General features: G+C 43.2%; 1 non-coding gene and 1 pseudogene across 1 annotated transcript; one reads left to right on the forward strand and one right to left on the reverse strand.

The window, feature by feature from the left end:
• The first annotated feature begins 46,545 nt into the window (after positions 1 to 46,545).
• Positions 46,546 to 104,982, forward strand: LOC124606048 (annotated as a pseudogene).
• On the reverse strand, positions 54,565 to 54,639 carry Trnat-ugu. The gene has a single exon. It is a non-coding gene; the product is annotated as a tRNA-Thr (tRNA).
• Positions 104,983 to 144,179: the final 39,197 nt, after the last annotated feature.

Below are 144,179 nucleotides of genomic sequence, written 5' to 3' on the forward strand. Positions count from 1 at the left end.
GCTAAGGACTGACTAATCTGTCATCTTCGGATGTCTGCGAAATATATGTGGTGTCACCGCAAGGCACCACACTGGCTAGGTTGTAGGCGTCAAATCGGCCGCGGTCCGTCAGTACACATCGGACCCGCGAGTCGCCACTGTCGACACCTAGCAGACCGAGCGCCGCCACTCGGCTGGTCTTACGAGACAAGCTAACTCACTGGCCAGTTCTACAGCCGACTTGAATAATTCAATGGTTCACTTGTTATAGCTTCAGAGATCTCATTTGCAGAGACGCTGGTTATCATAGCCTTCAGCTAAGTCAGTAGCTACGACCTACGACCTAGCCAGCCGCCACATACAGTTTATGCGTTGACAATTGATCTATAGGTGTGAAGCAATCAGAATTGTAAAGAAGTGTTCGCAGTTCAGTCTATAACTGCACTTGTAAATATTATTGTACAAAGTCAAGATCGACGTTCACCGCTGATGCTGGATTAAAGCTAAGTATTTGTATTCCTGCCTACTAACTTTCTAATTACCTAAGATGTTCCAGATACATCCCGTCAAGTACAGTTCGTTAATCCTCACGTCAGCCTCCGTGATCAACGCGTGCAACGGCCACACCTCGTAATCAGTCAAATTGCGTGACTCAGCCGGGTCACCCCTTTTCCATGAGGCCCATAGTTCCGCCTCATACACAACAATATACTAAAATGCAAATCATTAGAATATGGCAATTAATGTATGTAAAGTACAAGAAGCGTGTTTCAGAAACCTTACACAACAGTGGATTATAGCATGGAGAAGCTGACGTCAATTTAGCTTCGGACAATTAAGAAGGCCTAAAACGACTAAGTAAAAAAATATTAAAGTGTTTGTCGAACATACCACGGGTGTACTGCTAGTCCTCAGTGTCCAACGGGCTAATAATGCGTCAGATTCCGTGCCATTGTGGCACAACCTACATCAGACAGACGGTGAGCACCACAGAAGATCGATACCGAGGACACAAGCTGCACACTCGGCTAAGGTACCCCAACAAGTCGGCAGTCGCAGACCACTGTCTGTCAGAAAATCGTGCGATGCTATACGACCACACCAGGATTTTAGCGCAGACTTACAAATACTGGGACAATGTCGCTAGAGAAGCCATCGAAATTCGCATCAGGTATAATCTTACCAGTCGGCACTGCGGCTATAATCTCAGCAAGGTTTCGGAACAACCATTACGTCTAATTAAGAAGACGCTCTGCAGACATAACGACCTGGCGACCAGGACGTACAAGCAACTATACAGATGCTGCTACAGACGCGTACGCAAGCGTCTCCAGAACTGCCGACGCGCGTCCTCGGCTGCAAACCGGTGAGGGAACGGTCTGCGGTGGGAGGGGATAAAAGTCGGCCTCGCGCCCTCTGGAAAATAGTACGCTGTCACATCTGATGATGGCGACGTGTCTGTTCGTCGAAATATTGTGCCTGTTGGACACCATAGACTGGAAGTATACCCGTGGATCGAACGACAAATACGCCGGAAGAAACTGAAGAATTACATTAAAAGGTTTGTTTAAAATTGTGTGCTGCGCAGTAGCTAAGTTTCGGAAAGGTTACATACTTTCGTTAATGAACCATAATAACATGACGTATTGCAAAATGTACATGGTGCATGATATACACTCTTAACTTGGAGTGAACAGCACTCACACTGCGGCGCCAGAGGAACTAGTATAGGCATGCGTATTAAATACAACAAGTGACTGGCGCTGTTGTTAGATCGGTTACTGCTACAACAATGGCAGGTTATCAAGATTTAAGTGAGTTTGAACGCTGTTTTATAGTGGTGCACGTGCGATGGGACACAGCATCTCCGAGGTAGCGATGAAGTGGGGATTTTCTCGCACAACCATTTCACGATTGTACCGTGAATATCAGGAGTCCGGTAAAACATCAAATCTCCTACATTGCTGCGGCCGGAAAAAGATCCTGCAAGAACGGGACCAACGCAAATTGCTGCGGATTTCAACGCTGAGCCTTCAACAAGTTTCAGCGTGCGACCCATACACGAAACGTCTTCGACATGCCTAAAGCCCACTCCTGTACCCTTGATGACTGCACGATACAAAGCTTTACGCCTCACCGGAGGCTGTCAACACCGTCCTAGTTGGACGAGTCTCGCTTCAAATCGTATCGACAGGATGGACCCTGCATGTCAGCAAGGGACTGTTCAAGCTGGTCGAGGCTCTGCAGTGGTGTTGGCCGTGTGCAGCTGGTGTGGGACCCCTGACGCGTCTAGATAGACTCTGAAAGGTCACAGGTACGTACGCATCCTGTCTGATCGCCTGCATCCATTCACGTCCCTTGTGCATTTCGACGGACTTGGGCAATTACAGCAGGACAATGCGACGCCCCACGCGTCCAGAATTGCTACAGAGTGGCTCCAGGAACACTCTTCTGAATTTAAATACTTTCGCTGACCACCAAAATCCCAAGACATGAACATTATTGAGGATATCTGGAATTCCTTGCAACTTGTTGTTCAGAAGAGCTCTCCACCCCGTCGTACTCTTACGGATTTATGAACAGCCCTGCAGGATTCATGGTGTCAGTCCCCTCCAGCACTACCTTAGACATTAGTCGATTCCATGCCACGTCGTGCTGCGGCACTTCTGCGTGCTCGCACCAGTTTCTTTGGCTCCTCAGTGTACGTAAATACAGAGCCTAGTAAGTCCGCTGGGAGCAAGCAATATTATAAACGCATATAAAATGTATGACTCAGGCATGTAAAAAAAAATTTATACATTAGGTAAATGGATCAACCGCCAGTCATCTGACAAAAAAAGTTTTAGTTGAAAGGGGCCAACAAAAGGCTGGTATAAAATTTTATTTAGTGGCAGTGAATAGTGGCGCTATGGGTGAACTAATTGCACCTTAGAGTGTACTGAAGACAAGGCTGGCAGCTGGATGCGAGTTTGCAGAAATAGGAGTAAAGTAGGCTGCACGCAGGCTTCATTGCCGGCGAGTGGAGAGCGCCGGTGCGGGAGTGTGTGTGGGCCAAAGCGCGTATCTGCGAGTCGTCTTCAACCCGGAAAGAGTGTCTGTGGCTCATGTAAGTGTTCATTAAAACGAAATTTACAAATAGATCGTCTGACGAAAACTATCCGGACACCTATTAATGGACATTAATGTGCGGTGTATCCACCTTCGCCTTCATGGAGGTCTGAGCTCTGCTGGGGACACTTTCATTCAGATGAGGTATCTGAATGTCTGTGGAAGAATGGCAGTTCATCTTTTCATCATTCCTCCTCTCATTGATGTAGAGCGCTGTGCGACAAAAGTCGACGTTCTAAGTCATACCAAACGCGTTCCATTGCATTGAGGTTGGAACTATGTGCACGCCAGTCTATTTCAGGAATGTTACTTTCCACAAATCACTACCTCGCGGATGCTTCTTTATGACAAGGTACATTGTCACGCTAATAGAAGCAATCATCGTGTCAGAACTGTTCCTTTGCAGTTTACAGTAAACAATGCTATAAAACTTGTTCATATACTTCCGCATTTTGCGTTTTCTTAGGCGCAGTAAGGTGTGTACATTCTAACCAAGAAAAACACCCTCATTCCGTAACATCACCTCCTCCGTACTTAAGTATTGACACTACACATGATGGCAAGTAACACTGTCGAGGCAGTCGCCAAACTCAAACATTACCATCGGATTGCCACAGGGAATAGCGTGATTCAACACTCCAATTCCACACGTTGACTGTCCAGCGACTACCTCGAGCGTCGCTTAGCAGCGACTGCAGAAACGTGTGGTTTATGAGGCGCTGCTCGGACACTGCACCCCACTATTATTAACTCTCTACTTATAATTATTGTGCTAGCTGGATGGCTCGTAGCTCTTGAGAACTCACGAGTCATTCCTTATGTTGATTTCATGTGATTTCTTACAGATTTTTTCGCAAATTCTCGACCGTCCCTATCCATCAACACATGGGGTCTGCATGGTCTTGGTTGAACTGTCGTTCTTCCTTTGCGTTTCCACTTTACAACCACATCAGCAACAGTCACCTTAGGCAGCATTAGAAAGGGTGAAATGTCACTGTTTGGTTTGTCACTCAGATGATTTCCAATGACTAGTCGATGTTCGAAGTCACTGAGCTCTTCTAACTGTCCTATTCTGCCGTTACTGCTTCTCTGACAACACGATACTCTCTGTCTCCTTTTATATTGGCTGTTACGCCTCCCGTCACACCTAGTGGTCGATTCAGCTTATATAGTTGTGTCTGCATACTTCTGATCAGAGAATGCACCTGTAAGCTGGTAAGACGTCATAACATTTCTTTATTATTAACTTCTTATCAAGCCAACATGTGAAAGTTAAACAGTTGATAGATTGTGAAAGTGGCTAGTTAGTTTTTGTTGTATGGTAATGTAGAGTTACATTTAGTGGTATTTATAAGCCAAATACAGCATTTCTTTGCTATTAACTTCTTAAAAAGCCAGGGTGTGAAATTTAAACAAGTGATAGATTGTGAAAGTGGCTAATTAGTTTTTGTTGTATGGTATTTGTGCGGCAGGTACAATATTTCTTTACCATTAACTTCTTAACAAGCCAGCGTGTGAAATTTAAACAATTGACATATTGTGAAAATGGTTAATTACGTTTTGCTTTATGGCAATGTAGAGCTATGTTTACTGGTATTTTGTGTTTGGCAATGTGAAATTGAATCCGTGATTAGAGAAACAATTAAGCTGCAACATCGTCGCGGAATTAAAACGAAACTTATTACACCTACGGGCCACTGCGTTTTTTCGCGACGATATCGCAGCTTGTGAAACTAGTGCCATGTCTGGCTTACGACAGAGTCAAAAGGCTCTGTAAACTGAAGCAGCAAATCAGTACTGAGATCTGATGATGGTCATTAAAGACCGAAAGCGGTAATCTGTTAAACAAAAAAGATTGTGACCATAGACGTAAATTAAAGGAAACTTATTACACATACGGGTCACTGTGTTTTTTCGCGACGATGTCGCAGCTTGTGAAACTAGTGCCATGTCTGGCTTACGACAGAGTCGAAAGGTTCTGTAAACTGAAGCAGCAAATCAGTACTGAGATCTGATGATGGTCCTTAAAGACCGAAACTTGTAATCTGTTAGACAAAAAAGATTGTGACCATAGACGTAAATTAAAGGAAACTTTATTTGAAGACTTTGACCACGTCATGTATAGTTTCATTTAAAATATGAAACTTAACTAATTCCATGTGTTGTACGCTGGTGCAGTGACAAAACTCACGTAAGGGGCGCATTTTGTTCTCTTTTTGCACACGGAATTCACGACTGGAACAGTTGTGAACGTAAGTACCATGATCGTAAGAAACCTTTATTACGGACGCCATCATATGTTGCTTCCCCCACACAGATGTGTCGAATATAAGGTACCATTGAAATTTTTCACCGTGATGCCAGTAGCAGAGGTAGTCGGAAAATGCCCAAGGAAGCGAAATAAAGTGATAATTTTAAAAATCAGAACAGCCTACTCAAGAAAATACTTCCTTCATGAGCTTGAGAGCTTGAGAACAGAGTTGGAGCTCCGAAATGCGCTGTACTAAAACAGGAACATAGAATGTAGCGGTTGTAAACGGTGGGTTAATGACAAAGATATTCCTAATCCTTAAGTTACAGTCGCGAGAAGTCAAGGGCGAAGTGTCTGTTAATAATGTTAAATGTGGTTTAATAAAATAAGACTGCTTACAATGTATTTTTCAATGGCTCGAAAATAAATAAAATTTTCTGTCAGTGAGCTATTATTCCAAGTGCTTTAAAAATACTGCAAAATTACGCTCCAAGAGTGGCACTAATTTTAAATTGTGTAACATAGTTGGCATCCCTGTTGTAGAAGTCTCTGGGCAGAAGCGGTGTTTGCTACCTGTGGCGGAACTCTGATGTCTGATGGTATCGGTCCATACAATTATTAAGAATAACTACATCGCTCAATGTCGCTAGTTTATCGTTCCTCATCGTATATTGAAACCGCCATTTGCAGGGCAACGCTGTGTTTGCATTTCCTAAATGTTTTCAAATACCTGATAAAATGCCACATACACAATGACTTAAAAGTTCAGATAACATTCAATAGAACTCTGTACCCATGTTAGAAACAAGTGCCGGCCGATGTGGCCGAGCGGTTCTAGGCGCTGCAGTCTGGAACCGCGCGACCGCTACGGTCGCAGGTTCGAATCCTGCCTCGGGCATGGATGTGTGTGATGTCCTTAGGTTAGTTAGGTTTAAGTAGTTCTAAGTTCTAGGGGACTGATGACCTCAGGTGTTAAGTCCCATAGAGCTCAGAGCCAATTTTTTGAGGAAAGAATGCTAGATAAAATTGCGCCATACAAAAATAAAGTAAAAGCTGAGCAATGAGTGCAAAAGACAGACGCAGGAAATTTGCCGGGAAATGTTAAACAAGAAGCGAAAGTGAAAATCTTAGTGAATGATAAAATCATCTCACTATGTGCTTCTCGGCAAGTTTCATGCAATTATCTTGCATCGATAATTTGCCGCATTTTTGCTCTTACGTGTAAGAAATAAACCCTACATTCTTGAGCAGATATCCCTTATTTTGATGTAGACCTAAAACAGAAAACTAGGAAACTGGATCCATGTGAGATACATTTGATTACTCAGTAGGAGTGGGGAAGTAAGAATACCTTTGTCTTCGGTTTCCTTTCGCTGTCTCTCATACCCTTCAGATCAGTAGACCGATATTGACCTGGGTCCCTGCAAATAGCAGCTGCACTTCGGCAGTAGTTGCTTCACTTCTCCGCTACGGAGTGGTAAGGACTCGATTCGGGCCTTGTAGTCGTTCGCCGTGAGCCAAGTTTGAGTGTTGTTGACCGCGGAGTGCGTGATGCGACGCTCGTCAACAGCTGAGGCAGCCACGTGTCCTATCGGGCACGCGCGTTGTAATTTTCGATTCTAAGTTACTGACAGTTTACTATCTCTGAAAAACAGGCATTGCGGTGCGGGCCTCCTTAAACCACGGGCGTCTACCACGCGTTACATGAGTACACCGTCCCTGCTTTCCCGCTTTAGTAAGCCCTGCAGGTTGTTGCACTGGGTGTAGCATCTCTATGTCTTCGATCAACGATGATCTTTCCTCTGGCTCTGGAAGACGTGGCCGTGAGAAGAGAGCGGCAATCTGTCGACCACTCCAAACGAGGTTATCTCTGTGCGAGCCGGAGCACAGATATGGCAGCCGCGTAAGATAAAACTTTCCACCTCTTGACATTCTCTTTCCTTTCTCTCTGAGGTGAATGACCTGATAAGTATTTGCAATAATTCAAGGTTCACAGCCAGTCATCGTCTGTGTGAGAGGTTTATCGCTACATCTGAGAAATCTTATGCGTTCTTCCTCCACCCAGTCTGTCAAAACAAGTTACAACCTCCAGTAAAGAAAGATAGAGAAATTATAGCCTATTAACAACCACAAGTCCTTGTACGTACCGTCTAAAGTTCTGAAGTCGTTTCCAATTTGTTTACCGTTACAACAAGATGTGCACCAGCCTTCTCTTGCGCTCTGGCGCTCTTCTCGGACGTAAGCCCGTCCGAATCGTGGTAGTGGAAAATTTTCACTGCCACTTTTGACTGGCAAGGGGAGGAAAGGTAGTTGTGTAAAGTCCCTGATCACCAACGTCCTTGATTACATTCCAGACCTCTCTGCAGTGTCCCATGAAGTGAGGGCATGTGACACTGTTGATGGTCATAACGTGTAGGTTTTCACAGACACTGTTGGTGATCATAACGTGTAGGCTTTCACGGCCGGTGTCTTCATTAATTAAAACTGCCTCTTAGCTCGGAAGTGGTGATCCCTCTGTCGGATGGACGTTAAGCTCGGCGGTTCCCTTTTTGTGTTATTCGAGATGAGTAGGCTATGTGCCGACAATTGGTTTCACCATCCTCCTTCCTTCATCCGCAACAACACAAACACAACGCTACACTGTTCGAGCACCCATCATAGTCGTCCACACGACACGTGCACACCCTTCACACTTTAACAGGTCGGAGGAAAACCATGCAAACCAAATCCAGTAGGACCTTATGCTGAACGGCGATGCAGGATTTCTGAATCTACTCCCCTACGTTCACTCCCTCAGCGTGGGAATACTAGCTTGAGAATACTATGATGTTATAAGAGGATTTACGTTTGAATGTTACGTACAGTACTGTGTTTAGGTCTTGTAACGCCGATTTAAAAACATCTGTTTGCCATTCGAAACATAGTATTATGTTCTAATGACGATACTGAAAGCTAAAATGAAACAATATTGTATCGTTCATTGAAATATTTCCACCACCGAAGTAAATTTCGAGACTTACATCGCCATTTTAACATACCATAGGTAATACGATGCAGCGCGATTCTAATAAAACGATGCTCCGTTAACGCTGTCTGATTATTTACGGACGATGCTGTAGTGAAGAACAAAGTATCATTAAAGCGGAACAAGAACGACATATATAAAATTTGTACATGAGGTACGTAATCGGTGTGCCTGCAACAAACAGAATTTGTTATAGGGTGGCTATGTGAACAATTACACAGTAATGGGAGAATACTGCGATTATATCGTATATTTCCGAGTGATATCTCATACAACTCTGCAGCAGACCCTGCTTAAATCTACACCTACAACTAAGCAAGCTAGTTCGCGATGTGTGCGAAGCGTAATGCTCTGCTCGTCTTTCGATTTTTTGTTTTTTTGTCTGCGCCATTAATCCTTCCTACTACCGGTCGCATATTGTTCTCAAGCTCAAATATTAGAGATGCTCATCAGGACCCAGTGTAGGATCTCAGAGATATGACAGCAGAATTGTGGTGATTAAGAGACTGTTTTGTAGTGTTCATGGAAATTATATGGAGGTCGTCGTTGAAAGTGGATACCTTTTATAGGACACGCTTTTGACAGAATTACTACTTGAGGCTGGGAAACTAAGGACATGTTACGAGAGGTTGTTTACAATAAAATGAATCTTTTTTTCTATTGATACATTTGCAAAGCGGAGAGGAAATGGAGTAAATCGTATCACAGCGACGTGAACTGTGCAGAGACTTGCTGAGAATACGTTCTTATGAAAACAGAAAACTGTACGGCCCAATGCCCTGGGTGTATCATGGATGACAATAATTTTTTTATTGGAATTGACCTTTGGATCTTACCTATATGTTGTTCTGGTCTTCAGTCCGATAATTGGTTTAACGCAGATCTCCACGCTACTCTATCCTGTGTCAGACTTCATTTCAGAATAACTACTACAGCTTGCCTCCATTTGAATTTGCTTACCGTATTCAATCATCAAGTGCATCCCTCCATGACCAAATGGACAATTCCTTTGTGCCTCAGATTATCTTTTATCAAATGTTGCCTTCTTCTAGTCAAGTTGTGTCATAAATTTCTTTTCTCCACAGTTCGGTTCGGCACCTCCTTATTACTTATCATGTCTACCTAATGTTCGCCATTCTTCTGTGGCACCACGTCTGAATACCTTCTACACTCTTCTTCCCTATACTGTTTATCATACACGTTTCACTTCCATACAGGCTACACTTCGGACGAACACCTTCAGGAAAGACTTCCTGCCACCCACATACATATTCGATGCAAAAATATTTCTTTGCGTGAGAAAAGCTTTTCTTAGTACTGAAAGTACATTTTTTATAATTTCTAGTTCTGCTGTTGCCAGTTATTTTTGTTCAAGAATACCAAAACCTATCTACCACTTTTAGTTTCTCGCTACCTCACAAAACTTCATCAGTGCCGTTCGATCTAATTCGATTTCTCTTCATTCTTGGCGTCTCTGGCAACATTACAATGTCATCGAGAAAGCTCTAAATTTATTGTTCTTCCACCTGAATTTCAACCCCCTTTCCAAATTTTTCCTTGGCTTCATTCATAGCTGGTTCAATGTTTAGACTGGATAATGTCGGGTATAGATTACAACCCAGAAATGCCGTAGTTAGGGAGAAGCTGGGTGTGATCAGGCGCCAGGTTCCAAAGAATAGCATGTGAACCAGAAAAGACAGTTTATTGATAAGGTACTGCAAATATTTATCTTGTTCTTAGCAAATGTACAGTACAATTTTAGAATTAGAAGTTAATTTAAGACACCAAACTATTAAACTCACCTCACTCCGGTAGTTCTATTTCAACAATGATTAACAAGCATACTATTAATTAAAACAGAGGGAAAAATATTTCCATCAGCAGATGTTATACACCAATAAACTAACACGAACTGACATTCCAGACATTTAGTAATCAGCTTGGAGCAGGCAATGAGAAAACTATTAAAGAACGCTATTAAACAAAGGGGCAACGACAAAGGATGTATGTATAGAAATAAATTTAAGAAACAGCGCACAGCTGGCTCCAACTAAGAGTAATATATTTAATCCTGCCTATCGAGGCCAGCCCAAATAATACAAATCCAATAAACAGGAATATTTGTAACATAAACAGACAGAAACCGTCAGCAAAATACATAGACTGTCTTTTTAAAATTCATATATAACTGTATAAATGTAATTTGAGCCAGAACTGCCACATTGTTTCAATGGAGATAGGACAACTGAAATTGCCTTTTAGTTCGCATTACAGGCACAGTTCATAATATTCATGAATCATCCACAAGGCATAAAGGAAAGAGACAGCCATAAGCGTGAAGCAAAACAAATTTACGAACGTAACTACCGCTAAACGCCTCCTGAAAACACTGCAGTTAACTGAAGCATAAAACATGCAGTATCAGAGCACCATTGCACAGCAAATAATTCCATCTAGCTCCGCGTGCATTCCACACTTTAAAATGCCCACAAAGGAAGTCAGGATTACTGAAGAACGGGATACATACAGCCCGTCGGCTTTGACCAATGACGTCAGAATTTGCCAGAGATGATTTATTACACAGGTTTAACAGCAAAGACGAGTGTGTATAAGCAAAGGAATGCAGGAGAGAAAACAGATGGTAGACATATATAACGTATAATAGTATTTCGAACGTAATGTTAAGGATATCGCTTGTTTGAGTCCTATTACTTCTGTAAAAAATAAAGAAAGAAAAAGGAATAGAAGTAATGTAAAGAAAGGAAAGGAATAGAAGTAATGTTATCATGGAACACCTCAGTTGACTACATATGTGTTGTACCTCGAACTTCAGTCGATCTATATAGTTTAACTGCAGTGCGACATACAAATTTAACGCGCGTGAATTTCTTGGCTTTCGTTAGCATTACTATCCTATTATTCGGATGATCTATATGGGTCAACAATATTTTACAAGTGTTGCTTCTTTCGCCTCCGCTACTACTAACATTATGTTCTTACGTAGATAGTATTACGAGTGAAGGCTTTCAAGACCTACATATATAATATTTGTATCCCATACATCAGTTGAGCTATATAGGTAAAGTGAAGTATGGGACACAATTTTTTTGCCTTCGATACTAATAGTATCGACTGAAAATTGTCATAGCCTTGCTAGCAACGACAAAAAAACCGACAACAGTAAAATTTTTATCCCATTCTTCAGTTGAGATATAAAGGTAAACGATACCAATGTTATATATGTCGCTTTTTCCGTCTAGCTAGCACCAGTATCCCGTAGTCCAGTTGACCGGTATACGTCAACTGAAGTACGGGATACAAATTTTACGGTCTATTCTGCTTCAGTAGTGCTAGTATAGACTAGAACAAATCGTAGTGATTCTAGTAAATGAAAGAGAAAAATAGGAACAACTGCAAAATTTGTATTCCGTACTGCGGCTGACGAACCCATACTTAACGCAGAATGACACAATACGACAAAAAATACATCAAAACAGACAAATTCAGTACAACATAAAAGTAAAAAACTAAACTTGCTCTACGCAAACTCCTCCGCAAAGAACAAAATCTAGCCTTGAAAGACAAGAAAAATCACATGCCCACATACACAAGAAACTCAACATCACAAAAATGCACACATACACACAAATATATAAACCCAGAAGTTCACATCAACGAAATGAAGTAAAATAAAAAAAATCCACAGAGAAAATTAACTAAAATAAGAACATGAAGAATGATGGATTACCCGCAAGAAATCCAACTCAATATTTTAACCATCCCGACCAAACCCACCCTGTACGTTAATCATAAGTTAACCCCCATCCCGCATCCCAATCTTAAATTAACTAACAAATTTTGGAGCATACATTTGCCCAACACATTTAAGGAAACATTTAAACGGGCAATATGTATTGGGTACAATACACCTTCATGAATATTCATTTAAATGGTTCTGTAGTGTCGAAATGCGTCGTTTCTCCTTCCCTAGAACAGATTTTATGGCTGACCAATAACCTTCGATACTACTGGTACAAGCCCCAGTTGATGAACAACTGAATTCAATCTTATGATTGACGACAAGAAGCTTAAAACCCCTATTCCCCAAATCCCTATAAGAACAAAAACCATCGGAAATAGCTACAGAGACCTTCAATTAATTTCACCAATAGTTTCTCCGTTCGATTAGGAACTACTTTAAAAACTACATCATCACATTCTGGACCTGAAATTACAGCCCCCCAAACCCATAATCCCACCGCAGGTTCCCCCCTGTTGTACTTGTGTTTGCCAAAATGAGACTCATCTATTTCGACTATAACACCCCCCCCCCCCCTCAAAGGCCTTAACTTCATATGTTCCCCACAAACTTCCCTACAAAGCGAATACCAGTCTAATACGGTACGCTCACTCACACAACATCCATGCACACACAAGCACACATGATACCTCGAACATCAACAGCATGAAATTTTATTGTATCCCTCAAGGCCAGCTTCGGTTTCTCAAACCATGTTCCTCTTCTAATTGCTGCACTTCCATATGAACAAATCGTGAGTACGACGAGCAGACACATTTATCATATGTTCGCCGCACTCACTACATCGAACGTAATCAGCAAGAAGACCAGACATTTGCAAAAAATCAAATAGTTACCATCATGTCTATGCCCAAAGCCTGCTTTAAGTTCTCCATATCCATGGGAGTAGATAAATCCCTACCTACAAACGAAAATCAAAAACTAAACATTCTTCTAAATAAAAAACTATTCTTCTCAAACTCACTAAGAATGAAATTAACTACCGAATGAATGGGAAAAAAGCAATTATTTATAGCAGTGCAAGAGATAAAAATCTTACGCAATATTTAGTGCTGTCCTTTAAAAACACATTCACTTATTTCAGTTTACAATGATAGCGCTTATCCATAGCAAACAACCGATTTATTATCTATGGCTCGAAAGTAAAGAAATTAATATGTATTACACTACTGGCCATTAAAATTGCTACACCAAGAAGAAATACAGATGATAAACGGGTATTCGTTGGACAGATATATTATACTACAACTGACATGTGATTACATTTTCACGCAATTTGGGAGAAATCAGCACCCAGAACAACCACCTCAGGCCGTAATAACGGCCTACATACGCCTGGGCATTGAGTCACAGCTTGGATGGCGTGTACAGGTACAGCAGCCCAAGCAGCTTCAACACGATACCACAGTTCATCAAGAGTAGTGACTGGCGTATTGTGACAAGCCAGTTGTTCGGCCACCATTGACCAGACGTTTTCAGTTGGTGAGAGATCTGGAGAATGTGATGGCCAGGACAGCAGTCGAACAGTTTCTGTATCCAGAAAGGCCCGTGCAGGACCTGCAACATGCGATCGTGCATTATTCTGCTGAAATGTAGGGTTCCGCAGGGATCGAAGAAGGGTAGAGCCACGGGTCGTAACACATCTGAAATGTAAGGTTCACTGTTCAAAGTGCCGTCAATGCGAACAAGAGGTAACCGAGACGTGTAACCAATGGCACCCCATCAAGCCGGGTGATACGCCAGTATGGCGATGACGAATACACAGTTCCAATGTGCGTTCACCGCGATGTCGCCAAACACGGATGCGACCATCATGATGCTGTAAACATAACCTGGATTCATCCGAAAAAATGACGTTTTGCCCTATGTGCACCCAGGTTCGTCGTTGAGTACACCATCGCAGGCGCTCCTGTCTGTGATCCAGCGTCAAGGGTAACCGCAGCCATGGTCTCCGAGCTGATAGTCCATGCTGCTGCAAACGTCGTCGAACTGTTCGTGCAGGTGGTTATTGTCTTGCAAACTCAGGGATCGAGACGCAGCTGCACGATCTGTTACAGCCATGCGGACAAGATGCCTGTCATCTCGACTGCTTAGTGATACGAGGCCGTTGGGATCTAGCACGGCGGCTCTTATTACCCTCCTGAACCCACCGATTCCATATTCTACTAACAGGCATTGGATCTCGACCAACGCGAGAAGCAATGTCGCGATACGATAAACCGCAATTGCGATAGGCTACAATCAGACCTTTATTAAAATCGGAAACATGATGGTACGCATTTCTCCTCCTTACACGAGGCATCACAACAACGTTACACGAGGCAACGCCAGTCAACTGCTGTTTGTGTAAGAGAAATCGGTTGGAAACTTTCCTCATGTCGGCACGTTGTAGGTGTCGCCACCGGCGCCAACCTTTTGTGAATGCTCTGAAAAGCTAATCATTTGCATATCACAGCATCTTCTTCCTGTCGGTCAAATTTCGCGTCTGTAGCACGTCATTTTCGTGGTGTAGCAATTTTAATGGTCAGTAGTGTAATTATGTTGCAGGAATTCACTCCACTTTACCATCCAGAAAAAAGACTCAAAATACTCCTGACTTGCTGTACACTAATAGAGAAATCGATTCGAGGGAATTTTCCATAAAAAATGACGTCATTGGTCAAAGCTGACGGGTTGTATCCCGTTCTTCAGTTGACCCAGGAAGTCCATATGACTCTGCCATTCCATTTTACCTGCAATTTTTGCATATATAAAACAGCAGACGGATACAGACACCGTCTTCCACCAGTGGTTGCATCAATGACTACAAGTGTAATAAGAAATGCCAAGAAAGGAAGGAAAATATATTTGCTTAACAAGAGTGATAGGGCACAAATCGCAGAATATCTGAGTGACCACCATCAAACGTTCATTTCTGAGGAAGAGGATGTGGAACAAAAATGGAAAAAATTCAGAAACATCGTCCAGTACGCCTTAGATAAGTTCGTACCGACTAAGGTCCAAAGCGAGGGGAAAGATCCACCGTGGTATAACAATCATGTACGAAAGGTACTACGGAAACAAAGAAAGCTTCATCATAGGTTTAAGAGTAGTCGAATCATAGCTGATAAGGAAAAGCTGAACGAAGCGAAAAAGAGCGTAAAGAGAGCAATGAGAGAAGCATTCAACGAATTCGAACATAAAACAGTGGCAAACAATCTAAACAAGAACCCTAAAAAGTTTTGGTCATACGTAAAATCGGTAAGCGGATCTAAATCCCCTATTCAGTCACTCGTTGACCACGATGGCACCGAAACAGAGGACGACCGAAGAAAGGCAGAAATACTGAATTCAGTGTTCCGAAACTGTTTCACTGCGGAAAATCGTAACACGGTCCCTGACTTCAGCCGTCGCACGGACGCCAAAATGGAAAATATTGAAATAAACGATATCGGAATTGAAAAACAACTGCTATCACTTAGTAGCGGAAAAGCATCCGGACCAGACGAGATACCCTTAAGATTCTACAGTGATTATGCTAAAGAACTTGCCCCCTTTCTATCAGCAATTTATCGTAGATCGCTGGAAGAACGTAAAGTACCTAGCGACTGGAAGAAAGCGCAGGTCGTTCCCATTTTCAAGAAGGGTCATAAATCAGATGCGAATAATTATAGGCCTATTTCGCTTACGTCAATCTGTTGTAGAATAATGGAACATGTTTTGTGTTCTCGTATTATGACGTTCTTAGATAATACAAATCTCCTTCATCATAACCAACATGGATTCCGCAAACAGAGATCATGTGAAACTCAGCTCGCCCTATTTGCCCAAGAAATTCACAGTGCCGTAGACACTGGCGAGCAGATTGATGCCGTATTCCTGGACTTCAGGAAGGCATTTGATACGGTTCCGCACTTACGTTTAGTGAAAAAAATACGAGCTTACGGAATATCGGACCAGGTTTGTGATTGGATTCAGGATTTCCTAGAAGAAAGAACACAACGGTTCAAAATCTGCAGATGTAGAGGATTTCGGGAGTACCGCAGGGAAGCGTGATAGGACCTTTATTGTTTACAATATACATAAATGACTTAGTTGACAACATCGGTAGCTCCGTGAGGCTATTTGCAGATGACACGGTTGTCTACAAGAAAGTAGCAACATCAGAAGACTCGTACGTACTCCAGGAGGACCTGCAGAGGATTAATGCATGGTGCGACAGCTGGCAGCTTTCCCTAAACGTAGATAAATGTAATATAATGCGCATACATAGGGGCAGAAATCCATTCCAGTACGATTATGCCATAGGTGGTAAATCATTGGAAGCGGTAACGACCGTAAAATACTTAGGAGTTACTATCCGGAGCGATCTGAAGTGGAATGATCACATAAAACAAATAGTGGGAAAAGCAGGCGCCAGGTTGAGATTCATAGGAAGAATTCTAAGAAAATGTGACTCATCGACGAAAGAAGTAGCTTACAAAACGCTTGTTCGTCCGATTCTTGAGTATTGCTCATCAGTATGGGACCCTTACCAGGTTGGATTAATAGAAGAGATAGACATGATCCAGCGAAAAGCAGCGCGATTCGTCATGGGGACATTTAGTCAGCGCGAGAGCGTTACGGAGATGCTGAACAAGCTCCAGTGGCGGACACTTCAAGAAAGGCGTTACGCAATACGGAGAGGTTTATTATCGAAATTACGAGAGAGCACATTCCGGGAAGAGATGGGCAACATATTACTACCGCCCACATATATCTCGCGTAATGATCACAACGAAAAGATCCGAGAAATTAGAGCAAATACGGAGACTTACAAGCAGTCGTTCTTCCCACGCACAATTCGTGAATGGAACAGGGAAGGGGGGATCAGATAGTGGTACAATAAGTACCCTCCGCCACACACCGTAAGGTGGCTCGCGGAGTATAGATGTAGATGTAGATGTAGACTCGAATGAAGTGTGTCTCAGGCATGTAAGCTAACAGTCGGCAATGCAGACTTTCGCCAGTCATTTCCAGCATTTGCTTGCAGAGTCCACGTTCTACGTAACTGGCAACTGCTGCCGTTGGATGGCCATCCTCCTGTTGTCGGTGAGTAACAACTGAGGTCAAAGCTGATCAGGGGCGGCGTTAAGCAGACGTGGAAGACGGCGCGTGTGCCTCCTGGCGGGACGCTAACCAGGCCGTTGCACAGCTACAGGCAAAGGGGCTGAACCGCGCATTCGATTACATACTGAAGGCCCACACGGCTCAAATCGTGTCTCACTCCTTCGTCAGCCATCGTTTCAATTTCTTTTTCTTCGACTCTGATAACTGCAATTTGAATTCTGCACAATTTGTTAATAACCTTTCATTCTCTGTATTTTATTCCTAGTACCTTCAGATTTTCATATAGTGTATTCTAGTGAACGTTGTCAAAAGCTTTCTTTAATATGTAAATGCTATAAACGTAGATTTACCTTTCTTCAGACAATTTTCTAAGGGTCGTAGGCCAGTATTTTTTCATGTGGTCTCACAGCTCTTCGGAAACCAAACTGATTCTCAGCAAGTTCACCTTGTACCAGTCTTCTCGTTCCTCTGTAAATAATTTGTGTTATTGTTTTGCAGTCATGACTTATTAAACAAATTGCCCCGTAATGTTCTCATTTGTCAGCACTTATCTTCTTTGTAACTGGATTTATTACCTTCTGCTTCAAGTCTGAGGGTATTTCGTCTGTCTCATATATGTTGCATACCAGCTGGAATAGTTTCGTCATGACTGATTCTCGGAAGGACCGCCGTAATGCTAAGGGAATGTCTATATCGGTTTCCTTGAAGCGACTTACGTCTTTCAGTGCTTTATCAAATTCTTCGAGCAATATCACATCTCCCATCTCTTCATCTGCTTCCTCTCTCTTGTCCGTAACATTATCAAGTTCGTTTCCTTTACATTGATTCCGTATAAATCTCTTCCACTTTTCACCTTTCCCATTTTTGCTTAGAACTGGTATGCTATCTGACCTCTTGACATTCATACGGCTACTTCTTTTCTGCATAACGTCCAATTTTCCTATAATCCCCGTCTATCTCTCTCGCAGTCATTTCTGCCTACACAGCTTTACATTTGTCTTCCAGCTAACCTCTCGTGTCAGATTGTCCTTGTTTTCTTAGATCTTCAGTCAAATAAATTCAATGTTTTGAGGGTTATTCAAGGGTTTCTATTGAATAATTTTGACTAAATGTCTTCTGCCCGCTACGGTCGCAGGTTCGAATCGTGCCTCTGGCATGGATGTGTGTGTTGTTACTTTAAGTAGTTCTAAGTTCTAGGGGACTGATGACCTCAGGTGTTAATTCCCATAGTGGTCAGGCCCATTTTTTTATCCTCTGCTACTTTCACTAATGCTTGCGTCGGTAGCACCCATTCGTCTTTTGTTGATTTATTTCTCCTGTTCCAATCAATCGTTGCCTATGCTTTCTTTGAAGCTCTCAGTAGAATCTGGTTCTTTCAGTTTATGCAGGTCCCATCAACGTAATTTCTTACCTTCCTACAAATTCTTCACTTAACCAATAATCTGTAATCAGAGTCCATTTCTGCTCCTCGAATCGTTCTACAGTTAGCAATCTAGTTTCCAAACCTGTGTCTTATCACTATGTAGTTTCTCTCAAATCTTCTATTCTCTCCACATCTTTTCACGTGTATAACCTTCTTTCATCATTATAAGCCAAGTTTAGCGACATGTATGTATTGAACTGAGGACATAGAAACGACGGAGAGCTTCGTCCCCGCCATAGCCCTCAATGGTACACAACCCCACAACAGGTTACAGCAGTCCTCTCACCCCACCGCCGCCCCACACCGAACCCAGGGCTATTGTGCGGTTCGGGCCCCAGTGGCGGGCTTAGCGACGATTAAATTGTGCTCTGTGCAGAATTCTAACCAGCGGTTTCTTCCTTCATTCCTTTACCACGTTCCATATTCTCCTACTATTTTTTTCCTTTTCTTGCTTTTAAACTCTCGATTTCCAGTCTGTCATCACAACTACCTCTTCGCCTCCATTACCGATATGAATAGTTTCTTTTAGCTAACCATACATTCTTTCAATTTGTTCATCACATTCGGAGTTAGTAGCCGTACACACTTTTACTGCTATGATCTGTGTTGAATTTATGTGTCTCTTACTTCTGATGACGTGTTCATGTACTGAAAATAGTAACTCACCATAATTCCTACTTTCTTATTCATTATTACACCTACTTCACCACTACTCCTATTCGAAATTTTATCGATAGTCTTGTACTCACCTGACCAGAAGCATTCTTCTTCCTGCCACCGCACTTGAGTAGTTTCTTCTGTATTTAGCTTCAACCTGTTCATTTTACTCTTCCAGCCTATCTACCCGATTAAGAGGCCTAACATGGGAGCGTCAGATCCATAAACGCCAGATGAGTTTCTCCTGACGCCAGTACCTTCCTGACTAGTCCACGTCCGGAGAGAGGATTCAGGAATATTTTACCCAAGTGGATTGCATCATATGGCAGACACCCTTCCGACGTGGTTGCACCTATGGTGCAGCTATTCTTGAGGCAGAAAAGCCGTTACACCATGGCAAAGTTCATGGCTCGTGGCACGGAATTGTCTGTACAGTCATCTATATTTTGAACATAGTCGGTAACTAATAGAAAAACAATGTGATGAGTAACATTTAACGAATATACAAATGATTATTAGTACTTAGAAGGGTGACATGTAGTACAATATAAGACAAATGGTTTCTGGTGTCAAGCTGATGGATGAGAGTACTGGCCTTCACTGTATCTAAATACAGGTACCATTGCACTATATCTAAATACGAATAAGAACCACAGCAACGGTTATCGCAAGAGCTTTCAACCCGTAATCTATGTACTGCCCATCGCTCCACGACATTTAAAACACATCAGTTGTTTATCACTGCGTTAATTTTTTTCTATCTGAAATAAATACCCTCTGAACCCGGCAAACAGCAGCAAAGACACTCATCTCTCATTACTCTTTTCTCTGTCCTTTTTCCTTATTTCCTCTCTTCCTTCATTTCCTTCTGGTAATGCTGAATCTTAACTGAAATTCTCTTTACATCCTTTATGTACAGGACATTAGAAGCAACGAAGAAGGTATAAGAAGCAGGCTGCTCAAGCGAAGGAAGCCTTCTTCAACAACGGTGAAATGGGTCTGTTGGCTTAACATATTGGCATAATATCATGGAAAATTTTCTGAAATTCGACTCAAGAAGCACAGAATTGTATGGACGTTTGACGTGGACTGTGAGGAAGCCAGCGAACATGAAACTGGAATTCCATCTCCCTCCCAGGAGATGGAATATATTAGCAGGACATATAGTGACACATCCAAGAGCAGTTACTTTGTTCCTAGAAGGAGCAGTAAATGGGTAAAGCTGAGCACTTGTTTACTTCTGGTTTTTGAAGGACATCATATTCACGAACATAAGCTGCATTTGGTCAGAAATTTTGTTTACTGCCAGATCATCAGGTACAACGTATCCAGAATACTTGGGGAAGATCATATTACATCGCCAGTAATAAAATGTAACTTTTGGTTGTAATCACTGCTGAAAAAAAAACACAGACTACTAACATGTAATACACATTGGTATATTGTCATTTATAATTGCCTCATTGAAATGTGCTTTATGGTAATACATGAAATAAAAATAGTCCTAACTCACAAATCCGTTACACTACTGTACACGACTTTGAGATGTAAGAATTACAACAAATTGTATTTATGACCAATAAAATGCACATAAAAGTTTTTTAGTATCTTATTGAGTCATAATGTTGAAATAAGTATACTGGAGAAACCAATGTTTCGGCCCCGACTACATCGGCCTTCTTCTGGGGCTACTGATGTGCTTTACCTATGTGAAATCGCTTATATCACGTCATTGCTGTTCGCTAGCATTATGTCAGGTTACAATTTTTGAAAGGTCACTGTTAATATTGGTCACTTGAGGCGGAAGGAGAAGGAACAGTTTGCCACCGTGGAAGGAGTGCGGATCTGCTGTTGTCTATTGCTTCTTGCATTGTTTGGTATGATTGGAGGTCATCGACGAATGGGTTGTGGGCCACTGTTTTCCTCTTGCTGGAGGCAGGCCGCGCGGCGGCAGTTACTTGCCCGTGTAAGGAGTGTGTCAGAACTCTCCATTACATTGAAAACATATAGCCAGCTCAACGCTATTCTTCGCATTGTGTACGCACAGAGATATCGTTAGTAACAATCCGAGGGCGAAACATGGGAGCGCGATCCTAAGCATTGTTGGGAGACGAGGTCTGTCTGCGAGAGTGGAAGTAGTAGTGACGGCCGAGAGCTCGGAGGCAGAAGACGTGTCACGCTGCCCTCACGTCGGTGATGGCAGATCTTACCACACTCAAGGCCTGATTTCATTTATATGGCCAGAGGAGATTTAGCTGGCTTAACTACGCTTGAAGATGGAGTTCAAGGTAAAATTACCAAGCATAGCGTAAAGCGCAATTGCAGGGTTAAGCCGTCGGCACACGGACCGTGCATCCGAACGTTGAGCGTTGAGCGTGCCGTGTTTCTGACGTCATAGCGTGGAATAGCACGTTCGGGAGTCTTTGCGAACGTGCAGAGCAATATCTGGCATGTCAGATATTCTGAGCGTGCGTCTGAGCGTTGACCAATGAGATGCCACAATGAGACCTACGTCACACGCACGCCGTCTCCCTTCAGTACAGAGTTGTGAGGCGCCATATTGGTATTCATTTCAAGTCTATATGTATATATGCCGTTTCTGAGCACCAGTAGATCACTGGAAAAACCGTTGTTAGTTGAGTTATTCGTTCCAATAAAATAATGAGAAACATATTCGTGGCAAAAGAATTATTGTAACTTGCGTATTGTGAGAGTAGGCTATTTGAAGGCAGCGACACACTGAAGATCCACGCAAAACGCATTGTTCTTGGTACAATTTGTTATAATTAAATTTCATTTAGTAACATAATTATCTACGATTAACGTTTTTAGCAAGGCGTAACACAATTTGATTAAGTGTAAGGATTCTCTTGTTGGTTTAGCCTGCCGGCACGGTAGCTCAGCGTGTTCGGTCAGAGGATTAGCTCAGCGTGTTCGGTCAGACGGTTGCGTGCTCTCTGTAATAAAAAAACTGAGTCAAAGAATCAACGATGAACTTGAACGGATGTCTTGTGACGTCCGCCCAGACCAAACGCAACGAACAATATCGAACAAAATGAATTAAAAAAAAAAAGAGGGTTTAGCTATTCTCGGTAATAAAAAAACTGAGTCAACGGATCAACGAACAACCAGAACAAGCGTCATAGGGCGTCCGTTACGAACAAAGTCAACGAACAGTATAGAACAAAATGAGATTAACAAAAAAAAAAAAAAAAAAAAAAAAAAAAAAAAAAAAAAAAAAGCGTAATGAATAGCGTCACTGTCCGATAACGAGTCTTTGGAGGGGCAGTGGTTCGCGTTTGACACTTCCCAATTCTTTTTTCCTAAAATTCGCGTTTTTATTAGGTTCTGATACTTTATTATTAGTTTAATATAAGTATCTAGTATAATATTTGATGTTATGTATATATAAGTTAACCTTTTTTTGAAGGGTGACTTTGTTCGATTGGCTTAATCTACAGGACAGCTTGCGCTACTTGTATAAAGATATTTTGCTCCTTTTTCTTTTACATTTCGTAATTCACTTGTTGCAAAGATATGTCCTCCGGCTGGACCACTGTGCCATTCAATCTGCTGATGAAATGTGTCGAATTCTTTGCACTGACGTTTTCAAAACACGTGACGTCACGCCGCGGCGTGGGAGCGCGCCGACACGGAATTTAGCGTCAGTCAGTAGCGAGCCAGTGGGTGTGTTGGACCTTCCATCGACCTACGGACCCCCTTGAAGGTGTCTCCCGCAGTCGGAGACGAAACGTTGGGAATCGACACAGAATTCATCAACCGACCATGGCATAACAGCCCGGATAATTATAATGGACATGATATTTCCGGCCGTGAAAGTCTACATTTTAGTATATAACGACTACTGGGTGACATGGAGGGTTTTTAAATTCTGTCAAGCTGCGAATATTGGCCAAACTGGCAGGACGTTTAAGGTGAGATTTCAACCGTTGGATAGAAATGGTCAAGTCAAACACAATTCGACTATTGCAGAACACCTAAAAGTCAGTGGCTGTCCGTACACTACTTTTCAGAATTTCAAAATCATCGTTACGCTCAAAAAGTGGAAAAGCTAAACATGCTAAACATGTTTTAGTAAGTTGTCGAACCTTGGTGATATCAGTCATTTTGTGCCGCCACTCATTTTTAGAATTTTTTGCAGCTAAAAGATTTATAGCATTTTTTTAAATTTTCAATTTTTAACATCGTTCGTTTTTTATTTGTAGTTCTTGCACTTCATGTGTGAGCTACTGTTTTATACAATATGGTAGACGCTACATTCGATCCTTTACACTGATGCAGTTTTGTATTTTTCTACTTAAGTTCTTTATGAGTCATTGTCCCAATGGAATACATTATGACTCAGTTGTTAGCATCCAAATAGTGTATTATTGATTCTGTCTTACGTTCTGAGGTCACTGCCTGTAATATAACGCTGTTTATCGCTTTGTGGCCTAATTTTGACTGAAGGGGACGAAAGTGTGCAAAATGATTTTTAGCTATAATACGACCTGGCTCTCCAAGAAATTAGTTGTCTTTGTTCGCTTGTGCAGGTTTCATTTACTTCCGGCACAGCAGTTTATGCTTTTATCCTTTTTGATTTTGTAAAATCATCTACCTTTCATAATTATTGCGTTCTGCCCACACTATAGGGTGCCTAGGAAATTGGTTTTTCGTATCGCTATACAACAATTCACGCGAATCGTATTAATGGAGTTTATTACAGTAAATCAAATTGACAGTTCTTAACTTTGAGTATTCACAAAGGTGTGTCGCAAGGTGCCGCAAGGAAAAGGCGACACGCAAATTATCAATGTCCTTCGGTATATACAATTTCATTGCAAGCAAAACAATACGGTTCATAAGTCACCGCTATAGAGCTTGTATGACGGCTCGTCTTCTACTGCGGCCGCGACTAGGCGGCGCGGCGTTTTTTTTCCCCCCCTTTATTTTAATTTCATGCCTCAGCTGAGGCCGCCCGGCAGCGGCCTACATACGCCGCTCTTCGTCCAAAAGACATAATATAAACACACGGTAGGCATAGAGGACAAAAACATGGTAAACACAAGATGAATACTGCACAAGACATCAAAAATCGTTCGACGGAAGACACTGTAATGAAGGGTGGCACCAGTTGAAAATAGATGTAGACGTCCAGGTGGAGACACGAACGTAGGAGAAAACATTAATGAAGACACGGTACACAAACAGAGAGGCACTGACGCACGGAAAATACTGGCGACGATCATCAGTGAAGCACTCGCACTGACAAAGGGGAGGGGGCGGGCTGCCTCCAGGTCAAAGGGAGAGGTAGGAGGGCGGGAATGGGCGGGGTGGAGCCAGTGGGAGAAAGAAGGGTGAGCAGGGGGCGGGAGGAGAGAGGGGCAGGGGTTGGAAGCCTGGGGAGAGGGGTGAAAGCAGGATACGTGGGAGAGAGGAGGGGGGGGAAGGAAAGTGAGGAGGGAGAGAGGGAGCCCTGGGGGAAAAAAGAGGGGGACCAGGAGGGAAGAGTCAGAGCTGGTAGGAGGAGTAGATGGACGGGACAAGGACATCATCAGGGTAGGGGAGTTGGTGGAAGCCACCTTGGGAAAGGGTATGGAGGGTGTGAAGATGGATAGCAGGTGGGATACAAGAATATAGGCACGGCAGCGGGCGGGGATTAGCGAGGATGGGAGAGACAAGCAGGTGTGGGGGATCGAGCTTGCAGGAGGTGTAAAGGATCCATATCCATTTGAGGAAAAGGAGAAGGTGCGGGAAAGGACTCAAGTCATATTGGACCCACATGGTCGATGGGAGACGGATGTGATAGGCGAGGTGGAGCATGTGGTGTTCAAGGATTTGGAGGAGCTTATAGTAGGTGGGAGGGGTGGAGATCCAGGCAGGATGGGCATAGCAGAGGATGGGGCAGATCAGGGATTTATAAGGGTGGAGGATGGTGGAGGGGACCAGACCCCATGTGCGGCCAGAAAGGAGTTTAAGGAGTCGAGAACGTGCCTTGGCTTGGATTGTCCAAGGATGGGGGTTCCAGGAAAGGCGATGGTCAAGGGTGACACCAAGGTACTTGTGGGTTGGGGTGATGTGAATGGGACGGCAATAGATGGTGACATAAAAATGAAGGAGGCGGAAGGAAGGGGTGGTTTTGCCTACAATGATTGCATGGGTTTTGGAAGGATTGACCTTGAGCAGCCACTGGGTACACCAAGTGGTGAACTGGTCAACATGGGATTGGAGAAGGTGCTGGGAGCGTTGCAGGGTGGGGGCTATGGCAAAGAAGGCAGTGTCATCAGCATACTGGAAAAGGTGAAGGCGGCAGCATATCCGCTGTATACAGAGACGGAACCTTGGGGCATACCAGCAGAGGGGTAGAAGGTGTAGGAATCCGTGTTATGGATGGTGACATAGGAAGGACGGTGGGAAAGAAAGGAGGCGATCAGACGGACGTAGTTAATAGGAAGGGCGAAGGTCTGGAGCTAGAAGGGGGGACCGGAATGCCATACACGGTCGTAGGCACGTTCAAGGTCGAGGGAGAGGAAGATGGCGGATCTAGGGGAGTTGTTCAGAGAGGAGGCGAGTGAGGTGGAGGAGAAGGCCATCGGCAGAGAAGGATGGCCGAAAACTGGTGGATGCATAGGGTGAGGATGGATTCCACAAACTTGCTGAAGACCGAGGTAGGGCTGATGGGACTGTAGGAGAAGACAGCGGATGGCGGTTTGTCGGGTTTGAGAAACATCAGGATCCAGGAGGTTTTCCACAGGTCAGGGTCGAAGCTGGTGGACAGGACCACATTATAAAGTCGGGTCAGGGTGGAGAGGAAGGAGGCGGGAGCTTCAAGGAAATGTTGATGGGTAACACTGTCATGTCCAGGAGTGGTGCTGTGTTTCGTGCAGCAGAGTGTAGAGATGAGATCTTGAGTAGTGATTGGGGCATTGAGTTCGGTGTGTGTAATGTTGTCCAAGTACTGGACGCCAGGAGCGATTGGAGGGGCAGAGGTGTCAGTTCGATCGCGGACATCAGGGAAGAGGGAGTAATCGTCAGGGATGGTAAAGATATCAGCGAGGTAAGAAGCAAAGTGGTCGGCCTTAATCAGGTTATCAGGAAAGGGGTGGTCATCACGAAGGAGAGGGTAGGGGGGGGGGGGAGATCCGGTAAGGCGGCGAAAGGCTGACCAGTACTTAGACGAGTTGATAGGGACGGTAGCATTAAGACGGGTGCATGTCTGTCGCCAGTCCCGGCGTTTCTTGGCCGTGTGCAGTTTCGGACGTGGCGGCGCGGCGGTTATATTCTCTTCGTGTCGAGGCCTCTCGTGTCTCGGTGTCGTCCTAAAGAGGGGTTCGTCAGCGTGCTATTGGCTGATGTCGTCTCTCAGCCCTCTCTGCTCTTCCGTTCTTGATCGTCGTGGTGGCGCTTCTCGTTACACCGGAACATCAATTATGACCCACTTTTATAGACATTTACCTGAAATTTTAGATAATATCTTTTATATGGCTTTGCTGTTTGTCATGTGTCTGTTTGTGATTATATCTGGAAACCTAATAGCTATGGCAACACATTGCCTACATGCACCATCTGCTGTGGGCTGCGTATACTAGCGACACACTCCTTGTACGTTTCTCTGCCCTGTACAGTGTGAACAGGCGGTAGCATGAGCAACTGTGCCTCCTACAGATTTACTGTGACGCGCATAATATGTAGGCTTCATCCCGTTTCAGTGGATATGGACGGCGCCACATATCAGACAGTGTATGCTGCCTGTTTATATGCAAATATACGTACTTCCTATGAGACTAAGAGGATTATTTGCTTTTGAATGCTTCTTGGCTATTCTCGACGTGATGTGTTTTACAGGACACCGCTCGAGAGTCTCTCAAAAAATTTAACAAGGGCAACTACGTACTGTAACTTTCATGTGTTTTAGGCGCGGTTTTCCATGTGCGTAGCAACTTCTATATCGTTAAATTTTTTATAATTTTTTTAAATTTTGTTTCACTGTGTTTTGGGCTTTTAGTGCATTATACTGCTCACTAGCTTCTGAACATTTTGTCGGCCATATACCGTTAAATGTTACTCTTACCTTATTGGATACCACGCAATGTTTTCTCATATTCTGACCACGGTGGTTTCCTGTTGGGGCATTTGTATGCATGTCATCTTATGCGCTTAACACCATATTTTGCCAGTAAGTTCTTTTATTTTTTTCTTCAGAATCCAGATGTTTAAGGCGCAAATCGTCATTGGAGCGTAAATAAAATAAAAAAGCCAGTTTTACAGCCAAGACTGTCTGTTCTTTCATATTATTACCAGTAGTTGCTGTATCACACCGCCATTGATTGAAAAAATTTCTGTCATAATAAAGTTCCCGCTCCTTTCGCCTGAAGTGACCAATATTAACAGGGATCTTAATCAAACTGTGACATAACATTACGCTTAGTGAACACCAGTTACAAATATAAGCGACTCCACGACATCAGTAGACCCAGAAGAAGGCCACTGTAACCGTGGCGGGAGCGTTGGTTTCACCAGTATAGTTTTTTCCCTCATTTTTATTTTGTTGCACTACACAGTGTGATACTCACAAAACACTTTACGTCAGGTTACTGTCTTCTCGGAAGCCTACATAATTATATGTAAGTACGTGGTCATACGTCATCAGAGCAATGACAGTCATGTAATTAATTGAATTTGACGGGCCGGCTGGAGTGGCCGAGCGGTTCTAGGCGCTACAGTCTGGAACTGTGCGACCGCTACGGTCGCAGGTTCGAATCCTGCCTCGGGCATGGATGTGTGTGATGTCCTTAGGTTAGTTAGGTTTAAGTAGTTCTAAGTTCTAGGGACTGATGACCACAGCAGTTAAGTCCCATAGTGCTCAGCGCCATTTGAACCAGCCATTTGAATTTGACGGACTATGGGATGACGTCTACTCATGTTGTGCAAGGGTGGCAGTATTCTTGTTTTTCGCACAAGGTAAGCACCACTCTTGTTCTAAGAGTCGCTGGGCTGAGATGGTAAAGCTCCCTCTGGCGGATATAGTGTGATATATCTCGGCCCCAAGCGAGGTGGATCAGAATCGTTGTGACCCAAGTTGTGGCTTGTTTACTGCGGAGTAGTCGAAACGACGGGCGACATCCTCGGCCACTTGTCTTATCGGCCAGAGTACGAAGTCGCCGTTTTGCCGTTTTGGAATGTGTGGTTCGCTAGTGTTGAATCTGCATTGGTGGCTGTGATTTCCGACATTTTGGAAACGGTACATTGTGTTGTGTCTCACAAGTTAATCCAATTATCAGGTGCCTAGAAAGAGTGTGCTTTGATCGGGTACTGCAACATGAACTTTTGCTGATTCTCCCCTCACAGTGATTAAACTGATATAATTCGCTAGAAACTGTTGTAACTTGTTGGATGCTTTAATTGGCCATTAATAGTCAGGTTACATGACGCAGTGAATGGTATTATTAAGTGTTTATGTTATCAAGTACTTCAGGTCAATTTAAACTTTTAGCACTGCTATTGTGTTTTACATGAAATTATAAGTAAAAGAAAAGAAACTATAATTAGCCAGGGTCGTTATAGTGATAATGTTGGTTTGTGGGGCGAAGTTCCCAATCTTTCCATTTCCGGTCCCGTCACTTGCCGAATGTACATACGCACGCACACCCACCCACCCACCCACACACACACACACACACACACACACACACACACACACATACCTATTACATGCTTATTCTGTTTTACCTTTTATTGAAACTGTGTAAGGCTCCATAAGGCCTAGTCAGGATTTACTTTCAAGGGAAGGCCCAATTTAAAAAGAAATCTATATCAAAAAGAATTTCTTAAGAAAATCTCAAACATTAAAATTAATATTTCTTAAAAACCACTTTGCAAGAAATTCAAGAAAAAATCACAAACATCAGGAAATATCAAAACCAACGGCATCACCTCCAAATCAATTAACAGTTAATAATAAACGAGGACTCTTCTCAGAAGGGGAATCCATTTCAAGAATCTCATACAACACATAAATAATACCGGCCGTACATCGGCTTGCCAGCAGACGTTCGTTAAACATATGGCCAGTCACGCCCGCAAAAAAAAAGCGCGACACAATAGTAAAATAAAACTTTCTAAAACAGACAAAACCAGTCAGAAACACTCTGAGGAAGTACTAAAACAACAGAAGCGCATTACCAGAAACACTTTACGAAACATGAGGAAAGGTTATGCCGCACACAAATCAAGTTGCTGCACAATTTACTTTACTCATGGAAAACACCTTGCGCTTTAAAAGCTTGACTATTAACTAAAGACAACAGTCATTCGGTGCACCAACAAGAAAGGCTATGCAACTGGATTAGCCAACGACAATTATTTAACTTTTTTAAAAAGATGACCACCAATTTAAAAATTAATTAGCACATCCAAAACGTTGGTGCGAAGTTAAAGTTTTAATGCGAGGAGTTGCAACTTCGGATTGAAAAACTATAGTAACGGTGCAACCTACTGCTAGGCACATCATCACAACACCCGCAACGTGAGGAGGGTAGGAGAAGATCTAAATGCATACTCGAGAAGTAAACCGTTAGTTAGTTAGGAAAACTATTGCAGTTAGTCAGTACCTCGATGCAAAGTGCACAATTTTAACTGTAGCCTACGACAGAACGACGTCTGCGGCCTTTTGCACGACGGATCACCATCACATGTCACCAGTAACCAGATAACACAATGCCAAGGAATTCGGAGCACAAGATGCTCACCGTTCTCGAAACTGATGTCCGTAAATAAACTGACGGAAAAAATCACAACACCAAAATATAATTAATGTAGAGTAACGAAATTTCGGGAATCCATTCCTATAGGTAACATTCTTGAGTGATTAACATTGCAAGATCACAGGTTAAAGTAACCACGATATAAACCATTGCAGATGTGAAATGCTGGTACATTAATGTGTTGATGACGCTGGAGTTGTCGTCCAATGATGTTCTATATGTACTCGATTGGAGATAAATCTGGTGATTGAGAAGCCAAGGCAACGTGTCGACGCTCTGTAGAGAATATAGGGTTAGAACAGAGGAGTGTGGGCGAGAGTTATCCTGTTGGAAAACACCCACTGGAGTTCCGTTCATAAATGGCAGCTCAACAGGGCTCATCACCAGACTGACGTACAAATTTGCAGTCAGGGTGTTTGGGATAGCCACGAGTGTGCTCCTACTGTCATACGTAGTAACACCCTAGACCGTAACTCCAGGTGTAGATACAGTGTGTCCAGCACGCAGAAAGGTTGGTTGTAGGCCCTCTACTGGTCTTATTCTAACCATCACACGGCCCCTAGTACCGAGGCAGAACCAGCTTTCATGAGAAAACACAACAGAGCTCCGCCCTTCCCTGCAATTAGCTCTCGCTTTCCTCCTCTGAAGTTGCAAATGGCATTGGTATTGGGTTAGGAGATTCTAAGCAACATTTTCCTGTCCTTGAACAGGAACAGTTCGTTGTGTCGCTGTGGTGCGAACTGCTTCTCAGATTGCTGCTTCAGATGCAATACGATGCACCAGAGACGTACACCGAACACGATGGTGCTCCCTCTCGGTGGTGCCACGTGGCCGTCTGGAGCCCGATCACCTGCGACCGTATTTGACTCCAGTGACGACCGCTGCCAGCGATCATGTACTGTGGTTACATTCCGTCTCCGTATACGGAACAGCAAGCTGCACACGGCCATTGTACTGCCCTCTGAGTCCCGTGGTCATTCGTCCACTGGTGTCATCGTCTCTGGCAGCACTACTTACCGCGCGCATCCACTGGGCCTTTACATTCGTCGCCAGCGTCCGGGACGCCCTACCGTCCTGGACTCAGGAACACAGTGGCGCCGTTGCTGAAATGTTGTTTCCCACCAGTAACGCTTTCGTAGAAAACCGAAGGGTGCCCAGGCTGTTCGAGAGGTATTCAGCTCCCTTTCTCATGGAAAGCTGTTCATTGTTTTTCTCCTTTTTCAGTCATGTGCGAGGAAGTGCGACATACATACATAAATTGCTCTCTGTCTCAGGGTGGAGAAACAGTCCATTGGATGACGTAATAAATCCGAGGAGTTTGGAGCTCGGTTTTCTAAGAGCAGGATATCTCTGGTGACAAACACACCCGAACTATTTGAAACAGTTAACGCAGAACAGGGAATCAGCGATCACAAAGCGGTTACAGCATCGGTGATTTCAGCCGTAAATAGAAATATTTAAAAAAATGTAGGAAGATTTTTCTGTTTAGCAAAAGTGACAGAAATTAGATTTAAGAGTACCTGACGGCTCAACGCAAAAGTTTTATCTCAAGTACAGATAGTGCTGAGGATCAGTGGACAAAGTTCAAAGCCTTCGTACAATATGCATTAGATGAGTATGTTCCAAGCAAGATCGTAAGAGATGGAAAAGAGCCACCGTAGTACAACAACCGAATTAGAAAACTGCTACGGAAGCAAAGGGAGCTTCACAGCAAACATAAACATAGCCAAAGCCTTGCAGACAAACAAAAATTACACGAAGCGAAATGTAGTGTGAGGAGGGCTATGCGACATGCGTTCAACGAATTCGAAAGTAAAGTTCTGTGTACTGATTTGGCAGAACATCCTAAGAAATTTTGGTCGTATGTCAAAGCGGTAGGTGGATCAAAACAAAATGTCCAGACACTCTGTTACCAAAATGGTACTGAAACAGAGGATGACATACTAAAGGGCGAAATACTAAATGTCTTTTTCCAAAGCTGTTTCACGGAGGTTGAGTGCACTGTAGTTCCTTCTCAAGATTGTCTCACAGATGACGAAATGGTAGATATCGAAATAGATGACAGAGGGATGGAAAAACAATTAAAATCGCTCAGAAGAGAAAAGGCCGCTCGAACTGATGGGATACCAGTTTGATTTTACACAGAGTACGCGAAGGAACTTGCCTCCCTTCTTGCAGCGGTGTACCGTAGGTCTCTAAAAGAGCGTAGCGTTCCAAAAGATTGCAAAAGAGCACAGGTCATTCCCGTTTTCAGGAAGGGACGTCGAACAAATGTGCAGAACTATAGACCTATCTATATCTCTAACGTCGATCAGTTGTAGAATTTGTATTATGTTCAAGTATAGTGACTTTTCTGGAGACCAGAAATCTACTCTGTATGAATCAGCATGGGTTTCGAAAAAGACGATCGTGTGAAACCCAGCTCGCGCTATTCGTCCACGAGACTCAGAGGGCCATAGACACGGGTTCCCAGCTAGATGCCGTGTTTCTTGACTTCCGCAAGGCATTTGATACAGCTCCCCACAATCGTTTAATGAACAAAGTGACAGCATATGGACTATCAGACGAGTTGTGTGATTGGATTGAAGAGTTCCTAGATAACAGGACGCAGCATGTCATTCTCAATGGATAGAAGTCTTCCGAAGTAAGAGTGATTTCAGGTGTGCCGCAGGGAAGTGGCGTAGGGCCGTTGCTATTCACAATATATATAAATTACCTTGTGGATAACATCAGAAGTTGACTGAGGCTTTTTGCGGATGATGCTGTAGTATATCGAGAGGTTGGAACAATGAAAAATTGTACTTAAATGCAGGAGGATCTGCAACGAATTGACACATGGTGCAGGGAATAGCAATTGAATCTCTATTTAGACAAGTGCAATGTTCTGCGAATACAAAGAAAGAAAGATCCTTTATTATTTAGCTACAATATAGCAGATCAGCAACTGGAAGCAGTTAATTTCATAAATTATCTGGGAGTGCGCAAAAGGAGTGATTTAAAATGGAATTATCATATAAAGTTGATCGTCGGTAAAGCAGATGCCAGACTGAGATTCATTGGAAGAATCCTAATGAAATGCAATTCGAAAACAAAGGAAGTAGGATACAGTACGCTTGTTCGCCCACTGCTTGAATAGTGCTCAGCAGTGTTGGATCCGTACCAGATAGGGTTGATAGAAGAGATAGAGAAGATCCAACGGAGAGCACCACGCTTCGTTACAGGATCGTTTAGTAATCGAGAAAGCGTTACGGAGATGATAGATAAACTCCAGTGGAAGACTCTGCAAGAGAGACGCTCAGTAGCTCGGTACGGGCTTTTGTTGAAGTTTCGAGAACATACCTTCACCGAGGAGTCAAGAAGTATATTACACCCTCCTACGTATGTCTCGCGAAGAGACCATGAGGATAAAATCAGAGAGATTAGAGCCCACACAGAAGCACACCGACAATCTTTCTTTCCACGAACAGTACGGGACTGGAATAGAAGGGAGAACCGATAGAGGTACTCAAGTTAGCCTCCGCCACACATCGTCAGGTGGCTTATGGAGTATGGATGTAGATGTAGATGTAGATGCCAAAAGCAGCGACTGGGTGTACAGCAGTTCGTAGGTGGGGTCCTGAACCGCCGTTAAAAAAAAAAAAAAAAAAAAAAAGAAAACAGTCTCTTTGGTCACATTTTGGAGGGACTTCTCATTGGCTGAATATTTTTCGTACAGATGTTGAGCAGGGCAGAGAGAAAAAAAATAGAATTTTTTGTACAGTTAGGATGAAGACACGGAAGTAGACGCTCGGGGCTTGGAGACGTGGTGAGAAAGCAGACAGTCTGACTTCGGAGGTTTTGTGGAGGTTAGACTTGCATTTCTCAGTCAGACGAGCACACGGCGGCTGATGACTAGCAGCTGGCAGGAGAATCCATCGTATGTAGGTCTCGACACTTCGGCTCATCTATGTGAGATTATCTTGCAGTACAGACTAACCGGGAAATAAAGCTCTCAGGCGCTTTTTCGTCCGTTCCTTCTAATCTTGATTGTGTTTCATTATTGAAAACCTGAGTGGAGGTTCGAGGGCTCACCCATGACTAAGCAGATTTTGTCATTTGCATGCGGATTTCATACGTCTTTCTGGCACGGTTAGGCCAATCACTGCACACTCACCCAAGGTTACGTATTTTAGAGAATGACCTATTGAGACGGTGATTATTCCCATCCCACTTGTTCCTTGTGGACCAGGGCTCCCCAACGTGTGGTCCGCGGCCCCCTTAGGGGTCCGCCGGCTCCTTCTACGGGGTCCGCGGCCACCTCTCACCGAATCGTGTAAAATAACGAGTAAAATTATGGAATGAAAATGTAAAAATCAAATTCATCACTATTTTTTTTTCGTGTGAATAACATGTGTACTTTTACTTCAGATCGTATTCCCAAGCAGCCTTTGCGGTTCCTAGGTGAGAATGCATACACAGTTTAGTCCCGGAGAATGCGGCTTCTCTGATCGACTATTTCGCAAAAATACAGGGGTCGTTTGTGCGCCGGCTCCTCGTGCTAGATGCGCTGAAACCTTTTACGCATGCGCAGAGCGAGCTTTGTCGCCCAATCACAGAGGTTGCTGGCATTTATGCGGCCCCAGACATCATTAAATGTTAAACTTGCTTTGTCAGTGTACTACCTTTTTCATAAGTCGATTTTTGACCAGTTTATTACTTCTAACATGGATCGGTGGCTGAAGTCAGGACCATTGAAGAAGGGTGCAGTTTCTCCATCGCCTTCACAACAAGGGAAGTTTCCAGTTGAAATGAATGAGGAGGGAGGACGACCAAAGGAAGAACAATCACAAGAAGTTCCACAGCCAGATTTATTATGTGAAAACGCTGCAAGTACTCCATTGGTTGCAATATCTTGTGGAAGTGGAATAACCAAGAAGCGTAAGTACAACGAAAGCTATTTAGAAATGGGCTTTATGGAGACAAAGGAGGGTAAGGCTCAGTGTGTAATTTGTGCGCGCGTCCTTCTGAACAGTTCAATGGTTCCAGTTAAATTGCGCCGTCATTTTGAAGGGTCTCACCCGGATTTCCAGGGTAAAGACATCGATTTTTTCAAAAGGAAGAGTGCTGAACTAGCTGCTTCTCAGCATTGCATGAACACTCATGCAAAAACAATTAATGAAAATTCATTGAAAGCTTCTTTCTTGGTTAGTTATCGAGTGGCAAAACAGGCAAAGCTCATACCATTGCAGAAAATCTCATAAGGCCATGTGTTAATGACATTGTTTCTTGCATGCTAGACGAAAAGGCAATAAAGCTTGTTTCTTCGGTGCCATTGTCAAATAATTCTGTCAGGAGACGCTTTGTTGACATGTCAAATGACGTGAAAGACACTCTTGTTTCTCGCATCCAACACAATTCATTTTCTCTGCACATAGATGAATCCACTGATGTTGCAGGATTAGCGATTTTATTGGCTTTTGTCCATTATGAATATTCTGGATGTTTGGAGGAGGACCTCTTATTGTGCAGACCACTACCTGCCAACACAACAGGTGTTGAAATATTCCGTGTATTGGATGAATTTTCATGGTCTAATTGCATAGATGTGTGCACAGATGGAGCAAAAGCTATGACGGGTCCTACAGTCGGAGCAGTAACGAAAAGAAAAGAAAATGCCAAGAATTGCAGCAGTAGTCATTGTGCTCTCCACAGGTACGCTTTAGCTACAAAACAAATGCCTGTTTCGTTCAGGAAGGTTTTAGACGAATCCATTCAAATCATTAACTACATAAAATCAAGGCCGTTGAAGTCAAGACATTTCACAATTCTGTGTGAAGATATGGGAAGCCTTCATCGTTCTCTGCTTCTCCACACAGAAGTGAGGTGGCTCTCACGTGGGAATGCACTCTCTCGGTTGTGCGAATTAAGATTGGAAGTCTTAGCTTTCCTTTTGGAGCATAACACCAAATTAGCAGACCTTATTAATGACGAAAATTGGCAGTGTATATTTGCCTATTTGTCAGATATTTTCTCCAAAATGAACGAAATGAATATTTCACTCCAAGGGCAAAGTGAAACAAAGGTCACTGCTATCGACAAAATTCGAGCATTCAAGAGGAAAATCAATTTTTGGGCAGGGAGTGCCGAGGAGGGGGAGGTCAAGTGTTTTCCTCTTCTCAAGGAGTTTTTGAAAAACAAAACATTGGCGCTTGGGAAGAATTTGTTTCATCAAATCCTGGAACATCTCCTAAGCTTGATGTCATTGTTGGAGCATTGTTTCCCAACAGCTGAAGATGAGAAGCTGCAGAAATATGGGCGGTAAACCCATTCACTGTATCCAAAAAGCCGAACATTCTATCATCAAATGAATATGAGTTGTTTATAGAAATTGCCACAGACCCTACTTTGAAATCAAGTTTTGACACTGACGGTTACTCACACTTTTGGATCCTTTTGGATAACAAGAAATACTACCCCCTCGGTGAAAAGGCAAAACATGTACTTCTTCCGTTTGCCACAACATACATGTATGAATCTGGATTCTTGATCTATGCTGTCCACAAAACTAAGTACCGAAGCTGTCTAGATGCGGAACCAGACATTCGTCACCGGCTGTCAAGAACTGAATCCAACTTATCAAAATTGTGTCAGCAGAAGCACCCTCAACCATCACATTAGGATTCCATTATTATCCCTACAGACTCATCTACAGTAAAGAAGAAAGCATTTTTCTTCGTAGATGCTCAGTGAACGTACCTGAACTGTATCTCTGCAGGAATTTTGTTTCTGTCTTCTATCATTTACAAAATAATTATTAATTGAATTCTGTTGGAATTGATATTTTTGTTACAAAAATTAAAATGATCTCTAAAGCTAATTTCTTTTCTTTATAATATATTCTGTCCTCTCAGTTAAAAATATGGCCTGCCTATACTTCAATTACAATTACTTGCTATTACTCTGACACTATATTGTGGCAACTGGCTGTGAGCGTAAACAAATGAGGACTTTTCAAGTGCCACCTTGTAAAAGGTAAACCTCCTTTGCCAGAATTTGTTTCCTTTGAGAAAAAAAGTCTTAACGTTCTGTGAAATGCTTTGTCTTCTTATATAGAAATAAGAGAGTCTGTTTGTTTATTTTCCTAATTTGTGTCCAAGTAGTAGATGAAGTTGTCAGCTGTGGCTAAATTGTTGCCACGCCGCCTGCTAGGTGCCAGCTATTGACTGATAGCTGCCATTCAGTAGATACACAAAGACGTAAAAATAACTAGACTTTCCGAGCTGTTTACATGGGCACGAAAATCGATTGTGGAACTGGAAAACGGCTTTATAAAAGGCAAATTTCCAAAATCAATTTTGAAGTGTATACCTGACCAACCAAAAGTGGAACTGGGATATCAGCTTACGAAATACGGTTTTGGAAACGCATGTAAACTGGGTGAATGTATTCCTACACATTGCACAACAGATGTCACAGTAGTCCTTTAAAGGCAATTCCTTGGCCTCTTTTCTTTCGTGATGTGCTTGCATCCCAAATCATGGGTCTGCCTCTTTTTTTCGCAGCTGCGTGGAATTGCCGCGCAGTCTCAGACGCCATGTCGTTGTGGATTGCCCGGCCGCTCCCGCCAGAGGTTCGAGTCCTCCCTCGGGCATGTGTGTGTGTGTGTGTGTGTGTGTGTGTGTGTGTGTGTGTTTTGTCCTTAGCGGAAGTTAAACTTAGGTTAATAGTGTGTAAGAGTAGGGACTGATGACCTCAGAAGTCTCATAGACTTTACATACATTTGAACATTTTTCTTCGGATTTCACAAAAAAACCACACACACGACTGTTACGAAATATGTATGCTCCTTACACAACAGTAGCCAAACAGTGGAAGTGAACAGACCACAAGCGGCAGCTTGTCAACAGCGAACAGTCTGGAAGTGCCGTTGATTGCTCTTGGAGGAAGGTTCAAATGGGTCAAATGGCTCTGAGCACTATGGGACAACATCTGAGGTCATCAGTCCCCTAGAACTTAGAACTACTTAAACCTAACTAACCTAAGGACATCACACACTTCCATGCCCGAGGCAGGATTCGAACCTGCGACCGTAGCAGTCGTGCGGTTCCGGACTGAAGCGCCTAAAACCACTCGGCCGCACCGGCCGGCTTGGAGGAAGGCAGCTCCAACGTGTGAAATGTCAATTACCACGTAATTTTAATCAGGCTATAGTGTGTTGAACAAAGGGAGTAAATCCACTAGCAAGTGTCTGGATACAGTGAGAATCCAAATTGGATGATTAATTTCAAGTTGTTTTCGTTCATCTCTAAACCAAAGACTATTGATACTTTGGAGGGGGGGCAGAGGAGGGGGCGCAGAGGAGGGGGGGGGGTCATTGGGAACATGGCACTTGCATTAAGAAGCTTTCAGTTCCCATGGGGTTCGCTCTGAAATTTAAAGTTACTGTGCTCTTGACTGACTAGGGGTCCGCCATGGATTTTCGACTGAAGAAGGGGTCCACCAGCTGAAAAGGTTGGGAAGTCCTGTTGTGGACATTGCCAAACCTACCTACCTCCGGTTTAGGTGCGTCTCAGTGTTCATAATTGGTAGTTTCTTAAAGCTGCAGCTTATTGCCCACTTTAATAATGTGTAATTATTACTTTCCTGGCAATACAGAATGATTCAGTTGCGCTATGAGCCGTGTAGCTCGCCGGCGATACACCGATTCGCACGTTCGTGCCATCTTCCGCTGCGCGTTAGGTCTGAGCGGCAGCGCCGCCAACTGGCTGTGTTCGCGCAGCTGGGAGGTGTGGCTCCGAGCCGCGGGTAGTTGCGAATGAGCAGCGGCTAACAGCGGACGTCTCCTGCCTGCTGCGACGTCTTGGATGGCTTCAGCACAAGCTGCCGGCACGTACAATGAGAGCAAGAGTGCTGTTCTTGCGGCGACGCATAGCCACACCAATGGACATGCAATGAGGCCTGCCTGCGTCCTTCCTTTGGAAGTCGGCAGTGCGTTCCGCCAGACTATTCGTACCTCGGCGGTTGGTAATCGCTGTTTATTTTCTTTTTCTTTCTGAAGTGACATTGGTGAGAGCGTAATGTTGCATGTGAAACGTATTTCTGATACAGTGTCTCAAATTTAAGCCCTTTGTGTTTGGAATCTCTAATGTGACCACGTGCCGCAGCTGTCTGTCTTGTTTATAATTGAAACTAAACTCAATGTGCTAAACTAAGGTGGTGGTCTGCCTGTCGTCATTGTGTTAATTTGTTGAATTAATGGCCGCTCCTGATTGGCCTAGTTGCTGGGTGGCTATCATATGAATGAATTGAAGTTTGTAGCAGCTATAAAAAGGTCAGGGTATGCAACAAGAGCAATGATATGTTTTCTAATTAAAGATTGTTTGAGCCGGCCGAAGTGGCCGTGCGGTTAAAGGCGCTGCCGTCTGGAACCGCAAGACCGCTACGGTCGCAGGTTCGAATCCTGCCTCGGGCATGGATGTTTGTGATGTCCTTAGGTTAGTTAGGTTTAACTAGTTCTAAGTTCTAGGGGACTAATGACCTCAGCAGTTGAGTCCCATAGTGCTCAGAGCCATTTTGAAAGATTGTTTGATAAGCTAAAGAGTAGTTACTGTTCATGCAGATTTCAGTCTGTCATGCATGATGAAATCTTACCAGTGATCTGGTTACTTTACCATATAAGGTTGTTTTCTACATGGCAGGAGTGAATTTGAGTGTATTAATCTAATGTTTACCATAAATATTCCAACTCGGACTTTGGGTTGGATACATGCGTTGGCTTGCATGTAGTCTTGAGTTCGCTCCTGTGTTTGCCATACCCGTGTGACCGGCTTATTTATTTGCGCTGCGAAGCCAGTGGGCTGCGTCTGTGTACTCGTATCATTGCTGCTTGCTAGTAGCTCGCATGACTGGTTGCCGCGAGGCTGGGCTCGCAAACGTATGCGTCCGCTCCAGCCCTGGATTTTATTAGGTACCCACAGAGCCTGATAAATCTATTGTCTTATTATGTATGTCTGTAATTGAAACCGATCCATTCTGTGGCCGCTTGCTTATTGACAATTTTAGTCAGTTATAGATGTGGTTACTTGGCTTTCTGCCACCAGTAGTCTGTTGTGTGGCGCCGTCGCGATATATCGGCTACCTTACTGGTAGGGCCGTGGCCTAAATTTGCGCATCTTGTGAAATTTTGCAGTAAATTTTTGTTAAATTTAATAGCAGTAACTGAAGCGCGAAAGGGAGAATTAATGTCTTAATCTCATTGTTTGTGTTAATCCCCCCCTCACACACACTGAATGTTTGAATAATTTTGTTGTTCATTGCCCTGGCCTGGGCAATCGTAAGAACTGAAATCTTATGTTTCAGGTAAGCTAGTTTTTAGGTTGATTTAGACACGATAGTAGTTTGCTTTTAAGGTTGACTGTTTGTAGTGTTAACGGGTGTTAATCGTTGTATTATTTCTGTTAATCGTTGTATTAATTCTGATTTTCCACTTCAGGTAAATTCTGGAGAAGTTGCATTTAATTGCCCTGCAGGTATTACTTGGTCATATGCGTGGGGAAATCACCAACTACTTTGCCCCACAGTTTAGGCGTATTTCAATATTTTATTTTTCTGTCAGATATTTGTTTTTAAATTTAAATTTAAATACTGAACTTATCATTAAATTAATTATTAATTAATTAATATTTAAATTTAAATATTGTATTGTTCTGTCGGATATTTGTTTTTAAATTTCCAGAAGCTGGCTTACGGGCGAATGTAATTCGCCACCGATTCTTGGGCCTAATCCACTCCAAAATATTTTTTATAGCCTCCTTCTCTGTAACGTCTAAATCGAGTGCTAAAATGGCAATCAGAATCTCCTTGAAATACCCCTGAAGAGTTTCTGTGGGATCCTGGACTGGTAGATAATATTTACTAGCTAAATCAGCTTTAATTTGAGGGGTCATCCTAACCTCAATAATGCTCCTCTATAAGTCTGACAGACTGCCTTTGAGTCCTAATACCTCAGCAATAATAGTGCTCCACAATCCTTTTGTCAACAGGTAAAGTAAGCGGAGAATCGCTAGATTGCAACACCAAGTACATTGACCCAGAACCAAAGCACTTCAACAATGCGTGGCAGCTCATCCAAGGTTGGCACATTCAACCCCTGCACCAAGGCAAATATAGGGGTGGGGAGCTTAGCAAAAGATTCTGAAAGAAGGTGGCTTACGACGGCCCTCCGTTCTGACAGAACTGAGTAGTTTCCCTGCTCTGGTGTTGAGCTGCCTCCACCTACTGTACCACTCTGGCACCCTACAGCGTTAAATTCTATTTGCAACTCGATGACTTGGTGAAGCAAAAGCCCGATGGTCATATTTTGCTCAGCCGTAACTCTTATCTGCTCTAAATCACACGGCTTACAAATGCAATAATTCAAGTCGACTTGCACTCTATTTGTGTACAGGACGGCTGACTGTCTTTCGCAAATTCGAGGTTACCTCGCACACTAGAGGCAGCACACAAATGCAGTATGCGGAACGTACCTCCCCGATGTGTTCTGCTGCGGGGCACACTGGCCAGTCCGAGGCACCCCGCAAGCAAGCGCTCAGCTCTGTGATGGTCCAATCAGTTGACGCCCCTCTAACATTCAACTCGTACACAAGTTGCTCCTATTGGAGGTGGTTACAAGCCTAGACATCCCCTATGGTGACTGATTCTTTCCTCTTGCAACAAAATTTCGACACAGAAAATATCTTCACACATATTAACAGATCTTAAAATAGATAAAAAGAACTATGAATGTTGCTGCTACAACTAACAATGGGACCCAGAACACAATCACGCTCTGTCACCAAACTGCTGCGTCTTTCGGAATTACAACAGCGCAAGGTGCAGAGCAAGTGTCTGTGGAGTGGAAGGGGGAACCACAAAATATACAGGGGCAGCAGCAGTCATGGTTATACGCTCTTTATTTAGTTCAGAACTTGACCAACAATCACTCAATTTAACTGTTTGTATGATTACAATAAATAACAAATTTCATATACTAGTGAGTGAGAATTTCAACAGCAGTTATCACCCATTACGGGAAGTAAAAAACAGGTGCTCAGTCAGCCCCCTTTATTCCAAAATTACTGTAACATTGTATCTCATAGACAGAATTAAATTCAAATTATAGAGAAAATTTACAGGCAAACTGTAGTCACGCTGAGACTGTGCTTAGCCACATGGCTCAAATAATGAATGTCCTCCCTGTATAAATAATTAAAGTGCAAAGTCAATTAGTTCTTGCTGACAGTAGACACGAAGAGCTAGGAAGTTTGGCTCCGAAAACTCTTTGTGTGCAGTTCAAAGCTATAGGCTGGCAGAAGGGCAGGGTTGAAGATAAGAGGTGTTTCCGCTGTGGGAGTTTAGAGCATTTTGTTCGTGAGTGTACCCTACAGCTAGAGTCATGGCCTAACAGCTGACGTGTAGGGAGAGGAGGCACCGTAAGGCACACACCGCCAATGAAGCGGTTCTGTCGCATAACACCGGTTATCGGTCGATTTGTGCCATTTGTTCGTGCTTCTTTGAACCATGAACCAGTCTGCGCCTTACTTGACTACGACAGTGGTGTTTCGTTGTTGGACTACCAGTGGTGTCTTAATAACCGTTTATTTGTAGGCTTTCTTCCTAGAAGTCAAGTTATACTGATGTCATGTAGTTAATGGGCAGGTGTTACCCTTGATGAGTTATTGTAAAGGAAGTCTCTCTATACAAGATTTTTCGTGGCCAGTTCAAGTATTGGTAATTAGAGATCTTACAGTCAGTTTGTTATTAGGTTGTGATTGGATCCAGCAGGTGGGCTTGGTTTTAGATTGCGCTGGTTTCCTTTAGGTTTTGTACTGACAAGATAATCAGATTATGTTGGTGTCAGATTTGTGACTGGGGTTAGTAATGTAGCTGTGGAGAGTTCTGAGTTTGGCGTGAGCCAGTTACGTAGTGGAGAGGCTGAGGGCCTGTTGAAAGTTCTTAATCAGTTTCCCGATGTTTTGACCCGTAGATTGTGTGTCACCAATGGGATCCGTTATGAGATACGGCTGTCCTATGATAGGCAACCTCGATATCAGCTGTCGCCATCCAAGATGGAGGTGTAACGACGGATAGTGGAAATAATGTTGGAAGAGGGAGTCATTAGGACGTCTACATCTCCTTATGCCTCTTCCATATTTCTAGTCCGTAAAGAGGAGTCTGGGTACAGCTCGGTCGTTGATAACAGGTAGTTGAATCGGAAGGTTATTTTGAAATCTGTTCCGTTACCCGACTTACACCATTATTTTACCTGGTTTGCCACGACAAAGGTTTTTACGGTCTTGGATCTTAACCAGACGTATTATCTGATCCCGCTGAGTGAAGAATCCTAGATGGAATGACTGGAATATATTTGGGTTTAATAGGGGTCATCTGGTTTGTCCATGGGTGCAGCCGTCCTTTCCCGGTTATTGGATAGTGTTTTGGGGATCTGAAATTTAAGTCGGTTTACAATTAGCAGGGCGATGTAGTCTACAGTGACACCTTGTAACATCATCTTCGACATCTTGAGCAGGTCTTACTTTGTTTTCGTGCTGCTGGCCTCGTTGTTAAGCCGTGTTAAATAAGTCTGGTGCGTAAGAAAATCTCCTTCCTAGGGCATTTAGTATCAACTGATGGGATGAGAATCGATCATGGAAGAAATAGGTATTTGTATGTTTCTCCCACCTAAGACTTGGCATGACCAATTTTTTTTAGAAGTTAGTGGCCCATTTTGCTCAATTGGCGGCTCCCTTGAATCAACTACGTAAGAAAACGTGGAATTCAAGTGGGGAGAATCCCAGCGGCCAGCCCTTGATGCTATTAAACTCGTTTGGCTAGCCCCCCAAATCTTTCAGTGCCTGATTACCAGTAAATGGTTCAAATGGCTCTGAGCACTATGGGATTTAACATCTGAGGTCATCTGTCCCTTAGAACTACTTAAACCTAACTAACCTAAGGACATCACACACACCCATGCCCAAGGCAGAATTCGAACCTGCCACCGTAGCAGCAGCGCGGTTCCGGACTGAAGCGCCTAGAACCGCTCGGCCGCATCGGCCGGCACAGGAAGAAGGAGGCGAAACACACCGGATAGCTTGTGCATCTCGAAAGCTCTCACCAGCTGAGCTAAAATATTCCGTTTCAAGTGGGAGGCCTTGGCAGTGTTGTTTGCCTCATAAATTTCGCTTTTATCTTGAACATCGGCATTTAGACCTCGAGACGAGTAATCGAGCCTTACTTTTGGTTCTGGCCCAGCCCAGGAAGGGCACACGCATTGCCCGCCGCGTGGTCTGAATGCCGGTCTTTCGTTTCACAGTTAGACACATAACGGAACCGATAGGGACCGATGACCATAGCAGTCTGGTCCCTTTAATCCCCCAAACCAACGAACGGAACCGATAATTCAGTGATTGACACCTCAATTCGCATGCTCGACGATGGTAATGTGAATGATCAGGAAAGTCTGTGTGCTGAGAACTCCGGTTGGGGAATGAGTGTAATCTCGGAGGTGCCCGACCTATTCACTAATTTGAGGGAAAAGCAGAGCTTGGATCCTTGCGTGAAAGTAATTTAGCAGCAGCTTCTGGAAGGTAAGTAGGTGCCAGATTAGTCTAAGGAAGGGCACTGCGTGCTACCAAACTAGGAGCGATAAACGTTTAAAGATTTGTTTACCTGGTGAACTGATTCGTTATATTTTTTACTATTTCCGTAATTCCGTAGTAGGGGGTCAGTTAGGAGCTGCCAAAACACTTTCGCAGATTAGGGAGCACCTCACCTGGCCCACCTCGTATAAGGACGTTCGAAGGTTAGTGAGCAAATGTCACAGTTGCAATGTAGCCAAAACTAATCCCAATTCTCAGAAGGGGATGTTGCATTCCACGTGGGAAAGTAACCCAATGAACAAGCTGTTCATCGACTGCTTAGTTCCGTTACCTAGGACGTGGGATGGTAAGTATTATATCCTGGTTGTTGCGGACGCTTTCTCACGTTTGTGTGGCTTGTCCCGAGTAGTGGCGTCACTGCTGGTCTAACAGCTCAGGATATATCTCAAATATTTGAGATGATGACCCAGCACTTGTTACCGACCAATTTAGGAGGTTTTGCTTCGAGACTGCAATTCGTCATTCCACCACAATACCTTAAGATTTACAAGCCTCCCTTGCAGAGAGAGTTAATCGGAACCTTAAATCTGCACTTATTTTGTTTCATCAGCATTATCTGCGGAAACAGGACGCTTCACTTTCATGGTTAAACTTAGCTCTCAGCTTCTCATCACGAGGCAATTAAGGCCTCCCTCCAAGTTCCCTGATGTTAAGCTATCCCATGAATTCCCCATTGGTCAATTTGTGGTGAGTTAATGATATTCTGCATGGGAACGTAGCCACAGAGGCCATTAAGGAAAACTGGAAACGGGCACATAGGAATATAGTGTTGTGGATTGGCAAGACAGCCAACCCACTATGAGAGGAAGCCGAAAGGCACGCGTTTTAGCTCACGAAGGCTGGCGTGAGGTCTGGAACAGGTCAAGGAAATGAGACTAACAAAAAACGTACGTAGCTGCTGGAATACTTAACTTTAATCCATAATTGGTGAACATCGCTCTTGACGGTACATGTTTTACAACATCAATAGTAACTGGTAATGGCGCCTTGTTAGGTCGTAGCAAATGACGTAGCTGAAGGCTATGCTAACTATCGTCTCGGCAAATGAGTGAACCATCGCTAGCAAAGTCGGCTGTACAACTGGGGCGAGTGCTAGGAAGTCTCTCTAGACCTGCCGTGTGGCGGCGCTCGGTCTGCAATCACTGATAGTGGCGACACGCGGGTCCGACGTATACTAACGGACCGCGGCCGATTTGAAGGCTACCACCTAGCAAGTGTGGTGTTCTGAAGGTCCCTAATCCAGTCAGTCTCTTGGTCCGGAATATATAGACCGAAAGAAACATCTAGAGTCCTTGTATGTCGGATCAAGTGGGGGAGCAGTTTCCTTCTTGCTGTGAGAGAAAGGGGAGGCGGTCTTTCGCTTTCCTGTGGGGGAGGTTACATAGATTCGCACGTTTGTGCTATCTTTCGCCGGCTGGTGTGGCCGAGCACTTCTAGGAGCTTCAGTCTGGAACCGTGTGACCGCTACGGTCGCAGGTTCGAATCCTGCCTCGGGCACGGATGTGTGTGATGTCCTTGGGTTACTTAGGTTTAAGTAGTTCTAAGTTCTAGGAGACTGATGACCTCGGATCTTAAGTCCCATAGTGCTCAGAGCCATTTGAACCACTTGAACCACTTTGCTATCTTTCAATGCGCGTTAGGTCTGAGCGACAGATGCGCTTGCTGGCCGTTTTCGTGCAGCTGGAATGCGTGGCTCCCACCCGTGCCGATTTAGGAACGGACACCGGCTAAAAGCAGAAGTCTCCTGCCTTCTACGATGTCTTGGCTGGCTTCAACACAAGTTGCCAGCGCGTACAATGAAGGCCAGAGTGGTATTCTTGCGGGGACTTACAGCCGTGGCCAAGCTGTGGACCTGCAGTAAGGCCTGCCCGCGTCTTTCCTGGGAAGTCGGTAGTGCATTCCGTTGGACGATATTTTCGTACCTCGACAGTTGCTAATCATTTTTTTTTCTCTCAGTTGACCATGGTTAGAGCTTAATGTTGCATATTCAACGTGTTTCTAATACAATATCTCACATGTAAGCTCTTTGCGTTTGAAATCTCTAATGTGATAACGTGCCGCAGCTGCTTGTTTAATTTTTAGTTTAAACTGAACTCGATGTGCTAAACTAAGGTGATGAGCTACCTGTCATCATTACGTTAATTTGTTGAATTAATGACCGTTCCTGATTGGCGTCGTTCTGGTTGGATATGCTATAAATGAATTAGTTTCAGGAAATTATAAAAGGGCCAGGGATGCAGGCTGCAGTAGTTATTCGGAGATGAAGCAGCTCGCACAGGGTAGAGCAGCGTGGAGAGATGCATCAGACCTATCTTCGGACCGAAGGCAACAATAGTAACAGTAACGAGATGTAGTCATGAAGTCTACAGTCCTGAAACAGACTGAAACTCTAGCCCCACAGTAGCGCAGCAGCCTGCTGGAGAAACCAGAACGGAATAGCGCAGCGCATTCTTAAACTGGAGCACAATTCGCGCCCATTCAGTAAGCTTTCGGAACTGATGCAGCAATGGAAATGTTGCAGCTGACTTTTTAGCCACCATGGATGAGTACTGGGTGTATCACTATGACTCAGAGACAGAAGTATAAGGTAGTGGAAAAATGTAGATTCACCACTGCCGACAAAGGCGGTGATCCAGCCATGATCGGGAAAGACGATGCTGAATTTTAGGAATACCATGGTGTGGCATACCATTTAAATCTCCTGTTGAGATTATTGGAAGCTGTCAAGACTAAGGAGAGCGGGAAATTGTCCAAGAGGCATTTTTTACTCTAAAACAGTCTAGCTCATCCTGCGCATGGCACAGTCCCACATGCTGTTTCTGTCAGCTGCCAAGTTTCCATCACACTCGTATTCTAGTAACATGACACCCAGATTGCGTCTTCCTTCCACGGGTGGAGAAACTATAGCGTTTCAGGGATTTTCAGAGTGAGAACGAAGAGAGATTCGCGGGAAACGTTTCCTGGACAACGAAAACGCACTCTTCCACCACAAAGGTCTCCGCCATGTCATCCTTCGTCGGCAAAAACGAGTCGCAGTAGTGAAAGACTATCACCCTCTCTAAGCTCCGTAATAGCAGCTCGATCTTTTCGAATTGATAATTACAACTTTACGACTACCCCTACTAACTACTTCTATTTGTACGCTGTAGTTAAACTTTGGTCTCCCTCTAAACACGGAAGGGAACACTGTAGAACATTTATAATATTTTACTCAGAGAGCGGATAAAATTATGCGTAAGATTGCCCGTGCTAGCATTACTAACTATAAATTACCGTTGCACATGGCGCGGTCATATCACGAAATTACCTTCAGTGCCATTGTGGGCTACGCTGCCAGCGTCTGCACGCAGCGTCTTCGACTACGCGACGCGACGAATTCAGCGGAGTGTAGTTCTGAGGTTAACCGTTGCCTTTCGCACTATACCTATCGAGGGTTACGTCCGATTGATATTGCGGTACGTTTGCGGGCAGCACTGTATTGGCTGGGGCGTGAACGATAAGATCGTGTACCCAATCACAGGAGCTTGTACTACTGATGAGACATTTTCGAGCCCATAAGTTAGATGAATGGTTGTCTGACTGGGACCCTAGAAGCACTTTAAGGCGGGTATACAGCTGCAGAGCATTAGGAACAGGCTCAAACTACGCGACATTGACCCTATTAGAGATATGGTGCACCTATTTAAGAGGTCACGGTCCATATCAAAAACATGGAAAGGGATGCAGTAACACAACAGTCTGTGAATGTGGAGGTAGAGAGAGACTGCAACAATACGACTGCGATCTGCAAACAAGTCCAAGCGACCAGAACTTGCGGACTGTAGTTAATATCAATCCACATCGAATATTTATAAGGAAACTGCAATCTGTGAGATTAAGTCGATACTCTGTACCTCCAACTACCGTGAAAACATCAGAAGAAGCGGTTTCACCATTAGAGATGACGGGTATAGATGATTATAATTCATTATGATAAACCTTAAAACACGCGAACGCACACGCAATATATATATATATATATATATATATATATATATATATATATATATATATATATAGGGTGAGTCACCTAACGTTACCGCTGGATATATTTCGTAAACCACATCAAATACTGACGAACCGATTCCACAGACTGAACGTGAGGAGAGGGGCTAGTGTAATTGTTTAATACAAACCATACAAAAATGCACGGAACTATGTTTTTAACACAAACCTACGTTTTTTTAAATGGAACCACGTTAGTTTTGTTATCACATCTGAACATATAAACAAATACGTAATCAGTGCCGTTTGTTTCATTGTAAAATGTTAATTACATCCGGAGATATTGTAACCTAAAGTTGACGCTTGAAACCTCCGACATTCAGTTGCGTGTTGTAACAAACACGTGCCACGTTCGGCGAGCAGCATCTGCAGGGACGTGTTTACGAGTGTGGCTGTAGTGCACTGTTGTGGTTTGGTCTAGCTGTCGCAGTGTCCGCATGTAGCGCTTGCTGCTATTGTTATTCTGCATTCGTCTCCGCACGCAGACCAACTGTAGTACACCGTGTTACCAGACGTCTGTGATAGTGCAGTGTTGTAGGAACTGTGACCATGATGTATTCGAACTCTGAAAAGGCGGAGATGATACTCATCTATGGCGAGTGTCGACGAAAGGCAGCTGAAGCGTGCAGGGTGTATGCAGAACGGTACCCGGACAGAGAGCGTCCAACGCGCCGCACATTGCAAAACATCTACCGCCAACTGTATGCAACAGGTGTGGTCGTAGCACGCAAACGGGTCCGTAACAGGCCCGTCACAGGAGAAGCGGGTGCAGTTGGTGTATTAACTGCTGTTGCCATGAACCCACACATGAGTACACGGGTCATTGCGAGAGCCGGTGGACTGAGTCAAAGTAGTGTCATGCGCATACTGCATCGTCACCGCTTTCACCCGTTTCATGTGTCGCTACATCAGCAATTACATGGTGATGACTTTAATCATGGAGTGCAATTCTGTCAATGGACATTAACAGAGAATGCGTTGCAGTTCTACCTGTTTACCGATGAAGCGGGTTTCACAAACCACGGGGCAGTGAATCTACGGAACATGCATTTCTGGTCCGTGGACAATACTCGCTGGCTCAGACAGGTAGAGCGACAGCGACTGTGGACTGTAAATGTATGGTGCGGAATCATTGGCGACCACCTCATTGGTCCTCACTTCATTGCAGGGGCCCAAACAGCTGCAACATACATAGCGTTTCTACAGAATTATCTGCCAACGTTGCTCGAAAATGTCCCACTGGAAACGCGTCAACGTATGTGGTATCAGCATGATGGTGCACCTGCACATTCCGTAATTAACACTAGGCTGACCCTTGACAAGATGTTCGACGGGCGTTTCATAGGACGTGGAGGACGCATAAATTGGCCAGCCCGTTCTCCTGATCCTACACCTCTGGACTTCATTCTGTGGGGTACGTTAAAGGAGAATGTGTACCGTGATGTGCCTACAACCCCAGAGGATATGAAACAACGTATTGTGGCAGCCTGCGGCTACATTACACCAGATGTACTGCGGCATGTACGACATTCATTACGCCAGAGATTGCAATTGTGTGCAGCAAATGATGGCCACCACATTGAACATCTATTGGCCTGACATGTCGGGACACACTCTATTCCACTCCGTAATTGAAAACGGAAACCACGTGTGTGCGTGTACCTCACCCCTCATGGTAATGTACATGTGCGTCAGTGAAAAAGACCAATAAAAAGGTGTTAGCATGTGGACGTAATGTGCTGTTCCAGTCTCTTCTGTACCTAAGGTCCATCACCGTTCCCTTTGGATCCCTACGTAATTCAGTGCTCTCCGATACACACGATCGAAGAGCGGAGGAGTGGTACTCAAGCGTCAACTTTAGGTTACAATATCTCCGGATGTAATAAACATTTTACAATGCAACAAATGGCACTAATTACGTATTTGTTTATATGTTCAGATGTGATAACAAAATTAACGGGGTTCCATTTAAAAAAACCTAGGTTTGTGTTAAAAAACATACTTCCGTGCATTTTTTTATGGTTTGTATTAACCAGTTACACTAGCCCCTCTCCTCATGTTCGGTCTGTGGAATCGATTCGTCAGTACTTGATGTGGTTTACGAAATATGTCCAGCGGTAATGTTAGGTGACTCACCCTGTATATTGTACTACTACACACACACATAAACACACATACACACACACACACACACACACACACACACACACACACACACACACATATATATATATATATATATATATATATATATATATATATGTGTGTGTGTGTGTGTGTGTGTGTGTGTGTGTGTGTGCGCGCGTGTGTGTACAAGACGGTGGAGATATCTTGCAAGGCGCCGGCCGCGGTGGCCGTGCGGTTCTAGGCGCTCCAGTCCGGAGCTGCGCTGCTGCTGCTGTCGCAGGTTCGAATCCTGCCTCGGGCATGGGTGTGTGTGATGTCCTTAGGTTGGTTAGGTTTAAGTAGTTCTAAGTTCTAGGGGACTGATGACCACAGCAGTTGAGTCCCATAGTGCTCAGAGCCATTTGAACCATATCTTGCAAGGCATCCCAGATGCTCTGCATAATGCTCATGTCTGGGGAGTTTGGTGGCCAACGGAAGTGTACGAACGCAGGGGTGTGTTCGTGGAGCCACTCTGTAGCAATTCTGCACGTGTGGGGTGTCGCATTGTCCTGGTCGAATTACCCAAGTCCGTCGGAATGCACAATGGACATGAATGGATGCAGTTGATCAGACACGATGCTTACGTACGTGTCACCTATCAGTCGTATCTCGACGTATCACGGGTCCCATATCACTCCAACTGCACTCGCCCCAGTCCATTACAGAGCCTCCACCAGCTTCAACAAACCCCTGCTGACATGCAGGGCGCATGGATTTATGAGGTTGTCTCCATACTAGTACACGTATATCCGATCAATACTATTTGAAACGAGACTCGTCCGACCAGGCAACATGTTTCCAGTTATCAACTGTCCAATGAAGGTGTTGACGGGTCCAGGCGAGGCGTGTAAAGCTTTGTGTTGTGCACTCATCAACGGTATACGAGTGGGCATTCGGCTCCGAAAACTTATATCGATGATGTTTCTTTGAATGGTTCGCATGCTGACATTCTTTGATGGCCTTGCATTGAAATCTGCAGCAATTTGCGGAAGGGTTGCACTTCTGCCACGTTGAACGATTCACTTCAGTCGTCGTTGGTCCCGTTCCAGCAGGATATTCTTCCAGCCGCAGCGATGTCGGGATTTGATGTTTTACCGGATTCCTGATATTCATGGTACACTCGTGAAATGGTCGTACGGGAAACTCCCTACTTCATCTCCACCTCGGAGATGCTGTGTCCCCTCGCTCGTGCACCGCCTATAACACCACGTTCAAACTCACTGCCATTGAAGCAGCAGTAGCCGATCTAACAACTGCACCAGACACTTGTTGCCTCATATAGGCGTTACCGACCACAGCGCCGTGTTCTGCCCGTTTACGTATCTCTGTATTTGAATACGCATGCCTATTCGAGTTTCTTTCGCGCTTCAGTGTATGTAGAGGGTGTTTCCGTAAGAGCGCGCAAAAATTTAACAGGACATAGAGGATGCTGCGCTGAACAATTTGAGGTAGGCAACATGGCCTCGGAGAAGTCAGCTTAAGGAGATAACAGGAATTAAATCACATTTCTGTGTACTTCTTTATTTTCATGAGTTTCAGGTAACTGGAAATAACATCAATGACACAACGAACGTATCATTTGTGCTGTAACTTACAAAATGTGCTGAAGCTGACGGCCATCGACCTCAATGCAAGCATGACAGCGGCGAACAAGTGTCTGATGCATCCCAACAAATATCCCTGATGTGTTTCGAATCACATCACAGACACTTACAATTCTGCAACTAATTACATCCCGTATCCAGTGGGGTCTGTGTGTAGCACTGAGTAATGAATGGGTCTGTCGTTGATTCAAAGCACGTTCTGCCATGGGAGAATGTAAATACAACAGAGCCACCTCATGGACAAGTAAAGTAAACAAGATCTGCATCAAGAAGTCTTAGCGAGCAGTCTCGTCGTCCTTGTTTGCTTGCAAGAAGTAAGGTACATGTACATAAACAGCAGAAAACGTGTAAACCTGTAAGCATGTTAAATGTAAATAAACAGGAAAACAGTAATGCTAGACAAAGTGGTAGAAAAGATTACTTCCATATCTCCTTAAGCTGGCTTCTACGATTCAAAGTTCCTTACATCAAATTTTTCGGTGAAACACTCTCTATGTCCTGTTACACTTTTCCTCGCTCTTACGGAAAATCCTTCATCCTGCACACACACACACACACACACACACACACACACACACACACACATATATATATATATATATATATATATATATATATATATATATATATATATATATATATATATATATATTTAGAGTAGTGTAACAAGAATATATTTAGAACTAAGTATAGCTGTAGTTAGCTTACCTCGAGTTCTTACGCGGCTGCCAGTAACATATCGAATAGTATAAGCTGGAAGCTAATCACTTGAAACCTGAGTTATTCCTTTTATTTTATGTTGTTTTTCATTGATTCTTATTTTCGATATTCTGCTTTATTTCTACCTTAATGTTACTACTGGTTGCTGTTAACGTAATGTCTTACCATGTGCACAATATAGACCCCGTATGTCACCATGATTATTGAATATGTATGATCTGTTTGGAGATAACAGGTCTACAATTCGTGGCAATAAATTGAATTGAACTTAACTAAACTGAATACCTCCAACAAACTGTCTAAAGTGTGGTCATGAAAATCGGAATGGTAGTCAGGCAAGCTGCTGTTATGACGCTGAAAAACTCCTACGTCACATTCTGATAATCATACAGAATAAATTATGATGTGGAAAATATAGTGTGCATTGCCAGGAATAACTGTTAAGTATTGGGGTCGGGTCAGGGAGCCACCCGTGGCCTCCGGCAGAGCAGAGGCACGGGGGACAGGTCTCGGAGACAGTGTTTGGAGACGCCTTTGGGGCGACATTGGCGTTATCGGTCAGTGGCACAGCCAGGGCCGCTGCGTGTTTTCGCCACAGCCGCTCAGCTGCTGCTGATAACACCCAGCTGGTACAGGGGGGCCAAGAAAAGGCGAAAGGCGCTGCTGCTGGCGGGACAAGTAACGACCCAGTTAAGCCATCATTTCACCATGTTACGTAGAGATTCCATAGGCACACGTCACAGCATGTTAGTTACGTTCTTGGCACATTGGTCGCTTTTGAGCGCTGTAGATGGTGCAGAAGTGGTACCAAGATCATCGTGTGACCATCATCCGCTGACGTAATTCATTGCAGTAAAGACATGTGCGTGTGTCAGTTGTATAGAACCAGGGCAGTAAGGTGGGTCAAACACGGAGACGTGACACACCGCAGAAACAAGCTATCGTGTCTGGTCTTGTCCATGCCCACACAGCGAATGAACTTAGTCAGTTTGTTGGTGTATTAACGCGGACTATCAAGCGTGTCTGCGAGGAAAGCATCCATGTGGTACGGTGTAACACCAGTGTCGATAGAAAGGTCCGGAGACGAATTTCACTAATTTTCAATGACAGTGGACTTCAAACGGGATAGAAATTTCTTCTATAAGCGAATAAAGTCTCATCTAAATCAAATGATAATTAAATGGACACCCTAGCTGCGAACAGGCGTTGATGTACTTCATTGGGAATGTGTTGAAAATGTGTGCCCCGACCGGGACTCGAACCCGGGATCTCCTGCTTACATGGCAGACGCTCTATCCATCTGAGCCACCGCGGGCACAGAGGATAGTACGTCTGCAGGGACTTATCAATCGCACGCTCCCCGTGAGATCCACATTCCCAACATGTCTACACCACTACATTCGTAGTGCGCCTAATAGATGTTTGCCCATCATACTTATTACTGTTCTTTCGGGAACAGATACTACCATCATATATCATCTAAATCAGTTTGCCGTAGTACACTGTGAAGACAACTGCAGGCATTGTACATTTCGTCCTCGGTACCTCCTAAAGGCTCACTGCTAACACTAGCACATAATGCTGCAAGTCCTCTTTGGACTGGACAGTAGCTGGCTGGAGACATTTACTGCGGTTCGACGAACTGCGGTTTTGCCTCTTTTCAAACGACGCAAGGCGTCGACTGCATCGGCGGCCCAATGACAAGATAAACAGGCAGTGTAGTGCAGGCCAGAGGTAGTTGTGTGAGGTTTTGGGGGTGTTTTTCCTACCATGTCTTGGACCCATTCATTGAAGTTACCGTGAACTTGAAACGGAACGTTTATTTCAACATTCTCGGAGACCATGCGTCACCGTTTCTGTTAAATCTCCATGACTGATTTGCCGTTGACACATCCGTTTTCTGCCGGCCGGAGTGGCCGAGCGGTTCTAGGCGCTTGAGTCTGGAATCGCTCGACCGCTAAGGCCACAGGTTCGAATCCTGCCTCGGGCATAGATGTGTGTGATGTTCTTAGGTTAGATAGGTTTAAGCAGCTTTAAGTTCTAGGGGACTGATGACCTCACACGTTAAGTCCCATAGTGCTCAGAGCCATTTGAACCATTTTTTTGAACTCCCGTTTTCTAAGCTGACAACACCAGTGTTCGCACGGAGTTTCTCACAGTTACAATGACACGAGTGCGGAGATGGAATGTTCTGACATATCTGCGGAGCCTGAAACACTTCAAGAAGTTTTTATTTTCAGGTTCTTTGGTTTCGCCAACTCACAACCAAACTCACATTCCAGCCGAACCCAGAAATCGTCTCAGGATGGGCAAACCAACCTGAAGCTAGTAAAGGCAAAATAGACTGCAATTACTCCGTCTTTCAACATATATTAAAACTAATTGCCAGTAAGATGTTTCATTTTTAAAAGACATTCACTGCAGAAATGGTTTATTTCGCAACTGCAGTTTCGAGCACTGGGTTTTTCAGGTGATATAGCAAAAGATTTTGCTCTAGCACCTGTGAGACTTTAAAGTCCCCCGATATTTCGTCAAAAACAATTATTTTCACTGTAGAAATACAGTAATACTAAACGACTGCGAAGCTGTGTACATCTTGAAATTATGTTAGTTACGTGCGCAGTTATCCATGTTAACACCCTTCCTCTAAATCCCTACAAATCGTTGTTCTAACTCACTGTTTACATGTGAACTAAGGCTGCTCCAGTTCACGTGTAAACAGTGTGTTGGAACATTGATTTGTAACGATTTATAGGAAGGATGTTATCATTGGTAACTGTGTAAGTAATACACATCATTTCAAGATGTACAGAGTGTCGCATTCGTCTGATGTTACTGTTTTTCATAGAGGAAATGCTTGTTTTTGACGATGACATGTTTAACATGTCGGAAGATTTTAAAGCTGTCATGTGCTACAGCAAAATCTTTCGCACTGCCACTTGAAAATGGCCCAAAGGCCGAAATTGCAATTGTGACATAAAAAATTTCTAGTCAACGGTGGATATGATGTCCTTTAAAATTCTACATGACTGTGAACCCCGACGATGAGAAGTCAATCAGGTGATAAATCGTTAGCGTGCCTGTATGCTACCCGCAAAAAGCCGCCTTCCCAGCAAGAGCCCCACGCCCGACAGAAACGCCTCTCCGCAGAAGTGTCACTCCGTTAAAGTTTCCAACCGAGTTCACAATTTCTGGTTGTGCGAACACTCAAGCATCCTATGGTACCTCGACTGCCGTGCTAGATCACCCGATTGAAGTGCCATAAAAAATGTCTGTAATTACTGGCAACAAAAATTATAACGTAGTTATCAACATTCCTGCACTCCGGTAAATCTACGAGATATAATCACAGTAGTTTCAGCATGATGCGGCATTCTTGAATAATGATTTGAGCTCTTCGTTGACGAAATGATGTCTTTATCAAGGCAACAGCCTGTGTTATTCGAGATTCGCGTAATATCTCCAGGGGCGATTTTTTCTTTTCTTTTTCTTTTCTTTTTTTTTTTTTTTTTTGTCCAATGTGCTCAACGTGTTCTCGGTTCTGTGAAAGAACAGCTGCGAGGCCAGCGCTGAGAAATGTTATAGGACATCCAAAAAACGTACGTCATTGTCTTCATAAAGACGGAACGGACTTCTACCGCAAGGTCATATTCAGACGGCCACATGCAAAGCTGCTTATGAAATGTACAAACTATCGCACATCAGAGGCACCGAATGTAAGTGGATGTTTGTCCATCAGACATCAAATAATGTGAAAAAGGGGATACTCGTGATAAGCCATAAATCAAATTATCCCGGTCTTCTAGCAGAGTCGAATTTAAAGAGTCGAAGATTTTCGCCAGAAGCACCTAACTATAGAGGCTGCTGATATGGTGTGTCATACTCAGCCGGCCGAAGTGGCCGCGCGGTTCTGGCGCTGCAGTCTGTAACCGCGAGACCGCTACGGTCGCAAGTTCGAATCCTGCCTCGGGCATGGATGTGTGTGATGTCCTTAGGTTAGTTAGGTTTAACTAGTTCTAAGTTCTAGGGGACTAATGACCTCAGCAGTTGAGTCCCATAGTGCTCAGAGCCATTTGAACCATCTTATACTCAATAGTTTGGTTTGCCTACCTACATTGTCCTCACCTACAGGCAAGAAGACACAGAATTTTGGATATCATATCAGAGGTTAAGGGATGGAGGACCGCTGGCATCGCTGCTGCTCGAGTTGGACGCAAATTTTTCCCCCAGTTGCCAGGGGGAATCTCGCTCTCGAGCGCCCGTCTCAGTTTACCGTTAAGGTGGCAGTCGATGTTCTGCATAAAGTTTGTTACATATTCTGATCTCAACGGCCTGCTTGATGACATAATCACATTTTATTTTATACCTGTCTGAGAGTCTGTACTTAGCAGCTGATGTTCGTACTTCGTGAGAGCAATTCAGTTACAGTATTATAAATTCATACTTTTACGGAACGCGTTTGCGTCTACATCTACATACACACTCAGCAAACTCTTGTGAAGTACAAGGCAGGTCACGGTTCCCATAGTACCACGCTCTGTAATTGGTCTAGTTTTGCCCTCGCAGCCCCCGTGGGAGCGATACGTAAGGGATTGTAGTGGATTCAGAGATTACTTACTCGGTACTTAGTCTTGAAACTTTGGAATGTATGTGTCTACTAGTTCAGGGTTTCCAGCGGGACAAAAACCATATAACCATCGATGCTGTCCTATCAATATCCCCCCTTAGCCCTATTCGGTATTAGTTGGATACACTTCAGCAGTATTTTAGGGTGCTTCGCATGAGTGTTTACTTAGTAATTTCCTTCGTAGAGGTATTGCATTTACTCAGTGTGGTGCCAACGAGCCGAAACCTAACACCTTCTTTACGTACGATCCATCCTACGTGATCATCGCAATTCATATCTCCACAAATTGTTACACTCTGCTATTTGTATCGATGGAATTACTCCAGTTGTCACTAATGGATATTACAGTAGCAGAATAATACATTCTTGCGTTTTATGAACATTTAAAGCAAATATTTAACAACTTTCAAATCCAACCAAGATCTGAGTGAACATTTGTACAGCTTCTTTCAAACAATACTTAATCAAAGATAGATGAACCATCAGCAAAATTTCTGACGTTACTATCAATATCGTCTGCCGGTTATTAATATACAGTATGAACAAAAGGAGTCCCTTTACACTTCCCTGGGTCACCCCTGAAATTGCTTCTACTACTCCCGTCAGTGACTCTCCCAAAATAACCTGATGAGGCCTGCCTACTACAAAATTGAGTCTAATCACAAATTTCGTTTGATTTCCGTGTCGCCCTATTTTCGTCAATAAGCGTGGCTGTGATACTGACTCAAATGCTTTTCAGAAGTCAAGAAATGCTGCAGCTACCTGACGATTCAGGGTCTCAGGATGTCACGTGAGAAAAGTGCGAGATGTGTTTCGCATGGCCGAAGTTTTCGGATTTCTCGCTAGTTGGCATGATGCGATACTTCATTATGTATGAGATCAGAATATGATCTAATAAGGAGACCATGTGTTTTGATAAGTCTTAGATATGTGGTAGACGGGCAGTTCCTGAATTCCTGGCTTCGGATTTCCATGCAACGGCGCTTAATTTAGGAGAAAATGTATGTTGAAGTTTTACGCGTACCTTCAATACACGTATCTTTAATTTTACTAAGAGCAACCGACAGTAGCGCAGCGGCTAAGTCACGGCTACCTCGTTGGCAATACGGGATCAAATCCTGCCCGAGTACTTCTTTTATTTTCTTTCTTTTTTTTCAATTTCATCATACAGAATACCACTAATAAGAGTAGTAACACCATATGTGTCATCATAGATAGACGAAAGTATGTCATCTCTAATTTTGATCCCGATAACGTGAGCGATGCCGATCAAACTGGATACCAATACCAATCGACGTATAATAGATCCCTAGCGTAGCAAGGAGTGAAAACGTATTTGAACAACATTAGTGTTTCCTGCAGAGCAGAATATGCTATAACTGCGTCAGCAAAGATATTTTCTAATGTCTGAAAATATCACCGTGGAAGTTCACGAATAGTTCTTAAAATGTGACATTCGTCCGTAGATGGGGCAAGAAACTTCATTGATTTGTGGACAGGGTAGATTGATGAGATACTTTACTATCAGACCTTCGCAGATGAAAGAAAACCGTGGAGCTGCACCATAATACACTACTGGCCATTAAAATTGCTACACCAAGAAGAAATGCAGATGATAAACGGGTAATCATTGGACAAATATATTATACTACAATTGACATGTGATTATTTTCACGCAATTTGGGTGCATAGTTCCTGAGAAATCAGTACCCAGAACAACCACCTCTAGCCGTAATAACGGCCTTGATACGCCTGGGCATTGAGTCAGAGCTTGGATGGCGTGTACAGGTACAGCTGCCCATGAAGCTTCAACACGATACCACAGTTCATTAAGAGTAGTAACTGATGTATTGTGACGAACCAGTTGCTCGGCCACCATTGATCAGACGTTTTCAATTGGTGAGAGATCTGGAGAATGTGCTGGTCAGGGCAGCAGTCGAACATTTTCTGTATCCAGAAAGGCCCGTATAGGACCTGCAACATGCGGTCATGCATTATCCTGCTGAAATGTGGGGTTTCGCAGGGATAGAATGAAGGGTAGAGCCATGGGTCGTAACACATTTGAAATGTAACGTCCACTGTTCAAAGTGCCGCCAATGCGAACAAGAGGTGATCGAGACGTGTAATCAATGGCACCCCACACCATCACGCCGGGTGATACGCCAGTATGGCAATGACGAATAAACGCTTCCAATGTGCGTTCACCGCGATGTCGCCAAACACGGATGCGACCATCATGATGCTGTAAACAGAACACGGATTCACCCGAAAAAATGACGTTTTGCCATTCGTGCACCCAGGTTCGCCGTTGAGTACACCATCGCAGGCTCTCTTGTCTGTGATGCAGCGTCAAGGGTAACCGCAGCCATGGTCTCCGAGCTGATATTCAATGCTGCTGCAAACGTCGTCTTGCAATCGTCCCCATCTGTTGACTCATGGATAGAGACGTGGCTGCACGATCCGTTACAGCCATGCGGATAAGATGCATGTCATATCGACTGTTAGTGATACGAGGCCGTTGGGATCCAGCACGGCGTTCCCTATTACTCTCCTGAACCCACCGATTCCATATTCTGCTAACAGGCATTGGATTTCGACCAACGCGAGCAGCAATGTCGCGATACAGTAAACCGCAATCGCGATAGGCTACAATCCGACCTTTATCAAAGTCGAAATCGTGATGGTAAGCATTCCTCCTCCTTACACGAGGCATCACAACAACGTTTCACCAGACAATGCTGGTCAACTGCTGTTTGTGTATGAGAAATCGGTTGGAAACTTTCCTCATGTCAGCACGTTGTAGGTGTCGCCACCGGCGCCAACCTTGTGTGAATGCTCTGAAAAGCTAATCATTTGCATATCACAGCATCTTCGCCCTGTCGGTTAAATTTCGCGTCTGTAGCACGTTAGCACGTTATCTTCGTGGTGTAGCAATTTTAATGGCCAGTAGTGTAATTATGTTGCAGGAATTCACTCCACTTTACCATCCCGAGAAAAGACTCAAAATACTCCTGACTTGCTGTACACTAATAGAGAAATCGAATCGAGGGAATTTTCCATAGAAAATTATTTGATTCTGCATCAGTTTAGTGCTTTCACAGGAATGATGGAACGCTCATTGTTCGGATCGAATTTCATTGAATAGAGATTCTTTTAAATTCAAACGAACCGTGTTTTCCGGTATCGCTTTTGAAAATTCCGTGGCCCGGCAAGACACTACTTTTCATTAAATGTGCATGGTGCTTATAAGAGAACTACCGTCCGAAATTCTATTCTAAGAGAGCAGTCGCAGTAGGAGATAGTGAGTAGGATGATTCCGTAATCTGTAAGAAACGGGATATACATTTGAAGGTAATTTGCTGCAATAACTGATTTGTTAATGAACTAGCTGTACCCGGTCACGCTTTGCTGCAGCTCGGTCTGCTTAAATGGAAAAGAGAAGAGAAAACACACGGTTCTAATACATATGGGAATTGGATATACATCCTAATGTCCCCCTCTCCCTTATCTCTCCATCACCTTTTACTCCCTTTCTTCGTTCATCTCCTCCTCTACCTCCTCTCTCTCTCTCTCTCTCTCTCTCTCTCTCTCTCTCTCTCTCTCCCATCACCTCCTCCCCCCCTCCCCCCTCCCAAGGGGCTCCCACTCTTTGACGGGTTCGTGCTTTTCTACCACGGGGCCCGAGCCTTTGCAGCGTCTTTTCCCTTCCGTGCTGCATGTATATCCTCTTGCTGTTCTTTTTCCACTCCCTTAGGGTACATGTCTGGGGTGTCATTTTGAATGTTCCGCATTGTCTGTGGCTGACAACAACAATATCACCACTGTTTTCCGTTACCTTTTCCCTTCTTTGTTTCCCTTCTTCTCTCGTTTCTCCACTTCGGCGTTTGAGGTTCCTCTTTTCCATCCTTCTTCCTTCCTGAAGGCCGGCCCATGAATAACAGGTGGCTTAATGCGTAATTCCCAGCGCCAGGTCGACAGGGTTTGCACATACCCCCCTGGTATACGCCAGGCCCAGGGAGGAGAGGTGATTGCCTGAGCTTCAGTCTTCACAAATTGCCAGTTGGCCCCTATGTCATATGTTCGGCAGGTGTGACCTGAGGTGTGAACAATCACCTAAGGTGGGTGCGCCCCCTTGTGAAGTTCTTTTAACAGTTTCAACCCTTCCTTTGTCATGTGGGTGAACTTCCGACGGCTCTACGGGACAAAGATCCATTCCCCAATTTCCGGCCTGCAAGTAGCAGACTATGTTATCTTAGACCCTATTGCTATCTCCTACACCTTTGACCGCCATTTTACGAACATTTCGAGCTCTTCCCACTATCACAGTGCCTTCCTCCATCGGAAAGGAGCGGAGGAGGCTCGGGCGATAACCCTATCGTCTCAGAATCGTGACTGCTACAATTCCGCCTTTACTATGAGGGAGCTAGATCATGCTCTCAGTTCATCCCGATCCTCCACCCCAGGACCAGACGCTGTCCACAGTCAGATGCAGCACCTCCCTCTTGCGGGCAAGCACTTTCTGTTTAACACGTACTGCCTCGTCTGGGCAGAGGGCACATTTTCCAGACGTTGGCGCGAAGCCACAGTCATACCGATACCTAAGCCTGTAAGGACAAAACCCTTCCTTCTAGCTACCGCCCCATCTCCCTCCCCAGCTGCGTTTGCAAGGTGATAGAATGCATGATTCATGCCTGGCTGGTACGGTGGCTCGAGTCTCGTAATTTACTGACGAATGCACAGTGTGGATTTCGAGCGCGTCATTCTGCAGTTGACCATCTCGTTAGTTTGTGCACCCATGTCATGAATTGTTTTCTGCGGAAATCTCAGACTGTGGACGTGTTTTTCGATTTGGAAAAGCCTAGTACACCTGCTGGAGAACTGGTATCCTCCATACTGTTTACACTTGGGGCTTCTGTGGCCGCCTGCCCCGTTTCCTTCGGCAATTTTTAAAAGACAGAGTTTCCAAAGTGCGTGTTGGATCTGCCGTGTCGTACACCTTTATCCAGGGAAGCGGTGTGGCTCACGGTTCCGTCCTAAGCGTCATCCTCTTTGCTATTGCCATTAACCCTATAATTACCTGTCTCCCGCCGGGCATCTCCCTTTTTGTTGACGATTTTCCATCTATTGCAGTTCTCCACGTACCTGTCTCAGTGAGCGGAGTCTTCAGCGATCTCTTGATCTTCTTTACTGGCACAGATATGTGGATGACATTATTTGTCTGGTAGATGAGACAAGTGAAAAAATAGATAAGTCACTCGGGAACCAACAAAGCTCATCAGAACACAAAATTCACACTTGAAAAAGAGAAACAAATAAATTTTCTTAGCATTACAATAAAGAAAGCAAAAGGCAAACACACATTCAACATCTTTAGAAAACCAACAGCCACAGACACAATGTTACATTCCACGTCTAACCATCCCCACAACCAGAAACTTACAGCACTAAGACGTATGTTACATAGATCAAACAGAATCCCATTCAACAAGAGAAACTATGAAAAAGAAATGAATACAATGCTACAAATAGCTAGAAACAATGGGTATGACACACATGTAGTACACTGGCTCAATCAAAAAATAAAAACACGAATACAAAACAAACACAACATTTCCAGAATACAAGAGAACTCACAAACTTACACACTCAACGAATACAGACAATGACAACACCACACAGAAAAGAACCAGATGATATACCACGACTTACACACATAAACAAACACATCGAGTTGCAAACATCCTAAAGAGACAGCGCTGCCAAATAGCATATAAGACTGGGGAAAGCCCCCCAGTCACACCTAAGCCAATCAGCTACCAAGAGGGACAAATTCCAGCCATCAGGAATATATAAACTTCAATGTCAAAGCTGTGATGCAGCATACATAGGTATGACATGCAGGAATTTTAAAACACGATAAAAAGGACATACCAAGTGTTGGAAGTACGAAACAGACCATTTCACATTTGCAGAACACTTAACATACCATAACCACCATCCAACAAACATGGAACAAGAAATTAAAATAATGAGAATAAGCTACCATGACAAACATCTTACAAATGCAAGAAAATTTCCACATTCAGAAAGCCATCGCTGAAAACAAATATGTGATAAATGAACAAACACACGCCAGCACAGGCTCCCTGCTACACTTAATAAAAGAAATAACATACAAAATCGTCCCTCTCACACAACCAGGAAAAAATACCCCTCCCTCCCCTTCGCCTTCTGGACACACACACACACACACACACACACACACACACACACACAACGCATACTGACAGATCACAGGTACTTCAAAAATTACAATTGAAAGCTAGCAATAACATCTGACAGTTGGCAAGACAAACTAAAACAGTGCATCAAAACAAGTGTTCAGTTCCTAGTGCTATAAAATGTGGGTAAAAAAACCACAAGTGGTATTTGTAAGAAAAGGAACGACACCAAAAACGGAACAGGAGAGTTACATGTAGAAAATCGTCCCCGCAACTTGTAACTACAGTTCAAAATATTACTACATAATAGCAAAAACCAACCACCAGAACTGTTTATAACTTATAGGTATATTGAGCAAAATGTAAACTAAATAGTAAAAATATGTACATATTCCAGGCCACTGAAGATACCTTGCAAAAAACTGAGGCGAAACGCGTATGACACGAAAATTGTGTTTTATTCAGTTGTAGTCAGACGTTCCATAAGGCAGAACTTATCACTATACCGTAATCTATGTGCGCTGTACACCAACCATCCCTTATTACAACGGGTGCAGGAAAACTGTCACTTGTTCTTTCTTGGTGGAGCCACTGTGAAGTTTGTGTGGGTTCCTGGTCATGTCGGTCTGCCAAGAAACGAGGCTGCTGATGTTGCTGCCAAGGCTGCAATCCCCGTACCTCAGCCCACTAGTTCCCATGTTTCCTCCAGCGACCTCTGTGTTGCTGTCTGTCAGGAGGCGGTATCCCATTGGCATCGCCATTCGTCTTCCCTACAAGAAATAAGCTCAGGATTTTTAAGCCTCTCCCAGCATCTTGGACGACCTCCTCTCGGCCCTCCTGCCGGGATGAAGTCATTTTAACTCGGCTGTGTATTGGGCACTGCCTTTTTCAGCCACCGTCGTTTGATAAGTGGCGCGCCCTCACCACTTTGTGCACATTGCGCCCAAGTTTTAACTGTCCGCCACTTCCTGATGGAATGTCCATTTTTTAACCGTTTACGTTCCCTCATGGGTTTGCCGTCTGAGTTAGCGACCGCTTTAGCAAATAACGCGCGGGCTGTCGACTGCGTTTTACTCTTTATCCGTCAAAGCACTATGGCGAAGGCCATTTAATTTTGAGTTTTGGACCTCCATTTATGTACGGTGTCTTTAGTAGCCCTTTCTTCTCGTCCCTGTTCTTAGCTGTCTACTCTCAGGTCATTTGGGACTGCGATTTAGTCATTTTTAACTCCTGTTTTCTTCTATAGTTTTGACGTGGGTGCGTGTGACCCCAGTTGTTTTTGCGCCCTAAAACAAAACCTCCTCCCCCCTGTCCATCTCCTCCTCCCCCTCTCTCCTCATCTTCTCCTGTCCCCTCTCTCTTCCTCTTTTTTCATCAGCCCCCGCCCTCTCTCCCCCCCCCCTTTCCCTCTCTCCCGCTCCCTCTCTCCCTCCCTCTCCTCATGCCTGTACTTCTCTCGCTGACCACCTCCTCCTTCCTGTTTCCTACGTCCATTTCCTGCCACCTCACTGTTCATCTGCTCTTCGCCCATCTCTCTGACCTTCAGCCTTGTTTGTTATTTTTCAAGTTCAGATGTTGTAATAATTTTCTGATCACAAACCAGTAGGCCGTAACACAAAAGTCCTGTTTGCTAATAACGTTTTACTATTATATTAAAGGATTAGGTACCTAAATAGACACCTATATTAGAATTAACGTTATGTCAAAATTTCAAAGTAATCCGTGAAGAACTTTCTGAGATTTGAGATTTTGAAGAAACGAACGTTTAAAATTTCATTTACATAGATTTACTATGACGCAAATGACTAATTTTGAATAATTTTGCTTGACATATATTATTTAATGATATTCTGTTGAAAGTGATAAACAGGGGCATGATCAGTATTTGAACCCGTTCCGCCAGCACGGTAGCCGTCAACCTTACCTGTTGCACTGCACTCGCTGGCCACATTGTAAGTAACCTTTCGTGAATAGGAGCTGGGCATAAAACTTCAACATCCATTTCTTCGAAAATTGGGGGCTCTAGCCCGAAAAGCCGCTAGGCAGGTACTCTGTTCAGGTGCCTCTATAACTTACCCAAGACTCATCAAAATCGGTGATTAACAGATCTGATGATCGCCTTGTAAGATTCTACGGTAAAGGAATATCAAGAATGTTGCACGGTAGTTTTGTGGATCACTCTGCTATACTTCTCGTAATCAGCTGTGACCTTTGCTTTCTTCCTGTTCTTGGGCAAAGGTTTTGGCCCAGACATTACAACATGTCGTGGTTAGCAGAGCGCTAACACTGACGCGTCTCGTGGTAAGCGCCAATTATTGTTAGTACCGCACAGCTTTTCCAGATGATAGGTTACCAGCAGTGTCTGTCTGTATCCACTTTGGAATGCAACATCACGCCACTCGCTTGTCCTGGTAAGTGGAGGGTTTGGTCATCGATCCCCGGCGGGTGCCTTTCACTGGCCATCCCTCCCCTCTTACCGTCTAGTCTCCCACAATGGCCCTTGCTCCGCACGTCCTGACCGCAGACAATTTGCGGCCACTGTACACGCAATAGTCGCGTGTCCGCCCACGCGTCCCGGCGCTATTTCCGTCTGTGATGGAAGAGCTGGCCTCGCAGACCGCAGTCCGCGGTTCGATACACCCTGCGAGGTGAAGGACACGCTCCGCTTCATACATGCTGTGCCACAGGGCGCATTTGCCCCAACCTAGGTATTTCTCTGCAACGTGTGGCTATATTAAGACAAATATATTATGTTTACACTTTGCTGAAAACGCACATTTTTTTCAATGTTTTAACCAAACACTGTTATATACAGAATGTAGCCTAATTAATAGCGAAACCTGACACTGGCGGAAGTGCACCATAACTGAACCTGAGTCCGAGCCGTTTGCGAGCTATTAGCGGCCACTGACTTCAGTATGAAATTTTGTCCTAGTTAATAGAAACGTACTTGATACATTTTCCATTAGGCCCTCAGCTAATTGGGCTCAAATCTGACGGAAAGTCACTTCCTGTTGATTTACCACATCAACAATGTTTCTAACTGAATGTGCAGTTGAGAATGACTCACATTCTCAGTGTCAAGGCAGACAAATAAGATCGTACAATCTCTGTAGGCACCAACAAAAATATTTCTACACTTGTAAATACCAACATCGACCAATAAGATAATGAAACCGACAAGGACACAAACATTACAAAGCTAGATGGCAATTTTTTCACTTAAACATCAATAATCCTCTATCTTGAGAATTCGTTTAAATATTTTCCATTCCGTTGTAGCAGGTTGGTACAGCAACCGGTTTTTAAAATACACCAAGGAAAAAAATCCCAACACCAAAAAGGAGTTGGGCGATATAAACGACAGTTGGTAGGCGTGTTTCTACTTCTGAAAAATGATGTATTCAAATTCCTCCGCAGTCGCCTAAGTGTCGCTAGTGGCACCACTATGAGGATGCAGATCAGATTTGCTTTAAATACACGCTGTAAAGACTGTAAGACTTAGTCACACTACGTGATCAAAAGTATACGGACAAGTGGCTGAAAATGACATACAAGTTAGTGGCGCCCTCCATAGGTAATGTTGGAATTCAATATAGTGTTGGCCCACTCTTAGCCTTCATGACAGCTTCTTCTCTCGCAGGTATACGTTCAATCACGTGCCGAAAGGGATCTTGGGGAATGGCAGCCCGTTCTTCACGGAGTGCAGCACTGAGGAGAGACATCGATGTCGGTCGGTGAGGCCTGGCACGAAGTCGGAGTTCCAAAACATCCCAAAGGTGTTTTGTAGGATTCAGCTCAGGACTATGTGCAGGCCAGTCCATTACAGGGATGTTATTGTCGTGTAACCACTTCGCCGCAGGCTGTGCATTATGAACAGGTGCTCGATATGTTGAAAGATGCAATCGCCATCCCCGAATTGCTCTTCAACAGTGGGAAGCAAGAAGCTGTTTAAAAATGTAGGCCTGTGCTGTGATAGTGCCACGCATAACAATTGCATTCCATAAATTTCATTACGCTACATTATTTTGGTATAGTGTGTGTGTGTGTGTTTTTCGCCAGAATATATAATAATACTTGTGTGCGCGCCAAGCGGACTTTGTGCTGTGTGGGGCTCCCACCGCTTTCATTTCGTAAGCGTGGTCCAATTCTGCGCTGCTGTGAGAGAGCCTACTGGCGTGGTTAAGGTTCACTTTCCATTTTGCGAAGCTTTACGCCGGACCTGTTAAACATCGTTACTTTTGCGCCCATTTCCCATTGTACATGGCTTTATGACGAGGGGGTTACACAACCGTTACTCTTGCGCCCATTTACCGTTTTATGTGGCTTTATGATGGGTGGATTGTGTGTCCAACCAATGCTACACAATATGATGATGACCCAAAAGGGCATATTAAATAACTTAGCAAACCAAGACTGTTTTTATTCTGAAATATCGGAATTTGTTATTTATGATATGTTCCTTGTCTTAAATTGCTGAGGTTTGAGTACTCTCTTGAGTGACTTATTTTGACCGAAGAGAATACTCTGAAAACTGAATCTCTCGCAGTAGCGGCGTCTGGGACGGTGAGGTTCTTAAGCCTCGTGCACACCTAGCGACAAAGTCGCGCGACATTTTATACGGGAAAATCCTCATACGTTATATGGGGAGAGTCCCTTCACAATGTCGCGAATCCACACCTTTGGAGTCAGTTGCACTACAGAAATCGTCATAGATTAAAAGAAACGGGTTATAACTGGAATCAAGTGGCAAATATCAAATAACAACAACAATGACGGTACAAAATTATTTATTATAACATGTGGTATTAATGTATGGATGAGGTAATATTAATTTACTGAATATACATACAATGCTTATTTAGACTTAGGAATAGTACTTACATATGCATAGAGATCTAATAATTTTCATTATAGCTCAGTTATCGTACAATATAAACAGCGAAATAAAATAAATCTTACTTCATTGACATATCTTCATCATCATAACAAGTTGCTGGTAGACCTCAGGCGGGAAAATGAAAATATCAAAATACCGGAAAACAAAGTAAAAGCGTACCTCATTAGCCACATCTATAATTTCTCAGAATAACTGGACTAAGGGATGCAAATTCCGCTTCGTTCAGTGTTATACAGGTTCTGACTTAGCCTGTATACTGACAGCTGTTAGTGTTATGTATAAAGTTATATAAATGCTTTGTTTGAAATATTATACGAAAACTGGGCCAATTAGATTAGGACGAGATGCAGTGACTATTTTCAAAGTAACTTACTTCTTTTCGTTTGTATATAACATAAAAAAAGCAAAGCAATGTCGAAGTAAATATCATAATTATCACGAAGAGTAGATTAGCACTAGTGATAAATTGTTGTGAATATAATTTATAAGGCTCGCCTACAAAACTAAATTTATGGAACGGCCCATATACCGGGTGATGAAAAAGTCCGTACAAATTTGAAAACTGAATAAATCACGGAGTTATGTAGATAGAGGTACAAATTGACACACATGCTTGGAATGACATGGGATTTTATTAGAACCAAAAAACACAAAAGTTCAAAAACTGTCCGACAGATTGCGCTTCATCTGATCAGAATAGCAATAATTAGCATAACAAAGTAAGACAAAGCAAAGACGATGTTCTTTACAGGAAATGCTCAAAATGTCCACCATCATTCCTCAACAAAGCTGTATCGAGGAATAATGTTGTGAACAGCACTGTAAAGCATGTCCGGAGTTGTGGTGAGGCATTGGCGTCGGATGTTGTCTTTCAGTATCCCTAGAGATGTCGGTCGATCACGATACACTTGCGACTTCAGGTAACCCCAAAGCCAATAATCGCACGGACTGAGGTCTGGGAACCTGGGAAGCCAAGCACGACGAAAGTGGCGGCTGAGCACACGATCATCACAAAACGACGCGCGCAAGAGATCGTTCAAGCGTCTAGCAATATGGCGCCATCCTGCATAAACATCGTACGTTCCAGCAGGTGTTTATCAGCCAGGCTGGGGATGATGCGATTCTGTAACATATCGGCGTACCTCTCACCCGTCACGGTAGCAGTTACATAATCAGAATCACGCATTTTCTCGAAGAAAAAAGGCCTGATAACGGTAGATGTGCTAAATTCAACCCATACCATGACTTTCTCGTCGTGCAATGGAGTTTCCACGAGAGTTCTAGGATTTTCGGTAGCCCAAATTCTGCAGTTGTGGGCGTTGACAGACCTCGGAGCGTGAAATGAGCTCCGTCGGTCCACAACACGTTACTGAACCAATCGTCATCTTCCGCCATCTTTTGAAACGCTCACACCGCAAATGCTCTCCGGTTCACTAAATCGCCAGGTAACAGTTCATGATGCCGATGAATTTTGTACGGATAGCATCGGAGGGTACGCCTAAGTGCCAACCAAACAGTAGTGTATGGAATCCCGGTGCGACGTGCGACTGCACGAGCGCTGACTTTCCCGTGCATAGACGAACCCGCTACAGTCCCCATTTCTTCGTGAACTGTCTCAGCAGCATTACGCCTTGTGCTCGGTCGGCCACTACGGGGTCTATCGTCTAAACATCCCCTGGCTTCGAACTTCGAAATCATTCTCGCCCCAGCTACATTTGTCAACGGACCATTATCCGTTCGAATCCCCTTCCTATGGCGATAGGATCGTAACGCTGAACTAGCACATTCCCCATTCTGATAATACAGCTTCACTAAAAGCGCCTTTTCAGGTGTCAACATCTGGCGCATCTGATTCTCTCTCTCATTACACCTCCTTTTATACACGATTGTCATGCGCAGTCACTGACGTTTTGCTGTCCAGCGTCATCTGTCGGACATTTTGCGAACTTGTCACCCCATGTCATTCCAAGCATTTGCGTCAATTTTCACCTCTCTATTTACGTTATTCCGTGGTTTATTAAGTTTTCAAATTTATACTGACTTTTTGATCACCTGGTACAACGCCTGCACGATAATACAAACAGCTCCAGTGAGCTCCCAGAGCAAATTGGCCTTCCTGGCGTTGCCCCGCAGTGGCGACAAACCATACCAGCCGCCAGGTAGCGACCTACTGACCTACTTGGAATAGCACAGTGTGGAGCGTCACGTCTCCTCATTCAACGTCACAGGACAATTCCCGCCCGTGGGTCCCGCGCACCAGGTATAAAGGATGGGCAGCTGCGAAGGAGGAAGCCATTCACAACAAGTATTGTGCTGGAATGCAAGTAAATTATATTATTAGTGCTGCTCCGTTTGGTCTGTTGCGGTCCTCTCTCTCCTTCCAACCCGTACCAGCCTTTCTGTGTGACCCTACCTGCAGTCCACTCACTTTTCTTTTCCTCGTTTGGTCGGCGGTTGGGGAGACAAGAGCAGAAGCTGGAAATTGCTATGCCGGAGACAGGGTGCACCGGTCGCAGCGGTGAATGAAATAGTTCGGCTTGCGTCGTGCTCGCGATTTCCTCAGGTCTAGAACGGCCCATAGGCGTGCAATAAATCCATTACCACAATCATCTCTGACCTTTGTAGTCAAACAGTGTTACAGACTTCATTAAAATTCAATAAGTTTTCTTTTAACGTTTATTCCCTACTCCTCCACTTCGAGGAGCATTATGAATGTTTTTTGTTTTTGGTCTTTTTGGTAATATCCAACGGATTTTCTCAATCATTATGACGTTTTTATATTTCATATTTTTAATTTTGTGTCGACCTAACATTATTTGAGTACGTAATTGTATTCGGGGCATGACATCTACATCTACATTTATACTCCGCAAGCCACCCAACGGTGTGTGGCGGAGGGCACTTTACGTGCCACTGTCATTACCTCCCTTTCCTGTTCCAGTCGCGTATGGTTCGCGGGAAGAACGACTGCCGCAAAGCCTCCGTGCTTGCTTGAATCTCTCTAATTTTACATTCGTGATCTCCTCGGGAGGTGTAAGTAGGGGGAAGCAATAAATTCGATATCCGCGATGCAGAGCGCCTCTCTTGCAGAGTCTGCCACTTGAGTTTGCTAAACATCTCCGTAACGCTGTCACTCTTACCAAATAATCCTGTGACGAAACGCGCCGCTCTTCTTTGGATCTTCTCTATCTCCTCTGTCAACCCGACCTGGTACGGATCCCTGACTGATGAGCAATACTCACGTATAGGTTGAACGAGTGTTTTGTAAGCCACCTCCTTTGTTGATGGACTACATTTCTAAGGACTCTCCCAATGGATCTCAACATGGCACCCGCTTTACCAACAATTAATTTTATATGATCATCCCACTTCAAATCGTTCCGCACGCATACTCCCAGATATTTTACAGAAGTAACTGCTGCCAGTGTTTTTTCCGCTATCATATAATCATACAATAAAGGAGCCTTCTTTCTATGTATTTCCAGTTCATTACATTTGTCTATGTTAAGGGTCAGTTGCCACTCCCTGCACCAAGTGCCTACCCGCTGCAGATCTTCCTGACACGTTTTCAAACTCAATTACATAAAAAATGGCAACTTTTGAATCTTGCCACTCTTCCGGATAAATTCCTGTGGGCGCCGCCTATCGCAGGTTGTAACAGCGAATGAGTGCGCAAAGGTCCTGCTAATATACTCAGTGCTGGCCACCCCTTTACTATGAGCTTTATTCTTGCCATCAGTCTTCTGGCTGGTTTGATGTGGCCCGCCACGAGTTCCTCTCCTGTGCCAACCTCTTCATCTCAGAGTATCACTTGCAACCTGCAAACTCAGTTATTTGCTGGATATATTCCAGTCGCTGTCTTCCTCTACAGTTTTTGCCCTCTAGAGTTCCCTCTAATACCATAGAAGTCATTCCCTCATATCTTAATAGATGTCTTACCATCCTGTCCCTTCTCCTTGTCATTGTTTTCCACATATTTCTTTATTCTCCGATTCTGCGAAGAACCTCCTCATTCATTACGTTTTCACACCAACTAGTTACCAATATTCGTCTATAGCACCACATCTCAAATGCTTCGATTCTCTTCTGTCCCGGTTTTCCCTCAGCGCATGTTTCACTACCATACAATGCTGTACTCCAGACGTACGTTTTCAGGATTTTCTTCCTCAAATTAAGGGCTACGTTTGATAATAGAAAGACTTCTCTTGGCCAGGGATGCCCTTTTTGCCGTTGCTAGTCTGCTTTTGCTGTCCTCATTGCTCCGTCCATTATTAGTTATTTTACTGCCTAGGTAGCAGAATTCCTTAACTTCATCTACTTAGTGACCATTAATCCTGATATTTTCTCTCTGTTCTCATTTCTGCTACTTCTCATTACTTTCGTCTTTCTTCGATTTAGCCCGCATCTCGTGGTCGTGCGGTAGCGTTCTCGCTTCCCACGCTCGGGTTCCCGGGTTCGATTCCCGGCGGGGTCAGGGATTTTCTCTGCCTCGTGATGGCTGGGTGTTGTGTGCTGTCCTTAGGTTAGTTAGGTTTAAGTAGTTCTAAGTTCTAGGGGACTGATGACCATAGATGTTAAGTCCCATAGTGCTCAGAGCCATTTGAACCATTTTCTTCGATTTACTCTCAATCCATACTCTGTACTCATTAGATTGTTCATTCCGTTCAGCAGATCATGTAATTCTTCTTCACTTAAATTCAGGATAGCAATCTCATCAGCGAATGGTATCATTGATATCCTTTCACCTTGAATTTTAATTCCGCTCCTGAACATTTCTTTTATTTCCATCATTGCTTCTTCGATGTACAGATTGAACAATAGGGGGAAAGATTACATCCCTGTCTTACACCCTTTTTAATGCGAACACTTCGTTCTTTGTCGTCCACTTTTATTATTCCCTCTTGGCTCTACATCTACATCTACATTTATACTCCGCAAGCCACCCAACGGTGTGTGGCGGAGGGCATTTTACGTGCCACTGTCATTACCTCCCTTTCCTGTTCCAGTCGCGTATGGTTCGCGGGAAGAACGACTGTCTGAAAGCCTCCGTGCGCGCTCTAATCTCTCTAATTTTACACTCGTGATCTCCTCGGGAGGTATAAGTAGGGGAAAGCAATATATTCGATACCTCATCCAGAAACGCACCCTCTCGAAACCTGGCGAGCAATCTACGCCGCGATGCAGAGCGCCTCTCTTGCAGAGTTTGCCACTTGAGTTTATTAACCATCTCCGTAACGCTATCACGGTTACCAAATAACCCTGTGACGAAACGCGCCGCTCTTCTTTGGATCTTCTCTCTCCCCTCCGTCAAACCGATATGGTACGGATCCCACACTGATGAGCAATACTCAAGTATAGGTCGAACGAGTGTTTTGTAAGCCACCTCCTTTGTTGATGGACTACATTTTCTAAGCACTCTCCCAATGAATCTCAACCTGGTACCCGCCTTACCAACAATAAATTTTATATGATCATTCCACTTCAAATCGTTCCGCACGCATACTCCCAGATATTTTACAGAAGTAACTGCTACCAGTGTTTGTTCCGCTATCATATAATCATATAATAAAGGATCCTTCTTTCTATGTATTCGCAATACATTACATTTGTCTATGTTAAGGGACAGTTGCCACTCCCTACACCAAGTGCCTATCCGCTGCAGATCTTCCTGCATTTCGCTACAATTTTCTAATGCTGCAACTTCTCTGTATACTACAGCATCATCCGCTAAAAGCCGCATGGAACTTCCGACACTATCTACTAGGTCATTTATATATATTGTGAAAAGCAATGGTCCCATAACACTCCTCTTGTACATATTGTATATTACCCGTCTGTCTCTATAGCTTACCCCGATTTTTCTCAGAGTTTCGAACATCTTGCACCATTTTAGATTGTCGAACGCTTTTTTTTCAGGTCGACAGATCCTATGAACATGTCTTGATTTTTCTTTAGTCTTTCTTCCATTAGCAACCGCAACGTCAGAATTGCCTCTCTGGTGCCTTTACCTTTTCTAAAGCCAAACTGATCGTCATATAGCTCATCTTCAATTTTCTTTGCCATTCTTCTGTGTATTATTCTTGTCAGCAACTTGGATGTATGAGCTGTTAAGCTGATTGTACGATAATTCTCGCACTTGGCAGCTCCTGCAGTCTTCGGAATTGTGTGGATCATATTTTTCCGAAAGTCGGATGTCATATCGCCAGACTCATACATTCTACACACCAACGTGGATTGTTTTGTTGCCATTTCCCCCAGTGAGTTTAGAAATTCTGAGAGAATGTTATCCATCTCTTCTGCCTTATTTGATCGTAAGTCCCCCAAAGGTCTTTTAAGTTCTGATTCTTATACCGAATCCGCAATCTCTTCCAAATCGGCTTCTGTTCCATCATATCATACAAATATTCCCCCTCACAGAGGCTTTCAATGTATTCTTTCCACTCATCCGCTCTCTCCTCTGCATTTAGCTTTGGAATTCCCGTTGGACTCTACTATGAGCTACGTAAGTCCAAAACGTGTACCTCAGCTGACATCACAGTTGGCATGGGCGTAAGTAGCACTACCATTGTGTGTGTGTGTGTGTGTGTGTGTGTGTGTGTGCGTGGAGGGGGGGGGTGTTTTTTCCCTAAGGGAACAACTGCTGGGGTCATCGGTTCCTACATTTATACACTACTTAAACTAACTTACTCTAAAAACAACACACACCCATGCCCGAGGGAGGACTCTAACCTTAGACGGGAGGGGCTGCGCAAACCGTGACATGGCGCCTCAAACGGCGCAGCCAATCCGCGCCGCTGGCACCGCCATTGTAAGACAGAGAGACAGACTGGTACTTTAGACCGATGGGTCGCGGTACAATGTAGATTAAACTTGAAGGGTACGATTACATTGAAAACCAAATGCGTCAATGCATCCTGTTTCTCAATGAGGCGCCATCAGAAAAGACTGACGTTTTCTTTCAGTTTATCAATAACTATGTGGGATTATGCAATGGGCCGTTGTAAATGACGAAGGTATGACAACTACTGTGATGAGAATTTATGAGGAGCTGTCTAAACATGTAACTGTAGCCCTATAATAACGTTTTATCTCTATTAAAGATGACAATTTAGTGGTATATATGAATGTAGACTTTCCTGAGGTTTATTGGTGATGAATGTCTGTCGGTTCTCTTGCCGGGTAGCAGCATCGAGGTACGAGAATTATGAAGAGGCCGCTCGTCGAACATCGCGTTATCTCAATACTTCCATCCAGTTGCAAACCAGAGTGCTTTTTAAAAACGTAATGACTGGCTTTCACCGCAGGCACACCGTATGTAGACGGCAATTGGTTATATGGAGAGACTGTTAAAAAATAGTGGGTTCTAGAAAATTTTATCTAATTGCAAGACGACCTACAGAGAATCGAACACTTGGTGCAGGCATTTGCAGATGACCCTCAATGTTAAAAAATATAACGTATTCCGGAAAAAAGCGTAAAAACCCTCTAATGATTACACGATTGCCGAACAGACACTGCAAGTAGTAAGAGCCATTAAATATTGGGGGGTATGGTTCAAATGGCTCTGAGCACTATGGGACTAGACATCTGATGTCATCAGTCACCTAGAACTTAGAACTACTTAAACCTAACCAACCTAAGGACACCACATACATCCATGCCCGAGGCAGGATCCGAACCTGCGACCGTAGCGTCGGGGGGTATGTGTACGAAACAATTTAAATCGGAGCCACCATATGAAACTAGTCCTTGGAAAGGCCGATGCTAGAATAAGATTCATTGGAAGAAATCTCAGGAAGTGTAGCCCACACAAGATAGCTGTAGCTTACTAAACCTAATACTTGAGTCTTTAAAGTCAGTACTGCCATTAGACTGTTGTTTATCTACCGTGTTACATTTACACTTACACAATAATGATTTCGCCTTCAAAGTGCCATTATCAATTGTTTTAAGCGTTATAAATTGCCTAAGATGGTGATTTTTCACTTAAAACACTTGATAATGGCACTTTGAAGCCGAAATCAATATTGTGTAAGTGTAAATGTAACACTGTAAATAAACAACAGTCTGAAACTTCCTGGCAGATTAAAACTGTGTGCCCGACCGAGACTCGAACTCGGGACCTTTGCCTTTCGCGGGCAAGTGCTCTACCATCTGAGCTACCGAAGCACGACTCACGCCCGGTCCTCACAGCTTTACTTCTGCCAGTATCTCGTCTCCTACCTTCCAAACTTTACAGAAGCTCTCCTTTCATATCAGCGCACACTCCGCTGCAGAGTGAAAATCTCATTCTGGAAACAACAGTCTAATGGCGGTACTGACTTTAAAGAAATATATTGTAACTGTGGTCCCGCATTATGAAAAAATTATTAAATGATAGTTGAGTATTGTTCGTCAGTCTAGGACACGTACCGTATAGGATAGACAGAGAAAATAGAAAGAATCCAAAGGAGAGTAGCGCATTTTGTCACAGATTTGTTTAGTAAGTGCGAAAGTGTTATGGTGATGCTCGTCCAACTCCGCTGACTGACACTAAAACATGCGCTATGCATCAGGGCGTGGTTTAGTGTTACGATACTGAGGGCACACGTTCTTAGCAGACTGAAAGAATATTTTGCTTCCTCCTACGTCTAACGAAAAGACAAAGTAAAATCAGATTTGAGCTCATGTAGAGACTTACCAAAAACCGTTCTTACTGCACACCATTCATTAGTGGAGCATAAAGCAGAGTAATTGACAATGACATAAAAAGTGCCCTCCAGTGGTGAGTGTACACCCTCATGACAAAAGTCATTGGATAGCGGTATTTATATATACAGATGGCGGTATTAAAAAAAGAAAAGGAATGGGTTGGCGGAGCTGTCATTTGCGCTATGGCGATTCATGTGGAACTATTTCCGGCGCGATTATTGCGGCACGATGGGAAGTAACAGACAATGAACGTGGAATGGTAGTTGAAGTTGAAACATCCCCTTCGAAAAATTAGTGAATTACTGTGCTGATAAACTTCTTATGTTATTTGATTTTCAAACAGCTGAGCGGAACTGAACGTACTCAGACAGTTCTCTCTTTACTTATTCTGATCATCACTAAACTGACACACAATATTTTTAGCGCAACGCAATCAGACTTTCAATAATCCCTACAAAAGAATGGCCCTGACTAACAATAACGTATACCTTTCATGAATCACTTACCTCACAACAATCTTCGTTACTCGAACTACTGCAATACAGCGAGCGCCAATACTGCCAACTAAATAAGAGATTCAAACTACTGAAGGCACTAACTACTGATAGGCATAGTTAGCAAATGAAAGATTTTGATAGAGAACAAACATTGTGTTTACCTTAATATTCAAAAGTCGTCATATATATATATATATAATCAGTTCATGATATACAGTATTACAAATTTACTCTTTCTGGTGGACACACGTCCAGATCGTCCGCTCTCGAAACTCCGCCATCTCTCACCCCACATCCACCACCGCTGGCGGCTCACCTCAAACTGCGCAACGCTACGCGCTGTTCACACCCACACCCAACTGCCCAACACTACAATAGCGAATATTCCAACAATACGTCCAACCAGCCACAGACTGCACACAGCACAGTCAGTGATTTTCATACAGAGCGCTACGTGGCGTTACCAACATAAAAACCTAAACAGCCTACTTACACCTAAGCAACCTACTTACAAAGTTAGACCCATGGGACAGTCCATTTCGGAAATCGTTAGGGAATTAAATATACCGAGATTCACAGTGTCAAGAGTGTGCCGAGAATACCAAATTTTAGGCATTACCTCTCACCACGCACAACACATGGCCGATGGACTCCATTTAAGGACTGAGAGTAGCAGCCTTTACGTAGAGTTTCCAGTGATAACAAACAAGCAACACTGCGTCAACTGCTGAAATCAATGTAGGACGAACGACAAAGGTATCCGTTAGGAGAGTGTGGCGAAATTTGGAATTAATGCTATGGCAACAAACGTCTCACGTGAGTTCCTTTGCCAACAGCACAACATGGCCTGCAGTCCCTCTCTCGCCCACGTGACCATACCGTTTGGACCTTAGGCGACTGGAAAACCGTGGCCTGTCAGATGAATCCCGATTTAAGTCAGTAAGGGCTGACGGCAGGGTTCGAATTTGGCGCAGACCTGTCTAAGCCATGGTCCCAAGTTGTCAACAAGCTGTGGAAGCTGATGGTCGCTCCATGATGGAGTTGACTGTGTTTACATGGAATGGAAAAAAATGGCTCTGAGCACTGTGGGACTTAACATCTCAGGTCATCAGTCCCCTAGAACTTAGAACTACTTAAACCTAACTAACCTAAGGACATCACACACATCCATGACCGAGGCAGGATTCGAACCCGCGAAGGTAGCAGCAGCGCGGTTCCGGACTGATGCGCCCTGAACCGTTCGGCCACAATGGCCGGTACATGGAATGGACTGGGTACTCTGGCCAATTGAACCTATCATTGACTGGAAATATTTATATTCGGCTACTTGGAGACCATTTGCACCCATTCATGGATTTCGTTCCCAATTCGACATATCACTAGGCCACAGTTGTTCGTCATTAGTTTGAAGAATATTCTCGACAGTTAGAGAGAATTATTTTGCCATCCAGATCGCTCGACATGAATGCCCACGAACATTTACGGGAAACAATCGAGAGGTCAGTTGGTGCACAACATCCTGCACCGGCAACACTTTTGCAATTACGGGCGGCTACAGAGGCAGCTTGGCTCAATATTTCTGCAGGAACTACTTGAGTCCATACCACGTACAGTTGCTGCACTACACTGGGCAAAAGGAGGGCGGATACGATATTAGGAGGGATCCCATGACTTTCTTCTCGTCAGTGTTTATAGACACCTTTCTCTCACTCTACGCAGGGCACAAACATCACCAATTTTGGTGGTAAGCACCCTCGGCGACGCACCGCACAGTGGCTTGCAGAACCTATATGTAGACGGAATTAGTAAGCTGAAACGTCGGCAACAGGTTGGAAGCAGGCCACGGCATCAACAGGCTACCCACGCGCCACCTGCCACTGTTCGTGAGCTCTCCTCGCCACAACAGGTCGGTGGGCGTCGCTGCCAGCAACTCGTTCCCAACCTCACCAGTGGACGATGAACGTTGGAGAAGGGATTCGCGCTGACCGCTACATCTACCCACATCACATTGCGTTATTCCGCGTGTTACACGCTTCATTCTCGAAAGTCTTGTGGAAGAGGAATGACTGTCTCGGGGCTTGCCTTCGCACCAGAGCCGATTGTTACGTGGGTTGGACAAAATACGAAAACTCATATAACAAACTGCAGGGCCATCAATAAATTATCAGTCCGAAGACTGGTTTGAGGCAGTTCATTATGGTTGTGTATCCCTTGCAAGCTGCTTTATCTCTGCATAACATCTGTATGTAGGCTGTTTAGGTTTTTATGTTGGCAACTCCACGTTGCGCTCTGTATGAAAATCACTGACGGGCTGTGTGCAGTCTGTGGCTGGTTGCACTCATTGTTGGAATATTCGCTAATGTAGTGTTGGGTAGTTGGATGTGAACAGCCAGTAGTGTTGGGCTGTTGGAGGTGAGCCGCCAGCAGTAGTGGATGTGGAGAGAGAGATGCCAGAGTTTTGAGAGGTTACTATAAGCGGACGATCTGGACGTGTGTCCGCCAGAAAAAGGAAATTTGTAAAGATAGATGTCATGAATTTTTTTATATATATATATATATATATATATATATATATATATATATATATATATATATATATATATATATATGATGACTTTGGAACGTTATTAAGGTAAATACATTGTTTGTTCTCTATCAAAATCTTTCATTTGCTAACTATGCCTATCAGTAGTTAGACTCTTTTATTTAGCTGGCAGTATTGGCGCCCGCTGTATTGCAGTAGTTCGAGTAACGAAGATAGTTGTGAGGTAAGTGATTCATGAAAGGTATACGTTATTGTTAGTCAGGACCATTCTTTTGTAGGGATTATTGAAAGTCAGATTGCGTTGCGCTAAAAATATTGTGTGTCAGTTTAGTGATGATCAGAATAAGTAAAGAGAGAACTGCCTGAGTACGTTCAGTTTTGCTCAGCTGTTTGAAAATCAAATAACGTAAGAGGTTTACCAACACAGTAATTCATAATTTTTCAAAGAGGACGTTTCATACTACTTGCCTACTGCAACCTGCATTCATTTGAAACTGCATACCGTAGTCAAAGCTTGCTGACCTCGTACAATTTTTACATTCCACGCTTCCTTCTATTACCCTAAGTAACGGTTCTTTGACCTTTTAGAATGTGTCCTATAAACTGATCCCTTATTTTATTCGGTTCGCATGATCAATCTTTTTGCTACGGCTCCTCATTTCGAAATTTGTCACGTTTCTTTCCTTGCGAGTAATAAATTGTAATTAATAAAGAGGCAAAGTGCTCAAGATATTGAAGTACCGTAGCAAAGAACTGTAAGTTAACCAGAGATATGACGCAGTGTACGTCATAACGTACTTAACTAGTTTCTTTTGTAAAAATATGAATGCGATGAAACAATGTAAAATCATTTACTACTTCTCCTCTAGCGATTCCTGCTGAGACTGCTCATTGTTGATTCATGTATGTTCAAGTTGAAAATATGATTACAAAGAAAAGTATTACTTAGTCCTCTGCATTATTTAAAGATCATGAGTCATATTCTATTTTTAAATTTTTACTAAAAGCGGCCTTTACCATTGCAATAGCTCTAGCTATCGTGGGACCAAGTTGTGGTCGGCTTCGCCGACAATTAGTGAGTTACATTTACCTGCGAAACCGAATCTGCATCTCTTTCAGATTACATTAAAGAAGTCCGATAGTTTTTCTACAGGCGACACTTGAACTTCGGCTAAGAACGGACCCGTTTGGCACAAAAGACGATAACTTTCATACTGCAATGTAAGAAAAGTAGTGTGAAAGGGTTTAATAATATCCGGATTTGAGAAATATTTTTACTCCATCGAGTCATGAAATATCCTCATATCCCAGTTATATTCACACAGGAAACTGATGTAAGTAAATAAAATACCTTAAGTCTCCCCCCACTTAATGTAATAAAGAAATAATAAAATCATTACTTTTTTTTATTTTATTTACCCATACTCACCAATTCGATTCAGTACGTCTACACTAATTATTCAGTCTATCTACGCAATCTTCAGCATTCTTTTGTAGCACCACATTTCCGACTTTGTTTTCGTCTTGTTTTAAATTTTAGAGCGCAAATTTCACCTTCGCAGCAGACTACCCTCCAGATAAATGGCTTCAAAAAACACTCCCTAGCGCTTAAATTTATATGTGATGTTCATAATTTCATCTTCTGAGAGGGGTTTTTCTTATTACTACCAGTTTGCATTTGACAGTTTCCATTCATCGGCCATTATCAGTTATTTTGCTGTCCAAATAACAAAACGTATTGACTACTTTTAGTGTCAAATATCCAATCTAACTCTCTCAGTAATGGCTGATTTCATTCTAACACATTCCATTACTCCCTCTTATGTTGATATTCATCTTTTACCCTCTTTCCAAGACACTATTCATTCCTTTCAATTACTAAGGTCCTTTGACAACTGAGAATCACAGTGTTACTGGCAGCTTTAATTCTGTTTTCTCCTCGGTTTCCTTTACTGCTTGCCCGAGGAACAGCTATGTAATATCGGGAACAGGTTATTACTCTATCTCATTCTCTTCCCAACTTTTACGTCTCTTTCGTACGCTTTCATTCATTCATTCACCCCAGTGAAACCACTTGTTTCACAATTCACACTGTACCCCACAACTCACTAACTTACGACAATTCCTGCACTTCTACCCACGGTCATATTTTACGTCTTTAAACAAATATAATAAAATTTCAGGATATTACACACGAGAAAGACCAAACTACAAACTTCCAGTAAATTAACTCCTTCATTTTGCGAATAAAACATCCATAAAATTAGCTTCTCAGACGGCATAAATTATACCATATGGAGTTCACTTAAATTTGACAAGCATTCATTGAATCTGTTTTACAATATTATTCAGACAACAGCTCCATAAACTTTGATATTAAATACATTCCGCCTTAACATGATGGAGATGCCTTCCAAAGTATTGTAATTTAATGATCAGGTGATTTTATCCTCGGTTATCTGTTCTACAAGACGAAGTACCTTAGTGTATAATTTAGTTCATAGGGCACAGTTTTTAAAAAAATGGTTCAAATGGCTCTGAGCACTATGGGACTCAACTGCTGAGGTCATTAGTCCCCTAGAACTTAGAACTAGTTAAACCTAACCAACCTAAGGACATCACATACATCCATGCCCGAGGCAGGATTCGAACCTGCGACCGTGGCGGTCTTGCGGTTCCAGACATCAGCGCCTTTAACCGCACGGCCACTTCGGCCGGCCACAGTTTTTATCTATCGGACAAAAGCAGTTATAAGAACAAGAACAGCTTTTATAATCACAACATCGTGTTAAGGTAGAGTAATTTCATACTAAAATTTATGCAGCTGTCATATGGAAAAGACTGTAAATCAGATTCATTGTCAGATGTAAGTGAACTCCACATTGACTAATTCCCGCTACCCGAAAAGTTACTTTTATGAATGTGCAACTGTACTCATTTAAGTCTTGTTCTCATGACTTTAATTTAAATGTTTGTAAGACTGTCAGTTTATATGTATGACCGGAAGAAAATTTAAGGCAACCTTCCCGCCCTAGAGCTATTTCTTGGCTGGCTAGCACTTACATATTCGAAACTTTTTGAGCCCAGTTCTCACTTGATGCTCCGATTAGGTATAGGTTTTATTGATACCGTGAAAGTTGTTTTACACGTTCTAATTTGTGATGAGTGACATCTTGCAGTTTTTGTATTTTTTCAATGTTCCAAGTTTTGTAGTCTGATAACGTATGAAAATCTCCTCTAGATCCTATGTTTCCTTAATCTTAATTGCCAATCTTATAATGGCGGTAGCCCAAACGACATTATAAACAAATACTTATATTAAGCGCTCTATATTGCTTTATTCGCAAAATATTCACAATGGTCGCACTCATTTAGGAAATTTATTTCCTTCATTACTATCTACATCATTATCTTACTAAAAACATGAAAGCTTTATGACAGGATACAGCTTAGCCTCCCTTAGGTAGAGAACAACAAATGTCAAAAACATGGACACTATCTGTCTCATGTACCTACCAATAAAACACTTATAAAATATACATATACACAGTAAAGAAAGATTTTTTGTTAAATTGATCTACCAAGCATAAAACTTCAAATGAAAGGGCTTCTGAATTAGAAGTGTACTGAAAGAAACTACAAAACATTTAAAAAGTACCTATCAGTTAACTGCACTCGCGGTAACGGTTTGCGCGAGCCGCTGTGACCGCGCGGTTCTAGGCGCTTCAGTCCGGTACCGCGCTGCTGCTACGTTCGCAGGTTCGAATCCTTCCTCGGGCATGGATGTGTGTGATGTCCTTAGATTAGTTAGGCTTAAGTAGTTCTAAGTCTAGGGGACTGATGACCTCAGATGATAAGTCCCATAGTGCTTAGAGCCATTTTAATTTTGGTTTGCACTTGTCTACATGCGAGAGTAAGCGCACACACACCCCCACCCACATACAAACAGATATGCACTTCACAGAACGCCATGTCTCCGCAATATCCTTTCTTTCAGGAGTGCTAGTTCTGCAATGTTTACAGGAGAGCTTCTGTGAAGTTTGGAAGGTGGGAGACGAAGGTACCGGCAGATGTAAGGCTGTGAGGAGGGGGCGTGAGTCATACTTAGGCAGCTCAGGTGGTAGAATTCTTCCCCGCGAAAGGCAAATGCCCCGAGTTCGAGTCTTGGTCCGGCACACAGTTTTAATCTGCCAGGAAGTTACATATCACCGCACACCTCCGCTACAGAGTGAAAATCTCATTTTATGCACTTCATAGTTTGTACCTCTCACAAGACAGAAACTGTGTCTAAACAGATCACCAGAGTACTTTTAGTAACAATATCACACAGAAATTTTTCAGGGAAAGCGCACCAAAATCATTGTTAATCAAAATAACCGGAGCCTTCTGAGCAGAAAGCAACAGATGATAACGTTACATTAGAATTACACTTCTTCAGTGGAACAACAAAAGAATTTAGAACCTTTTTTTCTCATTGGGGAGGTGGTTTTGAGAATGATCAAGGGAGAAGGGAGGGGTGCGTAGAGCTCCATCGCGGTCCAGTAGGAGTGAAGAGCTAGCCTCCGATGACATTGACGACGACAGAGCGTTGAATGCGATCCCTTCTTACTTTTTAAAACGATGAATTACGTGTCAGGAAAAAAGTTGCTCGTGAATTTTCGCCAATTCGGGCATTCTTCCGTGACTTACCAAGAGGACCCCTACTAATTAGCAAAAAGAATGCAGTGCATCTTCTTTATCTTTAGACTCATCAACGGGAAACGATCTACTGATAAGCCAGAATGGCTTATGTTGAGACTAATGTTATCACACAGCCGTGTGTGACGTCATGAGCAGAACGAAGAATTTGGTCCGTTTGTGCGCATGCGTGTCGGGCCCCTCGGAAGCCGTGCGGTCAAGGTTGGGCGTGACGTCACTAGGAGGGTAACTCCAGGCAGCCGAGTCAGAGGCCGCAGCATCGGCGGAGTCCACACGCGAGGTCTATATGGAGGAGTGCTGCGTACTAATTGTAACACCCCGATTACTCATTGAGATACGGTGGCAAATTATTCTGTTGTTACTTTTTTAATTCTGCTTCAAATATTCTATGATTTGTATCTTTCTTCATAACGTTTCCTCTCCCTCTGATCTGGTAGCCCCATATGACCGCAATAGAAAAATACACTCACAGATAGAAGTATAATAATTAAGTACCGACTGAATTGAATACACTAACGGAAGAAAATCGCAACACCAAAAAAGTAATTTATGTAGAGTAACGAAATTTCAGGAATACATTTGTCTTGAAACTTCCTGGCAGATTAAAACTGTGTGCCGGACCGAGACTCGAAGTCGGGACCTTTGCCTTTCGCGGGCGAGTGCTCTGCCATCTGAGCTACCCAAGCACGACTCACGCCCCGTCCTCACATCTTTACTTCTGCCAGTACCTCGTCTCCTACCTTCCAAACTTTACAGAAGCTCTCCTGCGTACGCCCCTAGGCTGTCGCTAAACGATGTCACCTCGTCTCCTACCTTCCAAACTTTACAGAAGCTCTCCTGCGTACGCCCCCTAGGCTGTCGCTAAACGATGTCTCCGCACTATCCTTTCTTTCAGGAGTGCTAGTTCTGCAAGGTACGCAGGAGAGCATCTGTAAAGTTTGGAAGGTGGAGACGAGGTACTGGCAGAAGGAAAGCTGTGAGGACGGGGCGTGAGTCGTGCTTGGGTAGCTCAGATGATAGAGCACTTGCCCGCGAAAGGCAAAGGTCCCGAGTTCGAGTCTCGCTCCGGCACTCAGTTTTAATCTGCCAGGAAGTTTCATAACAGCGCACACTCCGCTGCAGAGTGAAAAACTCATTCTGGATACGTTTGTCTTGGTTACATTTTTAAGTGATTAACACTGCAAGATCACAGATTAAAATAAGAGCAACACAAACCATAGCAAATGTGAAATGCTGATACAGTAATAACCGGTGTAACCGCCAGACGGTTGACTGAAAGCATGCGGAAGTGCATGCGTTGTACTGTACTGGTATAGAGCAGTTGGGTTACAACAGCGGTATTTGGGAGAGCGTTATCCTATTGGAAGACACCTCCTGGAATGTTATTCATGAGGGGCAGCACGACAGATCGAATCGCCATCCTGATGTACAAATTTGCAGTCACGATGAGTGGGGTAACCACGAGAGTGTTCCTGCTGTCATACGAGATCGCATCCTGGACCATAACTTCATCTACATACATACTCCGCAATCCACCATACGGTGCGTGGCGGAGGGTACCTCGTACCACAACTAGCATCTTCTCTTCCTGTTCCACTCCCAAACAGAACGAGGGAAAAATGACTGCCTATATGCCTTTGTATGAGCTCTAATCTGTCTTATCTTTGTGGTCTTTCCGAGAAATGTAAGTTGGTGGCAGTAAAATTGTACTGCAGTCAGCCTCAAATGCTGGTTCTCTAAATTTCCTCAGTAGTGATTCACGAAAAGAACGCCTCCTTACCTCCATAGACTCCCATCCGAGTTCCTGAAGCATTTCCGTAACACTCGCGTGGTGATCAAGCCTACCAGTAACAAATCTAGCAGCCCGCCTCTGAATTGCTTCTATGTCCTCCCTCAATCTGACCTGATAGGGATCCCAAACGCTCGAGCAGTACTCAAGAATAGATGGTATTAGTGTTTTATAAGCGGTCTCCTTTACAGATGAACCACATCTTCCCAAAATTCTACCAATGAACCGAAGACGACTATCCGCCTTCCCAACAACTGCCATTACATGCTTGTCCCACTTCATATCGCTCTGCAATGTTACTCTCAAATATTTAACTGACGTGACTGTGTCAAGCGCTACACTACTAATGGAGTATTCAAACATTACGAGATTCTTTTTCCTATTCATCTGTCGCTTCCCACGCCCTGGTTCCCGGGTTCGATTCCCGGCGGGGTCAGGCGATTTTCTCTGCCTCGTGATGGCTGGGTGTTGTGTGCTGTCCTTAGGTTAGTTAGGTTTAAGTAGTTCTAAGTTCTAGGGGACTTATGACCACAGCAGTTGAGTCCCATAGTGCTCAGAGCCAGCCTATTCATCTGCATTAATTTATATTTATCTATATTTAGAGTTAGCTGCCATTCTTTACACCAATGACAAATCCTGTCCAAGTCATCTTGTACCCTCCTACAGTCACTCAACGACGACACCTTCCCGTACACCACAGCATCATCAGCAAACAGCCGCACATTTGCTATCCACCCTATCCAAAAGATCATTTATGTAGATAGAAAACAACAGCGGACCTACCACACTTCCCCGGGGCACTCCAGATGATAGCCTCAACTTCAGGTGTAGGTGCAGTGTGTCGAGCACACAGATGGGTTAGTTGCAGGTCCTCGACTGGCCTCCTTTTAACCAACACACGATTATCACTGGCACCCAGGCAGAATCAGCTTCCGCCAGAAAACACAAGACTTCCACCCAATTAGCTCTCGCTTGACACCACTGAAGTAGCAAATGGCGGTGGTTTGGGGTCAGTGGAAAGCTTGCTGCAAAGTGTCTGGCTAGGAGCTGTCGTTGAAGTAACCGATTTGTAACATCTGGTTGTGCCACTGCGGTGCCAACTGCTGCCCAATTGCTACCGCAGATGCAGTACGATACACCAGAGCCATACGCAGGACGTGACGGACGGTCTTCCCTGTCGCTAGTGCCACGTGGCCGTCCGGAACCAGTCTTGTTTCTACATTTCCGTGACCGCTGCTGCCAGCAATCATGAAAAGTGTGTAAATTCCAAGTCTTTCTGCAATATCGCAAAAGGAACACCCAGCTTTTCGTAGCCCTATTAGGCGACCTCGTTCGTACTCAGTAAGGTTTTGATAACGTCGTCTTTGTCGCCTTAAAGGCATTCTTAATTAACATCAACTCACTTCATCCAGTCATCTAAGGCGCACGAGCGCCACGCTTATGCGACTGGTGGCACGAAACATGAATATACATCATATTTCACATGTAACAGCACACCTACCAACTCCTTCTTGGCGTTGCGATGTTTTTTCCGTCAGTTTAGTTAGTACCAAAGGTTACTGGCTGATATTTTTAACACGCAACGAATAAAACAAAAGGGAGAGGGACGCAATAATGTAATTGAATTAGTACTTGTTGTTTGATATTGAACAGATAATGCACTTTCTGGTACTTACATAGCCCACTGATCCGATTTTCTTTCGAGAATTTTGAGTTTTGACTGACTACACGAGGAAAAAGTATTTGATCTTAAATGTAAGCGTAGGCTTCCGCGGCCGTTGTCTTCTTCAATAAAATTCTTCAGGGTATCAGACCGCATCGTCATAATTTAAAATGCGCCAACGTTTCGGCCAGCGTTGCAGCTAGCCTTCATCAGGCTGGCCGAAACGTTGGCGCATTTTAAATTATGACGATGCGGTCTGATACCCTGAAGAATTTTATATTTGATCTTAAATGACCACGTTATTTATTTAACTTGGAAATAGATAAATGACGTCATTAGCAAAAGTATCTTACCCCGTTCCAGTTAATAGCACTATGGGACTTAACATCTGAGGTCATCAGTCCCCTAGAACGTAGAACTACTTAAACCTAACTAACCTAAGGACATCACACACATCCATGCCCGAGGCAGGATTCGAACCTGCGACCGTAGCATTCGCGCTGTTCCAGACTGAAGCGCCCAGAACAGCGGCTGGCTACTCACTCTTTACCGTGGCATAATTCGTTCTGTATTGGATTATGAGTGCACTTTATGTAGAAATATCTCGACATCATTACTAAGCAAAATCGACATCCTGCAATACCGAACCATACGAAATGAATTCTACACCTGTAAAAGTGTTTTTGGTGGAGGCAAGGGATACGCTCCTTAAATTTCGGAGAACTTTCTTAGCTCAGTAGGTAGTACTTAATGGGGCAGCACAACAAGTTTATCCTCTCCTTCATACTCTTAATTACTTCATTCAGGAAACAGGTACGTCGGTAGGATTCGAAGCAGTAGGGAACCTGCGTTAGGTCATAGTTACAGACAGCAACGATATGTGTTACCCCTCGACCTAAAAGATGCTTTATTGCTAAAGATGTGGAGTCAGATAAAGAAATTAGCTTCGAGTGTAATAATAACGCTGTACTTAGGTCGAATACTTAAGTTGTGGCATTACGATAGGTCGCTTATGTTACATTAAATCATGACCAGTTGAGTTACATTTCGCCGCTACTGTGACGGGATTAGTGAACGTTATTTTTGTTTACTAGTACACTATAAAACGTTTCCGTCAGCCGTTAGTGGTACAATGTGTTAACAGTTCGTATTACGTACGACTGCATCCTGAACAATGTAGGAGGCGCTCTCATGGTTATGCCAAAGTTTTTGTTCGCTATGAGAAGTTACAGCGTCATTCTTTTCTTCTATGCAAGCTACAAGTTTTGAAACAAATGTGCTATTCTGAAATAGGAGGAGTTATCTCGATGAAACTCTTGCTTTCAAATTTAATTTTGCTATAATCTTTTCATTTTATGTCATTATATAAATTGTAAAAGACAATTTTTATGCACTTCTTAACTAAAATCAAGATTAAATAAATATAATGAAGTTATCTTTCTTATGGTATAGTAATGACGGTCATTGTTATTATTTATAAAATATAATGGATAATTTACATCAAATTCCGTAACGGAATATCTGTTTTACACGCTTTAGTAAAATTATCCAAATCTATACAAAATTTGATACAAGATGATTGTGACTGGTCAGCGTCCGTTATTACTGCAATGAATACTTTCTTACAAAGGGGAATATTTAAATATCTCAAAAAAAAAAAAAAAAAAAAAAACAACACTTCTACGTTCATGATGTATTAGATATTTCACAAAGGAGAATACATATGTGAGGACAAAGCTTTAGTTTATCGTTGGACATCGTCACCTTTGCGTAACCTGTATTTTTTAGAAAATTGAAAATTGTTCTGTACAAGGGATAGTTTCGGCGAACTAAATTTTATGGAGATCTCTTTCGCTGAATGTCTTGATTTTTCTGCTGAAGTTCTTACCTATATCGTATTTATAGCGTTTAAGAGATGATTATTAAAAGTAAATATCAGAGAGTAATATTTCCAGAGGTTTGTAATAATTTAATGTTTTTCTGCAGCCCGCATCTCGTGGTCGTGCGGTAGCGTTCTCGCTTCCCACGCCCGGGTTCCCGGGTTCGATTCCCGGCGGGGTCAGGGATTTTCTCTGCCTCGTGATGGCTGGGTGTTGTGTGCTGTCCTTAGGTTAGTTAGGTTTAAGTAGTTCTAAGTTCTAGGGGACTTATGACCACAGCAGTTGAGTCCCATAGTGCTCAGAGCCATTTGAACCATTTTTTTCTGCAATTTGTTCTCCTTTTTCTTTTGTTGCGTTCCGTAAAAATTTATCTATGTGGTCCAAATTATTGTCGTAAATTGCTTACTGACGTGTTTTTGACTAATTTTTAAATTATTTGGTTGTACTACGATCATTGCTTGTTTCCCTTTAACGTTTATTGGAACTAAGGCAAAAGGTAATGAAGTGTTTCTGAAAAGAGGATAGAATATGCTTCTAGTATGTTGAAATTATTTTACACAGGTAGAATTTAACGTAAATCTGAGTCTTAATTTTTACTGCTGAGAGGAAAAGAAGTAAGATGATGACGACGAAGGGAAATGGTCTATCAATGACCCATATAAATATACTACAATATTATTGTATTCTGATTTGTTGACTTGTACTATGATTACAAACTCAGTATAAATTTCACAGCTTTTGTCTACCAGAGCTTAAATTTATTCTTCATATGAGCATCTGCTTCAGAAAGTCGTAGCCAAAAGTGGCAGTTGTAAAATCAGTTTCATATGAAAAATGAACTATACGAATTCGAATGGGCATTCATTCGTATCTTAGTCACGCTGTTACACGAGGTCTTCAGCATGACAAATCAACTGTACGTGACAACGTTTCCGAGCCACAGTGCCCATTTACAAATTGTTGTGCATGCCGACTATTGTGCTTCATTCAGGGTTCATTGCTGGTACATCATTTTTAAAACGGAAAACAGTAGTTTCAAACAATATTTCGAGAATTGCGTTTTCCAGGATTATTGCCTGTAGACATGTCGTCTTCTGCAAATTCTCACGTTACGGCTAAGAGAAATTAACCACGCTCTTTACAGCAATACAAAGTGAAATGTAACTCTAGCTTCCCAAAATTTCTGAATGCCAGGTGGTTATAATTAAACTTTCCCTATTTAACACGTTGTAACACGGAAAATAATTACCGTACGAGTACCAAACTTGGTAGCATTAATGTCCAGAGTATGGAGTGCACGATTTCCATGCGTCACATAGCTACCGTCCAGGTCTATCTGCGAACACCAGGTGCCGTGATCAGTAATCGTGATTCATAGTCTCACACGCCTGACCAGTCGCAGCGCACTTGTTGACGTTTCATCATGAGCTTGGACAAAAGAAGGGCATTTTTGGTGAAGCTCTACTATCAAAACAGTAATGCTGCAGCTGCACTTCAAGAATATCATAGTCCGAAAGTACTGCGGAAGGGTCCTCTTTCTCCACCTGCTGTGTGGAGCATGATGAAGAAGTTCGAATCAACTGGAGAACTGGGCGTCGCTCCCGGAAGAGGCCGACGACCGGTTGTACCACTGGTGGTTGATGAAATCGCTGTTGCTATGGCAGACAACGCTGCGCGCAATTCCCGATCGTCAGGCAGTGCGCGTGCTGTGTCACGACGGTTGAACATCCCTTGATCCACTGCTTCGAACCATACTCAAATGGTATCCGTACAAATTCTATATCAACGACTTGTTGACTTCGCTCTCCACTTTCTCGGAAGGATTTAAGTTGACGAGGGCTGACCCTGGACCATCCTACGGACAGACGAAGCTCATTTTTCTCTGACGGGTGGGATGAACACACACAATTGTCGAGCGTGGGAATCTTCACCTCCAGTCACTGTGCGTGAAGTTCCTCTGTGTGGTCAACGTGTTACCGTATGGTGTGACTTCGTGGCTACGTTCGACATTGTCCCATTCTTTTTTGAACAGTTTAGCGATCGAGGACCAAAGACGTGCAGTGTCACTGGCCAGCGTTACTGCGATGTGCTTCGCCAGAATGTCCTACCTCTCCTACAGGAAAGAGACGCATTGAACTCAACAGTCTTCATGCAAGGTGGGGCCCCACGCACATCCCTCGTAAAGTTCACCTGCTTCTCCGAAATAAATTTGGAAACGATTGAATTATCAGCCGATCACTTCCAACCGCTTGGCAGGCACTATCACCTGTATTGATCTCCCTGGTCTCACTCCCTGCGCCGGCCGCAGTGGCCGTGCGGTTCTAGGCGCTACATTCTGGAACCGAGCGACCACTACGGTCACAGGTTCGAATCCTGCCTCGGGCATGGATGTGTGTGATATCCTTAGGTTAGTTAGGTTTAAGTAGTTCTAAGTTCTAGGCGACTGATGACCTCAGAAGTTAAGTCGCATAGTGCTCAGAGCCATTTGAACCATTTTCACTCCCTGCGATTTTTGGTTGTGGGGCTGCCTGAAGGACAGGGTTTACAAGAGGAACATTCACACATGTGCTGATCTGAAGCGCAGCATATCAAGAGAATCCTGTGCTTACAGACTCTTCTGGACATTGATGATCGCCATATTGAGCCCCTTTTGTAGCAGTAATGATTTACCGCAGCAGCATGTTAAAAGTGTTTCAATTTAATTGATTCTGCATTATATCCGTTTCCCCAAGTCCTTGACATTAGTGCTACCAAGTTCTGTCCTCGTACGGCAATTAATTTCCGTGTTATAACGTGTTAAAGAGGGAAAGTTTAACTATAGTCCACTCCACCACCTGACAAAAAAAGTGAACCACCAGGAACTGGAGGAGGAAACGAAATGAAACTTCACGGGTTGAGAAAATATGTGCCGTTATTTCTGTGCTTATAAATTCGAATCAACTTTACAAAGAAATTGTCAGTATGTGCTCACTTATCAGTATGAAGTAGCACCCCTCTGGCGTGGTTGCATTCACTGATTTTGTCGGGAAGTGTGCCAAAAACCCATCATATCCTCTCCTGAGAGAAGCTGGCCCAAGGTTGTTGGACATTGGTTCTGGAACAGAGTTGTCGGCCGAGCTGGATCCGCACATTCTATATGGGGGGAGATCTGGGAGTCATGTTGGTCTCGAGAGTGCCTCGAGAGTGCCTCAACACCAGTCAGTTCATATGGTTCCCATACCTTAACGTTAGGAGCAGCAGCGCTGCGCCTGTCCCAAAAATTGGAAGAACGGAAACTCTCCCCAGATCGCTGGCATACTTGCCGACGATGGTCATCCGGGTCAGTGCAGAACCGCCATTATTCTCTTAACGCAATACAATACGACACCATTCATCAGCAGTCCATGCTTCCCAGTCAAGGCACCACTCCAGATGCAGCGTTTGTGTTGTGCTGTTAACAGCATGGGGTCGTGATTCCCTAGTCCGACTACTGCCAGTCTTCGAACAGTGGTGCGAGATAACATGGATTGTCATATGGAGTCCTTTACTTATTCCCGAATGACAGGCATAGATGTGAAGGGATTACTATGTGCTTGGTCCACAACACGACGAACCTCCTGTTGTGATGATCAACGTGGTAGCCTGGAATCTCGATGACAAGTAAGTTTGCCCTCACTTTCACATGCTTTGCAACATCGGGTTGCTGTCATATGCGAGTGCCACACAAATCAAGTCGACCAGCTGGCCAAGCTGACACCCAAGATGAGGCCCCTTTCAAACTCTGTCAGGTGCTGACAATTGTCTCATACAAGTACGTGACTACTTTGTGTCCTCCACACTAATCATAGAACATCTGTCAGTGTTCACACCCCTTTATATACCCTACCGAGCATGGTAACAACACTTAACACGAACAACAGTTTCGCACTCAGCTGGAAACTCTAATCATGTACATACCCGGTGATGGTGTGTATGTGTACGAAGTTTCGTTCATGTTTGACCATATCTTCTGGGTGCTTTCCATTTTTTGGTCAGACAATGTTTTATGAGTCGGACATGCTGAAACTGAAATTTTTGCATTAAATGAGAAAAATATAGGCTGTCTCCTACATAATGCTCAACTTTAGTAGAAGCTCCGCTCTTATCTTGAAAGACTAACCTGCAGAAAGAATGTACGATTTAGAAGTCCGTTTCGATGAAAACGCTTCATTTGCCTCAGTAGTACATATCTGGATTAAGTTTTTCCTTTGTTATTGGGTATCTCATCCTGGAAATAGTAAATTTATCGAAAAATGTTTACTGGAAAATATAGTGATTTTCAAGTTTTTTCAGTTCGTTATGGTGTTCAAAAGTATTACGAAACTTTCCCTTTCTCGCTTTTATTTTTAATGTTTTACTAAGCTATATAGAAAATATACAGCGGCAGGTGGGTCAGCACAGATGATGTCCACCGGGACGTGTTGTAACACATACTTATGCCAAAATCCCTACTGAAAACGTACATACATGTCAAGAAGGGGCTTCACCACGTTGGCGTAGACGAGTCTGAGAAGTCAGGTCGACCAAAGATTCATGTCGATTGTCGTGTGGTAATTTGAATATTTTAAATGCAGAAGAAAAAATCCAAATTACAGATCATAAATTTTACAAAGGTAGATAGAAAACACAAATAGAACATATAAAAAGACAGAAATATACAATAAAGTAGCTTCTCTTGCAACAATGCTGTTGTATGTGCTCCAGGTTCTGTTCTGCTGCCCCGCAGTCACATTCAGGACTAGCGACAATGCCCCATCGGTGGAGCGCGGAACTACTTCTGCCATGTCCTGTTCGCATTCTGATCACTGTTGTATACAAATAGTGAACTTTGTGTAGTCGCTCCGACGAAACTTAAGTCTCTTTTAGTATATCCTCCAGGACTTCACCTGGGAGCATGGAGCTTCGCGCACTACGATGTTAATTGAAAATACTCTTCGAACTATGGGAGCGTGAAGCTTGATGACTTTTCCAACTGTGGCCTCTTGTCTCAGGTCTGACGGAGCGACGTCTTCCAGGGCGTGGATCCAAATTGACTGTGTGGTTTTCAGCATTCCTGTTATGATACTCATGAGAGTTAAGCGAGTTTTAAAAACAATCTAAGTAAAGCTGACTGAGCAGACTTGAGAAGAATCTTTTAAACAGCTGTCACTAATTATGAGCCAGCAGCCATAAATTATACACAAGAAGTACATGGTCTTAAAAACAATTAGCTACAGTTAGCAAAATTCACTGACCAATATTTTTTAACTAAATGACCCATAAACAGCTGACTTTAATTATGAACCTAATGTCACTCAGCAGACAGCAAAGGTATTGAATTTTAGGAACAATCAAGTCACTGAATAGTTAGCTACAGTTAACCAACATCGCCTGATCAGATTTTAAGCAAATGATTTTTAAACAGTTATTATTAATTTTGAACCCACTGTCGTTCAGTAGGCAGCAAAATAAAATTTTTTAAAAACAATCAATAGTCGATGAATAAGCAGCTGCAACTACCCAAAATTCCCTGATCACTTCTTAAATAAATGGTTCAGATGGCTCTGAGCACTATGGGACTTAACATCTGAGATCATCAGCCCCCTAGAACTTAGAACTACTTCAACCTAACTAACTTAAGGACGTCACACACATCCATGCCCGAGGCAGGATTCGAACCTGCGACCGGTAGCGGTCGTGCGGTTGCAGACTGAAGCGCCTAGAACCACTCGTCCACCACGGCCGGCTTAAGTAAATGATTATGCTATTGATTATGAACCCACAGTCATTCAGGGCAGACACAAAGGTACAGAATTTTAAAACAATTAGCCAGCCGGTGTGGCCGAGCGGTTCTAGGCGCTATAGTCTGGAACCGCGCGACCGCTACGGTCGCAGGTCCGAATCCTGCCTCAGGCATGGATGTGTGTGATGTCCTTAGGTTAGGTTTAAGTAGTTCTAAGTTCTAGGGGACTGATGACCTCAGATGTTAAGTCCCATAGTGCTCAGATCCATTTGAACCATTTTTTAAAAGAATTAAGTCACTGAGTAGGCAGCTATTGTTAACCAGAATTCACTGATCCGATTTTAAGCAAATGATTACTAAACTACTAATTATGAAGCCACTGTTGTTCATCAGAGAGCAAAATACGGTATTTAAGAAAGAAATTCTCTGAAGAGGCAGCTACAATTAGCCAAAATTCACTGATCAGTCTGTAACCAAATGACCTCTAAACAGCGGTTATTAATTACGAGCGGTGCTTGCATAAACACCACTCAGTGAGGGCAAGAATGAGACGTAAGACACGGAAGTTACTTAACTTGGTCAGGATGGCTGCCGTCCTTACACTCCTTAAGCCTGCAAGAGACCGGACCGCTGTCACTAGCGTCGAACCAGCCGATTCGTTCTCTCCTGTGCCATCCAGAACACCAAACATCTCTAGCTCCCCGCCGACGCGTTTAGCACACCACGCACCCAATCCCTAAAGTCTTCCAACTCCGCGGCTTTTGTCCCCACCGACTGCGCCACCGGCGTAGCTCCAAAGTTGTCCAGACAAAGATCGTTAACGAGGGCCGGAGTCGATAGAAAGGCCGAGCTCGCAGGCTCAGTGCTTAAGACTTTGGGGTAACCTTTACTACTATCTCTAGTGGACACAGGACGCTTTGTGTCGTCTTTAAATCACAGACATCAAATACTTCGATGTTGATAATGTACCTGATGCGAACACGGCAGAAAAAAGAGCCGTTGATCTCTGGGGACAATGGTACAGGTTACCCCAAAGCTGTAAACGCAACGTATACATGTATTGTTAATTCACCTGGCGCTGAAACTCTTAACGAAGCAGGAAACATGTATCATCTCTGAGTTAGTAAAACCACAGCCGGAAATGACAGTCAAAAGCTACGAAGCTTTCGTGTAGTGTGACATCTCTGCCGTAGAATATTGCAAAATCCACAGTATGCTTCGTTTTAAAACAGTAAACTTATTGTATCGATTGATATCAATAACTGTGAACAAAAAGCCTAAGCAAAAATGTTTGTATTCAAACTTAACTCATGTACATCTCGTTTATTGGTGTGTGCCCTTGCACCAACCTGGTGACAATATTCTGCAGTTTGGTGCAGCTGGTACTGTGTGGCAGTGTGTAGGCTATTTGCTTCCACTCCCTACGCTGTTATTGCCTCTCCCCTCATCGATATTTATGGTCATAATTTTTTGCCTCGTTAGCTGAAAGTGCTTATTGTATCTCAGGGAATGGTCGAGAGCGATGCATTTTTCATAATTCTTGTAGTTTACTTTTTCCATACAAAATAAAACATTCAGATGCTAGATATTTACTGATGTGAAATGTACAACATTTTGTTTTGTTTGGATTTGGACACAGTCCCCATTTCTTATAACGTACATTAAACTGTTAAGAATCTACTGTCCGAACGCTGCCTCCTTCATGATTCGAGCAGCCGTTCACCTTGTTTACTGCGTATTCAGTAACGAGCATCGACGTGGTGTAACAAACGTGATTCATCCAATCAGCCGTCGCTCTTGGAACGTTGGAGCACTTGTCTTTTCCTCTACAGCTTCGTGGAGGCAGCGGTCTGGGAAATTTCCTGGAACATGCCAACGAGTAGCGCTCAAGCGTTAACCCAATATATCTCTCAGGCGGAGTCCATGGTAGTGGCTAGTTGAATAAATTGTCACCCACTGCTCTGGCCATCGTTTTGTAAGGATACTCTCCGCAGCTTTAAACTTATAGCGCCAGTCTGTTGCCCACGTTTGGATGTCTCTGCAGAAATCGTTGAGTTTTCCTGTTATCACTTCTGGTCGTCTCTGCCCGCAGATGAGTGTGATCAGTAGATGAGTGTGATCGGCAGTGTATATGTATCTGGTGACGCGAGTTGTTGTCAGAAGAACAAGACAGGGCCCAGCAGTGTCCCCTGAGGCAATCCCACAAGCACGTCTATGCTTCTCAACGAATGGGCGGTTTTCTACACTATGTGATCAAAAGTATCCGCACAGCTGGCTGAAAATGACTTAAAAGTTCGTGGCGCCCTCCATCGGTAATGCTGGAATTCAATAATGTGTTGGCCCACCCATAGCCCTGATGATAGCTTCCACTCTCGCAGGCATACGTTCAATCAGGTGCTGGAAGGTGTTTTGGGAATGGCAGCCCATTCTTCACGGAGTGCTGCACTGAGAACAGGTATCGATGTCGGTGAGGCCTGGCATGAAGTCAGCGTTCCAAAACATCCCAAAGGTGTTCTATGGGATTCAGGTCAGGACTCTGTGCAGGCCAGTCCATTACAAGGATGTTATTGTCGTGTAACCACTCCGCCACAGGTCGTGCATGATGAACAGGTGCTCGATCGTGTTTAAGTATGCAATCGCCATCCCCGAATTGCTCTTAAACAGTGGGAAGCAAGAAGGTGATTAAACCACCAATGTAGGCGTGTGCTGTGATAGTGCCACGCAAAACAACAACGGACGCATGCCCCCTCCATGAAAACCATGACCACACCTTAGCACCACTGCCTCCGAATTTTACTGTTGGCACTACACACGCTGGCAGATGATGTTCACCCGGCATTTACCATACTCACACCCTGCCATCGGATCGCCACAATGTGCACCGTGACTCGTCACTGCACACAACATTTTTTTTCCACTGTTCAGTCGTCCAATGTTCACGCTCCTTCCACCAAGCGAAGCGTCGTTTCGCATTTACCGGCGTTATGTGTGGCTTATGAGGAGCAGCTTGACTATGAAATCCACGTTTTCTCACCTCCTGAATAACTGTCATTGTGAATTCTGATGCAGTTTGGAATTCCTGTGTGATGGTCTGGATAGATGTCTGCCTACTACACATTACGACCCTCTTCAACTGTCGGCTGTCTGTCAGTCAACAGGCGACGCTTTTGTGCTGCACGTGTCCCTTCACGTTTCCACTTCATTATCACATCGGAAACAGTGGACCTAGGGATGTTCGGGAGTGTGGTAATCTCGCCTACTGACGTGTGACACAAGTGATACCCAATCATCTGATCACGTTCAAAGCCCGTGAGCTCCGCGGAGCGCCCCATTCTGCTCTCTCACGATGTCTAAAGACTACTGAGGTCGCTGATATGGATTACCTATCAGAAGGTGGCAGCACAAGGCACCTAATTAGAAATAGTGTGTTTTTGCGGTGTCCAGATACTCTTGATCACTTAGTGTCGGTAGCTGGTGAGCAGTTGCCTAGGGAGCTTGTTATTCCCTGTGTGAGAACTTTATAAGTCAGTCTCTGGTGCCAAAACATTGTCAAATGTACGCGGACACGTAGTAAAACCGTTCCGCATTCCTCTCTGTAGTTTAATGCTACGATGACGTCTGCCATTCGGAGCAGACGGAGGGGCGTGGAATTTCCCTTGCGGGATGAATCACCCTTCGTCTCTGCTTTGCTTACACAAGGTGATTCAGCTTGCGAGGTGACGGGGCTAGCAGTGTATTTAACACTAAATTCTTCTAGAATCTTCATATGGAAATAATGCTCTAAGCCCCCTCCCCCTTTTCTAACTCCGACTTTTGCTGTTGCACATGGATTAAGAAGAAACGAGAACTGACTCTAATCGACCCTGCAAGTGGAGTAGAAAATTTGATAAATAAGTTTCATTAACGTGGTGAGAAATGAAAGGGTTGCTCTACCGACCTACAGAATGAAAGTTCTGTCCAAAATAACAATTTGATTCATTATGACTAAACTCAAAATAATCAGCACAATACATGAGACATTTACAATACGTCAAATTGAATACTCAAATAAATGCTGTGAAGGTGAAGTGGTCTGTGGTCTGTGGAGCCAATTCCTTGCAACTCAAATCTTAAGAGAAACACCCAGACAACCCAACATTAATTGCTGTTACAGTAGTGAGAACTCAATGAACACCCAAGACAGAACCACGTAAGAAAAGACGGGAACAGGCGCGCTCTGCTGAGCTCTGATTATCACAGAGCAAAATTCCCTAATCTGTCGGTGCTGTGGACATACATTACCAAGCTGTCCTCTTAACTGCAAGAACACGATCTGGCGTACCGGAAGCGATGGCTGGTTGCTTCGACGTCCAGTCGTGGTGATGATAATGTCGCGAGTATAGCCCGAAACAAATTATCCTGGTCTGGTTGTTCCAAACTAAAGACTTCCTATAATACAAATGCGCCTCTGAGCGAGACAAAGAAGGCTCTCCACACAAACACTGACGGTACAGTGATTGATTTTTAACAAGCGAAGTCACACAGTAACTCCGATACAGTCAACTTTAGCCAAAACTGCTCAAGACGGAAAACATAGGCCGCTTATACGCAGAACGCTTAATTGCCAACTGTGCTCGGAAAGTTACGTTGAAGCCTAAACTACAGCAACTCCATCAAACAGTTACAAGTAAATGAAAGTATATTAGACAGCCAACGGAAGGCAGGCTGTCCAGAGCAGCGAGAGCTCAGTCTTGTATCCTACTCCGACCGAAAAGCGAGAGCCGACTCTCTCAAGAGCACCCATACAACCCGAACACAGAACATTCCCGCCCCCACGACAGTGGGTGTGGTTAAACGTTCCAATCAGAAACTCGAAAACCGGCGGAAAATTCCATTCTGTTGCTGATGCACTACTATTCCACCAATGGAGATAATTGCCGCCAATTTCTGCGCCGATTTCTCTACGTCACGGAGCTATCCCCTGAGCAAGCCAATCACAGTTACCATTTTGCAGAAAACTCGGGCATTTGCCTAGCTGGTAGCCCACCAGAAAGTGTTTTCACTTGGTTTCTGCAAAGTAACGGAATCTCTAGCCCAGCCGCCCCTGTGTCGCCCCCGCTCTTATGACAAGGTCGGTGTCTGGAAAGCATCCACTCGACTCCCTCACACCCGTCGGCTTAACCCTTTCAAGATCAGTAGTACCCGCCTGTCACCGGACCACCCAGGTGACCTGAGACACTGCGTGGGAAGTTCGCATGTGAAGGAATAGCAACTTTTCACCGCATGCAATTAGAGAGGAAAATCTAATTACTCAGAGTAAGATAGAAATATGAGAGGGGGCTCATGCCACCTCTCAAGCTGTCCCTAACGATGTCATTTTGTGCAACTTGCTGTGTTATATGTGGCTTTCAAAATCCAAGCACAAGGTTTTCATATCCTCTCGGTCGCTATGCATAAACTGTTAGTCCTTCAGAACAAAGTTGTACCTTTTCGTTGGAAACTTAATGTAGTTAAATTCTGTGCTCTGTGATGTGTTTTCGCCAGAGGTCGCAGTTTTGAGCTATTCAAGAAAAGTGACCTTCAATTGCATCCTCACTCCCATACCCAGCCCCCCTCCCCCCCCCCCCCCCTAGTGAGAACGTTGGTCATGGAACTCCTTATCACTGTAGAAAAATTTGAGAATGCACGAATTGTTTCCCACGTATGATCTTTTTTGGTCTTCATTGACTGGCCTTATTACGCCACCGGATTAGTTGCATACTTAAAAATTGTAAAACTGGCCTTTTGTATAAATTTTACCTAATAGTTTTTTGAATTTTAACAGCGTAAAATAAACAATTATTTCGTTATATTCGTCAGGTCTTCTGACTACGAAACTGCTGTTTTTGTAGGGGTTAAGTTTGGACCGAATTGTCAACGTAATTAGTTCTAGCGTAATTGTTAAAGTCTTTTTTCTTCCGTTGGCCTCAAGGCACGTTTAAGTTAATAATGTTAACAAATAGCCAGCTATGCTGGTGGTACAATAACCCAGTCAATAGAGATAAAAAAAGGACGAATATTGGGAACAGTCTGTCTAGCCGGAAATTTTCCTACAGTGGTAGGAGGGACTGCCACGAACATCATGTAGAAATCCTGAAACCGTGGCCTCCATCGAAAACGTATCCCAGTAGGAAATTTAGTTACATTAATTTTTTTGCAAAAAGGTCCTGACATTTGTTTTTCTATGGGAGCAATGGTTTGCGCGTAGCGAGAGAGGGAATGTAAAAATCTCTCGCGTGGTTTTTGAGGGCTAGGTACGGCATTACATGTTGCATGAAACGATATTGGTAGGGGCAGCTCACTCACCCTGAATATTTTCCCTAACGCCTCACGTGCCCTGAAAGCTACAATAGGCATTCAGTCTCGCGAAGGTCAGAAGTCATGATGTTTCGGGTCATCAGCGTAGGCTGACCGAGAAACAACTGGCTTCAATGAAGATGGAACAGGCTATAACCCTACCCCATGAAGCGAAGAAGAATGGCGGCCATAGCATGCACCGGCTTTTGGGTTTATCCACGGGCACACACACTTCTATGTCTGCATCAAGCGAGTGTTCGGCGGGCGCCCTCCACCGCAAACCTGTTTATTCCAGCCAGCATCGATCCGAGCAGATGCGCGAGGATACTTGTAACTCCACTCTGATTGGTTTACGAAACTCATTTAAACAGTTAATTGTCCTCTAACACCACGGCAGAACCGCAACCACCATTTCACCAGAATTACTGGGTGTAGACGAAAACGGTAACTTTGTAAGAAAACTACTGAAGGACTTCAATTGAGATTTTCAGACATTTCGCTCGTCGCACAAACATCTTGTAATCTTATGCTGATAGCATCGCTGCGCCAACACATTTACTACTGTCACTACTATTAATACCAGTATTTAATTAGCTCTATATTCATTTCCAATAATTTTGATACTGATTTCAACGTCAACATATTCAAAAATGAGATAAACAGAAATAAATGATCTACAATTAGAGGAGCAAAAAGAGGACAATGTTTCTGTAAAAGTCGTTTTTATCTTCTGGGAGACCATTTTGGCACAGTTTCCTTACCGAGCGAGGTGGCGCAGTGATCAGCAGACTGGATTCGCATTCGAGAGGGCGACGGTTCAAACCCGCATCCAGCAGTCCTGATCCAGGTTTTCCATGATGTCCCTAAATCACTTCAGACTAATGCCGGGATGGTTCCTTTGAAACAGCGCTGCCGACTTCCTTCCCCATTCTTCCCTAATCCGATGACCGATGACCTCGCTGTTTGGTCCCCTCTCCCGTATCAACCAGCCAACGAACCACCATCCACTTTGTCCGCATGTTGCGACATAAAGTCGTGTTGGAGATCTGCGACCATTATGTAAAGACATACTCAGAATACACATAAGGAAGTTAAGGTACCAAAAAACGTATTAGTATCACATGAAAACGAATAAAACATGGCCCAATATTGTTCAAATTAAGAAAGATGTCATTGCAATATTATTCAATTTTTGTGAATGAACGTCTTGGGAGTTGGCTTCGTTTTGTGTCTGACAGTACGACAAATAGTTTGCTCTCATGAATTAGCTAACTATCTAAAGCTATGACCTCGAATTTGTGACCATGAAGAGTTGCCGGGTGGATAAACTGCGGTGCCTGTCCAAGGGGGAACATAAGAAATAATTCATCCACTTTGTCAGCATGTTCTCAATATATTGAGACCCCAGTATCCTACGATTGGTTGTATCTTGGCTTTATGGCTTCGACTGCATTAGTTCTGCACTGGTTTTTTGTAGATGCAAAGTCAATGAGGAGGAGCTTTTGCATTTTGGCATTATTCCAACCTACACATTATTAATGTTTCGTCCAGTGATATCATTTAAAGTTGGTACTCGTATACCTTGCTCCACAATTCCAATCTGCATTATGAAGAAATATTGCACTACACTCAGGAGGTCATGTATCCTTTGTATTCTACGCCACTCTAATATTACGCAAAGTCAGTGCTGTTAACGTTAGTTTCTCGACCACCATTAACCCGAAGATTCCTTCGTAAAGAAGGGAACATATCCATATATGCAGGACCCTACTATTGGAGGTCTGATACATTCCTCATTTCCCTGTATTGTTATCATATTATCCCTTATATCGAATGCTGTGCACTTTGCTTTCAAATTGGATCAGTCAATGCGGTACTTGGTTGTCAGCACTGTAACAGAAGTCCGTAGTGAATTGATTCTGATGGATCACTGGCTGATTTCGCGCATATGGAATAATAGCAATGTCTCAGCTTCAGGACCCAGTTGTGGACCACTCTCTTGTAGCACTCGTGCCTTACCTGCAATGTTCTGCATCTTGACTGCCAGATTTATTGATCCCAGCAAACTTCACATAGACTGGCATGTAGAGTAGAAGCTTACATGATGAGGTCAGCACAAATGTTTCTCACAGATGGATTTTTGCAAACTTCATTTATGCTGAACTAAATATTTTACTGCAAAAAATGACACTTAAGCACTTTATACTATGAAGGAAGCAGTTACATATCATGAAAAGTATGTAACCCTCGATTAATATTTATTTACGATTTATAACTGTTTACGAACTCTGCATATGATCTGTGAATATTGTATTTCTTTCCATGTGAAAGTGATATACTGATTCCTGTTAGCTCACAGCTCATCGAAAAGCTCGTAATATACACACTCTTGCCCTGAAGTGCGAGAAACAGAATACGCACCCTAGCTTCTTTCTTTAGCAGTAGGCATTTGTTATGCTATTTAACCTTCCATTCCCCGATTACCACATTTTAAAAAGTGTCGTCAAATAAACGAGAATGGTTTCCTAATTTATATGTTGAAATCTAAGGTCCTTAGTTAATGAAAAAGGTTAACGTCGTTGTCTTCGGTGCTGCATGACCCGGATTCAATTCCCAGTAAGTAAGTTTGGAAATGGGGTACCCTCAGCCTCGTGAGACCGAATGAGGAGATGCTTTAATAAAGAAGCAGTGGCAAAATCATAATTTTTCTACTGGCAATGAAGTCTGGAGAGATGGGAAGTACCTCCCACCCATGGTTCCTCGTTCTGCCTTGTATTTAATGAACTTTTGTGAGTAAAAACTGTGGTAACTGATCGAGCGACTCCATAGAGTAGAGTGAACACGTTGAAATCTTTTGTAGATTGTTTCTTTACCTTGCGTTGGGGTGGAAGACCTCTGACCGCTTTCAGTATTCAACATTGAGCAATATGAGACTGAAGAATTCTTACGTGATATTAAATTAAGTAAATACGAAAAGATGCCACTGCCTTGAGAAAACTCAAATGCTTCTTGATGAACACCGTAACATGCATTGATGATCCACCATGGTCAGTGGGTTTGGATGTTAATATACAATGCGATTCTTATAAACGTCTAAAATCCCCTGAAGTGACGTAGATGACGCTAACTAATTTAAAACAAGATACATTGGGCCGCAAATGTAGGGAAACACCCCAAAAGTGGATGACAACTGTTGAACACATGACATCACCAGATGCCGTACCTTGCCGCACGTGCAGCGGTGGAACCATGGGTCTATCGCACCTGGTAATCCAAACGCAAGTCAAGAATTCAAGTCGGCCTGGCTCTGGGCCTACGTGCGTGACTTCAGAACATGAGGCTCAGGGTTAGAGTCTTGTGTCTGGCAGGAAGTCTATTTGCGTTAGGAACTTGTGTGTTTATGTCGAGACAAAATTTATTACCTTATTTACGGTCTCGTGGTCTCCGCTGGTCAACTGCAAAGCACAGTACCACGAAAATCTATCGATACGCGCAACAATTAAATGCGTATAACTCCAGAGTTGCACCGCTACCAGTAAATGATCTAAGAGTTCTTTGCTAAACAAAAGAAGGGACAAAAGGAAACAAAAAAAAGCAGCTTTTGCTTGGCTACAGTGAGGACAATAATTTCGCAACTTCTACGTTTACACCAGATCTCATTTAGAAAAAACGCGTTCGGAAACTGAACAGGGTAGTGGAGCGATGTGTATCGGTGCCTCCTTTCTGCGAGGGTAAGATCGACTAGCCCAATCGCTGCACGAGTGGAGAGACACGTCATCTGGTGACGTCACATGTTCAACACTTGCATACACTTTTAGGGTATTTCCCTACATTTGCGGACCTTTGTGTCTTGTATTAAACTACTAGTCTCAGAGTCATCTTCATCTACGTCGCTTCGGGTTTTGTTAAAAGTTTATAAGAATCACGCTATCTAATCGTTTCGAGCTTATGGTGATGATGATGATGATGATGATGATGATGATGATGGGATTGTGGGGCGCTCAACTGCGCGGTTATCAGCGCCCGTACAAATTCCCAACCTTTTCTCAGTCCAATCTTGCCACGTGCATGAATGATGATGAAATGTGGAGGACAACACAAACAGCCAGTCATCTCGAGGCAGGTGAAAATCCCTTACCCCGGCGGGAATCGAACCCGCGACCCCGTGTTCGGGAAGCGACAACGCGACCGCGAGACCACGAGCTGCGGACTTCGAGCTTATGGTATTTAATTTACATTTATATAATAATAAAAAGGAAAATATTAACTGAAAAAAAATCTTAGTATTACATGCTGTTGGTTTTGTGGCTCTGTGATACTTTCAGTACAGATGATAGTTTGCTCCAGTTTTTCATCTGCAATTAATCAAGAGTTTTCAGTTTCCAATTATTGGACCTAAAATAAAATATTTTTTCCACATAGCTAATGTTAGAATACAATACTACCGTTATCATATTATGTTCTGCTGTCAATAAATGCTATTGTTATTACGTTCCGCTGTCAATAAAGATTCATTACTTTATTCTTTAACTGTCATTCTTTATGTTAAAGTACTAGCATTCGAAAATGTTTTGGGTATGTGGCGACTAGAAATGATATAAATTGGTGGGGGGTAGGGGAGAGGAGGGGAAGGAGGGGTGTGTGTGTGTGTGTGTGTGTGTGTGTGGGTGTGTGGGTGTGTGGGTGTGTGGGTGTGTGGGGGTTGGTGTGTGGGTGTGTGGGGGTGGGTGTGTGGGGGTGGGGGTGGGTGTGTGGGGGTGGGTGTGGGTGTTGGTGTGTGTCGGTGTGGGTGTTGGTGTGTGTGGGTGTGGGTGTTGGTGTGTGTGGGTGTGTGTGGGGTGTGTGTGGGTGTGTGTGGGGTGTGTGTGTTGGGGGGGGGGTGTGAGGGGGGGTGGGGGGTGGGGGGTGGGGGGGGGAGGGTGTGGGTGTGTGTGTGTGGGGGGGGGGTGTTGGGTGGGGGTGTGTGGGGGAGGGTGTGTGTGTGTGTGTGGGGGGGGGGGTGTGGAGCTGTGTGTGTGTGTGTGTGTGTGTGTGTGTGTGTGTGTGTGTGTGTGTGTGTGTGTAGAGTTAACTTTATGTTGATTCCGCGTTCTCATGCCTCTAGAATGGGTGTAAACTATGCTGCTTAACACGCACTCTTTCGCTGTTTGTTGGATATTCATTTGTTGCAGCATACTGTTTTGTGTATTCTGGGCGCGAAGTTCGTATTTTATAATAACATTGGGTTTTTGTATGTGCGTGTGTGTTTTTTATTTTCAGTTCTACAGCTTTTGCTATGAGTTATGTATTTATTGATTTTATCGTCAATACGTGGACAAATCCTCTTACTGTAACATCTCAACAATGTGTGGAGCTGCCAGAAACGACATGTGTTTTTCTCTATTTCTTTATTTTTAATTGGTTTTCGAGACGTGTCATTCAGCCATCTTCATAGTGAAATATCATTTACGACGATACGAACGTAATGATAGCACAATACTCGGTCCCCAAGCGCAGAAAATCTCCAACCCGGCCAGGAATTCAACCCGGGCCCCTTCGATTACAAATCCACCGCGCTGACCGCGCAGCTTCCGATGTGAACATTTGGTTCGGATTCCACGCTAAATTGTAGACACCCTATCGGGATGCATAACTAGGGTAGGCTAGGAACACGCAAGCCTGATTGAAAGACCAGTTTGTGAAAGAGTTGCCCCAGGCCACTGAGCCGAAAATTTTTTTTATTATTTATATACAGTGTTAAGTTTGTACGGAATCTTCAGAGCGCAAATCCTTCTCGCACTTGTCCGGTTTTAAGAACGTACCTCTCGAACGTTAAGATGAGAAGGTGAAGGGTCAACTACATCGGACACAAATAACTAAAAATTATTTTTGAACGTGAATAGGATCTCAGGAGCCGCATTCAGCACCCTTCTAACACGTGACTCGTACAAATGTCTGTTGGTTTTGTGACTCCCTGTAGGGATGTGGTGCTCGCGCAGCGTTTCCGGGCGCGGCCGCTAGAGGGTGGCCAGGGAGTATTGGTGGGGGGAGCGCGGGCCCTGACCCCGCTACAGCCTTGACCCAGTAGCCCGGGACGCCCCTCCGCCTCTGCCTCCCACGCCCACACCCCCTGCCGCTGCTCTGCTCCCTTGGCACAACTCGGCTGCCACTCCGACAGGAGGCGCAGAGCGCGTTCGCCCGCCTGAGGTCGGCCGCGAATTACATCCGCCTCGCGCGCCGCGCCGCTCCCATCCTTTCTGCTGGAGTGGGTCACGCGCCGCGTTTCGCTATAAGGCGCAGAGGGCGGGCCACAGAATAACGCCACAATGGAGGCTGTGTGGAAGCTCCGTCCCCGAGCCCGAATTTACGAGCGCGAATGTGCCTCGCCGAATCCTTCAGGGAATTCAAACGTGAGATGAAAGCGAAGTTCATTTCTCTGTTTCTTTTTAACCGAGCACTACTCGTTCAGGCTCTGATACGCAATGTGGCTCATTTTCAGTACTGTTGTTTCCAATTTTAATGCCTCACAAAAATCTAAACAATAAGTCTACAGTGAAGGAAATAAGGATTCTTGATTCATTTTGCCATCTACATCAAGCTCAATTCTCCCTCCCTCCCTCCCTCCCACCCTCTCTCTCTCTCTCTCTCTCTCTCTCTCTCTCTCTCTCTCTCTCTCTCTCTCTCTCTCTCCCTCTCACCCCCCCCCCCCCCCCCCCCCGCGTCTCTCTCTCTCTCTCTCTCTTTTCTCCGTGATCCTTAGACTGTCTCTTGCCTCTCAATAGTTGCTCACCGTGCTACAAATTACAGGAGACGAAACTCAAATTACGGAAAATGATTTTCGTTGTCGTGTTAACATGCCAGAGCGAATCGATTTTGCTAGCCTGACCACACACTGACGTGAGTAACGTCATAGGATAGCGATTAGCAATATGCACATATCTAGATTGCGGTGGCATCGCTTACACAAGGTATAAAAGGGCAGTGCATTGGCGAAGCTGTCATTTCAAAAAAAAAAAAATTGCCGGTTGGGAGTCTTTCAGTTGGCTGCCAATTCGACGACTTGTGTGTCCTGATCTACCCATGTTATGCAGACGGAGAAAGGGAAGCTACAGTTTCAATATGTTCAAATGTGTGTGAAATCTTATGGGACTTAACTGCTAAGGTCATCAGTCCTTAAGCTTACACACTACTTAACCTAAATTATCCTAAAGACAAACACACACACCCACGCCCGAGGGAGGACTCGAACCTCCGCCGGGACCAGCCGCACAGTCCATGACTGCAGCGCCATTACACCGCTCGGCTAATACCGCGCGGCTGTCACTTCCCCTCAGGCGATTCATATGAAAAAGTTTTCAACGTAACTACCGCCACACGACAGGAATTAACAGACTTTGAACGCGGGATCGTAGATGTAGTTAGACGCATGGGATATTCCATTTCGGAAACCATTAGGAAATTCAATATTCCGAAATCAATATTGTACGAAGAATACCAAATTTCAGGTGTTATTGTCCTCAGTATAGCCTCTCACCACCGACAACACGGTGATCGGTGGCCTTCACTTAACAACAGCAGCGTTTGCGGAGAGTTGTTAGTGCTAAGAGACAAGCAACTCTGAGTGAAATTACCGCAGAAATAAATTTGGGATGTACGACAAACGTATCCGTTACGACAGTGCGACGAAACTTGGCGTTAATGGGCTACGCAGAAAATGACCGACGCGAGTGCCTTTGGTAACACATCGCCTGCAGCGTCTCTCTTGGGTTCGTGACCATACCGTTTGGTACACCTGGAAAACCGTTGCCTAATCAGATGAGTCCCGATTTTACTTGGTAAGAGCTGATAGTAGGGTAAGCACGGCGCACAGCCCACGAAGCCATGGGCCCAAGTTGTCAACAAGGTACTCTTTAAGCTTGTGGTGGTTCCGTAATGGTATGATCTGTGTTTACATGGAACGGACTGGGTCCTCTGGTCCTACTGAACCGTTAATCAACTTTAAATGGTTATGTTCGGCTACCTGGTTCATAGACTTCATGTTTCCAAACAATGATGCAATTTTTATGGATGACATGCGCGATGTCACCAGACCGCAATTGTTTGCGGCTGACTTGACGAACACGAGAATTCGAGCGAATGATTTGTCCTCCTAGATTGCCCGAAATGGGGCATAATCGAAAGGTAAGTTCATGCGCAAAATGCTGCACCTGCAATACTTCCGCAGTACAAATGTTCAAATGTGTGTGAAATCTTATGGGACTTAACTGCTAAGGTCATCAGTCCCGAAGCTTACACACTATTTAACCTAAATTATCCTAAGGACAAACACACACACACGCATACCCGAGGAAGGACTCGAACCTCCGCCGGGACCTTCCGCAGTTATGGGTGGTTATAGGGGCAGCAATGCTCAGAATTTCTGCTGGGGACTTACGGCTTCTTGAGTCCATGCCACTTCGAGCTGCTGTACTACACAGGACAAGTTCCACACGATGTTATGAAGAACCCCTTGACTTTTGCCGGCCGGGGTGGCCGAGCGGTTCTAGGCGCTACAGTCTGGAACCACGCGACCGCTACGGTCGCAGGTTCGAATCCTGCCTCGGGCATGAATGTGTGTGATGTCCTTAGGTTAGTTAGGTTTAAGCAGTTTTAAGTTCTAGGGGACTGATGACCGAAGAACTTAAGTCCCATAGTGCTCAGAGCCATTTGAAACCCTTGACTTTTGTCCCTCAGTTACTTTACGCGTGAAATGCCTGTAAATTAGCTTTTCCGGTTTCGTTATCAAGTTGAAGTTAACGGTAGCCTCCTAATATTTTCAGTAAATGGGACTTCGATTTCCTTACGAACAACAGTAGACTTTTGCGTAGAAATGTATGAAAGTCTTGCATACGTCTGTTAATGCGTGCTAAACTGGTTCGTTACATCCATCTAGATAACCCATGTTGTCTAAAGAAAGAGTGAAGTGATGTGTGGTGAGATATTATTGCGCTCCAACATTCTGGAGAACTCAAATATCTACAAAACGTTCAAATGAATAGTTACATACCTATCCTTGTACACAGAATTAGCGATTGTTTTTCCTCACCAGCCATTAATTTTGTGAGACAGCCTTTGCCAATAAGAGAGAGACGGTATAGTAGTTTACAAATAAGGCCCTTAGGAAGGTTTAGTGTCGTTGTCAAGTAATTTGATTTTGCCAATTCAATAAGTCTACTCGCATTTGTGTATATCTTCCCATCTAACGAAGAGTGAATGTGATTACCTTTATTTCAGTATAGAAAATGTTTAACTTCCTTGTAAAATAAAAATTTCTTCCTCTCTTTCACTCCACTAACTTCGTCTATATTAACCAATATTTTAGAAACTAAATAGCGACACAGCAACCCAGTCATGACTCCAATGCGACAGAGCGTTTACGTGGAGCCGAAAACCGGTTGTGAACGCTGAAATCCAGCGACCAAACTCGCTATTCCAGAATCGATACTGAGGTGTTAATTAAATACCCACAAGCAATACTGGGAGATTACTTTACGAAAACCAGACCAGATCACCTGTAATGATAGTGACTCCTGACACGCCCGCCACCAGCTCCTCATGCTGCCTCGATAACTAGCCCGGGAAAGTCACCCCAATGAAGAGTAGGTTTAGCCACCAGGCAGAAATGAGAACCGTCGACCAGTGACCGCAGGACTTCATACTGATGCGTTGCCATCGAAATGAGTATCGTCCCACAGTCGGAGTTGGTCAGACCTGCCCGTTGTCAAAATCGGGCATGGTGGCCTCGCGATAAAGAAATCGCGATGTCGCCGGACAGAATTCCAGTCAGAGGGTGGAAATTTTCAGTCTCTTTTAATTCTGCTTCACGGCAAGAGGAGATGCTGGGAGCGGCAAGAGCTTCGGATACCACATTAAACTGTAGGTTCCCTTTCTCTGTTTCATAACATGGGTAGATCAGCGACACACAAGTCGCCGAATTGGCATCCAATTGAGACTCCCACCCGGAAATTCAGCTACAGAAAATCATACCCATTATCGAGGACAAATTACCCTATTTTCTAAGCCAGTACCTATCGACATGTGGAAGTCTTGTAGAGGAGAGCTCTCACCGTTTTTGACGATTTCCCGCTATAATCACTTTCATTTTACCTCATCTGCACATATTCCTGCTGCCAACGTACGCCCAATACCTATTTGCGTGATATTGGGTCGTCCATAGATAGCTTCATCAGTTAAGGCGGTAGGGCTATCGGATACTATCAAATACCCATCAAGCGACTGTGCCTGCCTTCAGAGCCTACACTGAAAATATTCGCTAAATTATGTAGCAAATGTAATTTTTCGGAATGGAATTTCGTCACAATTAAAGAACTGTTTGTAGAGTTTAGACACGAATACAATTTCCTGCATATAGATTTATTTTAGAAATAAAATCCATTGACTGAATAGTCCTTCATGTGCCATATCCTTTTTAGCACTAACACGTTGCTATACACTAGGGCATAAGAAAAAATTTTTAAGATGCTTGCTTATTTTTTTCATACCGATGTATTCTGTAAACTAATTGCATTGTTTTGCATTTTCTTGAATTTATGTATAGATATTAAGTAGTTTTATATTGGGGTCTTGACAATCTATGTATAGGAATTTAAAAAAAAGAAAATGGTTCAAATGGCTCTGAGCACTATGGGACTTAACTTCTGAGGTCATCAGTCCCCTAGAACTTAGAACTACTTAAACCTAACTAAGGACATCACACACATCCATGCCCGAGGCAGGACTCGAACCTGCGACCGTAGCAGTCGCCCGGTTTCGGACTGTAGCGCCTAGAACCGCTTTTTCCCCCCCTCATTTTGTTCGATATTGGTCGGTGCATTTGTTCGGTGCAGATGTCCCATGACACCTGTTCAAGTTCAGTGTTGAGCCGTTTTTTTTTTTTTTTTTTTTTTTTTTTTTTTTTGTTACAGAGGGCAGCTAACTCTCTGACCGTACACGCTGAGCAACCGTGCCGGCGAACCGTTCGGCCACCGCGGCCAACTGTATAGGAATTGATAAGCAGTTATGTTACTCATAGAAACGATGTAGATAAGACGGAGGGAAGACCCATTGTGAGTGATTCCATGTCTTGGAAAATGAGTAGGCAACACAAGCTCTACAGCGTATTGCAAATATTGAGGGGAGTCATGTGTGCGCTGTATAAGTATTCTGTGTGCATGATACGCGCCGGCCGAAGTGGCCGTGCGGTTAAAGGCGCTGCAGTCTGGAACCGCAAGACCGCTACGGTCGCAGGTTCGAATCCTGCCTCGGGCATGGATGTTTGTGATGTCCTTAGGTTAGTTAGGTTTAACTAGTTCTAAGTTCTAGGGGACTAATGACCTCAGCAGTTGAGTCCCATAGTGCTCAGAGCCATTTGAACCATTTTTTTGCATGATACGGTCGACGAAAACGACTAAACATCACTTCATTGCCTCCAGGTAAAGTATTGATTTAGTATTGTAGCGCATGAGTCACTCTTTAAATAGGCCTACGACTTTTATTTTCAACGTATTGTGTGAAATGTTCGGTAGACACTGAACTGCCTAGTGCGTGCGACAAGGGACATGTTCTTTTCTCAATCTTTCATTGAACTTTAGAATCATATTGTTGAGTGATAGCTAAAAGATCTGTCCATTTCAGTTATTTGACAATTACTCATGAATAATTGGAGTTATTCCATCATTAATTATTACGAGGCGATGATCCATTAAGTTTTACATAGTTAAACTAAAGACAAATACTTAATCGATGTCTAAAGGCATATTATCAACTGAAATTTTGTGTTTATCTGAAAGTTAAAAACAAGTCATTTTTTCAGAGTTTGCTTTTCCACAGTAATCATATAGTCCGAAATAGTTTTCGACTGGTAACCGTAATTTCACATCCCGCAAATTGTTGCACTCCTCCACTTAAACATTACAAACTCGTACTCTTCCGCAATTTTGTGTTTCGGACTCCATTTCAGAACTGTATGTATGAAGTATGACTGCTTTCGAAAATCTAATGTTACACGATGGTAGTGAAAAGCCGTGTTTCCTGTGACAAATTTTTAAGAATAGTTATCTGTGGCGTTAGAAAGCAACTGATGGAGTTTGAAATCGGCATGCTGCAGAATTCTTGAGCATATTATAATTAAAAATACCATTCCGTTGTAATTCAGAATAACACAGGCATGTTGTTGTTGTTGTTGTTGTTTTCAGTCCTGAGACTGGTTTGATGCAGCTCTCCATGCCACTCTATCATGTGCAAGCTTCATCTCCCAGTACCTACTGCAATCTACATCCTTCTGAATCTGCTTAGTGTATTCATCTCTTGGTCTCCCTCTACAATTTTTACCCTCCACGCCGCCCTCCAATGCTAAATTTTTGATCCCTTGATGCCTCAGAACATGTCCTACCAACCGATCCCTTTTTCTAGTAAAGTTGTGCCACAAACTTCTCAACACAGGCCTTGCAGTATCATATTTATCTGCCAATACCGGCCAAGCGGCTTTCAAGTAAAATGTTTTACCAGAACGGGAATATACTTAACGGATGTAAGAGTACAGGTTGTAGATAGGTGGTTGCCAACATACAGAAGTTTGGGCCTGGGCGTGGGTCGTCTATGGCTCGCCAAATACACTACCGGTCATTAAAATTGCTACACCAAGAAGAAATGCAAATCATAAACGAGTATTCATTGGACAAATATATTATACTAGAACTGACATGTGATTACATTTTCACGCAATTTGGGTGCATGGATCCTGAGAAATCAGTACCCAGAACAACCACCTCTGGCCGTAATAACGGCCTTGATACGCCTGGGCATTGAGTCAAACAGAGCTTGGATGGCGTGTACAGCTTCAAGACGATACCACAGTTCATCCAAGATTAGTGAATGGCGTATTGTGACGAGCCAGTTGCTCGGCCACCATTGACCAGACGTTTTCAGTTGGTGAGAGGTCTGGAGAATGAGCTGGCCAGGGCAGCAGTCGAACATTTTCTGTATCCAGAAAGGCCCGTACAGGACCTGCAACATGCGGTCGTGCATTATCCTGCTGAAATGTAGGGTTTCACAGGGATAGAATGAAGGGTAGAGCCACGGGTCGTTACACATCTGAAATGTAACGTCCACTTTTCAAAGTGCCGTCAATGCGAACAATAGGTGACCGAGACGTGTAACCAATGGCACCCCATACCATCACGCCGGGTGATACGCCAGTATGGCGATGACGAATACACGCTTCCAATGTGCTTTCACCGCGATGTCGCCAAACACGGATGCGACCATCATGATGCTGTAAACAGAACCTGGATTCATCCGAAAAAATGACGTTTTTCCATTGGTGCACCCAGGTTCGTCGTTGAGTACACCATCGCAGGCGCTCCTGTCTGTGATGCAGCGTCAAGGATAACTGCAGACATGGTCTCCGAACTGATAGTCCATGCTGCTGCAAACGTCGTCGAACTGTTCGTGCAGATGGTTGTGTTCTTGCAAACGTCCCCATCTGTTGACTCAGGCATCGAGACGTGGCTGCACGATCCGTTACAGCCATGGGGATAGAAGCCTGTCATCTCGGCTGCTATTGACACGAGGCCGTTGAGATCCAGTACGGCGTTCCGTATTACCCTCCTGAATCCACCGATTTCATATTCTGCTAACAGTCATTGGATCTCGACCAACGCGAGCAGCAATGTCGCGACACGATAAACCGCAATCGCGATAGGCTACAATTCGACCTTTATCAAAGTCGGAAACGTGATGGTACGCATTTCTCCTCCTTACACGAGGCATCACAACAACGTTTCACCAGGCAACGCCGGTCAACTGCTGTTTGTGTATGAGAAATCGATTGGAAACTTTCCTCATGTCAGGACGTTGTAGGTGTCGCCACCGGCGCCAAACTTGTGTGAATGCTCTGAAAAGGTAATCATTTGCATATCACAGCATCTTCTTCCTGTCGGTTAAATTTTGCGTCTGTAGCACGTCATCCTCGTGGTGTAGCAATTTTAATGCCCAATAGTGCAGTAAAGCGACAGCTCGCGATAAGCGGGATATCCGGTTTCGAGTCCCTGTCCAGCACAAATGTTCAATGTTGTCACCACATTCTACAGCTGCCGGCCGGATTGGCTGTGCGGTTCTAGGCGCTACAGTCTGGAGCCGAGCGACCGCTACGGTCGCAGGTTCGAATCCTGCCTCGGGCATGGATGTGTGTGATGTCCTTAAGTTAGTTAGGTTTAATTAGTTCTAAGTTCTAGGCGACTGATGACCTCAGAAGTTAAGTCGCATAGTGCTCAGAGCCATTTGAACCATTCTACAGCTGATTTAATTTTTTTTTAAATTCTGTCAACGGATTTAGAAAGAGCCGCTCGAGCGAAACGCAGTTCCCGCATTTTTCATTTTTTGCACTATATCCTGTGAACTATGTATGTAGGGCAACAGGCAGATTCCAGTTCTCCGAGAGCGTTTGACAGGTTGCGCTACTGAAAACTATTAACGAAAGGTTCCCCGATATGTGAGCGTACAAATCGCAGAACGTTGCTCTCGACAGCAATTGTTCAGAAGAGACAAGGTACCGTCAGGAGTGCCCCGGGGAAACGTGTGCGAACCGCACTTGATCTGTATACGATCTGACGGATATGTTGAACAGAGGTCTGTGACTGTTTCCTGCGTTTTGTTTCTTTCAAAGGGATTACAGCGCGCTGTTTAGCAGGCCAGCGCTGGATCTAAGATATTTCCGAACCGGTTCAAAAACTTGATAGTGGCGACCCCTGCCTCTCGAGGACGTCAAAAATGTAATACCATAATTGTTTTTTCAAATATGTTTATTTTGTACCGCATATCTTTATGAAGACTTTGACATATAAAACTGACATATAAAACATATGTTCGAAGGAATGTAACACATTTATGTGGTCTTAAGTGTGCCAAAGTGCGGTGCCGCGCCTCTTCACACAGCATTCTTCTATCGCACGTCACTGTATTTCACTCCTACTGGAGGCCATCAAAGCTCTATTCAGGACAGCGGAAATTAAAATGTGCCCTGGTGCCTCTCCTGCTCGCTTTCGGCCGGTTTGACATCCTACACACATTAAAAAAAAAAAAAAAAAAAACTCACAGTTAATACTGGTTGGGATTATTTGTAACCAGGAGAATAAGACCTCTTAAGAAAATTTTCACTCTTTGTCTGTTAGCTAACAGCTTTCTCTTTTGTGTGACATAAAATTAAATGTAGGGAACATGAAACCAGTAAGGCAAAACATAAGCGCGGCGTGCTTTGCTTTCCGCGAAAGAATTTATGACCTCATTAAATTAGTCAAACGTTTTGCTACATGAAAAATCAAAATATCGTTGTCTAATACTGAAAATGCTGTTAATACGAACAGTACCAAAGACTGGTGTGGTTTCTCGATTTGATTACATCTGTTTTGTCACTGTCTTCAAGATATTGCAGCAGTTGTAACACGCCAAATAAGCGAGGCTGTTTTGGCACAAATGGTCTCTTGTATCTACCTCATTTACGTAGCTAATACGTCAGAATATAATTCAACAAGTACCAATATCACATGCCTGTTGGATCTACTACAAGTAAAAAGTCTTACGCTACGGAACAATTTCATATTTCACTCATTAGCTCCAGTTTCTGAAGCATGAGATCGATAAGCAGTAGTACGAAATTTTTATATAAAACTGGAATTGTCATATCCTTCCATATAATTTGTGTAATGTCACTGTTTGTTCTCTTTCCTTGTTTTAACAAACAATCTTGTCAACACTAATTCTATAACTATTCCTGCCATTGTCAAAACTTATTCTCCGGTTAACTTCACTAATCCTGCCCGAATCGCCAGTTTAGTCTCCGGTTAGGCATTATTACGTGTTCGTACAAGGAGTTCTCCGCATTATTCCGTGAATAGAACTTGCGCGGCTGCTAACCGGGGAAGTGTGCAACTGGCTCTTGATGGTGTAGCAGTCTGGCAAAAATTTGGATACACCGTGAAGATTAGTATGTAACTTTGCTCGCCCGTTATTCCTGTTAGTCGTTTATTTCCACTCTGGTAGTAGTGTGAATCTATTGATTTCGCTAGTAATTATAACTACGCTGACCACTTGCACATCCAATCAACCAAACAAACAGCGATTGGCGTTCACCCGTTCGGGTTTATTCGGCTCAGCTCGTATAGCTCCGTCCTCCTTCATCTGCGGGAAAGTTTTTTATTTCTAGATGCGACGGGATGCCTCTGTCAGACACATCACATAAGCCTATACTATGCGCACATTCAAAAATCAATTGACACGTGGTGCGGGGAATGGCAGTTGAGTCTCAATGTGGACAAGTGTAACGTGCTGCGAATACACAGAAAGAAAGATCCCTTATCATTTTGCTACAATATAGCAGGTCAGCAACTGGAAGCAGTTAATTTCATAAATTATCTGGGAGTAGGCATTAGGAGTGATTTAAAATGGAATGATCATATAAAGTTGATCGTCGGTAAGGCAGACGCCAGACTGAGATTCATTGGAAGAATCCTAAGGAAATGCAATCCGAAAACAAAGGAAGTAGGTTACAGTACACTTGTTCGCCCACTGCTTGAATATTGCTCACCAGTGTGGAATCCGTACCAGATAGGATTGATAGAAGAGATAGAGAAGATCCAACGGAGAGCAGCGCGCTTCGTTACAGGATCATATAGTAATCGCGAAAGCCTTACAGAGATGATAGATAAACTCCAGTGGAAGACTCTGCAGGAGAGACGCTCAGTAGCTCGTTACGAGCTTTTGTTGAAATTTCGAGAACATACGTTCACCGAGGAGTCGAGCAGTATATTGCTCCCTCCTACGTATATCTCGCGAAGAGGCCATGAGGATAAAATCAAAGAGATTAGAGCCCTCACAGAGGCATACCGACAATCTTTCTTTCCACGAACAATACGAGACTGGAATAGAAGGGAGAACCGATAGAGGTACTCAGGGTACCGTCCGCCACACACCGCCAGGTGGCTTGCGGAGTGTGGATGTAGATGTAGATGTCGATTATTCTTTCAGAAACCAACTTAGTAGTTCAAAAATGTTCGAAAACCAACAGGGATGCGTGTCAAAATAATATGAATAATCGATAGACCATAGTCCGCTGGTTGCTAGGTATTTTGTGAAACAAGGTTTTCTCTTCAAGAACATGAATTTGGCGCCCCCCTGAAATTGCCGCCCGGGACAGATACCACGGTCCCTCCTCCCTCTCCTCCCCCTACCCCTCCACCATCCCCTAGATCCCCGTCTGTGTCAGGTACCGACAGAGTTAAGTTAGATACCGCCATGTCACACGCTACAATTCGGAGCCCCCCTGGCGGCAGAGGATTGAAACTTAGGTCAGAGAAGCGGCACACTCGACCAACCGACCTCAACAGAGTTCGGAGGCATTACTTTTCAGCACGCCCTCGTAGCAAGTATTTCAACCCCTCGTGAGCGTTTTAAGTAGAAGAATCACGACTTTGTTGGATGTGCTGACTTTTTAATCTTTCAACGCACCTTCTTTTCTAGGTGTGGAAATTCATATCTTCTCTTCAAATTTTAAGATTGTTTCTTCGTTTTACAGCCTACGAGTAAATGAAAAACCCTCCGTAATGTGTTCGTTTCTTTCTCATCTGCAGACGTAAACAGATGAAAAATGAAATGAAATGTTGTGTGGCTAAGGCCCCCCGTCGGGTAGACCGTTCGCCTGGTGCAGGTGATGGAACTGATCACTTATAACAAATGAAAGATGGCTGACGTCAGTGTCGCCAACATAAAAATCTACATGTAATGTATACTCCGCTATCCTCCTTATGGTTTATGGCGGGGGGTACTTCATGTATCCCTGTAACTGTCCCTCTTTCCTGTTAGTCACGAATGGTCGGAAAGAAGAACGATTATGGTAACCCTTCATGTGAACTCGAATCTCTCTAATTTTAGCTTAATGTTGTTTCCGCCAGATATGCATAGGTGGAGGCAATACATCGGTTGACTCTTCTGGTGTCCGGTCTCGGCATTTAAACATCATGTAGCAATGCACAACTTCTCTCTTGCAGTGCCCACCACTGGAGTTCGCGCATACGAAACGAATCTGTGAGGAAACGCACTGCTCTTCGTGGGATATTATCTGTTTCTTCCATCAGTCCTACCCTTGTGGTATCCACACTGCTTAGCACGGTTGAATTATAGGTCTAACGAGAGATTTTGTAAGCTACACCCTCCATGAATGTACTACATTCCATGAGGATTCTCTCATCGATCTGTCTGACATCTGCTTTGCCTGTAATAAACGAAAACACAACTCTTTGCAGCAACACACTTTTTACCCCTCTGAGAGAACTGACCAAGGACACAGAACAGTAAACACACACACACAAAAGAACTACTCCCCCACCACACAGAGAGACATAAATAAGGAACAGAAGTCGTCGTAATTCCCGCTACAGTTTTCATAGCCTTCTCGCAACATGCGATACACCTCTCGCGACACCCGCGAATAGCAAGATGGTGTAATGTTCTTGATCGTAAACAAAGTGCGAAAGTTTTGTTTTACTGTGTAAAGAATCAGCTAGATGCCGTCCAACGAACGTGAGTACACGAATAACTAACAGCCCAATACACTCCAAAACTGGGTTCTACAGCCCCAAGTGTATATAGTAGACATACTGAGTTCACCTTCTAGTATTTGTTTACTAACAGCCGCTCACATAGTTGCAGATGACATGATGTACGCTGAGAAGAAAACGGTAAACAGAGAAAAGCACAGAAAATACGGCGCAAACAGCGAGAATAAATGGTTCAAATGGCTCTGAGCACTATGCGACTTAAATTCAGATGTCATCAGTCGCTTACAACTTAGAACTAATTAAACGTAACGAATCTAAGGACATCACACACATCCATGCCCGAGGCAGGATTCGAACCTGCGACCGTAGCGGCCGCCCGGTTCCAGCCTGTAGCGCCTAGAACCGCAAGGCCACAGCGAGAATAATTCTTAAAAACATTGCTCATCGTAGCATGCCATAACATACAATAAATAAGGTAGTAGACAAGTATTGATAGAAAACTATTTCAAAAAACTAACAGTAAAAATGTAATAATGTGTTAATGTGTTTAACTATGGAATTTTCTGCGTGTTTTAGATTAAAAAAAAACCACTCATGATGGTGATACTTGTTGCCGAAACTAGTTTGGGAAATAAGTAAACAAGTAACAAAGTGTTTTGCATCAAGGCAGACTCAATTTCTGATATTTTTGTTTTTACCTGCCATTAGTCTTATACGGTCGCTGCACTTCAGATCACTCCGTACACATAGTTCCAGATATTTAACACTGACAGCTAAGCAAAGCAAACGACACATATCACACCAGTAGCCTCCCCCCCCCCCCCTCCCCTGCCACAAATTGTCACTTTTCAGCTGAAGCGCTTAAGTTTCGACAAATAGCTCGCGCCATCGTTGTTAGAGCCTCAAAAGAAGTGTACGTCATAATGTCGACGTGACCTTCAATTCAATTGATGTTTTTCGTGTCGTCAATGCTGACTGAACGCCTATTTGTTATACTGTTCATTACAATTCTTCATGTTTACTCAGGCGTTTATCCAATCTAGCACGGGGTCCGCTTGTTTAGGATTTGGTAAATTATATTCATAATTTAGCTTTGGTGCCGGATGTCCGTCCGGAGCCAAAGTAGTCCATAAAACCTAAGGGAGGGAAGTTGTGTGCTCCACCTGTATGCGAATCGTGTGAACTTCGGGTTGTATGTTACCATATTTTAACTGTTTGTTTATCGTATTGAGGGATACGCGGCGCGTTACGCTGTTCGAGCTGGTCGTATTGTTCACTGTAGCATCGTGATGAAAATGAGATTATCTGGTACAGTGTTGTTTCTGCACGAATGCAATCACATTTTTAACATTTTAGCTGCACCGGGTTGACATGAGTATGGAAATGTTATATACTTAAAAAACAAAATATGCCATTACATATTGAATGAAATGTTGGGGTTATTCATATCAAACGATATCATTTGATCTGGAGAGAATTAATCTGGAATTTAATTTTGCCTGGGCAATCCACGTTTTCATACCAATGTTGTAACTGAGTAATTTGATAAATCTTTTGTGGGAAACTACCTACCTGGATAGTGGTTTTTGACCTCACACTTAGACTGAGTTGGTTAAATTACTTCAATTGACTGTTCCTTAAATGCATCTCTAATCAAATAGTATATTACTCTCTCAGTGAAATTACCTAACGTAAGGCATCAGTCATAAAACTTGTTGTCTCACAGAGAGTAGAAGGTTTTTCTGACCGTCAGTTAACATTACGCAGAATTTCTGAGAAGGGTACTAGAAGCGAAAGCTAATTCCATGATAAGTGTAACTGTTTTATCATCATTATTTTTATTGTTTGTTGTTTTGTATGTAAACTGGTTTCCTATTCTTTAAATTTCGTGTTTATCTTTGTTATGTGAATCTGAATAATACAAGTGTTGTCCTTACGTAAATGCTATTCGGTGAATTAAGTTGCCAAATTTATGTGATGCTGTGTAACTGTATTGCAATTAACTTCTTCCAAAAATAATTAGGAAACATACAACTGAGTGCTAAATAAGCTATCCTCTGAAATTCTATATTGTGCAATGCAACGAACAGTGCTAAAATACATGACGTCACTATACGTGTCTTGCGGTTGCAACATACACATCTAACAGAGTAAAAATTCTACATAAAATTGCAAATAGAGATTTGAAGGCACAACGGTTTTTTGAAAATGCCCTGCAATTTTACATACGAGGATTACGTAAAATCCCGAGCACTAAATTACATATACACGCGTATGTAACACAGCACTGTAAGAATAACTTAGTCTGAGACACTAAATGAGACCTGAACTGAACGTTACTGAAACTGAAGCTGATGATAATTTTGTATAGCTTGACAGTGAACTTTTTTTTACTGTGTGCTGACTGATGTTAGACTGGCTTCTTTTTGCGACTTACCTAGCGGCAACGGAAACTCTGAACTGCTCGAAAGTGATGAACATTAAAATACATCGCCGCAGCAAGCCAGCTAAATAACGAAACCTTGCCAAGTGAAATGGAAGGAAAAAGGAAGTATGATACGCACATCTTGCTTTGTTTTGAGCGACTGTGTCCCACTAAGTGGAGTACGGCGACACACAATTACAAAATTGAACTTTCGTTAGGAGAGGGACAAAAAAAAAATTAACTGAAAGAGACAAGCATTCAAAACTGTATTATGGGCCTCATTTCTTGAGAATTGCAACCATCTTCGCAAGAATCACTTATTATAAAAATTGTGACTCTCTCATGAAGTTAGTTAATGAAATGTTAAAGGAGTGAGGAATCTGTGACTCGGAGTCCAAGCAATGTGAGTAGATTACTTTGTTTAATCGTGTCTGAACAATCCAACTAAATTACCCATATTAATAAGGAAAAGTCATGCTAAAAATTGTCTTTCTCGAACTCATAATACATTATGCACAAGCAAACAATACAGCGACAACATTACCTAAATAACTCCTCACTTTTCAGGTCAGTCTTTACAATGTCATAGGCCGGCCGCGGTGGTCTAGCGGTTCTAGGCGCTTCAGTCTGGAACCGCGCGACCGCTACGGTCGCAGGTTCGAATCCTGCCTCGGGCATGGATGTGTGTGATGTTCTTAGGTTAGTTAGATTAAAGTAGTTCTAAGTTCTAGGGGACTGATGACCACAGATGTTAAGTCCCATAGTGCTCAGAGCCATTTGAACCATTTTGAACAATGTCATATCTAGTAAAAGCAACATCCTCTGCGTTTGCCCTTTGCGTCCTGTTGGTTGTTTCCAGACCGGTCAGCAGTGTGACCAACACCTGACTCTCCCACTTGCTTCTCACTGAATACCACACTGGCGACGACAATGCTATTGACAACCAAAGATGACACCGATTGTACTAAGAACTTCTGTGGTGCAACATATCGACTATTAAGGACTTCGGTTTCAGAAATATCCAGTATACAAATATGAAGTATGAGACATCGAATAAAAAAAGACCTGATATCATTTTCATCGGATACCAAAAATCTAGAAACCTTACGTATCTGAGAGATAAAAGATGTGTAAATTATTTGTATGAAAACGAACAGTGCATTTGAAGCATTCTGAAATGATCAGAACCATCACTTTCATAAAATAAAATTCATGTTAAAGGAACAAATAGCTCCTAGGCAGAAACAACCGATCAAATGTCGGTCGTTTTGTAAATGATCGTAGATCCAGTTTGACAAATACTGAAAGATATCTGCAGCGAGAGATATGAGAGATTGATTACACTGATCAGCCAGGACGTACGACCACCGACGTGCTAGCTATATAAACCCGTACAGGCGAAGGCAGCGTCACCAGGCGAGGAATGACAGCTGGTCAGACGCACGCACTGTGCGTGTAGTATCAGCGACCCTGCTGTCCGCCTGTAGACTGACGGAGGCGCGCGATCGAAGGCAGATTGTGATAGCCAGGACGCTCGGCACGAGCATTTCAGAAACTGGACGACGTCGGGTGTTCGAGGAGTGTTGCGGTGAATGTCTTCAAAACGTGGCAAAACCAAGGTGAAACAACGTCCAGACGTCGTGGGGTTGGGCGCCCATCCCTCATGACAGATGTCGGACGTCGTAGGTTCAAATGGTTCAAATGGCTCTGAGCACTTTGGGACTTAACATCTGAGGTCATCAGACCCCTAGAACTTAGAACTACGTCTAGGCCAACACCTGTACTGCGCGAAGGAGACAAGCTGGCGGCGGCCCCATTATGCTCTGGGGAACATTCATTTGGGCATCTGTGGGTCAAATGGAGTTCGTGAAAGGCACCATGGTGGCTCAGGAGTATCGTACATCGTACACTGGTTGCAGGCCACGTACACACCCTTCATGACGATCATATTTCCCTACGGAAGATATCTATCAATCTTTGTCAAACGGGATCTACGATTATACTCGTGTCTACTTGCACAACATGTCGCATGTCTATGTCGTTAGTGCGAGCAGAGAGAGAGAGAGAGAGAGAGAGAGAGAGAGAGAGAGAGAGAGAGAACTCTCCATTTCTCGTAAAAAAATTTCAATTCTCGTGCGTGTTCTCGTTATCGTGTTGGTCAAAAGTGTGACGTTCACTGTGGGTCGTTAAGACACGTGAAGGTCGAACAGAGCGGCAAATCTGACTAGTTATTAGTATTGTATCTGAGCAAAATAACTGATGACGGTAGAAGTAGGGAGGATATAAAATGTAGACTGGCAATGGCAAGGAAAGCGTTTCTGAAGAAGAGAAATTTGTTAACATCGAGTATAGATTTAAGTGTCAGGAAGACATTTCTGAAAGTATTTGTATGGAGTGTAGCCATGTATGGAAGTGAAACATGGACGATAAATAGTGTAGACAAGAAGAGAATAGAAGCTTTCGAAATGTGGTGCCACAGAAGAATGCTGAAGATTAGATGGGTAGATCACATAACTAATGAGGAGGTACTGAATAGAATTGGAAAGAAGAGAAATTTGTGGCACGAGTAGAAGAAGGGATCGGTTGGTAGGACATATTCTGAGGCATCAAGGGATCACCAGTTCAGTATTGGAGGGCATCGAGGAGGGTAAAAATCATAGAGAGAGACCAAGAGATGTATACATTAAACAGATTCAGAAGGATGTAGGTTGCAGCAGGTACTGGGAGATGAAGAAGCTTCCACAGGATAGATTAGCATGGAGAGCTGCATCAAACCAGTCTCTGGACTGAAGACCACAACAACAACAATCTGACCAAAATTGAATGTTCAAACGCAACGGGAAAAAATTTTATCCACTAAAAGATTTATCAGTAAGGTCCACTAAACATGCACAAAAGATGAAATTGACTCTCAGCCAAATTAATTTACGATTCTTCAACCAAACGCGCACAAAGGATGGCAATTCTGACTGCAACGAAGCCAACCGATACTCTCTGTTGTACTGTTCCATATATAAGTACATCTGAAACAACGTAGAAGTCCTGTGGCCTCAGAGGACAAGTTGCCACGCTATCCTGTTAGCAGCATGGTTCACACAGCAGTAGAATTCTGAAAGAGAAGTGAAACAGTATACCTATTATGACGACTGATAATGCAATGAACTATCTTGGTTCTGACCACGTGGTTTCTAAGATTTTGCCTATCTTAGTCTGAATATTCTCTTTCTGAATCTATTGCCAAAGTAGCATCTTAATTTTGAGACGAAATGTTCATTTAAAAAAATCGAAGCTACGGACGTAGACAACAAGAAAAATTGATTTCAGTGGAGATTAACATGATCTAAAAATAGCAAGCATGCGTGTATTATTCTCAGTCTCCTTATTTAGAATCCGATTATATTTAGCTAAATTTACAAATCTTCATCGCATCTCTTATATAGTGCACATCAGGAAGAAAACTTTCGGGATCAACGAAAATCTCAGGCGTGAAACAGAACCCTCGAAGTCTATTTTCGTTTAAAGAATGTATTTAAAAATGGAATGATTAACATAAGAAATTTATGACGTGTGATACACAGGTAATTCTAAAAAACAAGCCTCCAAACACTCCATCGTATTCCACACACGTGCCACATAAAGGTTACACTTTCCCACAATTAATCAAATAAACACGTATTGAGATTGACACAAACAGCTAGAAATTGTTATATAGTATGAGAGATCATCGCACTTTCGCAAAAACCGCACTGACTCGGGTCTCATTAACCATAGCGCACTAAAAGAAGGATTTAGTGGTAGCTAAACACCATTTGATAATAGAAATCCCAAATTTATAAAGACAAATTACTTTCCAAAATTTTATGGGCCTGTCGCATACTTCAAAGCAGCAGATTCCTAATGATTTAGGAAATACGAGGGTTGTTCCGAAAGTAATGCCTCCTATTTTTATTCGTCGAAACTAAAAGAGATGCATAAATCACGGCAGCACGACTAAATACAACGTTTCAGCTACAGACTGTCATTTATCCACATAGTCACTACGATTCGTTATGCACTTTTGCCAACGATAAACTTGAGCCAGCATATCGCGCTTTGAAAAATTAAAACCAGCTGAATCTAATCACTTCCTTGCAGCTTTGACATCAGCATCCGAGTATTGAAAAAATGTTCGCCACATAGTCTACCTTTCGGTGGCCCCAAGAGATGCAAGTCTGAGGGCGTTAAATCGAGATTGTACATCGGATGTGGTAAGACAGTCCAGCCGAATTTTGCAACGAGTCGCGTGGTCGCAAATGTGGTGTGGGGCCTGGCATTATCATGTTGCAGGTGGAAGTTGGATCTTCTTCTCTGCCCTTACTCTGGAAATTCGATCTTCCAGCTTAGTCAATGTCGTCTTACAGGGTGCTGAATTGACAGTTTCTCCAGGTTCCAGGACATCCAAAATAACCACACCCTGGCCATTTTAGAAGACTGTCCACATCATTTTGCCTGCAGACGGCTGTGCCTCGAATTTCTTCTTTGATGGAGAATTAGCATGTCACTATTCGATAGTCTTTCTTTTGGGTTCAGGCTCGTAGTAGTGACACAACGAGTCGTCTCCAGCGCCGATGCTATTCATAAAATTGTCACCTATAGCATCATATTGGTCCAGCAGGTCCCAAAAAATTTCCATTCGACGAGTTTTTTGTTTTTCTGTAAGCATTTGCGGGACCCATCTCACTCAGACATCGCAATAACAAAGATGTTCCAACACAGTTTCCAAGGCGTTACAGCCGTGAGTCAGCTTTACACGCAATCCTCTGGTCATTAACCGGCAATCGGGACGGATGAATTGATCAAGACGCTCTTCATTGCGAGGGATGACAGCTGTGCAGGGTCGATCGGGCAGTGACTATTCATCCACACCCTTTTCGCTACTTTGAGAATGCCGAACACATCGCCTCACGTTCCTCCCGCCTATTGTATCGTCTCCATACACCTTTAGCAAGCGTCGACGGATTTCAATCGGCGCAATTTCTTCAGCAATGAGGAATTCATTTACACATCGCTGTTTTATACCCGCGTTCATATTGAAACTTCCCCTTTGAACAATTTATACATGACTGTGCTTAAACTGACACACAATATTTTGTTAGCGCAACGCAATCTGACTTTCAAAATTCCCTACAAAAGAATGGCCCTGACTAACATTAAACTATACCTTTCACAAATCACTTACCTCACAAAAATCTTCGCTGCTCAAGCTACTGCAATACAGCGAGCGCCACTACTGCCAGCTAAATAAAAGATTCAAACTATGGACGGCACTAACTACTGATAGGGATAGTTAGCAAATGAAAGATATTAATAGAGAACAAACAATGTATTTACCTTGATATCATCATATATAAATATAGCAGTTCATGACAAATTACAAAACTCCGCCATCTCTCTCCCCACATCCACCACTGCTGGCGGCTCACCTCCAACTGCGCAACGCTACGCGCTGTTCACAGCCAGCTGCCTAACACTACAATGGCGAGTATTACAACAATGCAAAGCAGCCACAGACTGCACACAGCACAGCCAGTGATTTTCATACAGGGGTGGCGTTACCATAAAAAAACCTAAACAGCCTACTTACATAGCCCCCATGCTCCCCACAAAAAATTTTACAAATTTTTTTGGGCACTGGCCAATACATATTTGTTAAAATTTTTTTCACAATTACAATAACAAAGAAATCAAAGGCACACACTTATTGATACAACGTTGGTCAAAAGCTAAAATTTTGTCACAGTCCATAAAGACAGTCCTGATCATTCATTACGGTAAAATAAGGTGTTTTTCTCAAAGTCTGAGCAGTAGAAGAAAATGCACATGGAAGTAGTGGATTTCCATGCAGTCTTGAAGAAGTAGTGTTGTCCTTCCAACGGAAAGACAGTGCTGACTCTCGACATGCAGACAAGTATTGGGTCACAACAGAGCAAACCCACAGCAGAGTCATTCGAAGTTTGGAAGAATATTGGTAGGTAGGTCATCACAGAGCAGACCCACTGTAGTCCTGGTAGAGATTACGGTATTGGTGGGCCACCAGAGGTGCAGACCCACTGCAGGCCTTGTAGAAATAATGGTACTGGTGAGTCAGCAAAGGTGTAGACCCACTGTAGTCCTTGTAGAGATAATGGTACTGGTGGGTCATCAAAGATGCAGACCCACTGCAGTCCTTGTAGAAATGGCCAGCAGCCATCTGTTGCGACTGTGCAGGTGCACAATCACCATCGAAGAGTCTTGCAGAGAATATAGCAAGTCCATAAACCACCACTTGTGCACTCACAAAGTGTTTGGAATTGTCCTTAGAACCAGCAATGCTGTTATCCAGTCCCTTGCTGAATTATTAACACATGTGCAAACACTAACAGTCCCTACTTCTCACATATTGTCCATATACTATGACCAACAGAAACGTGTGCAGTGAAATGTAACTTAATTTGAAGAACTGGTGTCTGTACAATTATAAATTTACAACATGAAAATACAATTACAAAGGTACAAAATACATCATTAAAGAACATAACAATACAGATAACATTTGTAGTAACACAGGCTTTACAAAAGAATAGAAATAAACATATACATCAGTGGAATTATGACATGAGTACATACATAAAGGATCACAATAACTTTTGAAACATCAACTTCACACATGAGCATTGAACAGAACAGAATTAATAATGTCTAACATCTTTGCAAAGTAAATAACATATTATTAATGCCAATTATATTCCAGGATAACAGTATTCCTCATCATAGTGAATGTAGCTTAATATTAAAAGAAGAAAAAATTCTATGAAACTACACAGAGACAGGAAGAAAACAAATACACAAGGGTACACAAACACATAGTGGGATAACACCAATAGGAAAGGACAGGGTTTGTTTTCAGTGTAACATTTGGTACTGCAGTCCAACCCAAAATTTCATATATCTTTCCTCTTATTTCATCCTTTGTTTCCACCAAAAAAATTCTATCTAAGCATGCTTTCTGTATTTATATGTTCACACATTTCTTACCTCAACATTTATTTCCAAGAAAATCCTACCTAAACATGTTTTCTGTACTTTTTTTCATATAACTTCTGAATGCATTTCTTCCAATTCATCGCAACTCATTCTCTTAGAGGCTACCCCCTCTTAAGCTAACTTAAATCTACTGAGCTCAGATGCTAAACTAAGGAACGAGGCAGTGCAGCAGCACAAAATAAGTAACATAAACAACAATGACCAAAAAAATGGAAAATTGCAAAGCAAGCTACAGTAAATCTAAATTACCAAGCAATGCAACATTACAACTAATATGAGCCAATGTGCAGCAACAAGAAAAATAAATGAGTAATAAAATTGGCTTAGCAGAGTAACACAAAGTCAAATTCAGTAACACTACGCCTGGCAAACAGCAGTAACTTATACCTAAACATGACATAGCTCAAGCAGAAAAAAATATTACAGTAAAAACAACAATGCAGATAAGGGAAATGTATATTCACATCTTAATATCTATGCAATTAAAGTGGTGCACCACAACAACTGATTGTAAAAAGAAATATTACCATGTACTTGAAAAGAAAATTACGTGTTACTGTTACTAGTTCCTTCTTATTGTTCTTTCCTGTCCAACTGCTCCTTTTTTAAAGAATGTGGATCATAAAATAATTATTTAATAGATCTGTTGACAGAAAGTGTTCACATTAGCAAATGCATCTAAGTTTATTTTATAAAACTAATGCTGTAACACAGCTGGAAAGCAGATATCAAATGAAACAAGCAACTGTGAAAAGCAAAACATAAAAATATCATTCAGTAGTCATGTGACATTTCATAAGTTAGTAGAAATTCTCTCAACTCTCATAGAAAGACGCTTGTCATAATCAGGTGTGCAGATGTAAAAATATTTCTTGTCATTTTATTAGGCATTTCAGTAAATATCATAAATTACGAGCTCCACAGTATGCTTTCAACAAGGAAATGTCAGTAGCACGGACAATGGCCTCCCCTTTTTTTTTTCTACCTGTGCCGCTGAAAGGCTAATGGTTTTTTTTTTTTTCCCGGGCGGCTGTCGCCCAGGTGGGTGCCCGTGACGCATTACCTGCAGGTGGTCACTTAACTTTCTTACGGAAATATTTAGGACAGCAGTTTCCGCTACAGTGACAGTCTCACATAAAAATATTTCACAGGTCAAGAATTAGCGTTGCAAATCTGTAGAAACAAAATCCTATAAATATAAGTGTCCAAAAAAATTTTCGCCGGCATTGTGATACATTCACGCATTTACACAAATTTCACAACTCTTAAAGTACGATTCTTGGTTTCCAACATCCTGTTTCACAAGTCAAGAGTCCCTACCCACTATTTATTACTCCTTACCTTATTACACATATACGTATCCATCGACACTCGTCAATATTTCGTCATTATAAATATGAAGCATAATCAAATAACTCATATAGCCTCAGCCTATTAATCATAAACATACCTCAGCAGCATAATACACATCGTCGTCGTAAAAATAACGTCATAACACCTCAGTCAAATCTCAAAATTGTCGTAGCTTCCTCCAATAATTAAAAAAATTCTCTGCTCATGTCAAAAGTGTCATCTGCCTCAAACGTACTTTAGAATCATGCTCCCTTACCAAATACATCATTCAAAGCTCTCATAGTATCACTATGGTTCCGAAAAAATATGAACAGTTCACACAGTACAGACAAAATACAATTTCGTAAGTGTGAAGTAATCCAACTCTGTAATTGCGTAAACATATGTCACTGATGTAGTAAAAAACATGTTTATCTCTCAGTTAAATGATCAGATAGCTGGGTAATTTGTGTGTTAGAGAAATATGGTACCGATGTGTAAAGTTGTATAAGCAAATACCATATTAGCTAGGGTTCCTTGTGGTTGCCACACACATGGTACACAAAGTAAGCGTGTACCCCCCTGAGGATTAATGTAATTATACCCTCAGGTGTTACAGATTACAGCAATGGAATGAAATGTATCACGGAAAACTTTCTTTGTAATTCAAAAATCTTTAAAAATAAATGTTTTAAGTACAAAATTAATCACTGAAATGCGTGTCCTGTAGTGCTAAATGTGCGTCTTGTTGCAACATAATCTGTGTGGAAGTGTCATAGTTATCGTCCTCCGAAAGCTAAGTTCTGCAGAAGTCAATGTACTTACCTCATAATAAACAAAAGTGAAATGCTTTATGTATAGATATCTTAGTTATTACGCTTATTGCCATGATGAAGAAAGTACTGTGCTGTAATGTATTGTTGTGCTACGGAAAAGGCAATCTCATTGTAGCTATACCACAAAAGTTACTAATAAAACATGTTTTACTTTGCAGAATAAAACAGAAAAACTGTGCAGAAATAAAACAGAAACACTACAAAAGCAACATTGTAAATTGTCACTCATTAGAAGCATCGTGATAAAACCGTGTAGTTGTCACTTAAACTAACCACTGTGTCGTCTGGTATCTCACAGAAAGTACATTAAACCCAGAATGTATTTTCAAGTAAACCAAAATGTTGCATTAAAATCTCATTAGCAGTACCAGTATGTGTCCTAAGTATGTAAGCCTGATAGTCATTACGTAATCGTGCAACTAACAAGCAAGAATGTACAAATACAACACTGTGTCGTCTGTTCACTACAACAATGCATTCGTAATTTCTGTTTAAAAATGTTCTCTTGGTTCTTGACTGGATATTTCACTTCAAACATTGTTACATGTTAACAGATTCTAAATCTGACAAAGCATACTAGAAATGTGAAGTGAAAAGTTTTATGGCAAAGACAAAGTTAAAAAGCAGATTATCTTTCAATAAACGGTTTTACATGTGAAATGTGGTGTAAACCTTTACTCTTCCTAGTGCACAGAGTTTCAACTTCAAAGCAATTATCATGTTGTATACATCGGTAAGGAATGCTAAAAATTTTCTCCAGGCTAGCGTCTTATGTTATTTTTCTCGGAGCCAGCGGGCGCACGCGGCTGCCTGCTGTGCGAGTCATTGTCTGTCTCTTTGTTGGCGCGCGCCGTTATTGGGATTAGGAGACCTAACTTCTACAAATTCACCTCCTTGAGAGGGCCCTGCTCTGTTTGAATCCCGCCAGTTCTGATGCAATTCAGGTCTGTCGTTACGATCACATCGTCTGTCGTCATGTCGGTAGTTCCTGTAGTTTCTTTCTTGTCGGTTAAGTGGTGGAGAATTTCTCCCTGAATCGTAACTGCGCGCTGAACTGTTGCGTCTGAAGTTATTCTGTCTCCCTTGATAATAATTATTTTGGTTCCCATATTGTCTGTTTCTCTGATTGTCTCTGTGATAGTCACTACCGTGGAGAGGTGATCTTTCCCTGTAATTATTACTACTCTGCCAACGGTTGTCGTATGGGTGGTGTCTATTTTGGTCACGATTTGCGTTGTAAGAATAGACCAGTCGTGTCCGGTTATTGTTTCTGTCGTCACGGAATTGTGACGGATGAGACCTGTAATTGTTGTGTCCTTGTTTTCGCGTTCCGCGATTATCAGTGTCAATTTCTAGTTCTTGTAACAGTCCCTGAAAAGCTTCAATGTCGTCTTTGCAACGTCCTGCTAAAATAATATGCCGTAATTGTTCAGGTAATTTGATTAAGCAAATGCGGATGAGTTCTGAGGGGCTGTATGGGTTTGACAGATACTGATTCTTGTGCAAAATGTCTTCAAAATATTTCACAAGACTGGAGAATTCAGATTGTTCGAAATGTTTCATCATTATGATACCATGTTTTACTCGGTCTTGTGTGGCTTGAGACCAATATGCTGAGAGGAAGGCATGGTAAAATTCTCCTTCACTGTGGCAATCGTGAATGACCGATCACATTCTTACAGCTGGTTCATTCTCTAAGTAGCCACACATAAATTCTAATCTCTGTTCCAACGACCAGTTGGGAGGAAAACAATGAGAGAATTGATGGAGCCATGCTTGTGGATGAATGTCGTTACCAGAATTCTTAAATGTTTTGAATTTACATGTAGTAATGAACAGCTTACAGTCAAAATCATCATGTCGGCGAGTCGCATATCGGTCATTGTTAGGTCGTGTCGGCCGTTCCATCTCAAAATTCGGTGCACATTGCCAATTTCTTTCATAACTTCCGAAATGCCCTGTGTTATTATTTTGCGGCTTTTCCGTGTTTCTAAGTCCCTCTTCCCGTGTTGGAGCGCCAGTGTCCTCTGAAATACGTAATTCTTGTATTACCTGTGTCAGCTGATCTTGTACTTCCCGGATTTCTCTTTGGTGTTGTGTATTAATTTGATTCTGATTTTGTTTGAATTTTCTTATTTGTTCATACTCTTCTGTGTCAGTGAAGGCTACGGGTCTTGTGTCATTCAGATCATCATCTACCTTTGTAGATAAGTTAGTGACCTGATCCAAAAGTTTGGCTACTTTCTCCGATAGTGTACTTATCTCTTCAGTGTGTTTTTCTGAACCAAGTTTCAGAGTATCTACTGTGTCCTTAAAGTTTTCCTGAGTTTTTGCAAGTTGCGTAACCGAATCGGTAGATGCAACTGAGTCAAATTTAGCTTGCAAGGTCTCATGATTTTCATGAACAATAATTTGCAGTTCTTTTATGGCAGTTTCGTGATTCTGTAATGCGTTTTCATGCCGCGAAAAAATAGGTTGAAAATGCTCACAAATTTGTGTTTTTACGTCATTACAGACTTTTTGACATTTCGACTCAATGTTATGTAACTCAGTAGTTAAATCTTCACGTGTTTGTTCAAGTGTTTGTTCCAATGAGTCTAACTTTTTAAGATTTTGTTCCACTGTGTCTAACTTTCGAAGCTTTTGCTGTGTTTGTCTCTGATTTTGTTCCATTGTGTCTAACTGTTGCTGTGTTTGTCTCTGATGTTGTTCCATTGTGTCTAACTTTTCAAGCTTTTGTCCCATTTGTTGCATTAATTGTAATAACAATGCATTGGTGTCTGAAACATGTTCCTCAGTGCTTTTCGGCAGTGAAGTTGCACCGGCAACATTCACATTTTGACAAGTGGAAAATGTGTCTTGACTCATTTGAGAAAACGGTGGGAACCCAAAACCTGAGTCTGCAGTATTTGCAATATTGTGTTCTGTCATTCCCGATTCCTGAGGCGAGCTGTTGCCGACCAATCGATCGATAACGCTTCCCTGTTCACTACCTGTTTCACTGTCTACACCATTGTTTGCCGCCCGCTCCATTTCCCTATGCGCAATTACCAAATTACTACTTTGAACATTAGTTAATTCATTACTCGGTGGCGCTAACATATTGCTTTCATTTTCGCTGTCATTTCTCAGTTTACTTTGGAGCCTAGTATTACGTTTTTCACAAGCCATTATTGTCACAGTATTTCACACGATAACACAGAAAAGCGCAATTTGAAGAGCAAAATAAAATAACATAGCAATGGAAATAATGTCTACTTAATTGCCAGCGCAGCTGCGAAATACTTGGTGCAAATCTACATGCATGCCACAACTGTTTTACTGTACAACAATGAAAAACTACAACTACAAAGGAAATTCTCTCTATAATTACGTGCTAGCAATAAACAATAGCTACACTAATTACACAAACTACAAGCAAAAAATCAGAAGATTCCAGTGAGGTAGCCTAGGCTAAGGGTCGTCATATGAAACTTCCCCTTTGAACAATTTATACATGACTGTGCTTAAACTGACACGCAATATTTTGTTAGCGCAACGCAATCTGACTTTCAAAATTCCCTACAAAAGAATGGCCCTGACTAACATTAAACTATACCTTTCACAAATCACTTACCTCACAAAAATCTTCGCTGCTCAAGCTACTGCAATACAGCGAGCGCCACTACTGCCAGCTAAATAAAAGATTCAAACTATGGAAGGCACTAACTACTGATAGGAATAGTTAGCAAATGAAAGATATTAATAGAGAACAAACAATGTATTTACCTTGATATCATCATATATAAATATAGCAGTTCATGACAAATTACAAAACTCCGCCATCTCTCTCCCCACATCCACCACTGCTGGCGGCTCACCTCCAACTGCGCAACGCTACGCGCTGTTCACAGCCAGCTGCCTAACACTACAATGGCGAGTATTACAACAATGCAAAGCAGCCACAGACTGCACACAGCACAGCCAGTGATTTTCATACAGAGGTGGCGTTACCATAAAAAAACATAAACAGCCTACTTACATAGAGAAAACATAAACAGCCTACTTACATAGAGAAAACATAAACAGCCTACTTACAATATCAAACTCCATTTCGGAACATTCCTCTGCTGGCGCCAGCTACCGCAGATAAACAGGACGGCCTACAAATGAAAGAGGAAGGTTAAAGCATTGGCAATACACCAACAACATCTGGCGTGGACATCCAAAGTGTGCCGCGCGGGATTAGCCGAGCGGTCTGAGGCGCTGCTGTCATGGACTGTATGGCTGGTCCCGGCGGAGTTTCGAGTCCTCCCTCGGGCATGGGTGTGTGTGTTTGTCCTTAGGATAATTTAGGTTAAGTAGTGTGTAAGCTTAGTGACTGATGACCTTCGCAGTTAAGTCCCATAAGACTTCACACACATTTGAACATTTTGAACATCCAAAGTGTCCACAAGAAAACAGGAGACATTACTTTCGGAACGACCCTCGTATATGGCCCTAATGTGTAGTGAGTAGGAGCGTGTAGTACAAGTTGAGAATCTGGGTCTGACAGGAGGTGTGCTATTGTAGTACGTGAGGTCTGTGTCCAGATGGTGTAGTTGTCAGCGCATCTGTCTAGCAAGCAGGAGAGTGGGGTTCGAATCCTGGTCCAGTACATATTTTCAGCTTGCCCCCATTGATACGTAGCAGCGCTCACTGGCAGCTAATACCTTTGATTTCTTTGTTTCTTAATGAAATGGTAACTCTCTCTCGCGTGTACACAAGTTTAACATGGTACAGCGGATATTGCCAAGTTACTGCAGAGCAGTGACATGTGAATCCGTAGGTGACGTATTCCACACCTCTCATGTCGTCACGGATTCTGCACAGTTCGACCTTAACTTGTCTGTCTTACTGACCACACTAAATGTGACATCCTTGGTCTTTTCAGAATACGAGCGAGAAATGAAAAATTCTTCGCGAGACATGCAAAGCTGTATCTGCTCGTGCAAGCCAGATACACTTGTACGTGCAACATAGAATACCAGAATACTGTCTCAATAAAAAAAGTTACGTAACCAGGAGGAGACGAGGAAATAAAATAAAACACGGGTTCCGAGAGTATGTGGTGTTATTTCAGCGATTACTGCAAATTAACGGAGAACTTGGCCGTATGAGGCCACTATCAGTCTGACGTCGCACCACTTCTGTCATGGATATATGCACTTGATGTATTCGGCTCGAAAGATTTTTATAAAGCCATTGAATCCCGTCCTGAGAGTTGCTGGCACACGAATGTTGAAACTGGTCCTTGGTATCTTGAATACTGCCGTTGGGATGCAGTTGGCATCCGGGCTGCTTCCTCAGACAGTCTGTGGGGGCATATCTGGGGACCTTTCTCGCCAGAGCAGGCCGGAGTGGGCGAGCGGTTCTAGGCGCTACAATCCGGAACCGCGCGACCACTACGGTCGCAGGTTCGAATCCTGCCTCAGTCATGGATGTGTGTGATATCCTTAGGTTTGTTAGGTTTAATTAGTTCTAAGTTCTAGGGGACTGATGACCTCAGATGTCAAGTCCCATAGTGCTCAGAGCTATTTGAACCATTTGAACCAACTCGAAGGCAGTTCTTGAGACACGGACCACGTATGGACCAGCATTGTTCTGTTGAAAAGTGGCACCACAATACTGTCGCAGGATGTCCGTGATTTACCGTTGCACCATACGAGTTCCCCCAGTCACTAGCAGCCGTACGTAAGTCACTACCGATGGCTCCCCACACCGCAACGCCTTATGTAACTCTGCTGCGCCTCCCAACAGCTTTGGAAGAGAGAGACCTCTCTTAGGTCGCCATCGCACTCGCCGTCAATGCCCATCCGGGTAGTGCAGAATCGCGATTCATTACTGAAGACAGTACGATGCAGTTCGTTAGCAGTCTATGCCTTCCCGGTCGCGGCATCACTCTAAATGCAGCCGTTCCTCTTGTAGTGTTAGCGATAGCCTGTGTTAGTATGCTACTGCCCTAGTCCGCCTGCTGTTGGTGTCCGACCAGTGGTGTTTGGTGACACGCAGTGTTGCAGGGATTTCTTTACATGTTCTCGGATAGGAGGCGCCGATGTGAAGGGTTTACGATGTGCATGGGTCACAATACGGTGACCATTTCTTGAGGAGATCGGACATGGTCGACGAAAACCTTGACGACAAATATGCCTGCCCTAACGTTCCAATGCAGTTCAATAATGGGCCCATGTCACATCCAAATGCCCCACAAATCTGGATATTGAAGATTCGACTATCCGGCCAAAAGGAGACAAACAATGAGGCCCCTTTCAAAATCTGCTGACAATGCTCTCTCACGTGAGTTGCAGGCCGCGCACTATTAGAGCTTGAATCGTAGTCATGTGCATGATACTGACTGGCCCCTTGGTAGCCAAAGCGCTCCCTGTCATACAAATACGTCATGAAAATTCGATTTGTACAATGAATTTTTCCTTTGTCTCATGTACATGAAAACAGCAGCAGCTCGATGCAAAATCAGTCAATAAAATCAGAAGGCGAAGGTTTACTATTTATGAAATTTAATAAGAAGTCCAATTGATTTCCACTTTTATTAACGTAACTCTTACACTGTAATTCCCTTAAAATAAAGACTCAATGGAGCAGATTATTCAGCCTACAAACAACATAGATTTCGAACGGTCATATGTGGATCGAGGGACCAAATGGAATGAAAAGGACCGTTGATTAGTTGGGTTATTTCGCGTTTTAAATTACAGAAATAACTACGCCGACCGTGCTGAGAGTGTCTGACGCGCATGCAAATGGGATTGATAGCACGTTGCTGGCGTTTGCATGAGCAAAAAACCTGTATCCCACCAGCATGAGTGGTCACCCAAAAGGATACCGTCACCAAACGGCACATCAGAGTCCCTTTCGATTTTACGTGAACATCCATTCATAACTGCAGAGAGTGTTTGTAAAAAAAGGAACTTCCGTACAAACGCCTAAATACTTGAATGCTATACGAGTCACAAAGCATCTTGCTGCACGTGTGCCGGATATAAAAAGGAAACTCAATGAAATACGAAAAAAATAAACCACCGAAAGACCTTTAGAATTCAGTTCATTTAAAATATAAATAACTTTAATACAAAGAAGAGGCTACGGAGTTTCGAAAGTGACTGCAAACCATTGTTCAGTGCCACGTGGACCAACTCTCACACAAAAGCTAGAATTAATTTAGGAAAATTCACAAAATAAATTACCAAGTGAAATCTCGACTATCAAAAACAGTTTCAAAGAGAGAGAACCGAGACAGGATTGTTAAGGTTATGTGAAACTCTGCCGCGCCCACCTCACACGTGGGCACACTCGAAACAAAGAAAAACAGGGCGCTAAGCAAAAATTTGGATTATGAATTAAACAATATTGATGAGCAAACATTAATTCAACGAAAAATTTAGAGTGTGAAGCACTCCAATGATTCTGCCGAAGCTAACAGACTCCACAAGCCCACCCGACAGCGTGGAAGCAAACACACAAACACACATCAAGAATCTAACGAGAAATCAACTCGAAAATTATCGAAAGTTAATATCAAAGCATTAATCTCGAAAAGTTCTTGATCGATTTACTTCAAATTTTTACACGGTATTCTAATAAACGTTCGGACGGACACAGGCTACATATTTTTTTATTTTATATGGTATATCTGTATATGCTATACAAAAGACAGGTTTTTAACAAAAATTTCTGAATGTTCTTAAACCCATTTACGTCAGCATTTTACACGACAGACATATATACATATTATCTGTACTTCTGTATGGAGAGAAGTCGCAGTTTAACGTCGTTAACAAGTTAACAAAAATTTCGAAAAGTTCTTGACCGATTCACTTCATTACAGGATACTCTAAAAATATACAGGTGGATGTATGATACTTTTATAAAAATATATACACTATGTTGTTGTTGTTGTTGTTGTTGTTGTTGTTGTGGTCTTCAGTCCTGAGACTGGTTTGATGCGGCTCTTTATGCTACTATATACACTACACAAAATTATATATTTCTTGAAAAGTATCGTATATCCGTCTGTACATTTATTAGAGTTCCTGTAATGAAGTAAATCGGTGAAGAACTTTCCGAAATTATTATTAGCAATGTTAAATTACAACTTGTCTCCATACAGAAGAACGTATTATATATAAATCCGGATATTTATGTATAAATTAAAAAGTAATGTACCGATCTTCTGTTATAACCCACTGCGAGAAAGAATATGATGTGCTGTGAATAACCAGGGTTTCGTTTTATTTCTCGCAGTCAATTTTAACTTCCATATTAGGGCCTTTCCATCCATTAGACAAATTGTTTTTCCACATACATTCTTTCTGTTGATATGTAATTTTAAACCTAAACTGTATACACAACAGTGTGCTCTTTGTTTACTTCATTGCAGTTGATTTTAAGAGGAAAGAAGAATGTTGTATTTATGGCCTTATGTTTAGAGTACTACTATACTATGGAATCTGAATCATGCGAAAATTTGCAGTCCTACTCGTTCACAGATTAAAACTATGAGAAATTCCGTCACTGATGCTGCTATCCTCACATATCCAGCAGGTGTCTCTCCTGTGCCCCTGATATTAGTGATCAAAACCGACTAATCCATTCATATTAAGTGACTTTATTTCCCGATTGAGGTCTCGTTTACAGTAACAATAAACAAAGCTCAAGGTCAGAGAGCGAAGGGGAGATGATCGGAGAGGAAGAGGCGCAGGAAATGGATAGAAAGAAGGGGAAGGAGAAGATGGGCAGAGAATGGAGTGAGATGGAAATTGAGAGAGACTGGGGGAGTGGGGAGGAAGGGTAGAAAAGAGGGAGAAAAGGAACAGGTGCACAAAGAGAGGTTGGAAGAGGAGATTAGGACGTATGTCTAATTCTCTTATTCAGCAATTAGCAAACATTGCCGGCTTCGCTTGTTAATATAATAAAACCGAATAGAATTCTGAAAAAATCCCCCGATGGCTAACTGGATGAACATCCCACTCATCTTAGCACAGGCCAGCACCAGAAGTGAAGCGATAAGCTACAGGGGGTGGCGTGAGCCGCGGGAAAACAATGTCATGCGCAGCCACGCTTGGGCGTGAAAATTCTAGCGGCAAGGCGGGGCACGTGACCAAACCAGTGCCAACTCTGTACGTAAGATAAAAGACCGCTTGTGATCTTTCTGCCCAAAGAGAACTTGGCTGACTAAACCAAAAATGAACTCGCGTTCCTCCACTCGTTACTTGGCGGAATTTCGAAACTTCTCCTACATTGTCATAGTGTCAAATTACACAGAAAGGGACAGGATGAGGACGTTAGCTAATTGTCGGATCGCAATTATTTCTGTTATTTCTGATATGCTCTTGTTCTCAGGGCGAATTGACTAACGGAATTAACCGTGGGCGGAATTAATCTTAAAGGAACGGAGTCGGCAAGAAAACTGGAGGACACGTTTTACGTGCCGTCTGCGTGTCCTGCACAGTGATCCTCAACATCTGACTTCGTTCACGTCTCTTTCACACTACCAGGCCTGGTAACAACACTAAACACGTACTATACTAATGCTCTCTGGCGGCTGTTCTACCTGACAAGTCATCGTAAACCTCTTACTATACATTGCTCCTAGGTCTGCCTGTCATTGCAAAAAAACCATCAGGATACAATGCGTTGACTGAGCCGTTTAAAACGTGGTTCAGAAAGTAAAAAGCCGACCTGGAAGATGCCTATTTGGAAGACAGAGAGGGTCCAGTATTAAAGTCATAGTTAGGCATATCTTTAAAAGACTTCCGAAAAAATAAGGCATAAGAGATACATAACATTCTTTGGGCCTTGAAAATCATTGAGGGAAGTGATAACCAAACAATTATTCAATTGTGTAAAATGTATGAGCCCTGAGATATTCGTTCCGCTTTTCGAAAGAACATCATCCAAACAATCGCTAAGATATTAAATGCAAATAATTACTACAAATACCGCATAATCAGCTTAGAAAGTCAAGCATGTGAGTTTGACAAGGATAACATACAGAGGCATAGAAAATAAAATTAAGGTCTGTTACATGACTATTACTTTGGCTGTGGGAAAGGTAAAGACGCAAGACAGGTTGCTCTGCTGTTGCGCTCGGCGTTGAAGACAAGCCTTAAGAAAGTCAAGACGCCTTCATAAGATTTGTTGACCCGGCAAAAGTGTTCGAAAACAGAAAGTGGTGCAAAATTTTTGAAATTCGCAGAATAGTAGGTGTAAGATGTAGGGACAGATGGGAAATGTAAAATATGCACTGGAATAAAGATAGAACAATAAAAACTGAACAGAGAAGCACTTAGATAAAAATCAGCTTAAGACAGTGGTGCACTCTCTTCAACCTGTACATCAAAGGAGGAATGACGGATACAAAAGAAATGTTCAGGAATTGGAATTAAAATTCAGGGAGAAAAGATATCAATGAGATTCGCTGATGACATTACTATCAGGGACAAGGAGAACTGTAGGACATGTTGAATGAAATAAAGTCTAATGATCATATAATATAGATCGAGAGTAAACTAAAGAACGACGAAAGAAATAAGAAATCCTTCAAGGTGTACGGTGAACGTGACCTGACGAAACTACAATCGTCCAGCCATAACTCTAGGTTCTTAGATTGCTCTGGGAGATGGTTATGGTTATCGAAGATACAACATGTGAAACATCAGTTCACTTTATTACACGATTGAAAAAAATAGGATTTACTTACCTTTATACAGTCCGTTGCAACAGGAAATGGGTCGAACATTTACTACTACCTTCAAACAGTAAAGCATCAGTTGATGCACACTTCTCTTCAAGTAAAAGTTCGACGCTTACAGAAGTACAACTCCATCTGAGACTTGAATAGCACTGTTGTCCTAACTAGATGATGATTGCGTCACCGGAGGGCACAACTGGTGAGAGTGTGTCCATTTTCGGTTCTATATAGAATTTCGTGCGATGGACCTGCGGTCCTAAAAGAGACGGCATGTCTTCAGGAGTGACTCCCATTCGTCGTTGGAGACTGCAGTGAGACATGGCTAACAACGCTGGTA

This window comes from Schistocerca americana, chromosome 3, assembly GCF_021461395.2.
Source record: "Schistocerca americana isolate TAMUIC-IGC-003095 chromosome 3, iqSchAmer2.1, whole genome shotgun sequence".
Taxonomy (NCBI): domain Eukaryota; kingdom Metazoa; phylum Arthropoda; class Insecta; order Orthoptera; family Acrididae; genus Schistocerca; species Schistocerca americana.